The sequence below is a fragment of the Meriones unguiculatus genome, chromosome 16, assembly GCF_030254825.1.
Source record: "Meriones unguiculatus strain TT.TT164.6M chromosome 16, Bangor_MerUng_6.1, whole genome shotgun sequence".
In the NCBI taxonomy this organism is placed as follows: Eukaryota; Metazoa; Chordata; class Mammalia; order Rodentia; family Muridae; genus Meriones; species Meriones unguiculatus.
Window position 1 is genome coordinate 8,071,354 of NC_083363.1, and position 136,687 is coordinate 8,208,040.

The window sequence follows — 136,687 nt, forward strand, 5'->3', positions numbered from 1 at the left end:
GCCACGTCCAATTCTTTTCTTATTTTCATTCTTTTGTTCTTTCTTTTTTCTCTTTCGATGTGCAGGGAGTTTTGCCTGCATGTGTGTCTATACACCACCTGCATTCATGATGCCCACAGAGGCCAGAAGGGGATATAGGATTTCCTGGGACTGGAATCACAATGGGGCTGTTTACTGCCATGTTGGTACTGAGAATCAAACCCAGGCATCCAGAAGAACAGCCAATGCTCTTAAGTGCTGAGCCATATCTCAGCTCCTCCTTGTCTTGTCCTGAGTTCTTTCAGATTAAGAATCAGCTAAATCTCTTTGACTACTTTTTCTGATGGTTCAGCTATGGACAATCTGTGTTCTTGCCATCATATCAAATCTTTTTCAGAGTTTACCTTGTATCCTCTCCCTCCTCTTTCCACAAAGACCCCCCCCCCCCCGGGTTTCCCTTTTAACACTCAGCATTTCCTTCTTCATGACCTTGTGAGCTGACATGTATGTGGGACAGTCTCTATGCTCTGGTAGTGACAGAAGAGAGAAGGCTCATCTCTACATTTGTGCTGAAACCACCACACAGGATTGCCTGTCTCTGAAAAGACTCTGAAAGAAGTGAGAAGAAGCTAGTCTGGTATTTCATATTTACTGTTTGCTGGTTGTTTGTTTGTTTGGTTGGTTTGGTTCTTCAAGACAAAGCTTCTCTGCAATGGCCCTGGCTGTCCTATGGCTCACTCTATAGACCAGGCTGGCCTTGAACTCACAGAGATCCACCTACCTCTGCCTCCCAAGTGCTGGGATTAAAGGTGTGCACCACCAACGCCTGGTTTGTTGGTCATTGTTTTTTTTGTTTTGTTTTTTTTTTTTTTTTTGTTTTGTTTTTTTTGGTGCCTTCCTTCCTGGGTATCAGTGTCTTCATCTGGTACCATCTCTCCCTATCTGAGGTCTTCTGTGTCTTGTACAGTCTGCCCTCAGGTGTTGCAGAATATTTGATCCCCTTGTGAACCCCAGTATTGTGAACTGTAAAATCCTGTTTCTTGTTTGGTGTGGTTGAGCCCTATCACACACCTTTAATCCAAGAACTTTCTGTTTATTGTGAATAGGTGATTATGGTGTGGTTCAGCCAGCCTTAGAACAGACCTTTAATCCAAGAGTTTTCTGTACAGGATTTAATAAAGTTACCCTAGGTCAAAAGGCGGAGCAAGAGACCAGCTGACAGGGACTAAAGAGTAGGAGGGACTTCGAGTTGAGACATGTTTAAGGCAGCACGGAGAATTAGAAAAAGCTTTTATCTTAAGCCCTGGCTTTAGCTTAGGCTTCGGCCCCTCAGCTCCCTGGCTTTTTGGGCTTTGAGCTAGCAAGCCTTCAGCCTTGGGTTTTTTGGCCTTTTGCTCCTGGGCTGTCAGTTGAGCTAGTGAGCCTTTTAGGTTTTTTTTTCCTATCTGTACCTGAGCTGAGAAGGAAAGTCAGATGCGTGCTTTCTCTTCCTCTTTGAGCTACCAGGTTTCACTCCAGCATCTGGCTCCTGAGTCTTTATTGGTAAAATCGAACAGTTGGGATTTTCATTTTTTTCTTTATAACAACACTCAGGCCACATTTCCTGAGACATTTTTTATTATTGCTATTGGGATTTTTTTGAAGAATACTATTTGAGATTGAAATGTTTTAAAATTTAGTGTTAAAGATTTCAGAGAGCTGGTGAGAAAGCTCAGTGGGCAAAGGCATGTGCTGCTGAGCCTGCCAACCTGAGTTCCATCCCCGAGTGGAAGGAGAGAACTGATTCCTGAAAGTTTCCTCTGACCTGCACACGCACACCGCGGCACACACGAATGTGCATGTACCACACCTAAATATACACACTAAATAAATAAGTGAATGTAATAAAATGTGTTTTTACCTTGTTTCAGATCTCCAGATTCTGATAAGTCAGATCCACCCTCATCATCAGGCCTGGGAAGGCAATGTTCATATATTCTGCCTTTCTTCTTTCTTGCTGCTTTCCAATAGCTCATCTGCATGTAATCTTTGTATGTGACCCACTCAGACTTTGCAGAGCCTCCTTGTCTTTTCTTGTTCTTCTCCTTTGGCAGCTCCTGTCCCATGGGAGCCAGAGCAGTCTACTTACCTGTCCCTCTCGGTTTCCAAGGCTCTTGGTTCTTGTGGCTCTTTCTTTGGGTTGAATGATCTCTGTCCTTCTGTGGTCATGCCCCTGTTCCTCTTCCTGTCATCTCCAGTTGGTTCTCATCCAACCCAGTTGTGTTTTCATTTCAATTATTCCGTCTTCCAACTCTAGGATTCTGCTCTTTAAAATATAAAATTTTATTTTTATTTATGTGTGTGTGCGTGCGCATGGGTGTGTGTCCATGTGCCACATATGTAAAGGTTTCCCAAGGGTCCGGAAGAAGGTTTCAAAGTCCCTGGAACTGGAGTTCCAGGTGGTTGTGAGCTGCCCAGTGTGAGTGCTGGGAACTGAACTTGGGTCCTCCACAATGGCAAGAAGATTTAAACCACTGAGCTATCTTTTAAGCCATTGGATTCTTCTAAAATATGTTCTGCTATAGGGCTGGAGGGATGGTTCAGGGGTTAAGAGCTCTGGGTGCTTCTCCAAGAGATCTGGGTTTGATTTCCAGCACCCACGTAGTGGCTCACATCCATCTGTAACTCTACTTTCAGGGGATCCAGTGCCGTCTTCTGGCCTCTGCAGGCACCAGGCATGTCCATGGCGTACAGACAAACATGCAGGCAAAACGCCCACACACATAAAATCATAAAACATTTTGTTACCCTGCTGTCAGCCTTTTCTCGTGCATGTTAATGCAGTCCCTTGAATATACATTTTATAGTTGTGTTCGCCTTTGTAAACAGAGTTTCATGTGGCTGCTTTCTGCTGAGGTTGTTTGTCTTGGAGGGGCCTCATACTACCTCTTTCTGTCTAGTCATTTCTGGGTGCACATTGGACTTTGATAAGCAACACATTGCAAAGTCTCTGGATTATCTAGGCCTTGAGTTTTGTCTTCCACTCTAGTTCCCAGCTCAATTAGCCTTTCTCTTTGTGGGCCCCTGTAGGTTTGTTCGTATTAAAGACTATTCAAGGTGCCCCCTTTACCAGTCCTTGTAACTGGCAGGACTCCAGCTCCAAACTTGATCAGATCATATCAATGAAGTCTTGTTTTAAGTTTTATTGGAGGGCAGCGACTGACAAGTTCTGGCTTTGAGGCCAGGTCTGGCCACAGCCTTTGATATAGAGTCAATTCTTGGCTAAGAATTGACTTTAAGCTGCATGGTGGTGATGCATGCCTTTAATCCTGGCACTCGGGAGGCAGAGGCGGGTAGATCTCTGAGTTTGAGGCCAACCTGATTTGCAGAGTGAATTGCAGGAGATCCAGGGATACACAGAGAAACACTGTCTCAAAAATACAAAAATAAATAAGTAAGAAAATAATCAGAGTCCTTACTTTAGTGTCTCGACTGAACATCCTACAGCTTGGCCTTACTGAGTGTCACTGTTGCTCCTGACAAGCCTCATTGGCTCTCATTCCTGTGAACTTCCTGGAAAGAAGCTATATGTCTGCAAAGACTGATTGACTAATTACAACTATAACAACATGGAGAAGTTGTAACACTGCCGGTCTAGAGGCTCATTATTTTATCATATCCTACCCTTACTCCCTAAATAGCCATTCATTGCCGGACCCCCCTTCTTCCCCCCTCCCGTGTCAGTACTAACACCCTGTGGCTAATAGGTAAAAAACCATTTGGAATCTATTAACTTAGCAGAGCACCAGCTTCCACCAACTCCAAAGCTAAGGATGTCATTTGAGGCCAGCAGGAGAGATTCCCCCATCTTGCTGTGACCATCCTTCTGATGTACCCACCAATGCATTTTTAATTGACTTGATTTATGACTTTCTATGCTCTGCTACTATACAACTTTTTCAAACTGCTTCCACGTGGGAACATGAAACGTGGGTAACCCACTCAGGATGCCTCAGAACCCTTGTTTCCTGGGCAGTGTTCCCTCAGCTTTGGCTTCAAGACAAACCATCTCTTACTCCACTTGAGGAGAGAATTGTTTTTTGTTTGTTTGTTTGTTTTTTCCCACTTCTCACAAATGCTTAGCTGGACAGAGTCCAAACCCTTTGTAGCATCTGCACAGTCTTTGGACCCCTACTCTCTCTTTGCTCTGCTCTCTTTAGGTCAGTAATTCTCAACCTTCCTAATGCTGTGACCCTTCAATACAGGTTTTCATGTCGTGGTGACTCCCAACCATAGAATTATTTTGGTTGCTACTTCACAACTGTAATTTTGCTACTGTTACAGATCATAACATAAGTATTCTTTCGGAGATAGAGGTTTGCCAAAAGGCTCGGGACCCACAGGCTGGAAATCGCTGCTCTCTAGGCTGTGCCTGGCAGTCTCCACCTGCTTCAGCTGCCCCAATCAGTTGCCCCAAAGCTCACACCAACATGCACGGAACAGTCAAGTCACGCTTAGACATTTCGTGTACATACTGAATTTCATTTGCAAAAGCTTTACATGCACAATAAGAAACTTATTCAGTTCAAAGTAAGATTTGATTTTGCAGCATCTCCAATACCCAGCGGCTTCAAAGCAGTACCAGCTATGGGTGGCCAGTACTGGTGAAGGTGGGACACAGGAAACAGTATAGCCCTACGTTCCGGAAGCCAAGGGAAAGAATGCTGAAGGCAGGTGGAAACAACGTGTGTGGGTCGTACAAGTAAAAAAATCCAGAAAGAATAGTGGGAAGTTGGCATGCCAGAAGGTGCACACAAAAGACTGTGAGTTGTAGGGGGTGGGTGGGAACACTTTCGCTCTTGCATTGCTTTGAGTCAGCACACTTGGCAAGTTGGTGTTAACAAGCAAGCAGGAACTCAGTTTGGCACTGCGCAGCTGAGCTCTCCCAGATGTAAAAGAGCAACAAAACAAAAAACCTCGAGATCCGAGGCATCCTGAAGAGGCTGGAAAGGAGGAAGCTCCCTTGCAGGAATCCCGCAAGGTGTGGCGGTAGGGGCGCACGGATAGGAGCGAGGATGAGGGTCAGGAAGCACCCGCAGGTGCGAGGCCGAGGGTCATCCAGTTTAGGCAGGTACGCCGAGGCCAAGGGTCACCGAGGCTGGGGAGGTGAGAAGCCGCGGGTCACGGAGCGCAGGCACGTGCGCCACCCGCTGTCCCCCGGGCTTCCTGAGGGCCGAGGCAGAAGAAGCGTCTCCTGCTCTACACGGAGCCACAGCGACCTCCCCTCGCCCCGCCCGCCCCGCTTGCCACCCGCTGCCCGCCGCCCGCACAGGGCCTTTTCCGTAGAGGAGCCGGCAACGCCGAGGCCCGCCCCTTTAAGTCGCGCGCCCCGGAAGTGGTCACGCGGCGGCGCCGGGGCCGGAAGTGGACGCGGCCGGCGGCGGCGGGCGGCCGGCTAGGAGCTGCCGGGGGCCGGCAGCGAGGAGGCGCGGGCTCAGCGGGCCCCGCGCGGCCTCGGGTGCCCATGGGGGGCGGGGGGCCGGGCCGGTGACGCCGGACGCCCATGGACGCCCCTGAGGAGCCACAGCCGCCGGTGGTCTACACCATGGAGAACAAGCCCATCGTCACCTGTAAGTGCGGCCGGGCGAGCGGGGGGCGCGGCTGGGCTGGGCAGCTCCCACCTACGCTGACACCAGCCGACCTCCGACCTTTCCGCGGGTGACCTCCGACCCGCTGTGCAGCCAACGCCGAGTTTTGGGTCGTGCCCTGGGCGGTTCGGACCAGCTCTCTGTGTGCTGTCAGAGCTCCTGGGCAGGAATCGGGCCGGCCTTCCCCGTGAGTCGGTTCTTGTGCGCGCTGAGCTGCGCGCTGACCGCAGTCCGGTGGGCAGGCCCCGGCTCTCCGCAGAGCGCAGGTGCTCTTCCTCTGGTAACAGACTGGCCCGAGTGGCAGGTGGCTGGCCAAGCCGCTCAGGAACCCAGCTCTGTCAGGTCCAATCTTCCTGTGCCTGAAGCCACTCCACCAGCGAGTTCCCGCTCAGACAGCCCCTTTTGCACTTATTCTTTCTCCCACTTAATGCACACCACACACACAAAGGGATTTTTTTTCCTCAGCTGCAGAAAAAGAAAATTCTTCTCATTTTTAAAGCATAATTTCAGAATTGAGTAGTTTTGCAAACTACTACAGACTCGTGGGAAGTGTGGACATGCTGGTTGACATTTTGACGGGTTGCAGTGCTGCCTGTCAAAGTACAGGTGTAGTGTTTTTTGTTTTGTTTTTTTTTTTTTCGACAGGTGTGATATTTGGGTGTTGGTAGTTCAGTATGTGCATGACCTTATGAATTTACTTTTTCTAAACAGGAAGCACTGTTTGCAAAATCTGGTGCTAGGCCTGGGGTTCTCAAGGTCTCCCATACACCCTGCTGGGCGCTCTCTTTTGGGCCCTTGCATGAATGGGCATACTCCTTTCAGGCCCCTCCTGTACCCTCCTAGACATTTCATATTTAAAGACTTACATAGCTTTGTCTTTAGATGACCTTTCTCAGGGAAGTGGACGTGGCTTTCTTAAAGTTGGGAGAGTTGCGTAGTTCAGCAATAGTTTTTTTTTGTTTGTTTTCCTTTTCTCCCAGAATGCTTGGCAATTGAAAGCCTTGCCAGACTGCACCTGCAGGCAGGTGGACAGATGTGGCAGAGCTGGTCCGGAGGCTGCCCCACCCTGCTCAGGTGCTCCTTGATCCCCTCAGGGAAGTTGCACCCATTTCATGTTTGGATTCAATGTGTTCCTGTTACTGAGAATTTTTCCCCAAGTACTGTGCATTTCCTTGACCCTTAGCTTTGAACATTACCATTTCAACTTTCATAGGCATTTTATTAGTATACTTCTGAAGGTAAAACTCCAAATTCTGAGGCATAGGCTGTGACTAAAGGAGAAGGGTTAATTACTCTGCAGTTAGTGCTTGGGAATGTGTGATTTCAGTTTCTTACCTTCCTGTGTGCAGGACATCTGCAGGGTGCTGGGTGCCTTCCTGCAGGTCTGCAGGAGTTTGAGTGTTGGTGGGGGATTTCCATGGCTTTGAGGTAGCATCATAAGAAAGTGTGTTGATGGTGTCCCCAACTTGGAAGGTGCAACTCTTCATCAGTTTCAGAAAATAAAGTCATTTTAGAGAACAGTAAAAGCAGTCTCTTTAAAATAAAAAATTTTGACACTTGGAAAACTAACTTGGTGTACACTCGATGGTGTTTTTATGTTTCTGGGGCTGCAGCTTTGGCAAGCACTCATCCTGGTTCCACCTTATTCTGTCTTCATCTTGTGTTTTCAAGGAGAAGCCAGTGAAAGCAGTTGAGAATTCTACCCTAAGGCCAATTCACAATGAACAGCACTTCGATACTGTGTGTTATAATTCTTAGTGTTTGCTCTCCAAACAATGTCTCATCTTACTCAAAAAAATATTTCCTTCAGCTCTCCCCAAACACTTACCTAGCCAGAATGTGTTCATTTTAAAATGAAAGCCGAGTTCATGTTTATCATTGTGTGTGTGTTGGTGTATGTGGAGTTTCTTCCACCAGTGGAGAACAGAGAACAGGCTCAGGAGTTGATTGATTGGAACTGTATTGGCTTTTGTTGTTTTGTTTGTCTTTTCACACAGGCTCTCTCACTGGGACCTGGGGCTCACCAATTAGGCTAGTCTAGCTGGCTGGGGAGCTGTACGTACCCACCTCCCCAGTGCTGGCATGGCTTGCTTTTTTCATGGACTCTAAGGACCCAAACTTGGATCCTAACGCCTCCCTGGCAAGCAGTTTATAGACTGATTTTTCTTTCCAGCCTCAGTTTTTCCTTTGGACAGTGACTAGTGCTAGACTGTGGGCATGGAGAGAATAGAAAGTTCGCTAAGGTTGGGGATCTACAGAATAGACTGTTACTTAAAAATGCTGCTGAGTTATTTTAATAACGTATGGAAGTTTTAGTAGGTTTTAAGCATAATTGGAAGATTCTTAACACCCTGCCTTCTGGGCTGTGGTGGAGAGAGGCTATCTCTGCAGAGGATCTGTTAGCACTGATGCCCCTGTGTGGAATGTACACGGTGCCAGCTGGGCAGTTGGGAAGGCTGAGTGGCTCAGATGATGAATCGCCTAGTCAGGATAATTTGATGCTTACCATAAAATTTATTAATCGTGAAAAATGCTCAGTGATCCTGAAAACCAGCTGATCCATTTGTTTACATTTTAAGTTTTAGCTTGGTTTCCCCTCTTCTTCAGACAGGCTCCTGACCCAAGATATGTTAGGAGAGATATGTTCCTTTTACTGACGTCCCACTAGCCTGTGGCTTTCCTCTGTGATATAGCACACGCGGTCACCTTGGAACAGTGAAAAATCTAATAGATAACGGTCCTCTCCAGATGATCACCTTTCACTAGGGACTGATCTACTACTATAAATTTTGAAAGGAGAAAGAAGACAGCAGAAACAAGCAGTGTTTTGTACCTGGTTGGAGTTGGGCTTTCCCCTGTAGATGAGAGTTTATAGATTTGGATTTCCTACCCAGTCTGAAAATACAAATTAAAGTAACCATGAAGTGAGTTTTTCTTAAAATTAGTAAACATAGGTACAGGTGGGAGCAGATAGCAGCCAGTGACTGAGCAGGAGGAAGAGTGTGAGGGGGTCTGCGGGCAGGGCAAGTAAGAAGAGGGCACCATGTACTCACCAGCCCCCTCCCTCAGTGGTGGGAATGGAACCCCGGGCTCTCAACACCTGCCCATCATGTGCTCAGCTGCGGAGCTGTATATTCAGCCCTGTCTTTACTTTTTCTCATTAAGAAGCCCAGGCTAGTCCTGAATTTGGGGTTCTTTTGCCTCAGCCTTTCAAGTAACTGAGATTGCAGGGCTGCTACAGCAAGCCTGGCTTTGTAGGTGTGCCGTTTCTGCCCTTCTGCAGATGAGGAGGTGAGAGACTTTAGGCCGAGGTCTCTCTGGCATCTTTCTGTGTCTCTTTCCTTCCAGTTTCCCCTAGGTGTTCTCCTGTGTCCCACCTTTTCTTGCCTGTTTTACCCTGTTCGTGCCCTATCTGTCTGCTCACACACAAGCTGCCCATCTATTCACAGTGCTTGGTCTAAGAGAGTATTTGTTTTCAAGTTCCAGATTGATGACTTTGACTACCTCCCCTCTTATATCTGATTCTGCCTCAGCAAATATTGCTTTATTGTGTTTGAAATATGTCTAGCATCCAGTTATCTTTCCCACGTTTATGGTGGCCCCCACATCACAGGCCCTTCTTTCTGTCTGTGGGATTCCTGCAGTGGCCTCCTTGTGTTCACCTAACCTTCCAGAGACGACATAACACACAATTTCCAGCTCAGGCTCCTCCACTGTCTCATCACCTTCTCAGGATAGCTTTCCCAAGGCTAAGGGATGGCTCAGTGGTCCGTGCTTGCTGAGCATGTACAAGGCCCTGAGTTCTACCCTAGCACCACCAAAACCACAACAGAATAACCTTCAGAAGCCCCCAGGAAACCCCCACCCCCACCTCCAACTAGCCTCTCACTCACTGTATTGCTGTACCTGCCCCTGGCCTGGTGGTCTCTATGGTACTCTCTGGTCCTCGGCCTCCCTCTGCTCCCAGCTTCTGAGGACATACTGGTTCCTTGCCTGCCCTCTGGTATCCGCTCAAGTGTCACTAAACCTCAGGCCTGCTCTGCCTTCCACACTCCACTTGTGTTTGGGACCCCGCTGACTTCACCCATTTTTCTTGGCTCAGAGCTCCTAACATAAATATTTGTTTTTGTCTTTGCTTATTGTTTCTCTTCACATGAAATCCAGGCTAGAGCAGAAAGCTTCATGACTAGGGGGCTTGGTCTGTGCTTCACTGCTGTGTTCCTGGCACCTTGAATAGCACTTGGCAAGTACTGGGTGCTGAGTCTGTTCGTGGAGTAGATTAAATAAGTGAGTACGCATTCTCTCAGGGAACATCCTGCTGGGTGTCTCTTAGCACTTCCATGAGGTAGAGGCTTCCAATGCTGTAATGTTCTTTTCCTTCCCTACACTAAGCGCTGTGTGGAAACGCTTGGAGACCACTTGGCTTGTTTTTAGGTAAACTGAACTTGTGCATTTTGTTTGGACTTTTAACCTCGGGAATATACACTAATCCAGTAAAACAAAGCTAACCAGTATGCTAAGGGGCATATTTGAAAGATCTTGGCAGCTGCATTTAGGTAAGTTGTCTTTACTGCAAGTCAGGGCACATTTAACATCTCAACCAAACTGAGGTCTGTTGCTTGTGGGCTGGGCCTTGTGCTGGGGAGACCCACCTGGCATTTGGAAGAGCCCTCAGAAGATGTAGTTGTAACTCCAGTAATCCACAGGATCATCTCATATACTCTGTTTTTGGCTTCTTTGATGGCCATTGTGCATTAGTTCATCCTGCTACAGCATTCCGACCACCAACTGTTGAGCAGAGTGCCTCTCTATGACAAGTCTGTGTCACATTTTTTGGTCACGAGTTGGTAGATAGATATTTGGATTGTTTCTGCATTTTAGCTCCTGTAAGTCTGCCGCATGTCTTTGTGTGGACATCGAGGATTCTAGGAGAATGGCTGTGTCACATGGTGCACTTATGTTTAGCTTTTTAAGAATGTGCCAACTCTTCCCAAAGTGGTTATACTGTTTAACGTCTTTGGCAGTGTACAGCTTCCCACATCCTCACTGACAGCCTGTTGTCTGCCTTTTCAGTGTGGTGGAGGCTCCTCTGTCTTGTTTGTTTGTCTTGAGACAGTTTTCAGTGTCTTACGTGTAGCTCAGGTTGGCCTGTAACTGGCGCTCTTCCTGCCTCAGTTTCCCGATGGCAGGTGCCCCACACATACAGCCCTTAGTGAAATGTTTATTAAAGTGTTCTGTTAATTTTCAATTGTATTATTGAGTTGCAAAACCTAATTCTATTTTCCAGATAATACATCTTGTTATCAGTTACATATAATGCACGTGTATGTGAAGGGGAGAGATTGATGTCTGTGTTGGGTGTCTTCTATACCTTATCTTTTGAGAGAGGGTCTTGGGTAGTTAACTGATTGGCTAGAATAGACTGACTACTGTGTTCAGAGGATCTGTCTGTTCCCTGCCACCTTCCATCCTGCACTGTTAGAGACACTACAGCCAACCACAACCGCCTTTGACCCTGCCCAGCCTTACAAGGCAGGTACTTTATCCACAGAACCATCGCCCTAGCTCCTCTTGTCTTTTGTTAGAACAAACCATGTTTGTTTAACACAGCGGCGCTCAACCTTCCTAATGCTGCAGCCTAATACAGCTCTTCATGTTGTGGGGGCCCCTGCTCCAACCATAAAAATATTTCCTTACTACTTTATAACTGTAATTTTGCTACTGTTATGAATTGTAATGTAAATATTTGATATGCAGGATGTCTGATATGTGACCCCTGGGTCCCCAGGTTGATGACTACTGATTTAGCACATGGCAAAGGGAGCAGTGGTAGGAATGGAAGGAAAGACTGAGATGACGGGCTGTTGAGGAGTCCTGTTCAATGAGGGTGAACTATATTTTGGGTAGGCTGCAATTTCCTGGCACGTAATTCTTGCATGCAAATGAGGACAATCGTGGTCGGCTGGTGTTTGGTTAGGGTGAGCCACTATGTGTGCAATGTCTCCCATGCAGATGGAGCAGCTCTGTGGTATAGGGTTGCTTCTAATGTTTGGTGAACTGTTCTCTCTTCCTCAGTTTGGGTGGGATAGAGCTGTTGCCCAGGCTTACATTGGGGATACATTTCCCTTTTTGAACTCTCAGTCATGACCTTCCTCGAGTGGCCACCTTCTGCCTCAGCAGAACCATGAATGGAATCGTGGGGGACTGGTTGGAAGTCTTTTCTTTAGTAGCTTCTTTGAGCTGAGCAAGGGTGGTGCATGCCTGTAGCTGTGGCCCTGTCTGTAGCTGACTACTCTGGCAGGAGTTCCTGGCAGGCCATGAGAAGAGACCCATACTTGTAGCAATTTTGGTAGAAGGTCTGCATTGTCTGGTCCAGGAGGCTTATGGGAAGTGGGGCCTCCAGTGCCGCGGGTGAACATGGTCACCGTGTCACATGGTTAGAACTGTTGAACCCCAGAAGACACAAACTCGACAGGAGGGTAAACCCAGGAGTCTTGAGCAAAAATGACTTGGAGGCCAAGATGCATGTTTCTGTCTGGTTGACTGGGAGGTAGAGAGAAGCTTGGGTTCCACAAAGGCATATATGGTCTTTGGGATTTAAGCATGCAGTAAAGGAAATACTGAGCTATGCAGTCAGTCATTCAGTAGTACCCAGAAATATGGAGGCCATGGCTGCCCCTAAAGGAGTTAGGGTGCCTAATGCTGTGACCTATACAAGAAGGGTGTGCAAAAGGGCCTGAGCTCAGGGGAGCAGGTTTCTTTTGAGGAGAAGATGCAGGTCTTTAGTTGATTACCACTTGGATAGGCACTTGTACATCTTCTGTGGAAATGGAAAACAGAATTTTACCCTGGACAGATGAACAGAGTACTGACAACTGTGGAGCCGTGTATGTTGGATGAAGTGGCTGCTGGGTGATGTTTTCTAAGTTTTTAGAAGCACCAGGTCCTGGCTGACCCAGGTCAGGATGAGAATCTGGGCAGTGCTGGTAGAAATTTGCTTTGGGACATTGCTAAGTATTTACTCTTTGTTATATTTTCTGGTTGGGTGTTTAAGAACATAGTAGTGGCCCTAAATTAAACTCATTACTATAGTCAGTCAAGACTCCTTAGGAATTACTTGGGGACTTAGGAGGAGTCCCTTGGTATGACATCTGAGATGGATCAACGGTCTTACTGCTCACGTGACTTCCCTTGAAAACAGTGAGGACCTTTCCATCTGGAGTGACACTCTTTGGAGAAGGTATACATTGGTCTGAGTCTAGCCTCTGGGTCTCCAGTCCTCTCTGATCAAGATGACAGTGACTTACCGGAGCTTCAGACCCTTTAGAGGGTCTGTGAAGACTGCTCAGTGCTTAATGGACAACCCAGGACTGCTTGTTTGAATTAGTATCTAGATGAAGTTTTTTAATTTTGTTTTATGTGTATGAGTGCTTTTGCCTGGGTGTGTGTTTGTGTACTGCATGTGTGCAATGTGGCAGAGGCCAGAAGCAGACATCCGATCTCCCGGAACTAAATTTTGCAAAGGTTCTTAGCCTTTATATGTGCTGGGATTTGAGCCTATGTCCTATGAAAGAACAAACTGTTTTTAACTATCAAGCCATTTTCCAGCCTCCCAAATGAAGTGTTTTTGTTTTTTTTTTTTTTAAAGATGTATTTATTTATTTTATGTATTTGAGTGCTCTATCTGCAGGTCAGAAGGGAGCATCAGATCGTATTATAGATGGTTATGAGTTACCATGTAGTTGCAGGGAATTGAACTCCCGTCCTCTGGAAGAGCAGCCAGTGTTCTTAACTGCTGAGCCACTTCTCTAACCCCTCCAGTGAAGGTTTAAAGTAAACCGATTCTCTTAGAACCTCTGCTCTCCTGTTCCTTTTGCCTTCCAGTTTTTGCAGCCCTATCTCAGTTGCCCTTCAGAGTTCTCATTGATCAGCCTTAGTTAAGAGCTCAAATTTTATCCCTTTTTGTTTTGCTTTTGTGAAACTGTCATTGCTGGTGATGCATTCCCCTTTCAGCAGGTACATAATGTCCTATTGTCTCTCCACTCACCTTTAAAGGTTGCAAAATGGTGAGCTCCTAACTTGAACAGTTTTTCTCATTTATTAGTAGGAATATTTAAGTTAAAAACATTTTTACATGCACATCTAATGTGCTTGGTGTGCTGGTTTTTCCCCTTCACAGAACTGTCTGCAGAGCTGGCTCACTGTTCTTTTTAGCTTGCTGTGTTTGGCCGCCTGCTGCTGCTGCGTTGGTGTGTGCACTTTTATCTTTGACCAGTCAGAGCCTCAGTTTCTGAGGCAGGTAGCTTTGCCAGGTTCTTGACTGTTCAGCTTACTGTTCCCTGCCTCTAATCTACAGTCAGAATCATCCAAGGAAGGAAGCAGGGCTCCTTGGATGATTCTGACTGTAGATTGTTTGTAGGAATGGAGCCTACAAACTTACTTTGAGAAGTTTGTCACCAGACTTGTTCAATGGCGTCTTTTTGTATTTTAGAGATGTCTTAGTTAAAATTCAAGACTGTATGGCTTCATTTACTCAACTATTCTACCTTCGATATATTCTTTCTGGGGAAAAAACAACCTGCATCTGTAACTCAGCTCTTGACACCATCTGTAACCAAGTGTACTGAGGCGTATACAGCATTTCCATTAGATCAGGCCTGAAGTCAACTAGCAGGATTTACAGTGTGTGGAGCAATGTGTGTTTTGTATGCAGAATTGTACCACCATAGATTAGGGACTTGAGCTTTGGCAGACTTTGGTGTCCACTGGGGTTTTGGGACAGTCTCTTAACTCTAAGGGACAGCTGAATTCTGCCCTCTACCCTGGCATCTCCTTTACCTAAGCATCCCATTGCAATTTTTAAAATGGTTTATCCCACTATTTGAGAAGTGACAAAATGGTTCAGTGGGTAAAGGTACTTGCTTGAGGTTGATCCCTCAGACCACATAGTGGAAGGAGAGATCTAACTTCTGCAGGCTGTCCTGTGGCCTCCACATGCACACCATGGCTTATATCAATGCCCCCAATTTTTAAAATTAATTTAAAATTTTTAAAAAGAAGAAGAACTTTCTGTATTTCCCACTCTCGGGTGAGATATTGCTGGCTCCACTGGTTTCTCCACTCAGTGTGCCCTGCACTGTGCTGTACCTGGAGAGTGGGCCCAGACTGAGGAGCTCCGCTGTGCCCAGAGTCTGTCTTTTTCCTCCTCTGGGTGGGATTTGGGATAAAGCCCAGAAGAAGTGTAGGTCATGCCAGGTGCTATGTAATGTTGCTGGACTTGCCAGATTCTTCTCTTTTTCCATTGTACAGTTTTGAAGCTGCAGTTAGACCCTGCTGCAAAGGTTTTTGAACAAAGGCTTTAGGGTGATGAGGGAAGAACCTGAGAAAAGAAGCAGGGAACCCCTTAGCTCAAAGCTGGCAGTGCTCTTCTTAACATACAAGATTTACCTAGGCAGCCACAACACTCCTGTTTGCCTTGACATAAAAACCTACAAACCGGAGCCATCAAGATGGCTCCTCAGGTACAGGCGCTTACTGTGTAAGCCTGATGATCCACGTTCAATTTCCAGACCCTGTGAGGGATGGCACAGTGTCAGAAAGTCCTGGGGAGCTTCCTGGAAAGCTTTCTCCTAATACAAGTCTCCCAGGTCTAAGTGCTGCTCTTGAGGAGGGTAGTGCCTGGCCTCTTTGACTCTTACCAGCTGCTTGGTCTTGGGCTGCTGGGAAGCACCCCCCACATCAGTTCCTGTCTATACAGTGGCTCTCTTTCACAGGCCGGCTTGAAGTTTCAGGGATGCTGGGCCAGACCCCTACAAAAGGTTATTAATGTTCTTATCAAAGAGCTCAGAAACTCCTCACCCCTTCCTTGCCGGGAGGACACAGAACAGCGGGAATTGGGAGCTCTTGCCAGCCCTTACCTCTGTTATTGGGCTTGTGGCCTCGGAGCTGTGAGCTGTGCTTTCTCTGTCGCTGGAGTGGCACCTGCTTTGATGAGAAGAAATGCCATCCTTGTGCTTCTAGCACCCTCTGCCCACTCAAGTGTAATTAGCCTCCTCTTCTTTTAGGGGACAGTTTTAAGTTGGCATGGTCCAGGCAGGAACATGAGCTCTCAGGTAGCCTCAAGTGCACCTTGTATCAGTAGATAACTGCTCTGCCTCCCCTTTGGGGAATTTTCTGAGTCCCTAGGCTCTTGGTGGTTCAAGCAGCACACCCAGGCAGTGCCCACCCTTCTACAGGGCTGGGCATCTCATGCCACTCCTTACTGTGAGCATTTGAGCACTTTTGTGTCCACCCTTTATTCTGGTCCTGCAGTACTTAAAGGGGCTTCAGCCACTATGGCCCAACACATCCCTGTAGCTGCCTGTGAGACTAGGTATGCTCCAGCAGCCAGGGTTACTGTACTCTCCCACCTCAGCCTCCGCTCTGTATTTGTAGTCAGCTCTGAGCGCTGGGGTCTGCAGGAAGGAGCCCTGTGCTCATGGCAGTGTTTCAAATGTCTTCGCACATTAATGTGGTAGGCCCTCATGGTGAGTGGCCTATCGGCCTTTTTCATAGCCTCCTGAGTCAGGATAGCAGAGCTGAGTTTTCTGGCAGGGGTCTCGGAAGCTGTGCTTCGGTAGCTGTTTTAGGAGCAGCCGGCCTGCCTACCACAGCCTGCTGCTCCGAGGGAGTCGTGTTGAGCCAGGCCTTCCCAATCCAAACACTCCCTTCTCTCCTGTGCTGTTTCAGGAATCCAGAGGGAAATGTCGCCATTAATCTCCTCTGTGAGCAGAGATTGAATTCTTTTGAAAATTTCAACAGTTCCCTTCAGGTGTTGGGGAAAGCACCTCTCATTTCCACAATACTGATAGAAATACGCAAGACTAGTAGTGGCTATGTGTTTGTGTTCTGAGAAACTTAGGGTGGCTTGTCTTCATAGTCTGCACGTGTGAGTGCACAGGTGTGTGTGTGGTGCAGCTAATGCTTGGTAGGTATGTACATCTGTGCATTGAGGTCAGAGGTCAACCTCAGGTATTCCTCAGGAGCCACTCACCTTGTTTTTGAGACAGTCTCTTACCTGGCCTGTAAACTGACCTCATGGTCTAGACTGGGTAGCCAGTAAGCCTCAGGGTCCACCTGTTTCCTGGCCTGGGATTAGAAGCATGTGCCACTGTGACAGCCTTTTCACATGGGTTCTAGGGACAGAGCTGTGGTCCTTGTGTATGTGGGACAAGCACTTTACAGACTGAGCCATCTCTTCAGCCCTGTATTTATGTTCTCGCTCATTTAGTGCAGAGCCTCAGTGGGTCAGAAGGCTTTGCCGCCTTATAAAGTGAGGGCTCTAGGGCTGCCATAACAGGCCCAGAGACAGCGGGCTCTAAGCCCTTTCCCCCTGGCTTATGAAGGGCCCATTCCTTCTGCGCCCACATCCCTAGGGGCTCCTTGAGCTTACATTTTCTCTTCTCATCAGGACACCCTTAGGTTGGATTAGGCCCTGTACTCAAGACTTCATTCCAACTGAACCATCAGTTCCCAAGGCCTGATCATCTATGGAGGCTCCACCCTGAGGTGCTGGGTTAGGAGCTGAGAGACATCTGAATTTGGGAAGACAAAACTCATTTCCTGGTAGGAGTGGGAGTCAGATGTAATCATGAGCTAGATCCTCCAGTGTGCAGACAAAGCCTTTGTACATGGCAGGTGCATAGCCTGTACCACCAAATCAGAAAACAGGTAAAGGCTAGTCCACTCCAGAATGAAGGAAGGCTCGTTGCTGCACACACAGGCCTTTCTGTGCAGTGGTTTCCATGTGGAGAATGGCATAGGGATTTCTTACTCCACTGATTTCTCAGATGACTAGCAAGTAAATGAACAGGATGAAAACCACAGCAGACTTGTAATGGTTTCTGTTAGGCCTTGCTTGGTGTGTGTGTTGACCTACTGTGCTGTCAACATACCTGATGACTAGCCCTTCTGGGGAGCTGTCCTTTCCCTTTCCTGTCTAGTGTACAAGGCACAGGAAGGACAAAATGCTGCATATGTTGTCAGTCAGGACCAGGCAGTCAGCTTTCCAGCACAGGCTCGCCTCCACTTCCAGGTGCCCCGATACAACATCTGTCTCCCTGGAGTGTCGATACTGCAGTGTAATTTTCAGGATCTGTTTTCGGCTCATGATGGCAAAATAAGCAACTATGCTAATGACTCACATCAATTCCCAGGCTCCTCTTTAAAATCAATAAAGGCAGTTAGGAGAGTGCTTTCTCTTAAAGAGGATCCTGGGTATAACAGTTTAGTTGTCTGCAGTAAACAGTTCCTTTTCAGTTTATGTATGTTATGGTCGTGTTGTCCATTCAGGAGAGCCAGATGGGCTTTTCGGTTCTGTTAAAGTTAGGATGCAAGCTGAATACCAGTGTGAGGTCAAGCATATGTATCTTCCTAGGGCAGCTTTCTGCTAACCGTACCTGTTTACCTCTAACTTCCCAGGGCCAGGGGCTCACAGGTAACGTACCCAGTCTGAGTTGGGGTCCTGTGCATTTCTTCCTCTTAGTTGCGGATGTCCAGTGGATGCCCTGTGTTCGCACATTTCAGTGCTGTTAGATCTAAGTGGGTTGGGGCAAAACTTCTCAGGCTTCCTTTGCTTATGTGGAGTTTTTGGCTCCTTTGTGGTGTGAGAAAAATAGGAGACTGGGCCAAGCTGCTTCCAAGGCAAACCTCATTCTCTGTGACAACCATAGCCCCTTGTAGAGGCTCTGTGAAGGGTCCCAGTTCAACCAGGCAGATTAAGTGCTAGGGTTCCTGAAACTATAGTCACTTATTTTATGCACAAAACAGCCTTGCTTTTTGATGTGTTCTACTGAACATAAAATGCCTAAGAATGTTAGGTGTGGTGGCACATGCGTATAGTCCCAGCACTTGGTGAGGCCAGCCTGGTCTACAAATCGAGTCCAGGACAGCCAAGGCTACACAGAGAAACCCTGTCTTGCTAAAAAAAAAAAAAAAAAAAAGGAAAAAAATGCCTAAAGAACATCAACATCATTAATTATAAAGTATATTTTGCCCATATTTATCTTAAAATGACATAACTGGTTTCTCTTTGTTTCTGTTGTAGGTGCTGGAGATCAGAATTTATTTACCTCTATTTATCCGACACTTTCCCAGCAGCTTCCACGAGAACCAATGGAATGGAGAAGGTAGGGGGTCTGTGTTTTGGCTGGACTCTCATTGTAGTTCAGGTGTTTGAGACAGTAAACGCCTCTGTTCTGAAGTGCAGGCTGGTGGGCAGAGTGGCTCCTCTGAATGGTAGGGCTTGCCTCAGGGTTGTTGTTTGTCATGTTCTTGGTGCTGGGGGTCATATCCAGGCCTTTACTTTCCTAACCTCATCATTAATTTGTTCTGTTGAGATAGAATCTTGATATGTAGTTCATGCGGGCCTTGAACTTGCTTTGTAGCCCAGCCTGGCCTCAAACTTGCAATGCCCCTGCCTCTCCTTAATGAGTAGTACAGGCTGGACCACCACTCCAGGCTCTTGATTTCTGTGTGTGTGGGGTACTGCACCTGTGCCTAGGGACTTTCACACAGGTGAGCACTCTTGTACGGAGTGGCAGCCCAGCCTCTTTCTACTTTTTTTCTTGCTGAATTTCCCAGGATGACCTTGAACTTGTTTTGTAACCTAGATAGGCCTTGTGATCCTCCTGTCTTACACAATTGAGTACATGAGCTACCTGGCCTGTCTACCCCATTTGTCCCAGACAGAATTTGTTGCTGTTGTTTTAGGTATTAGATGATAGGTTTTTGAGGTAAAGATCTATTTTGTAGAAATGATATTTTTTTCCCTAGTTAATCAGTGCCTTGAAAGGTATGTACAGAGGCAGCAATACTTTTAGTATCTGTAGGGAGATTGGGTACAGCTGTGTTACTAGAGCCTCTCTGCCCCTGAACCCCTTTATGTCCCTTAGCCCCTTTCCCCCCTCTCCAGATTACAGGTATGTAACTGGCTTCATGCTAGTTTGTTTGTTTGTTTGTTTATTTATTTATTTGGTTTTAGTTTTTCCCAAGACAGGGTTTCTCTGTGTAATCACTTTGCCTATCTTGGACTCACTTTGTAGACTAGGCTGTCCTCAAGTTCACAGTGATCTGCCTGCCTCTGCCTTCCCCAGTGCTGGGATTAAAGGGATGCACCACTATGCCTGGCTCAAACTGTTTTTAAGGATGAGAAACCATAGAGAAAGATCTTACTTGGAAATTTGTATGAAAAATAAAGAAGGCAGAAGCTAGGTTGAAGCTAGTTGCTTTGTTTTATCCACTCCTACCTGTGGTGTGTTGGGGTGGAGCAGACAGACAGAAAAATAGATATGTGTTGCCTAGTGACTTGCTGAGACGTAATCATTGATTAGGAAGTTGTGCTGATAAACTAGTATCACTTGTGGAAAATGTGTGGATTTTGACTGAGTCCAGGTGACCAGATTTTATTCAGAGTACTTGAAGTTTCCCATTGGTGTGCATATTGTGTGGTTCTGATTCCTGCGGTTCTCTTATGTCAGACTACACACTTTGTCCTACTAGCATGAAAGATTACTGTGCTGGGTGTCTCTTGGCCTCTCTAGTGTGTGTCTAGTCTTTTTGTGCCTAGAGTGGTGTCTCATTTAGTCACGAATAATATAACAAATGCTCAGTGCTGGAAAGTGCTCATTGAGAAAATTATTCAACATCTGAAAAGAACTGGTGCTGTTAAAAAAAGAAAACACTTGAGTAGATTGACGTGGGGAAGGGGGTGGTTAATCCTTGTAGAAATGGTGTAATCTATAAAGGATGTCAGATAAGCACATTACTAAACATCTCTGAAGACACAAGAAGACAAATGTTCATGAAGCAAAAGAGGAGATCATGGGGAAAAACAAAATACAGAAACAACATGTATTTATTTCTTCCCTTTTCTGGAGCCCCAGTCAGAGAGTGTGAAGGACTAACTAGGCTTTTAAAGAGCACTACAGGCTGAGGTATTTATGTGAACAGAAATTTAGTTGACATGTGGTTCTGAAGGCAGGAAGTCTGGGACTGCAGGATAGCTTCTGATGCGGGTCCTTAGCATAAGTATGCTCCGCAGTGGCAGCTTATTCCATTTCTGAAATGGGGCCATCATACATGCTGCTTCACAGAGGGCTGTCTTAGCACCAGTGAAGTGTGGACTAATACAGAGGACTCATAAGAGCAGCAACAGATAGAGAGGGAAACAGCAGTAGCAGTTACAGAATGTGGACCTAGTTTGGGGAGAAGAAAGACAGATGGAGAAGTTGAGAAAGAAACTCTAAGAACATTGGATCTACCTGTTCTATCAGAAAGACAAGTCTACCACAAGTGACAAAATGTAGAACTTGGAAGGCAAGGGAGAAAGCAGGGCTGGTGAGGTTGCTGGAGTACAGACAAGGAGCTCTTGTACCTAGGAGTCCCACCTCCTCTGGACAGTGAGGTGTGTTCCTGGTCACCTCTGTTGAAGCCTGGAGGTTCCTTCTGTGCAGAGTTCTAGGGCCTCAAGTCCAGGCACGTGAACAAGAGCTACCACAGTCAGGGTCCTGTGCTCCTGGGCCTTGGGGCAGCCATGTGGTACCTGTTGGATTTGGTCTTCCCTGCAGGAAGCAGAAATGTCTCTAGACTGTTAGGAGACCAGAAGCAGCAGCCTCTCAGGGGGTAACTGAAAGAGGAATTCCAGCAAAGCTTCAGTCTCTGAATAAAAGATGTGATATATGTAGCTCGGAGGATTTTGAGGTAAAAATGAAAATCAATAGCAGAATGGAAATAGATCATAAACTTTGAAGCCAGCAGAACAAAACATTGCAAAAAGGAAATGTGATTACTCACAGAAGACAGGTAGTAGAGAGTTTATGAATAGAAAGCCCACAGTGTGAGTGTAAGCACAATCCTGGTTAATGTAGACAGCCTCAGTTTGTTAAACACAGAGCATCATGGGAAAGATGTGTTACAGAGAGCAAAAGGGACTCCTTATATGTAGATGAGCTGCAGGTGGCCTGTGGGGTTCGTGGCTGTTTTCTTGGGTTGAAAGGGAGGCTTGTGTCACTCCCTAATTTGAGCTCTGCAAACAAAACTCTGTTCTTTTCCACCAAAAATTCAGTAGGTAACAAAAGTGTTAGGGCTCTTGAGAGTGTGAATACCTTTCTGTACTTTTGACACTTGGGACAGGAGTCTTCCCTGTTAGAGTGAGCCTGGGGTAGGGGTACCCTGCAAGGGTACTACTGTTCTCCCAAGTGCATGGCAGCCTTGCTCAGGTTGACCCTTGAGCTTCTATGCCTTGTGTTCTTGAGTAAATGAAAGGCGTTCTGGCGAGGGGGCTGTGGTGTGAGAGCCGTTTGTAATAATCCATGCAGGGATTCTGGCCAGTTTTAATTCATGACTAGCATGGTTTTGAGCTCCTAGATATGAATGGATTCTGTATTGTCACAGCTCTAGTTTTCACTGTGTTGTTCAGTTGTCTTCTCGGTGACTTTTAAAAACTGTTTTAGGTCCTATGGCCGGGCTCCAAAGATGATTCACCTGGAATCCAACTTTGTTCAGTTCAAGGAGGAGCTGCTGCCCAAAGAAGGGAACAAAGCCCTGCTCACCTTCCCCTTCCTCCACATCTACTGGACGGAGTGCTGTGTAAGTACTAGCTGGGGCAGAAAGCCTGTCAGAGTGGGAGTCAATCATGATGTAGTGTATGGGGCTGTGCTCTCTTTTGGTGTTTCGTTGTCTGGGTTCCTCTGTCAGACAGGTGGTTTTGCTCCGGGGTTTCTGCATCACCTGATTGGGGATCCTAGAGTACAGCATGGTTCTGGCTGTGAGCCTTGGCAGCCGTAGGGTTAATCAGCTTGAACTTGTTCACCTTGTGCTGTCATGACCTCCTCCCCACCCTACCTCCCCGCCTCCCAACCTTAGAACTTGCTCTATTTAGTAGGCCCCATTCTTTACTGTGCTTAGCATTATAGCTTTCATTTGTGTTTTGTAAGTGTGTATTCATGGACCCAGATAGGATTCTCCTGCCGTGAACTAAGGGGAAGTTCTGAGGGTTATTTCTTCCGGTCTAAGTAATAAAATAAGCACTTAGCAGCATTCGAAGTACAAAAGTCACTTCCTCTGGGATTTCAGCTTGCCTTTGAGGCTGTGGCGGTGTTTTGTGACTTGAATAAGACAGACTCTGGAGGCCTGGGCCTGGTTGCAGCTGGACTCTGTTCCATGTATTGTTTCACAGGAGGTCACAGGATATGGGGGATGAGTGCGAGGTGTTGTCTACCAGGCAAGCTTCCTAGAGCTGGCCACCTCTACCTGGCATGTTCCAAAGTTTGAAATGAAAAGCAGATGTCTTATTAGCCACATATACCTACAGTATAGACCTAATAGAATACTGGGTGCCCTCCCTGCATTCAAACCCCAGGTGTAATGGGAAGCTGCTTCATAGGCAGGATGGCCATGCCAGATATGTCCTATGAACTTTTCTCTCTTCATCCACAGTGTCAGATTATTTTTATTTATTTTTTATAGTGCTGAAAATCAAATCCAGGGCTTTGCATGTGCTAGGCAAATAATACTGAGATGCATCCCAGTCCAAGTACATTACTTTTTTTGGACTGTGAATAAAGCTTTCATTCCATGTGTTTTCATATAACTTTTTTGTGTGTAGGAAGCCAATTAATATTCATATTAACCTTGGTGAACTCTTTGATTGTATGTGCTAGAGTGAGAGAGAGAGAGAGAACGTCTCTGCTTTTTCAGAACTTAACTGGAAAAATTGTTTTCTCTGGCGTTAAGAGGTCATGGCCACCTCTGCCCTCATTGACCTTCTTTGTGGGGCGTTCCTAGCCTTCCTCCATTACTGTGGATGAGGTACAAGCTCACATGAAGGAAACGGCGTCCACTCCCATTTTTCTCAAGAGTCTACACTAGGACTGCAGGTTAATTTTCCTAACGGCCTCTTAGACACAGCAGAAGTAGCCCCACAATTTCCAGCGTGTATCTGTGAGGGCACTGAGCTCTAGTCATGTTCTGTCAACACGGACCTGCAGTCCTGCTGTAGGTACCTCTTGGCAGTCTTGTTTTCTCAACATGATACTGGAGAGTACTCAGTGGAGTCCCTGGGATTTTCTGCTCTCTGTTCACATGAGAACAGAGGTTGGTCTATAATTTTTGTTTTGTGCTATCTTTATGAGGCTTAAGTATTGATACCATTTATTTTTATTTTATGCGTTTGAGTATTTTGCCTGCATGTATGTATGTGTACCACATGCATGCTTGGTGCCCACTGAGGACAGGAGAGTGGGCATTGGGTGCCTTGGAACTTGAATTAAGGATGGTTGTGGGTTGCCATGAGGGTTCTGGGAAACCAACCCAGGTCTTCTCTGAGATATTTCTTGAGCCCCTCAATATTATCTTTGAGCCATAAAACGAATTTGGAAGTTTCCATTTTTTTCTTTCTTTAACTGTTGATGTTGCATTGGAACTGCTGACTGTGAGGTTTGGGTGTTCTGTGAGAAGTGGCTATCTTCCTGGGAGTGCTACCTTGGAAACTTCCTGATCCCTTCTATGAAACAGGTCTGTTTCAGCCATTGTTAATTTTGATAGACTGTACTTTGTGCTTAGAAGTTGTACCTCTATCTGGGCTTGGTCGCGCATGCCTTTAATCCCAGCACTCAGGGAGAAAGAGTCAGGTAGACTGTTGTGAGTTCGAGGCCAGCATGATGTGTAAAGCCAGTCTAGGACAGCCAAGACTACACAGAGAAACCATGAGAGAGAGAGAGAGAGAGAGAGAAGGAGTTGCTCATCTTTTAGCGTTGTTTCCATTGAGCTGTACCAAATAGTTCATCTTGACCTACACTCCTGGTCCTCAGCCCTTACTTTGTGTGTCTGCTTTCTTTTTTCGATTAAATGAATTTGTCAGAGATTCACAATTTTAATTTATTAATCTGATTTACTATTAACCTGTTCATTCATTTCTGCTTTCATTTTCATATAGTTTGTTTTTCTGGTGTTTTTTTTTTTAAGTTTCTGAATGGATATATTCTTATTCTTAAAATTTTTATTCATAGCAGGTCTTTTAAAGTTATGAATTTTCCTCTGGTTATTATTTTAAATGCATCTTGGCATCTTGTTTTTCAGACATAGCCATTATTATTGTTGTTATTATTATTTTGTGTGGGAGGTCCTGGGTCTCACACATTATAGGCAAACGCTGTACCATTGACCTAGTTGCCTAGCCCATTACATTCTCTATTTTCTGTTTGTATTTATTTCTCCTTTAGCCAGTTCTTATTTATATATATTTTCTTTAAGGACAGAGTCCCACGGTGTGTAGCCCTAGCTGGCCTGAAAGTTGCTATATAGACCAAGCTGACTTTGAACTCACAGAGATTCTCCTGCTGCTGCCTCTTGAGTGCTAGGATTAAAGATGAGGGCCACCACACCTAGCTTTTTCTAGGATTCCTTAGAAAGTATTTTTTTTCCAGAAATGGTTTTTTCAAAAGCTGTTTTTAGAAATAGTTAAATAGTTTGGTTGTGTTTTATTCACAGAGAATTGTTTATATAGTATCTGCTTTGTGTTACTTCATCTTTCCCTGTGACGCCATTTTTCAGATTGGGATATTAAAATGTGGGTCCAAAAGAGTTTTAGAGTCCCTTGCGTTGTGGCGTCCTGTCTTTACGTGGTCTTGTGGTGGCATGTTTCTGATCCCCTGGCATGCTCCTTAAGATAGGTGTGTAGGCGGTGTCAGGCACATATATCTGTAGTTAACCTAAGTGAAGCATGTAATTTGCCAAAAACGGTTTCTAGATGTGTCCTACTCAGGAAGGTCCTGTGTCTGAAATAAGAGTTGATCTTCCCTTAATTGCCTTTGGTAACTTTGTACCGTGTCACTTGTGTTTGGTCTGTAAACTACAAGTTATTTTTCTGCAGGTGGGAACTGTGGTTTGAGGGTCTAGACATCCAGCCTTGTTTAAATGGACAGCAACTTGGCATGGCGCCACTTTCCTAATACTCTCCCCTTTTCCATTTATTAGACAACCTCAGCTCTGTTTAAACCATGTTCTGTGTACACAGCAGTGTGGGTGCTTCAGCTGTGTTGACTGTTGTCTGTTGTGGGTCAGAGTCAGTCTTTTCTTACATATTGTATAGTCTGTTCTTTTAAAATAAACCTTTGCTGACACACATTCTCTCTTCTCTGTCAAGTGTGTAAGTTGTGTTTTTTGAAAATGTTTATTCCAGTATGCCCTGTCCCACATGCTCTTCTCTGCATGCTGGGAACTTTCCTGTGTGAGTTTTAAAGCATTCTATATCTTCTGCTGACTAGACCCCAGTCATTGTTGTGGGAAGCCTTGTGTTCTCAGAATGCCATGAAGAGGGGCCCAGGTCATTTAGAGACTCATCTCTTTCAGGTTCTCTCTTCCAACCTGAAACCCCGCAGCTGCCCCCACCTCATCTTCTGCCTTCTATGAGCACAGTAGTGCTAGAACTCATTGCCATTTGCAGTAGGTTGTTTCAGTGGGAGAGAGAGACAGGAAGAAGGAAGAGAAAGGGAGGGAGAAAGGAGACATGGGAGTTTTGATTGAATTTGTCTTGTTTAATTCATTACTGATTCAAGATTTTAAAGTGGTAAGTTTTCTTGAATTTAGGACCATGATTTGAGTCTGTATTCCTTTGTACCTTGTTAGGGCCTTAGTCACAATTCCATAGAGGCTTTGCATTATCCAACTCCTCACTCCTGCTTAGTTTATCTTGTGATCATTGTAAATGATATTTTTTCTTCATTTTAATAAGGAGCATGCTTTTTGGTGTGGGTTTTTTTTTCCTCTTCCTGTTTTGGGTTTTGTTGTTGTTTGAGATAGGGTTTCTCTGTGTAGCCCTGGCTGTCCTGGAACTCGCGGTATAGACCAGGCTGACCTTGAACTCAGAGATCCTCCTGCCTCTACCTCCCCAGTGCTGAGATCAAAGTTGTGCACCACCACCGCCAGGCTGTGTTTTGTTTTTTGAGTCAGGCCTTTTTTCTGTGCTGCTCATGTTATGTTAACCTCAAACTTGCGGTCTTGCCTTAGGCTCCATGGTACCAGGGTTGCAGTATGCACTAGCATGCTTGACTCACTCTTTCTTTCTTCTTTTTTCTTTCTTTCTTTCTTTTTTTCCCTGTGGTGTGGTGGTGGTGGTGTGTGTTATGCATGGTATGCATGTTCCATGTCACATAATGTGGAGGCAAGAGGACAGCTTTTGGGCCTCAGTTCTCTCATCTTACCTTGGGGGTCTTAGGGATCTAACTCAGGCTGTCAGGGCTGGTACAGGTAGCACCATTTCCACCCGAATCTTGCTTCTTTATTGTAAGAGGTTGTCTGGAGCAAGCTGGCAGAAGGTAGCAATGACTTCAAAGCCTTCCTTTAGACTAGTCTTGAAGGGAAAGCTGTATGTAGAACAGGACTCCCAGTCCCAGTCCTGGTCCCCACTTCCTAGGAACCTCACCGTACTTTGTTACTGTTTCTATTTTAAATAGTCCAGGGTGGTTAAAAACAAGGAGACTGTCCTTCACCTTTCTTAGGCAGGTTTCCACTGAGCTTAGTAGCTTTGATTGTGTTCATTTCCTCTGCCTGGCGGGTTTCTTCAACTGTGTTTTCACACTGCAGAGCCCTATGTGGTCAGTTTTTTCAGCTTTTATGTATGAAAAGGTCATTATTTTACCTTTGTTTTCAAGGCTATTTTCACAGGGTAGGACATTGTAGTTTGACAGTTGTCTGTCTTTCTTTCCAGAGCTGATGCATCTTTATTTTATTCCTTGTGTATGTGTTAGTGTATGTATGTGCACCCCCATGTGCAGGAGCCTGCAGAGGTTAGAAGCACGGATCCCCGGAACTGGAGTTACAGGCGCTTGTGAGCTGCCACGTGGGTGCTGGGAGCAAATGCAGACCCTGTACAAGAACAGTAAAGACTTAGCTACTGAGCTGTCTCTGCAGCTCCTTTCTCAGAGCTTCTTGAAGATGCCTTATGGTGAATCAACAAAATCAACATGTGTCCGCATCAGCATTAAGAGTGGCTGAAAATCCAAAGAGCCAAAGTGAGACAGTGAGGAGGAACTGTTAAAGGAGAGGGGAGAGCCTGTAGAGGTAGCTCAGCCATTAAGAGTACTGGTTGCTCTTCAGGATCTGATGCTCTCTTATGGTCTTCATGGGTACCAGATACATATGTACTACAACGGCAAACATGTAAACAAAACACCCATCCATTCATATAAAATAAAACCAAATAAATTGTATACATTAGAAAGTGTGTGTATATTTAAACAATGGCTGTTTCTAAAAGTGTTAAGTTTATTTAAATTGTGGTAAGTATCTTTTGTTGTTGTTATTGTTAAACCCAAGGCATATGCTAGACAAGTGCTTCAAACCCAAGCCCAGTCTTGTGTCTTGGTTTTAGATTTTCTAAGTGTAAATGGAATTGTAAGTATGGTACATGGGGGCACTAGACATGAAGAACAGCCAGCAAGAGTCTTGGCTTTATTAGGGAGTGGTGCTTTCTCTGACCATTGCTCTGTGGGGGGGAGAGGGTGGCATTCTTTCTGATTACTTGGGTTCGTCTTGGGAAAGAGAAGTGGGACAGAGTTTGAGATGAACAGCTTCCTGCTAGCTCCTGTGAGCTGGGACAGCATGAGCGAGCTAAGGTGATCTTCTCTCCTGGCTCTTATCTGGAGAATTCAAGGGGCATTGAGGTTAGATCAATGGACCCTAAGGCTTCTAGAGAACTGAGGGCTACAGGGCAGCTGTCAGGAAGCTAGACTCCTGGCTGACTATGACATTGTCAGTGTTATGGGGCTTGGGCACAGAACCCTGACTGAAGCGCCTCCTCAGCTCATGGACAGTGTCACCGTGGGTAACCCTTTCAGCTCTTCAGTTCTTGGTGCTGGATCTTAGGCCTTTGGGTGCCAGAATGTGCTGGGGCTGAGACAGGCATGAAAATGAGCATGGCACTCAGGCTCAGGCATCTGGGCTTCTCCCCACTCCTGTTCATCCCCGGCTGCCTCGTGCTGTGGCTAGTGCCTCTTTGTTATTGACACTCAGGCCTGGAAACAAAAGGGCATTGGGGAGCTCACCTCACAGTGACTTATTTATTTTTAGGACACTGAAGTGTACAAAGCTACAGTAAAAGACGACCTCACCAAGTGGCAGAATGTTCTGAAAGCTCATAGCTCTGTGGACTGGTTAATAGTGGTAATTGAAAATGATGCCAAGAAAAAAAACAAAACCAACATCCTTCCCCGAACTTCTATTGTGGACAAAATAAGAAATGACTTTTGTAATAAACAGAGTGACAGGTAAGTGTCTTAGATTTTACCCACTTTGATGTCAGTGATAATTGTTGACTCGGCCAATCTAGAAAGCTACAGAGGGATGCCAGAGCCCTCCCCAAACCCATCATCTGCAGTTCCTGGCCTAGCATGTCATCTCCTAGGGGGATGTGTATGCAGCCTAAAGGGAGAAGCTTCTGGCCAGTGGCCCTAGGGGAGATCAGTCCTTGAATAGTGTAGAAGTCCCTAAACAGCCTTTTAATGGTGGGACACATATTTCTCTGTTTATAGGCCAGTTGTTAAAAGTTCCAGGAAGGAAATTGCAAAACACCAGTTCCGTCCCTTCATTGCACTGGCTTACTGCTCATCTGTGCATGCTCGGACTTCCTCTCCTTAACAGCCAACTGCCATGCCCAGTTGATCAGTTGGCTGCATGCTGACTTGTGCGCTGGTAGCTGGGTCTCAGAGATTGGCACTGGAGCCGCACCCTGCCCTGGTGTGCCAGGTTGTCATTCCCATGGTCATTACCACCAGTAACGACCCATGCTGCAAGAGCCTCTGAGTGCTGCCAGCCTCCTTGGGGGCCTGTGGGAGGTGCCCTGGGGACAGGGATGGGCCAGGAAGTACAGGATGTATGAAGTAGGTGGGAAAGCAGCCTAGAGTGGAGTGTTTTCATCTGTGTATCTTTAGAGCATTGTCAAACTGCAAAATTGACACCTGCTGTTGTCACTTAGTACATTGTGAGTTTTCCACAAACATTGTATCCCTGTCCCATTATTGCTAGTGAGAACACAATAGTGCATCAGATTAATAGGGTGTATGTTATTTATAGAAACCTCAAGGACTGTTGGGTTCTGTTGTCTTACTGTTATTATAGACAACATTGTACTTGTCTTTCCAGCTCAGATGTTGTGTTATGTCCTTAACTAGTTTCTTAGGATAAACTCCTTAAAGGAAAATTGCTTGGTTACAGGTTCTGTGTATTCTTCAAACCTTTGACAAAATACTGCTGAGTCAGATGTTGACTCAGTGATTGAGGTAGTTAGTGGTAGCATTAGTGTTTCTCTGAGGCCCTCCTTGGAAATCCCCCTCACATGTACACTTGTTAGCAGCTGCTCTGGTCTTCTGTGCCCTGGGAGACACTCATCAGTGTCCATTCCTCACGTCAGTAACTGTGCTGGGCTCTTTTTTTTTTTTTTAATTAATGCAAGCAGATGATAACCTAGAGACTGTACGAGTTGAAAGGCCTAACAAGGACTAAGAGAATGATGATGTAATATAGCATGGGAAATGATGGGTAGGCAAGCGGGCTGATGAAGGAGAGCCATGCCTCATGAGTGGTGGTGTAGGTCTCCATCCTGCAGTATGGAGATTACAGGAGACCATGCAAGAGTTTTGTTGGCAATTGCAGCTCCTGAGAGTGCCATAGGATAAGTGCTGAACTGGCAGATAGCAGCTCCTATTGGGAGGCGACCTCAGGGGTGCCTAGCCCTGGGCTCTGCCCTTCTGGGAGGGATCAGCCTACTGGGTGGGCGATGAGGGCTGTCTCTTTTGTGCTACCTCACCTTTTTGGTGGTTGCATGGAGGCTGCTGTCCCATGTTGGAGCACCGAGTTGGTTCATCTTGCTGTTTGCTAGCAGCTTAATAAAAATATTTATTAAAGAGAACTGTTGATACCCCTTGCATCAAGATTTTAAGATCATTTCTGAGTTTCGGTTTATTTGCATCATGGACACAGCCTCCTTGCAATTAAATTGCATCACACCCATCTGTCAGCTGTATTTGTCCTGTTTCTTAATGTTGTCTTTACAGAGTTGGAGTGTGGTGGTAGAGGCATATCTATGGAGAGGGCGGGGGCTCCCTGCAGGGGCCTCCCAGGATGTACTGCAGGGATCAGTGGAGTGGGTTTAGTGTGGAGAGGTGTCAGGTGAGCAAGAGGGTGCTGGAGGAAAGAGAAGGGTATGGCATGCTCGGTGACCCAGACTGGAGTGAGAGGAGTTGAAGCCAGGTGCTGCAGCTGGGCCCTGGTTCTCCCATGCTGAATTGAGGTATCTTGGTTTCATTCTGTCAGTGTAAGAAGCTGGTAGAGTCTGTGAGGCCTGTGAGAAAGGGGATTGGGAACTGAGGGTGGCATGGCTTCTGCAACACAATCGACCCTGCAAGTTACTCCTTTTTAGTCTCCCTCTAACTCCTGTCCATTCTTCTGCCCACTTTCCTTGAAACTTTTTCAGTGCTTCCTGCCCCAGCAGCAGTGAACAGCTTGGGCCCCTCCATGACGGTTTTCATTGATTGGAGACAGGAGAGGCAGTGGGGAATCTGGGAAGGAGGCTCAGCCAAGCAGGTGTTTCGTGCCTCAAGGTTTTCCCAGACTGCCCTTTATGTCTTTGTAGGTGTGTTGTGCTCTCTGACCCCTTGAAGGACTCTTCTCGAACTCAGGAATCCTGGAATGCCTTCCTGACCAAACTCAGGACTCTGCTGCTCATGTCTTTTACCAAAAACCTTGGCAAATTTGAGGATGACATGCGGACCTTGAGGGAAAAGAGGACAGAGCCAGGCTGGAGCTTCTGTGAATACTTCATGGTTCAGGTACTGGCCTCCTTCTGACTGTGTGAGGCATCTCTCAGGCTCGTTCCTGCTGGCTTTTGGAGCCAACCAGTAGCTGCCAGAGTGGCTATTCCTCTTCCTCTGCTGTAAGCAGATGATGACTGTGATTCCTGAAGGTCTCCTGCTGCTTCAAGCTCAACATCGCCCCACTTAGTTCTGGTCACTGGACTCATCTTGGTGTTGTTTGCACACAGGGACTTCTAAAGTCTGCTGTGGGTTAGGCAGAGGTGCCCAGCATTGGGAAATGACTGATATGGCCATACTGGTTCACTATTGTCCAGACACTGGGGTCGAGGCATGGGTTTCTGGGAACATTCCTCCTAAGAATGGATTGTGTTAAGCTGGTTCTTTACTAGAATTCACTAAATTATTTAGGCTTTTAAGTTGTTTAAAATCAGCCTTTTGTTTCTGAAGAGGAAAATTTTGGGGTGCACAGGAGTGTGGGTATGGGGATTCAGGTGATGCAGAGCAGTAGTAGTACAGGGACAGGAGTCTTGCTTTTAGGGTTCCTTGCTTTTTTTCACCACCTTTTGCCTGGGAAAGTGTAAGCTTCATGTTTACATATCAGTCATGTAGCAATAGCATATTTTGAATAAATGGAAGATCCATTCTGATTAGACATTTGATTTTATGTCTTATTCTGAAGCCTCTGTCTAAGGGATATCAAGAAGGTTTGGTCCAGGTGAGAAGATTTGAGTGTGTTAATCATTCTCTGTGTAGTTGCACACACCTTTCTAAGGCCCTGTCTCCTCACTTTTGAAGCTTATTAAGCATAGTCTGGGAATTACAGAGAAGGAAGACATGGCCAGCTGAAGACCACTGCTGGATTAGGGTGGAGGTCATTTTGCACCTGTACAAGATGGATGGGTGAGAGGTGGACAAATAGATGGCTACATGGATGGATGGGTACACGGCTAGATGGACTGCATAGATAGGTGGTGGATAGGTGGGAGGATGGATGCATAGTTGGTTGGATAAATAGATCAATAGATGGCTAGAAAAGTGGATGAATGGAGAGTCAGATACAGGGGCTGAAGAGATGGCTTAGCAGTTAAGAGCACTGGATGCTCTTGCAGAGGACCTTGCTTTGATTTTCACCATCAGTACGGTAGCTCACAACTGTCTGTAACTCCACCTTCAAGAGGAAACTGACACCTTCATTTTTGGCCTCCTTGAGCAAAACACCCATACACAGAAAATCAGAGTTAGATGCATGGATGGATTTTGAAAAATTCATGTAAGGCTATCTGGCTAATAGTATTGTAACAAGCAGTGATTTCAAGAGTCTGAGAATGGTACTACAGTTTCATGAGATGCTAATGTAGCAGGAGCTAAGACCTCCATACAAATCACTGTTTTCCTGGCAACAGTTTTCGAAGTCTAAAAGTAATATGGATTAAAAGTAAGAAAGCAATGTAAAGTGAATAAGGAGAGAACCCAGCAAATGCAATGACGTGGCACGACCTGAGGACATTGTGCTCAGTGAAAGGAGCCTGCCTAGGACATTGTTGCATTGTTGCCTAGGCAAATTTCTTGGAGTGGCCTGTTTCACAGACGGACTGGGAACAGAGGTTACACAGGCTGTGGAGGAGGTGGTCAAGTCATGTAGTAGCAACAGATTTATAGCTTCAGGGGAGGGAAAGGTTGTAGATGGTGCTTCTACAAAAGTATGGATGTACTTTACATTGCTACATAGTGAACTGATGCAGACCAGCTAGGCATGTAATCCTAGTATTAGAGACTGGAGGCAGGATGATCACCAGTCTGAAGCCAGCATGGGCTACATAGTGAGAGGCTATCTTAAAAGGAAAAACCAAATAGCACAATTGAGAAAGGATTAATTTATTGCAGTGTTCAGCCTGCAAAGCACTTGATTTAAAAAAAAGTGGGGAGGGGGTCCTGGTTGGAGGGACGGAACAAGAGGAGAAGTCAGGAGAATCCAACAGTGTGTGTGTGTGTGTGTGTGACACTGTCCAGTAGTGTTTGTAGAGGCAGCAGAAAACAGAACAGATAACTGAAGGCGGCTCTGGGCTTCAAAGGTTAAGCCCGCTGCTTCCCTGCAGCTTCTCTCTGGGTTCTGGGTAATAGCTGAACTCACAGCCTAGCCAGTGCAGGGAACTTTATCATCCAGATACAGAACCAGGTGAGGAACCCGAAGTCTGGGCAGACTTCTGGTCAGCCCAGATGCAACTGGGAGAGATGATGAGGCTGGAATCTGGATCCAAAGTGGGCTGTGGGTTTCAGCTATGTTCCTGATCCCTTTCTAGTGAGCGCTGTCTGGGGCTTCAGGCTGTAGGATCAGAGACTGAAGCCACATCAGGATCTGAGTGTATTGGAGTAGATTTACACAGATGTGTTTGTCCCCCTGGCTTTTGCTTTAATGTGTAGTGATGGAAATCAGAACGCTATGGCCATCTCTGTTCAGTATTTCATTCAACAGATACTAAGCAGCTATTTGTGCTGCACACTTCAATGCCAGAGTGATGACCACACATCACTTTCATGAGGTTACTGTCAGAGTGGAGAAGGAAGGTATCAACAGCCAGGGGTCAGGAGAGCAGAAAGAAGCCTCACTGAACAGGGGACACAGACAGCCTGGGAGAGGCCAAAGAGTAAGCTATGTGGAGATCAGGAGGAAGAGTGAGCATTCTAGCTCAAGAGAAGAGGCAGCTGTGTGTCTGGGAGAGCGAGAGGCTAGGTTATGAGGTAACACTGGGAAGGGGTACCACTGTGACCAGCTGTGCCCAGTGCTGCTGGAAGGCTAGCCCTGGCCTTGCTTTTTGCCTTCTCCTTTCTGTTCTCCATCCTCCTTTGTGGGTTCTGATGTGGAGTCATGGAGGCTGGGTGATCACTGGCTGAGTGAGTCTCTTTCACAGCACTGTCTGCCCTCCATGGCTGATATGGCTTCCGGTGCTAACTGGTGTCTTCCGCTCACAGGAGGAGCTTGCCTTTGTCTTTGAGATGCTGCAGCAGTTTGAAGATGCTCTGGTACAGTACGACGAGCTGGATGCCCTGTTCTCACAGTATGTGGTCAACTTTGGAGCTGGGGGTAAGTAGATGTCTCAGCAGTTCCCCCACTTTTCATTTCAGCTAGTCTGTTCTGCAATTAATAGTTTATTGTTGTTTTATGCAGATTGTAAAGGGTATTCTCATTCCTGTTGGAAATAAAATGAGAGGTAATTAAGAATTAGTCACTGTCACTTTCAGAAGAAGTCTCAAGTAGTAAAAAAAAAAAAAAAAAAAAGCTGCTTTCAGGTTCTGTAGCTTCTGACTCAGAGTAGATGTCCTTACCCTCTGTCTGCAGTCCTCAGAGATCCTTCTGTGAGTTTACTATGGCACTGTTGCAGTAGCACCGTTGATCTTTCAAGCACTTAAGTAGTATTTTAAATCCTTTTACAGTTGCAGAATTAGCACAATGAAAACACACACAGAGAAGACGGTTGAAAGCTGGGAAGTAAGTCCGTGGGTAAAGTGGCTGCACTAGGGTAGCATGCACATCTGGTTGAGCACAAGGACCTGACTTTGAGTCCCAGAACTCATCTGAAGTAGTGCTTGCTTCTAGTCTGTAACAGGGCCTCACTGGTCAGCCATGCTACCTAGTCAGCAAGCTCTGGGTCAGTGAGAGACTTTGTCCTAAGACCTAAGAGAACAAGTGAAGAAGATTCCCTAGCATTGGTCTCTGGCCTCCATGTGTACATGCATACATGTTTACACATACCAACAGGTACACAAAAAGGAAAGAATTAAGCCAGGTGTGGTGGTGCATACCTTTAATACCAGCACTCTGGGAGGCAGAAGCAGGCGGATCTCTGTGAGTTTGAGGCCAGCCTGGTCTACAAAGTGAGTCCAGACCAGCAAAGGCTACATAGATAAACCCTGTCTCAAAAAACCAAACCAAATCAAATCAAAACAAACAAACAAACAAAAATACCCACCCAGTATCATATTATTGAGACACTTAGGAAATTTTAATTTATGTGTCTTGTCTCTGCATGTATGCATATGTCTAGGTACCTAAGAAAGCCAGAATGAAGGATCTCCTGGAGCTGTTACAGACAGTTGTGAGCTAACCTGATGTGGATGCTGGGGACTGAACTCAGTCTGAAAAGTAGCAAGTGCTCTTGACTGCTGAGCCATCTCTCCTTATTGAGACATTTTTCCCTTTCTTTCTTGTTAGCACTGTCATGGAATCTCTCCAAGCTGCCCAGTCAAATGCCAAGCTCTTTTTGTTAATAGATGCACAGTACGTCAGCTGCCTCCCGAGAGTCTTTTCAGATATCCCCTGGTGCTAGAGTCTGGGTTGTTTTCTCCTTCCCACCCAGTCCCTGGGCTAAGCTACACATGTTGTTAAGAACCTTGTCACTGTGTCTGAAGGAAGCAGTGATGTTCATGGACTGTGGCACCAGTTGAGAACCTACAGAATTACTAGTTACTAGACAGTTGCCACACCTGGGCTTGCCCTAGTCCTGAGATGGGCCTCACTCCTTGACCTCCACTCTAGAGCAGTCCTTATGTAATAGTTGGGATGTCTCATTCTGCTAATATCCAGATATCAGTGTGGAACCAAAGTAAAACATTTGCTAATTAAACTATAGAAATTAGAAAGGTAAAAGTGGTTCTCATATTTTTTTTTAAGATTTATTTTTTTATGTGCATTATGTGGGACTCAGAGTCAGATCCTTGTGCTCAACCATGTGCATGCTACCCTAGTGCAGCCACTTTACCCACGGACTTACTTCCCAGCTTTCAACCGTCTTCTCTCTGTGTGTGTTTTCATTGTGCTAATTCTGCAATTGTAAAAGGATTTAAAATACTACTTAAGTGCTTGAAAGATCAACGGTGCTACTGCAACAGTGCCACAGTTTTGTCTGCATGTATGTCTGTGTGGAGATGTCAGATCCCCTGGACTGGAGTTACAGTTTAGAGCTGCCATCTGGGTGCTGGGAATTGAATCTGGGTCCTCTGGAAGAGCAGCCAATGCTCTTAGCTGCTGAGCCAAATCTCTGGCCCCTTCACATTTATTTTTGTTACATATCCGTATAATATACACACCTCACTTGAATATAAGATTGTTCTTATATTTCACCAATTTCTTTGGTTTTCCTCAATTTAAAAATAAATGTGGGGCAATTTAAAATCTAAAAATAAACCAGGCCAAGTTTTTGTAGTTGAATGAAAGGATTTCTTCAGTGTAAACTGGGCCACCTGGTGCCAGGCATGGCTGTAGATGCAGTTAGGAGCAAGGCCCTCATGGACCACCATTGTGAATGGAGATGAACTCAGCTTCATTTGCAGCAGTAGTCATGGGCAATGAAGGGGATTTGGGAAAAGCAATGGCTGAGACCACCCCTCCTTGAGAGGTGTCATCTCGCCAGGGGCCTGAGTAGAACAGGACAGTGACCCTAAAGCACCCAGTCTGACAAAGGGAACTGCCTGTGTGGCATCACCCAGGCTTGATGCAGCAGCTCCACCTAGATGGTTACAGCGGTTGTGGTCAGGGAGGCCACAAGCTGCAGTTGACATGCCAGCTGAGGAATGTCAGTCACCAGGTTGTACATGGAGTGGTCATAAGGGTAAATGATTTTTTTTAACTACAGATGAAATGACTTGTTATTATAGATTGTTATTTTAAGATCAAATTTAGTACCAAGGCTGTAATTTAGATGCGGGGAGTTTGTTGGGAAGCTGACAAGAAGTGCTCCTCTGGCTATTGCACCTTCCTCCCTGTGCCTTCATCACGCCCTCTGGTACCTCTGGTACCTCTACTCAGGGGTCTGATGGGGACGAAGTGAGTAAGGCAACTACCAGGATGGTCAGGCAGTCACTGGGCTCACTGACATGGAACTGCGGTGCCCCAGCTCCACAGCCTGAGCATCAAGGTGGCTGCCTTACACACTGTATACGTGCACAGGACCTCCTGGGCATGGTAGGATGGCATGTACTGTGTTCAGCCACAGATAACATGATCCAAACGGGTATGCCTGCAGGGGCCGCCCCATCTCAAAGCAGTAGCTGATTGTTGGGGCAGTGGCCTATAGTGTCTGGTTGGAAAGCTGCTTGCTCCTGCATGAGACCTTGAAGTCCTGGGCAGGAGTTTTAGTTAGGTGAGGCACCTGCAGTCAGCATCTTTCATGATGTGTGTTTGTTTAGATGGTGCCAACTGGCTGACTTTTTTCTGCCAGCCGGTGAAGAGCTGGAATGGACTGGTGCTCCGCAAGCCCATAGACATGGAGAAGCGTGAGCTGATACAGAAACAAGAGGCCACTCTGCTGGACCTGCGAAGCTACCTGTTCTCCCGCCAGTGCACCTTGCTCCTCTTCCTCCAGCGGCCGTGGGAGGTGGCTCAGCGCGCCTTGGAGCTGCTGCACAGCTGTGTGCAGGAGCTGAAGCTCTTAGAAGTGAGTTGGTTCCTCCCCTCGGTTACCTTGTCCTGGGAGGTGTGGGAACTGTGGGTGTGTGAAGAAGCCAGTGAGTGGGGGGAGCGGTTGAATTGTTAGCTGTAGTGATAGAAATATCTTAATCCTTTAGAGAAGAATGCACCTAGGGGATACTGACCCCTTCACAGCCTGGGGTATGCACACTTTAGTAAGGTAGTGTTTCAGGGACTTCTGCACCCAGGATATTCACATGTGCATACATAGGATATCAGGTCCGTGGCACCATTTCTCAGTTGAGACCTCCGAAATGTTTTAACCAGAGCCATAGAATATTGTTATAGAACTGTCATTATCTGCACCCAGGGCCACGTAATCCCCTGGTGTGCTGCAGGCTTACCAAGGCATTGTCATGGTGAGGCCTTGATAACATGTAGACAGTCATAGAAGTCATGGTGTCCTGGCTGTGACCACACGAACTCACTGAATCGGCTCACAGGAAACACTTTTGGCTCACGGCCTTAGAGATTTTCAGTCCTTCCTGACAATGAGAGTGTATGGTGGAGGCTCCTTACATCTCAGAGGATCAGGAAATAGAGAACAAGCCAGAACTGAGAGCCAGTTTGTCCCTAGTGACCTATCCCAGCAGCTGTTACCTATTCCAGAGGCAACATAGTCTCGAAGATGGTGCTGCCAGCTGGAGGATAGTTTAAAACATGAGCCCGTGGGAGATGCTTCAGCGTCAAGACATAGGTATAATTTACCCAGTTAGCTGAAATGTTGGCAAGAGGGTATTTAATAATACAGTAACATTTTTGTATACCTCATAATCTGAATGATAGGCCCAACATGTTTTTGAAGTAATCTTAAAAGATTCATCCATTTTGTGGATGTGTGTGAGGAGAATGCGTGCTTGCAGTTGTGCACTTATTGCTTTCCACCGTATTCCTTTCAAACAGTCTCTTGGGGCTGGAGAGATGATGGCTCAGCAGTTAAAAGCACTGGCTGCTCTTCAGAAGGCACAGGTTTGAGTCTCAGCACCTACATGGCAACTCTTAACCATTTATAAGGCTAGTCCCAAGAGATCTGATGATCTCGTTGAGCACCAAGCACAGATGTGGTTTATAGACATACATACAAACAGAGCAAAACACTCATTCACATAATGCAATTAAGACAATTAAAAAGAAAAAAAAGACACGGTCTCTCACTGAATGGGAAACTCACCATTATGCTTATGCGGCTGGTTAGTGAGCTCCAGCATCTCTCTACACGTCTTCACCCCACACCCTCCTGTCGCTGAGATTACATTATGCACAGCCATACCTGGCTTTTTATGTGGATATGGAGTAGAGGGGTGGGGGTTTGAATTCAGGTCCTCATGCTTGCATTGGAAGCCATCTCCATGGTACTCCCCCTGCCTCCTCTTTCTCTTCCTTCTCCTTCTCGTCTTCCTTTTCTTTTAACCCAATTATTTTAGTTACCTAAAATATATAATCAAGTAAGTAGGAGAAATAATCACCCACAGTGAAGCATGGTTCTCCTGGACCCTGTGGTGACCCTGGCGGGGAGACTCCACTTTAGTGGCTCTTTGTACTGCCCCGCTGCATCTATCTTTCCTTCCCCCAGGAGGTCCTTCTTCCCCTAGTGTGGACGGGGGCGGGGCGGGAAGATAATGGCATGTTCATCTCAGCTCACACACTTTTCCAGTGATGCTGCTTAGTGGAGAGCATCCCAGTTCACCCCAGCGTGGTAGCTGAGGGTCCTACCCCTTCCCCCTGCACAGGGGCATGCTCTTTTGGGGGTCTTAGTCCTGATCCCTTGGCGTGGCCTGCTTCTGATGAAAGCTGTGCCACTGTGAAGGGGGCTTTTTCTGTTTGGGGATGCAAGTGAGTAACTTGACCCTTCAGAAACTGGTCATGCAATCATCTAAAGCAACACCAAAGGCGCCTTGGTTCTTATAGCCTCTTCTTTGCTATCAGGTCTCAGGGTATCTGTAAGAAGGCTGTTGGGAGCCTGTCTCATGAGCACAAGGTGGCCTTCGCATGCCAATTGTACAGATGTCACTTCTGTTTCACTTTATGTAGCAATAGTAGCTTGTTTCACCAAAACTAAGATATCAGCTGCAAGGTAAGCCATGTTAGTCATCAATGGTGGGCGTGTTTGATTCACAGATTGAAAAAGGTGTACGTAGGTTGATTGTAAAAGGTATGTATTTTTGTGATTCAGAGACCTTCTCAAAACTGTCATCAGCTATGGTGGCAGTAACTGCTTTTTCCCTGCTTACTTTTCTGGGTGTTGTTCTAAGCAAACTTGGGATGTTGTATAGAATCTGTTGTGCATGTTCTACTACACATTTGCCTAAGCTACAGGAACTCTTTAATTCTAATGCCACTTTGATCTGGTGTTAAGCATTTAGCTGTCATTGTTGAATGTCACTGATGTTCTTTCTACTTTATTGAATGGTCTGTTCTTAGTGTGACCATGAAGACCTGGGACTCCCCTCCTCACTTCTAGACAGCATAGCTAGGCCTCATGCTAAGCCAGGTAATAATTAGCTTTTCATAGGCGCGTGCGTGTGTATGTGTGTGTGTGTGTGTGTGTGTGTGTGTGTCTGTATGATATATATGCATATAGTATATGTATGTGTGTGCACTACATCTGTGCGTTTGGTGCTGTTGGAGGCCAGAGAAGAACATTGGATGCCTGGGACTGGGTTATGGATGGACAGGAGCTACCGTGTGAGTTCTGGGAGTTGAGCCTGGATCCTCTGAAAGAGCAGTAAGTGCTCTTAATCTCTGAGCCAACTCTGAGCCAACTCTCGAGTTCTTATAGGCTTTACTTAATAAGGTTTTAAAATTATGTAACTGAACACTGTATGCTAGCCGAGTCCTTTATAATCACCAAACACGTGACTCAAAGATGCATTTGACAGAGGCCGAGCCTGTCTCTGGCTTGTGATAGGTTACCCTTCTGTAGCTTTGTGGTAACATATTGTAACATGTCCCTGTTACACTGTCAGATCGCTGGAAACTATAGATTTGTGTTTACGGCATTCTCATTTGCCCATCCTTGTGCCCTCATAGGTCTCTGTCCCTCCTGGTGCTCTGGATTGCTGGGTATTTCTGAGCTGTCTGGAGGTGTTGCAGAGGATAGAAGGCTGCTGTGACCGGGCACAGATAGACTCAAACATTGCCCACATGGTGGGACTGTGGAGCTATGCAATGGAAAAGGTACCTGCTATTATGTGTGAAGTGCTCGCATGTCTATGGGTGCCTGTGTGGCAGGCAGCATGGGCTGTTTGGAGAAATCTAGCTTAGACTACCGTGGATACTCTCGTGTCCTCACAGTCTGCGTCAGAGTTTCCTAGTTCTTGACAGCTTCGTCAGCAGATGGCAAGTGAGACAGTGTCAGTGTCAAGGAGGGGCAAGTAGGAAGGTGCAGTGGGCAGCAATGTGAGGAGTGTAGATGTGAGCCTGTGTGTGCAGGGGCAGGGTGCACATAGAGCAGCAGGCAAAGAGTGGGCACAGTAGGCTGAATGGCAGAGAGAGGATTCACAAGCTCAGCTCCCTCCCAGAACCAACCAAAAAAGTTGTGAGCTTGCAGCCAGCCCATAAAGGGATCACTTAGATAAGAAATCTGTTTCTTCCACAACGAGCGGAATTGGGGTTATGTATTTACTGCATTCGTGGGTTGCCTACTGACGTAGGGCAAATGAACTGAAATTATGGATTTTGTTCAACAGCTAAAGTCCTTAGGGTACCTTTGTGGACTTGTGTCAGAAAAAGGACCCAACTCAGAAGATCTCAACAGGACGGTTGATCTTTTGGCAGGATTAGGAGCTGAGAGACCCGAAACAGGTATGGTTGCTGTTGAAGCCTAGTGGAGATTGCCAGAACCGATAGCACCCCCTGCCAGGTGGAGCTCAGGGCAAGGGCGTGGATCTGTATTGCCCCAGTCATACGTCCTTTCTCCATTTGAGAAGTCTCGTCTCAGAGATTAGGGTTTTTGGTTGGTTGGTTGGTTGTTTTGTTTTTTGTTTCAAGACAGGGTTTCTCTGTATAGCCTTGGCTGTCCTGGACTCACTTAGTAAACCAGGCTGGCCTGGAACTCACAGAGATCCACCTGCCTCTGCCTCCCTGAGTGCTGGGTTCACAAGCATGCACCACCATGCCTGGCCATCAGAGAACAGTTTTATGGAATGGTCTTGAGCTGTTTCATGAAGTGGAGAGGAATAGACGTCATAATATGGTCACACTGGCAAGGCTGTGTTTTCACGATTCCCATGAGTGTCCTGTGAGATCATCACCCTGAGGTCTAAAAGTGAGCGTGACACATACAACTGTTCATGCTGCTGCTGAGAAAGATGCTTCCTTCCATTGTCTTTCAGCCAACACAGCTCAGAGTCCTTATAAGAAACTCCAGGAAGCGCTGTCCTCAGTAGAGGCCTTTGAGAAGCACTACTTGGTGAGTGTGGTAGTGGCCCTCTGGCCACTCAGCCTCGACTGGCTTTGTTCTGGCCTTCTGAATTGGATGAGCTGATATTTCAACCCCTCATTGTTGGCCCTAGTCGTTTATTTGGTACACTGGGGAGAGGTGTATGGAAACTGGGTAGTTATTTACATGTGGATTAGTACCTCTCAGACCGTGATTAGGTACAAACACAACAATGAAATACTTACAATTTTGTTCAGCATAGGTTTTTCCCTTTAGGAAGTAGATAATGAATACTTTTCTTTGTCAAAAGTGCCCATTTGTGCTTGGGCAGAGCTATGGTGCTTGATTTTAAAGGTTAAATTAGCAAGATTCCAGGAAGTAATGACAGGTGGGTGTCAGCTCAGTTCCCGACCCTGAAGTGGGAAGGGCTGTAAATCTACTGTGTTCCCATTTCATACGCTGCTAGGAAGAGTGCCAGGAAGGGTGTGTTCAGACAGAAGCAGTGAGAGAGTTACACAAGCTATGCTGTGTGAGTTTGTGACTGTCTTATATAATGTGCTTCATAACACACGTACAAGTTACTGGCTTTGTACGGAAATTACGGTGTGTCATGTGACACTGTGAAAGTAGCAGATACCAAGTGAAAACTGTTAATCACAGTGTGTTCTTTGGTAAAGTAAATGCGAGGCGTGCCCTAAAATTTCAAGCACAGGTCCAGAAGAGGTCGTGGGGGTTAAGGACATGTGGTGCTTGTGCAGAAGTTCTGAGCGCTTTCCCTGGGACCCACGTCGAGAGGCTTGTAACTCTAGTTCCAGGTGATCCGATGCCTGTGGCCTCGTGTGCACGTACCCTCATCTCCACATACACATAATTAAAGATAAACTCACGGACATAATTGTGCTTTTTCACTTTTTCACAGGACTTGTCCCATGCCACCATTGAGATGTACACAAGCATTGGGAGGATCCGATCTGCCAAGCTCGTTGGGAAAGACCTGGCAGAATTTTACATGTAATTGATGGTGAACTTGGATTTAAGCATTTCACATATATATGAAAAGATTTATACACAGAATTACTGTAAAGTCTGCATGACTTGGTAGATGGAGATAAGTAGACCCCATTAGCCAGTCATCATCTTGTGTAGAGTTTCTTCCAGAATCACATGGGGAGGTTTTTGGCTTATTACTTTAGTGGTTGTTACTGATCTTTGACCCTCTATATTTAATTAATGTTAGGGATCCAGACCCAGATATACATGCATAAAACAGATCTTAACTTTTAGGTTAACTAATTAACTTAGATGAACAATGAGAGTATTTTGGAGCCTACCTTCCAGGATAGGTAAGCAGCATTTGGTCATGTAGTCTAGAGTTCATCACAAACCCACCAGATGCAAGTGGGAGGGACGCCCTGGGCGTGAGCATGGAAACCTGCTCTAGCTCTGGGGTTTGTGAGAAAACTGGTCTGCTGAAAGAAAGCAAACTTGGCCTGCCACAGTGGGATTCCGCTTCAAAGCTCTGCAAGGAGATGTCACTTATAAATGGGAGAGGAAGCTTGTGTACTTGAAACAAAGTTTTGAAATTTGTACTTAAGGTAATTTTAGTACATGAAACAAAACTGGTGTGGATTGTTGGATAGGGCCTTTTAGACACCTAAGTGACTCCAGGTTTTCTGGCGCAGCCGTCCCTCACCTACCTTCTTCACAGTGGGGCTGGAACTGTGAACAAGCTCAAGGAGTCGTGATCCACTCCTGCAGTCAGGGGAAGCTATGTCTAGGGGTGCTGTGAGCTTAATGCACTTGACCACTGTAGAGTCCAGGGGCACAGAGTCCCAGTGCCAGGCACTGGCCTTTCCTTTAGGACCCAGAGACCCAGTTCAGCTTGGCCACATACTAGCCGAATGACAAGTAGCCTCCCTCTTCGTAAGGTTCCCCAGACTCTGTAAACTCATTGGATACTTAGAGTGCTGTAGAGATGGTAAATGAAGAGGTAGGAAGGTTCTAATCCCTTTAAAAAACTGGGGTTTGTAGGAGAACCAAAAGAATGCAGAAAAACTAGTGTACTTTGATAAGTTTAAATTTTACTTAATTTGAGAAACATTTAATTTGGGACTTATGAACTCTGATTGTGTCTGAAATAGTGGAAATGGGGATTCTGCCCCAAGGATGCCCTGGAGAGCTTAGCTGTATTGCCCTCTGGGGAAGGCATGGGAGCCCCAGTCTCTCTGAGGTATAACAGGTGCTGGTGAATTTGTGCTGAAAACTTAACTTAGTTTATTCTGAGCGTCTTTGTGGTTTCCTTGGACCTAGGAAGGCTTTCTCTTGGTATTGCTTGTCTAATCTTTGGTGCCCTCAGTCTCTGGAACCAGCTTGTATGTATATGCCTGGTTGTAACTGACCTCAGCTCTAGTATAGAGACTGTTGGCATGGGCCCAGCATGGTATGGCAACATGTCCCAGCTGTGACTAGTCACTAGGAATTTGGACAAATCCTTCCCTTCTCCCAGCCTTTGCTGCCCCACCTGCCAGTAAGAAAGTATTTTTGGGCTGGAGAGATGGCTCAGAGGTTAAGAGCACTTACTGCTCTTCCAGAAGTCAATTCCCAGTAACTACATGGTGGCTCACAACCATCTAGCATGAGATCTGGCACCCTATTCTGGTGTGCAGGTGTACATGCAGACAGAACATTGTATACATGATAAATAAATCTGAAAAATAAAATACTTTTTTAAATTTAATTTTAATTTTTATATTGATTACAGTTTATTTTGTATTCCAGCTGTAGCCCTCTCCCTCATTCCCTCCCAATCCCACCCTCCCTCACTTATCTTCTCCCTGCCCCTCTCTAAGTCCACTGATAGGGGAGGTCCTCCTCCCCTTCCATCTGACCCTAGCTTATCAGGTCTCATCAGGACTGGCTGCATTGTCCTCCTCTGTGGCCTAGCAAGGCTGCTCCTCCCTTCAGGGGGAGAGTGGGAGGGAGGCTAAAAAGTATTCTTACCTACTGACCTGAGATCTAGCTAGGAAGTGTGAACAATGCTAGTGACAGATGCCAGAGCAACAGCATAGTATCACCCTGAATCCACTGCTCAGATGGTACCCCAGTAGTCCTTTGTGGCTTCCTCACAGGAGGAGTGGTGAGGAGGAGTGTGGGAGGACTGTAAAAGCATCCAAGTGTCATGTGGAGGTCTGCTTGCCCTTGTGAGGACTAACAAGCTTCTGTTTGCTAACTTTGCAAGGAAGAAAAGGTCACCACAGAAGGCAGAAATGTATCTTCAGGGAGCTTTAAAAAATTACCTGGCTGAGGGCTGGGCCCTGCCTGTCACACATACAAGGAAGCAGCTAGCCGAGTGCCAAAAACACCTTGGACAAATGGAAAAGTATCCTTTGAATCCAATGACGTCATAACACAAGTCACTGTCTGATTATATGGTGTCACTGCTCACAACTGAGTGTGTTGGCTGCTCCTAGTTATAGGGGAAAGAGGCTCTGCCTTACTGGGAGGGTGGGGGACCATAGAGCATAGACCAAGTATCCACTCTTTTTTAAAATCTTAACTTTGAGTTTCTAATAATGTTAAAAAAAAATACTCTCCTTTGGGCCATTCTTTGAAGGCAAGCGAGGACATTTGAAGCCCTTTTGTCCCAGCATCCTCCCCAGGAGGTCCTCCCTGGCCCTTAACTCACACTTTAGCTACTTGCAGACCAGCAGCCTTTTGGCCAGTGACCATCACCTGATGGAGGAAGAGCGGAAGTACTTCTGCCAGGAGATCCTCAGCTTTGCTAGCCAGCAAGAGGACAACCCAGGTGAGGCTGGTGGCCAGTCCTGTGTCACAGGATTTTCAATACAGTACGAAAGGAGGAGGAGGAACAGAGCCATACTGCTGGCCTGTGAAGCAGCCGTGGGTCTTTGTCTTTCTCAGTCTCTTTCTCTTTGCTGAACTTGAGTGAAGCTCTGGACTGCACCCAAACCAGATAGCATGCTTCTGTGATGCAGAAGAATGTTCCAGACTCACAAGAGGCATTCATAGGTACCTGCCCAGACTCAGGTCTCTCTGATTACCTCAAGAGTGCTTCCATGAATTGCTGTAATTTTTATGTTGTATGTTTTGAGACATGTTCTCATGATGTGGTCCTGGCTAGTCTGAAACTTACTATGTAGACCCAGCTGGGTCTATAAGGCCTTGAAATAGTCCTTCTGCATCTGACTCTCAAGTGCTAAGCATGCATTACTGTGTGTGTGTGTGTGTGTGTGTGTGTGTGTGTGTGTGTGTGTGTTGATGTCAGGATGTCTTTCTTAATCACCTCTCCACTTACTTTTGGAGATAAGGGATTCCTCTGAACTTGTTTCTAGGCTGGCCAGAGAGCTGTGGAATGTGCCTCTTCTCCTCTCCAGTGCTGCAGTAGCAGATGCTCGGCTTCTCTGTGGATGCCGAGGTTCCAAACTGAGATACACATGCACACATGCCAAACCCTGAACCTATTAACCATCTCTGCAGACCCACATAAATCATTTTTAGTGGAGTCCAATGAAGAGCCACATATCACTTAATTCTTGGCACATACATTATATGAAAGGAGGAGAAGGAGCAGAACCATACTACTGGCCTGTGAAACAGCTGTGGGTCTTTGTCTTTCTCTTCATCTCTTTCCCTGCTGAACTCGAGTGAAGGTCTGGACTTCACCCAAATAGGATATATGTCTCAGTTCTCTTTTGAATTAGAACATTGACTCTCATGTCTTTTTTTTTTTTAAGACACTATTTCCTTTTAAATGTAATATCTTTTCTGAGATAGAACTTACACATCATGGATTCCCACTTGAAGCACACAATTCAGTGGCTTTTAGTGTATGCACAGATGTGCGGACCCACCACCATGTTCCGCTCTGTTACCCAGAACAAAACCCTGGACCTACCTTCCAGCCCCTGCAGCCACCTCTCTGCTCTCTGTAGACTTGCATTATATGAAGTCTCTAGTGACTGGCTTCTTTGACTCCAATGTCTTCAAGGCTCATGGTGTGTGGCATGTGTCGCTACACCATTTCGTTTGTCTTTATTTCCAGAACACTGAGCCAGGTGTCATTCAGGTCAGTCCAACTCCCGGAATCTGTTCCTGGGCTTCTGCCTGGGAGCTTCCGAGTTACAGCCTCCAAGTTAGATTCAGGTTAAATGTTTGGGGGAATACACCTGATGATTTTGTGTGGCCAGATGAAACTTACAAAGTTTTGCTCCTTGTGTGTTGTTGATTGAGAGCCTTAAGAGAAATACCTTCAGGCTGCCACTATAAGACACTGTGGCGCAGGGACTCAACAGTAGGCATTTGTTCGGAGTTCTAGAGGCACAAGTCCAAGGGCAGGTAGAGTAGGGTCATGTTCTGGGGAGGGCCCCTTCCTTATACATAATTCAGAAGACAGAAGGCACTTGGGATGTCTTTCTGTGAGTGCCGCTTGACCTCATTTACCTCCTGTCCAAGAACTGTTGTTCTGGGGTGCTAGGGCTTTATCCACCACAAGATGTGCATGGGTCGAGTTGCATAGACCAGTCAGTCTGTAGCAGGTGCACATTCTCCACGAGGTTCTGGCTCCTTATGTGATCACAGGCTGCAGAAATGGATTTGCCCTCCATGATGTTCTCAGCAGCATTAGGACAGTGGTTTGATTTACAAACTCTAGTGTGCCTTCTCTGCTTGCTCCTGTGTGGGACATGATGGGAGTGCTCCTTGGTCCCTCTATGTGAGTACAAGTTCCAAAAGCGTTTGTCTGTTTCTTAGGTCAGTTGTGGCAAGTCTGCTCTAACTTCTGAACGGACTGGTTGGTTTGGTGGTTGGTTTTTGGATGGGCCAACCCACAGCCATAGCCACAGCCTCAGCTTCGCCCCTGCTAAGCACACTTCCTCTGAGTCCACCTCAACCTCTTTAGTTCATCAGTACTGTTCAGTGGTTCTTCAGCACTGTGCCTTCTCTACCTGCAGTTAAGGTATTCGAGGAAAAGAAGGGAACAGGGAACACTGTGGGTTCTCATCCATCTTCAGTGTCTGCAGAGCGCCCTGCTCCCCCCACCCCCCACGATGGGCAGCTGTCTTTCTACTATCTCCATAGACTGTGAAGTGCCAGGACTAACTTTCAGGGGCACAGTGGAGTATTAGCTTCTTTACTTGGGAGGGTATTTGAGGCCCCTGTGGATGACTCTAGGAATTGGACTGCTGACCAGTTTTATTGTGAAATTGAGGCAGCATTTGTTCTTTATTCCTCCTAAATTTGCCAAAACAGCCATGGAAGTCTTTGCTGCTGTTGATTTTTCTCATTCCCAGAGTTTTAGAAATATTTCTTAAATCTGATTTTGTGACGTAAGAAATGCAGGAGGTTGGGAAGCTCGCAATCTTTATTCTTTGTTTAAGCATCCATGTTCCTGAGCTGCTAGTACACTGCCTCCCAGTGCCAGCAGGAGATGTGGCTCAAGTGTGGGACATGGAGTGTGTGTTTGCAGGTTACAAGGTGGTGCTACCCATGCACTCCTTTGCGCGGCTAAAGGATCTCCATTTTGACCCTCCCAACGCTGTGGTCCATGCGGGTGGCATCCTGACTGTGGAGATAACGGTGTGTAGCCAGATGCCTGTCCCTGTCCATGTGGACCAGATTACTGTCAACGTTCACTTCAGCATCGAGAAAAACAACTACCGGAAGACAGCTGAGTGGCTGACCAAGCACAAGACTTCCAATGGAATCATCACCTTTCCAGCCGAGGCCTCCCTGTTTCCTGCATCTCAGAATAGCCTTCCTGCCCTGGAGTTGTCGGAGATGTTGGAGAGAAGCCCGTCTGATAACTCCTTGAACACCACAGGCATTATTTGTAGGAACGTCCACATGCTCCTACGGAGACAGGAGAGCAGCTCCTCTCTAGAGACATCCTCGGGGCTGGCCCTGGAGGACGGGGCCCATGTGCTGAGGTGCAACAGTGTGACTCTGCAGCCAGGAGCCAACAAGATATCGTTCAGGACCCAGGTACGGGCTGGGCTCGGGACATGGCTCCCAAGCTGTGGAGGCCGGGAAGGAGTCTGAGAGTGCTGTGAGGCCCTCTGCTGCTTCTGGGTTTTGTCTTCATCCTAGAGAAGATTCAACTTTTTGTATTTAAAGTGGCTTGGCTGGTGATAAGTTTTTGAATGAAGTCTGTTCTTGGTTTTGTTATGATTTAATTTTGAGACAGGCTGGTCTCATGCTCATGGCAGTCCTCCTGCCCCAGCTTCTCCACAGGCATGAGCCACTATCCCCAGCTGCTGTATGAAGATCTTTGTTTGGACTTTTAGTCAGCTTTTTAACTGGCTGAGCTGTGGGGATTTTCTTAGCTGTTTCCTGTGTGTATGAAGATGCCCTCTTACTTGTTAAGGGGATTTTGAAGGTGACTGCCCTATCAGCTGTCTCCCATTGTACACTTGGCTCTGATGGAGCGTACCCTGTTTGTTTCGCCTCATGTGAGGACAGGGTCTGAGGAAGACAGTTTTGTCCCCCATGGATATAATTTGCACCTGACCTCACTCTGAGTCTACTTCATCAGAGGCTAAAGCTGAGCCAGAAACATCAGGTGCTTAGAAAGGACTGGAGAGCTAGCAGGTTCTTGGAGCAGTCTAGGTGCATGTGTGATGCACAGGATATAGGGCTGTAGGGAAGACGAAGATGGTAGCTTTTGAGTCAGAGGACAGTCACCTTTGCCTTGGGAACATGTAACCCACAGAGTGCCTTGTTTTGCCCCTAGGCCAAAGAACCTGGAACATACACGCTGCGACAGCTGCGGGCCTCAGTGGGCCCTGTGTGGTTTGTCCTTGCACACATCCACCCCGTTGTACAGTATGATGTGTACTCTCAGGAGCCTCAGCTGCTTGTGGAACCCCTGGCTGGTGAGTGGAGCCTGCAGCCACACAGGAAGCCAAGAGGGCTCGAGGGAGGGCCTCAGATACCACCTTCCACAGCATCTTGCTCCTCTGCTGTCTACCTGCAGGGGACACTGAGAAAGGGTCGTGGAAGCCACTGGCTGCAGATTTGTCCATGGGGATGCTCATTGTCCTGTGATTGTAGCCATCATGTTTAGGAACCGTGGTGTATCTGAAAGTAAGACACAGAGCTGTTCTGCAGGGAACTTGTGGAGCTGGCTCTTTTTTTGGTGGCAGCACGTGGAGTGTGGCTCATGCTCTGATCAGGTTTTGTCTTTGAAATTCTGAGTGCGCCTGATTCCACAGCATGGCCCAGAGAAACCTAGTGATTCTGTCCTGCTGGTAAGCTTTCAGAGTAGAAGGAGCTGGCATTCAGAGATGACTGCAGCCATGTGGCATGTTCTAGAACATCAGAAAGGCAAGGTCTTAGACTAGTAACACCTTTACTTGCTGTCTTCTTTCGTTGAGAAATATCAGTGACTGCAGTTTTCAGATGCACATTCAGACACACAAGTGCACACGTGAACCACACGCACTGACTCCCCATGCGAGGCCCTGGCTGCCTCAGGAGGCCATCACCAGATGCAGGTCTCTGACTCTAGCCCCTAGCTCTGAGCCATACCAGACTGCTTTTATTTAAAACAAAATGAAAAACACAGAAAGGAAAGCATTTTCCAGTTAAATTTCCTCAGTTCTGTTTATGTCTTTATTTTGCAGCTTCTGCCAGGGCCACCAGCAGATGCCCTTGAGTGTCAGGCCAGCACCCTGTCTCTAGAGGTTCTCGTATGGGGGTGAACTAGGAACAGCCTGAGCTCTGCTCCTAGCCTCCTCCCCTTCCTGCCATGGCCTTGCCTCCGTCTTCTGCCTTGCCTCTTTGTCCCTTGCCTGTCACCTGCTCTTCCTGTGCTGCTTCTCACCTGATCCCCTGCGCCATTCTCCTGAGCAAGCCCAGTGCCCACTCCTTATTTTGTCCTAGAGTCGCTGACTGCCTTGAATAACTTATGAATACCAGACTCTCGCTCTGCCAGCCCAGGTGACATTCCCCTCCCTCAGGTTCATGTGTCCTTTGTTCTCAGTGAGTAAAAGGCGAGGCAGGAGGGAATGGTGCCCAGGGATAACAGACTCTAGAGTAAAAGAAAGAAAAGCTTTTTCTCTTTCACCTTTCCGTGAGCTCCTGTGACAGCTCTCCCTGGGACAGTGATATTAATTGCTGTCTTGTTTCATTTAGATAGCCTTTTGGCTGGCATTCCTCAGAAGGTCAAGTTTACTGTCACTACTGGCCATTATACAGTAAAAAATGGAGACAGCCTCCAGCTCAGCAATGTTGAAGCCATGCTCATCCTGTGCCAGGCGGAAAACAGAGCCGTGGTTTATTCTAACTCAAGAGGTAAGACAGGCAGGTGGCTGGTGCATGTGTGTTCACACACTTCAAGGATGGAAGAATAACCAGGCATCGCTGCCCTGACACTTATTGTGGCACCTTGTCTCGTCCTCTGGGGTCAGCATTTGTAGGTGACCTGAGCCAGCGTCTGTGTTGGGCATACTTTTAGGGATATATACTGAGCATGGCGTGTTCATTAGGTGCCACGTGCTGCCAGGCTTGCCAGGCACTCAGTGCAGTTTCATAGCTGGACTGTGTTCCACAGGGGTGCTTCTCTAGGCCCATCACTTCACCTACCACTAAAGAGCAAAAGCAGATCACCCTTTTAGGCACCAATCCCTAGCCCTCATCTTCTTTTTCCATGAGGCAGGCGTTGGTCTGCAATAAGACAGAACATGCAGGCATGTGGGTGCTGCCCCGACCTGTCTGCACTTTGAGCAGTGCCTGGCCTGCCAGCCTCCTGTGGAGCCTCTGTCTTGGGTCCTGGATTGCCCTGCCTCTCCCCTAGCTCTGTCCTCATTCCTGCACATAGGAGAGCAAGAGCTTGGCAGCACCTCCCATTATGCCTGTTCCCAGCTGACAGGGGAACAAGACAAGGAGTCACGTCTGAGGTGACTTTCTGTCTCCCACAGAAGAATGCTCCTCTGCCTTGCTCCGGATCCAGTCCTCTGACAAGGTCACAAGCATCGCTCTTCCCAGTGCACCTGCATACCACGTGATCGAGTTTGAGCTGGAGGTTCTGTCTTTACCTTCAGCTCCTGCAGCTGAGGGGGATGCCAGTATTCTGGGGACCCCAGAGCCCCACAGGAAACAGAAAGACACGCAGAGAGCTGGCCATTGCATGGTCACCACAGATCACAAGGTAGAGAGGGTCTTGGGTTGTGCGGCCAGGCAGCTGCCTCTTCCTGTCTGGGTAGGGTCCTCCTGTGCTCTTCTGTGTGCTCATCTGGGCTGCAGCCACCACAGGAGAATAGAGGCTGTAACATCACTGCAGCTAGAGTGATGTCACCATGGCACCGGGAGAAAGAGTAGATCCATGCATCCTATGACCCAGCTGCACAAGCTTGTGTCACACAAGGCCTGGAACTACTCAGCCAGGAACAGCTCCCTTGAAGTAGGCCTTTGGGCTGGTGTTTGTTGACAGGTACTCAGAAAGATGGTTGCTCAGGTCACAGGAACATGTGACCTCAGCTCAGGGAGTATTGCCAGGTGTGTCCACCTCCTGTGACACGACTGCCAATTCTGAGGCCCTTTTTGAGCCTCCCATGTTGTGCAGTGGGTACAGGAGTAGTAGGGTAGACCTCAGACAGCAGTCACTCTAAATGCATGTCGTCTTTGGTATAAGATAGTCAATCTCTGTAGAAGAGATTTTCCTTTTCAGTTGTCCACCCTGTCACTGTGATAAAGCACCATAACTCAGACAGCTTATAGAAGAAAGCTTTAACTTGGGGCTTGTGGTTTCAGAGGGTGAGTCTATGACCACCATGGTAGGGAGCATGGCAGCAGGTAGCAGGCATGGCACTAGAGCAGTGGCTGAAAGCTCACATCTTGATCTACAAACATGAGACAGAGAGAGCTAACTGGCCATGGTGTGCTTTGGAAACCTTGTCAAAGCCTGCCTCCATTGACACACCTCCTCAAGAAGGCCACATGTAATCCTTCCCTGAGAGTTCCATCAATGAGGGACCATTTATTCAAACATGAGCTGATGGGGCCCATTCTCATTCAAACCTCTATACAGTCTCTCAAGAGTAGTTAGGAAATTGCTCCCTGCACCTTGTGCAGAGAATACAGGGCAGAAAGACGAGGTCTTCTTCAGTGGGAGATGTGGTTTGCTCCCAGTAGATTTGTCTGTTCTGTATTGGGATAAAACCAAACTCAAAACCTGCGCCTCTCCTGCCCCTGGGGAGTATCTCTTTGTCTACACCATACCCTCACTTTGTTTGGCCTTTAGCTAGGTTCTGTCAGACAGGTGACATAACTGGATGTTGCTTGCTTTCCAGTGGTTCATGGCTGCTCAGAGGCTTTGGGCACATGCATCACTGTGAGGTGCATTTGGCATCTTGGCCCTAGGTGAATGACACACTGGTGGCCTTGCCCTTTCTTGCCATTATGCCTGTGCTGTGGGCTGAACTAGCATTCTGGGATTGTTTCCAATTCTTGTCTCCATATCCTGTTGTTTCTGTGGCTCCTTGTTTTTCACATGTTCATGTGATAATATGTTTAATAGAATTTCCTCTGGGGACAGTGATGGTGAGCCACAATAAAGCCACTGTGCATCTGGGTGCAAGGTGACAGTGTTGTGTTGTTGGACAGTGGCTTACAGGTGTCCTGTATTTCTCCCCAGGTGTCCATTGATTGCCCGTGGTCTATCTACTCTACTGTCATTGCACTGACATTCAGTGTTCCCTTCAGGACCACGCATTCTCTGCTCTCTGCCGGAACCCGGTAAGGATGGGGATGGGGGCAAGCTCTGCTTCTTCTCTGGAATGGACAGGGTGTCAGCTTGTCCCTGTGTGTCACTAGGGTTTTTATACATTAGGAGTAGTTCCCTGTGTCCTGGATACCCAGGCCGTGTTCCCAGTCTCCCTTCTGCTCACAGTTGACATGTCAGTATAAAGTTTTAGGTGAAGTACAAACCAGATCTTTAACTGATCACCAGTCTCATTCTACCCCTCATCTCTGTTTTAAGCTCCCGATTACTGGCAGGTTCCAATTGTTCAATTTCTACAAAGTGTTATGTGGGCTGCCCACTGCATCTTCATAGGTTTGTGTAGCTAGTTCTCTGTCACTGCACCTTTGGTACCTAGCTACCTCCCAGGTTAGAGGTTTTAAAACACTAATATCTGGGGCTTGGTGCTTCCTGGCTAGATGCTCTGTTGTATACTCTGCAACGTGCTCAGCAGCGCCTCAGGGTGCTCTCACTGCAGCAGTATCACAGCCCCAGGTGCCCCACTTCGGTATGCCGAAGTCTTCTGGGAGGAGCCAAGTTGCCTAGTTGAGCACTCCTGCTCTAGAGGTGTTATCAAACCTACTGGGGGTGTTTAGAGGTGACAGCACAGTGTTGGGGCCACACAGTATCTGCTCTTCCTGCTTTAAATGACAACTCTGGCAACCCTGACTTACCTCTCACTGTACCAGTCCCTCTTTCTGGTGGACTAATAGGATTTGGGTAAGTTATAAATGAAATGTTATGCTATTTTTTTTTTTCCTCTTCCTATCACCTGCAGCAGGGAAACAGTACATGTAAAGGTTGAAAACCTCCGTCATCTCTGAAAGAACCCGGGCTGCTCTATTAAAGCAGCTAAGACAACATCTGCATTAACTACCTGTCTTGTTGCTGTGGCAAAAGCAACTTCAGGAAGGGCTAAGAGTTGTGGGAGACACAGTCTGACAAAACAGGGAAGGATGGCAAGGGAGCAGTGGGCAGCTGGCCACACTGTTTCCACAGTCGGGAAGCAGAGAGCGATGAATGTTAACGTCCCACTTGCTCTTTCCTTTGCATCAGGCTGGGATGCCAGCCCATGGAGGGACACTACCGTCTTTCGGGTGTGTCTTCCACCCGGTTCACCTAGTCCAGATAATCATCTTGGGCATGTGCATAGAGGAGACCCAGGAGTGAGAGCCCTGGGTATTGGAGTGACCCACTTTGTTTCTGTGCCGTAGGAAATATGTGCAAGTCTGTGTCCAGAACCTGTCAGAACTGGACTTTGAGCTGTCGGATAGTAATCTGGAAGACATGGGTCATGCTTCCGACCTGAGGCTGGCACCCCTGAACACACAATCCCAGCAGGTAACTGTCCTCTCACCTGAGCACCAGATTCTCAGCAGGTCAGGGAGGAGGACCAGAGTGAGTGGCTGGAGCCGAGCAGATCCTGCTGCTGATTGGGATTAGCTTCTGGGCACCAAGGAGGGCCTGGGCAGAGCTGCACCCGTGCCTGCCATGTTCACTTGCAGAACAGGTGGGTGGGCTTAGACAGCTGAGGGGGCAGCAAATTGCACAGGAATGTCTTTGCCATTTTAGAATTAACCCTAGAGCTTACCCTGCTCTATGTGTGATTTGTGTGTGATCTCTTAACTGTGTGTGTGCTGTCACCCTGAGACAGAGTGGTCCTGTGCTACTGTAGGCCTACTGTGCTGTTGCTGTAAGAAGCTCACATCTGGGCCCTCACTCCTTGCCATTTTCCTCCCTTTGTGTCTGTACTTTTGGACAGTAAGTGTTGCTGGCTGTTGATCGGAGGATTTCTGGTGGTGCCTGCAGCTTCAGTATTTTAAGCCTTTCCCACTAATATTTATTTGGCCATTGTGACATTTTTGTGAAACCTGACCCTGATTCTGCAGGTATGGACGCTGGTGTTTAGGCCATGTGTCTGCCTGGACTTGTTCCTAAGTTATTTTATGTTAATAGGAAGTGATTGACATGGATGTAAACTGGGTGATGGTCTTTAACCCTCTGTCACTGTGATACAGTGCTTGAGAGAAATCACCTGAAGGAAGAAAGGTGTCTTTGGCTCATGGTCTAATCCATGGTTTTAGTCCATGGCCATTTTGCCTGGTTAATTTTGTGCCTGTGCAGAGGGAGCATATCCTGGAGAGGAGTGCATGGTTGAGCAGAGCTGCTGTTGTCATTACCTTATGGGAGCTGGGGAGGAAAGCGGGGAGGGAGGGGTGATATTCTTTTCACACCCCGGTGACTCCTTCCTCAGTTACTAGCTCACCTCCTGAAGTTTCTACCGTCTCCAGGCAGGGCCATTGGTCCAACTGTGATAGTGGTATTCCCCATTATGGAGCCATGGAGGGGGTTTGCTATGTACTAATAATGGTATGGAAAACTACTTTTCGTGATCTTTGATGCTGTGAAGCTTATGCAGTCATAAAGTGGACTCTTTTTACCAGCTGGGGCCGGGTTCTGTGCCAGGCCAGCCAGGCAGGAGTGAGGCAGTTGTAGGTGCTGCTGAGCCACAGGGACCCACTGGCTCTCAGCGGACACTGCCTGACACATGCCTGTTTGCATAAAGTGGAGGCTCCCAGCACTGTGACCAAAGTCGTGCCTCTCATTACAGCTCATCCACAGCAAGCAGTCTGTGTTCTTTGTCTGGGAGTTGACGTGGACCCAGGAGCCTCCCCCTCCGCTGCACTGCCAGTTCTCTGTGGGATTTTCCCCAGCTTCTGAAGAGCGGCTGACTGTCTCCTTGAAGCCCTACACTTACGAATTTCACGTGGAGAACTTTTTTGTATGTAATATGTTATTGGGAAACCGGGTGTGGGACGGGAGCACAGAGCACTTCAAGTTCTTGGTACTCTGGGGGTTTGGGTGAATCCTTTCAATATACTGGAGCCAGCTCAAGGAAGGTCATGACCTCTGAGCAGGTGAGTCAGTGCCTGCCCAGTTTGTGGCACTGTGTCCTTCCTGAGGTGCTGACAATGCTGATGATCCGTGACTTAGACCCCTGCGCTGCTCTTCCTGTCATCATAACAATCTGGGGTACATGTTAGAGTCGTTAGAGTCATTTCATCTCTACCCTGAGCTCCTGCTCCCCAGCGCTGCTGTCAAACCCAAAACAGGAGAGTGCCACAGGAGGACGTTCCTACTTTCTCATAATCCGCCTCTTACTGAAGTGTGCTCCTCTGAATGGCTGTGAGCTGGGCACACAGGCCTCATTGGGTCTGGTTCAGTCAGCACGTCCCTTGACCTTACGGCAGTTGAGAAACAGCCGTGTGTCTCAGGGAAGGTTTATGTTTGTGGTTCTTGACACTAACTGCTTCTTTTTTCTGCCTCCCTCTAGCCATATAAGACTAGTACTGTGTGTGTGTGTGTGTGTGTGTGTGTGTGTGGTCGTGGTGGTTTTTGTTTGTTTATTTGGTTTGATTTGGTTTTATTAAGGGGGTTTTCTCTGTGTAGTCCTAGCTGCCTTCCTGTCACACCCAATGTGCAGAGCCTCCTGAAGTGCAGGTGTAGTCATAGGCCTTTTAATGGGCTGCTCTTTCTGAAATGTGTTCTTGAGACTAGGACTCGGACAGGACCACTGTATGGAAAGCTGCCAAGGAGTCTTTGTGTGCCACAATGCTCAACTTTTTTAAAGTGTGCATTTCCACATGCTCTTGAATTCAGTTATGTGACCATTGTTCTGATCTTTTGGGGAAATACTTGTGTTCCAAAGGAACCTCTACCAAATCCACAGCTACTCATTTCCTCCTGACCCAGGAGAATCTGCAAGCTGCAAGCAGGTCTGCCTGTGGGTCTATATTTTCTCAGCATTTCCCACCCCTAATATGTGACTTGTGACTAGCATCCTTTATTTAGGAGTGTCATCAAGACTCAGCATTTGGAAACACGTCAGGACCTCATTCCTTTAGGTGGACGCTGTTCCACTGCAGATGGGCCATGTGTCTTCCATTTGTTCTCAGTGGCCAGAATCGTGCATGTTGATAATGTGCTATTGTGATACTGGTGCTAGGGAAGTTGGCTTATGACTTCTTTTCTTTTTTTTTTAATTCAAGTTTATTTATTTACTATGTATATAATGTTTTGCTTGCACGTACAAGCCAGAAAAGGGTATCAGATCTCACGATAGGTGGTTGTGAGCCACCACGTGGTTGCTGGGAATTGAACTTGGGACCTTTGGTAGAACAGCCAGTGCTCTTAACCTCTGAGCCATCTCTCTAGCCCCAGCTTACGACTTCTTATGTAGACATATAGGACACATACCAGGTTCTCTTGAATAAATACCCCCAAGCGGAGTCTGGGTAGGCTTTGAGAAGCTGCTGGATTCTATTATTTCTCCAGGGGTCCTGGTTCTGCACTCTCACAGCACTACAGCTGCTGCTGCTTTAATTACAGCTATCCCAGTGGTTGTAGAGGATGTGTCACCGTCTTGCAGAGGGTGGAGGGATTTCCATGCTGTCTACTAAGATGGAGTGTTGGGTTTTCATTACTTGGTTTTCCTTTCCTGGTATCAGTCCCTGTGTGTAATTTGTAAACATTGACCTTTCTGTAGTTGGCATTTACTGTTTTGATGACATGCATGGAATACAAGTTTTTTCTTTTGTTGAAATCTCACTTTTCTCCCTTCATCACTTTAATTCTCTAGTTCAGATCTAAGAATCTGAAAGTCAAGGTCAGAAAGGTTTCTAAGAGCTTGACAGTCTTGGTGCTTGTGTTGTAGTTTTGTGTGTGCTACTCTGTTCTGTGACTCATCAGTTGTCCTTATGCTGTTTGAGAAGACTGTAGCACGCAGTAGTTTGACACCACTGTCAACTGGCCATCACTGGTAGTTTTTCACTGGAAAAACCTGGTTCTCGTCACAGACATGCTGTGTCAGCAGTCTAGTGAGACTGCCGGTCTACCTGCAGTCGTTGGCTTTTCTCCAAAAGAGCATGGAGAGACTAACTGGAGATCAAACCCACCACCACTATTGATGCACCTTTGAGCCTTTAGGAAACGTGTCCTTCGCTAGTGTGTCCACCTAGTGTCCCACTGATGCGCGGTGCACGATGTGTGAATGGGCAACCTTGTATCTCTGTTAAATGCCCATAGCTGGCCTGTATGAATGGGCTACTCTGGGTTCTCTAGCACCCCTGGCCCCCCAACCCCGCCCCATTCAGAGGGCTGGGTGTGTGTTCTCATGTCTGCATATGCCTCATAATGGGAGAGCAGCAAGAGACAGCCCATCAGATTGGTGGCTGTTTGCCTTTCTCTGAGCAGACTTAACTGAGTGTGTGGTAAGAAAGTCATTACCAAGGCTGTCAGAGAACTGGTTTATACCCAGAGAACTTTTCATTTTCCCATGGGTCTTTAGGAGAACACGAGTCTAGATCTCGATTTCTCCTTTAATAGCAATGCATTGTATTCTAATGAGATAGGCTAGGTTGCTCTTCATGTACCAGGTGAAGAGCACTGGCTTCTGAGCTGGAACTGCCCGTGTGTGGGTGAGCCACTGTGTGTGGGTGAGCAGCAGGCCAGTTGACACTCTTGGTTTGTGCTAAGTGCTGATAAAATACTGGTTTGTGTGAAAAGCCATTGAGAATGAGGCCGATACAGAGAAAAGGGGCGGGGGGTTACACACAGAATTGGATGACACCCAGGGGTTTGTATTAATTGTACTAGTTTTGGAAATTGTGTTTACTTTGGCAAGAAAATGTCTATTTTTTTTTTTTAATAATATTCAGTGTTAACAGAAGAGGTGAAATGGCAGGTTGTCTGGGATTTGCTTCAGAGTATTTTAGGCAGGTTTAGAAACCCTAATGAAGACTTAGATCAAGCAGATGAAGCAGATATTAATAACCCTGATATGGGGGAAGCACATGGAGTGCTGTTCCACTGCCCATGCTCCCATGTTTGAAAACACCTGTAATTTAAAAGACACCTGAGAGACCAGTGAGATGGCTGTGCAGGTAAAGGTGCTTATTGCAAAAATCTTGCATTTGATCCCTGGAAGCTGAGTAAAGGTGGAAGGAGAGAACCAATCCCACAGAGTGGCCTCTTGAGTTCTGCACACACACATGGCATGTGCCCACTTTCCTCTCAACAAGAATAGTAACGTAAAAAGAAGAGAAAGAGCCTAAGGCCATGGGGTTGGGGTTGTGTCTGTAAGAACCAGCTGCCAAGGTGGCTGTCACCATGGCCCTCAGTAGCCTTTCTTCCAGCCACTCAGGTCAGCTGTCCTTTATCCTCTCTGTCCCCTCCTTACAGACACTGTACAATGTGAGAGCTGAGATCCTTCCTGCTTCTGGAGCTGAGTACTGTAGGACAGGCTCGCTCTGCTCCTTAGAGGTATCTATCACGCGGCTCGCCGACCTCCTGGATGTGGACAAGGATGAAGCACTTGTTGAGTCTGAGGACTATTTTTCCACAAAGCTTATGTATGAAGGTAGGTCTCTTCCTGATGGTGTGATGGCCCAGTCTTCAGTGAGATGCAGCCTCCTAGAACCGAGTTCTAGAATCACAGCACTTGCCTGATAAGAGTCATGATGCAGCACAGTCCTGGGCTCACTAAGCACAGCTCTGTTATTACAGTGCATTCTAACAAGCAGCAGCCTGGGCACTCAGGACCATGGATGCGTCTGTGGAGGGTTGAGTCCAACCATTGCCCTAGAGCTGTATCACTGTGTTCTCAGTAGCTGAAGCCCCTGACCACACACTATCCTCTTACTCTCCCCAGGCCCAGCCTTTCTCAGAATCACTCTAAATGTGACTGATGAACCAACTATTTATCATTTTTAAAACAACAGTGGGGCTGACAGAATGGCTCAGTGGGTGAAAGCATGTATCATGAAACACCTACTTGATGGCCTAAGTTTGACCCCTCGAGCCCACAGTGAAAAGAGAGAACCAATTCCCAAACGTCCTCTGACTTCCACACACATGCCATGACATGCACACACATGCACATATATTAATACCAATGTAAAGAAACACCCATGGGGGTAGGTGTGGTGGCACATGCCTGTAACACCAGGATTTGGAGAGTAGATACACATGAATCAGGAGTTTAAGGCTAGCCTCAGTTACTAAGTAATTCTTAGGCTACTTGAGATTCCATTTTAAAAACAGGGTTGGAAAAGTGGCACAGTCATTAAGTGTAAGCACAAGGACCTAAGTTCAGTCTCCAGACCCTTCAGTAAAAAGCGGGTGGTGGTGGTGCACGCCTTTGATCCCAGCACTCGGGAGGCAGAGGCAAGCAGATCTTTGTAAGTTCAAGGTGTACATATTGAGTTCTAGGACAGCCAAGGCTACACAGAAAAACCCTGTCTTGAAGAAGGGGAGAGCTGAGTATGGTGATATATACTTGTAATCCTAGTGCTTCTTGTCAGCCAGGCTAGTCGACTTAGCAAGATCTAGGCCAGTGAAAGACCGTGTCTCAAAACAAAATGAATGGTGCCTGAGAAATTGCAGCAAAGTTGACCTCTGACCTCCACATGTGTATACATATGAACAGTACACAAATACATGAAATAAAACAGAGCTGGCAGAATGGCCTGGCGAGTAAAAGTGTGCTGCTGCACAAAGCCTCACAGCTAAGTGCAGCCCTGAAACCCACGCTGTCTGACTCACACAGTACACCGTTGTGAACATACAGTAATAGGTTAAAAACAGTAAACACATGACCTTTCATGAAAGATAACTGTTGCTAAGTAGAAAAAATATAGTACATGTGATGTTCTGGGGTCTATCTTATCTTTGCTGTCTAGCCTAATCATAGGTAACCAAATTTTGTGCTCATCTGCGTCCGTTCTGGAGAAGCTGTGCTAGTTGAAGGACGTGAGGAGGCATTTAGAGGCCACACTGCTGGGGTCTAAAGTTGCTCTTTGCATGCCCTCCTGTTTTGAGTGCACATTTGGTCAGGTGTCATTTTGTAGCACCAGGAGTTGGCCGCTGAGAAGTCTGATTTGCCAAGTTTGCACAGCGTCCAGCCGTAGACATGTTTCATCTCAGCGTCGGAACCCACGTCTGAGCACCTCACCTGCACAGTGGGCACTGGGGCAGCCAAGCATGGGGGGCAAATGCAAGTTTTGTGAACTCTAGTTTTCTTTTCTTTTCTTTTTTTAAGTCTCAGATTTTGTCAGTCATGACAAAGTCTGTTGGCTGTGGGGTTTGAGGGAGAGTGGTAAGGGGGGCTGAGACAGGGTCTTACTCTGTACACAGCCCAGGCTGGTCTGCAACTCATGGAAATTCTCCTTCCCCAGCCTCTGAAGTTCTGGGGTGACAGGTATGGGTCGCCATACCTTGTTCTAGGCTGTTTTCTGACATAACATGTCAGCCTCCCATAGTCCAGTTTCAAGAACACATTTGCTAGATGGTAGCACTGATTACCATAGTTTGCCAGTCATTACCTCAAGAATTCAGCTGTTGTGGAGATGGCCTGGCTCAGCACACAGTGCCTAAGCTCTGCACATTTCTTGCTGCTCGAAGCTTCCATTCTGCAGCTGAGAATGTGAGAAGCCTGAAGCACCAGACGGAAGTAGCTCATATGTCCTCAGCTGCTGACTAGTGAAGTAAAACAGTGGACTCTGGTTACACAGGGTGTCTTGGCTGGGCATCTTGACCCCTCTTCTGAAGAGGTTACTAACACATTGGGATGGGACAGCCTCAAGAGACAGCATTACAGGAAGGGGAAGTGGTTCATAGGTTGCCAAGAGTCAGAGTGAGGGCAGACAGCCTGTGGTTCTGTGGAATTATACCAGAAGAAATGCCTGACCCAGGTGTCTTTGAATGTGGTGGGCCTTTGAAGACTGCTGCCTAGTGGCCATGCTGTGCCAGTGCAAGTTCTATCATCATTTGAGACTGTACAGTAGGGAAGGCTGGGTGCATGCAGCCTCTGTAACCATCCAGATACACTTCACTGTTTAAAGATGCTTCTGGACTTGCAGGATGGCGCAATGCACCAAGATGCTTGCCACCAAGCCTGACCACCTGAGTTTGATCCCTGAGACCCACATGTACTCCATGGCGCGTGCACACACAAACACACATATGAAAGAAAAGAAAAGAAAAAATAAGGCTTCTTTGGGAGATGAACTGAACGATAGATAACTGTGACTGTTTTTTGGACATCCTTAAGTCCAGCTGTCCATTCCCAGAAAGTCCATACTAGTGAAGAATGTGAGAGATATGGTGGTAAGGACGGTGCCTTTATCAGGACCAACATGAATGTGGCATAGAGGCAGCAGCCTGGAGCTCCCTCAGAGATCAGGGTACCCTCAGCCATATCTGAGACCTGCCTCCCTGCCTGTTCTGCAGTACTGCCTGACCTCACAGCCATGCTACCTGCTTCTGTTGCTCCTGGCCTTTGAGTCACACGTATGTAGGCTGCTGCTGCTGCTGTCATGGCATAGGAGGCTGTGACTGCCTTGCTGCTTGTCTGCTTCTTGTGGAAGAGACTCTTCCTGCTCACCACCCTGGTCCCTGCTGGCCTTGTTCACTGTACTGACCTTGGGCTGGGTCACCGTGGGTCAGTGGGGGTGGTTATAAGAAGCCTGTTGATCAGTGGGGGGTGGGGGGTTGCATGCCTTTAGTCCCAGCACTCCAGAGGCAGAGGCAGGCATATCTCTTGTGAGTTTGAGGCCAACCTGGTCCCCATAATATTCAAGACAGCCAGACCTGTCTCAAAGCAGCAACAAGAAAATAATGTTGATGACAGCTGCCACATGCTAAGGCCCTGCTGTGCCCAAGTTGGGTCTCAGTGATGCAATGTACACCATCTTTTTACATCCATGAGAAGCACCTGAAGGCTGATGGCTCTATTCTCCGTGAGTGGTCAGCGGCAGGATCCAGACCGTGCTGGCTAGCTCTCCATCACTGTGACAGACGCTATGAAACCAAAGAACAGATCTTCTTTGGCTTATGATTTCAGAGGGTTCTACTCACCGTCAGCTGGCCCTGTTGCTTTGGGACTGAGGCAGGACTGAAACATGATAGTTGCACAGTATGGTGAATGAGTCTGCTCACTTCGTGACGCCCAGGCAGCAGAGAAGAAGAAGGATCGGGGGCGAGGCAGACCCTTCAAAGGCACATCTCCAGAGAGACCTTCCTCCAACCAGGCTCACCTCCTAGTAGCCATTTGCCTGGACTCATCACTGGAAACCACTGATGAAGCTGTCATTCTTGTGATGTCATCCTGCAGTGCTGCCACCATCGGAGGGCCAAGCTTTCAACACAGGAGCCTTTGGGAGTTTTTATATCCAACACTCAGCCCAGATCATTGGTCTCAATGCCACTCCACACAGATAGATATGCCTCTGGCCTCCAAACAGCCTAGTATAACACTTTTTTTTTTTTTTATCTGATGGAAAAGGTAGTTTTTCTGTCTGCATCTAGTGTGATCCAGTCAAAGGAGAAGTAATTTGAGTGCTGTACTGAAGCAGTGGTGTGCTGTGATGATTAAAGCACCACTCATTGTAAGGTGGACTTAGGAGAGACCTGTGTCCTTTAGCAGGGTCTCCATTGTGACTGAGGGTTGGAAGGGGAAGGTCTCGCTTTGCTGTCTGTATGAATGGTGTGTCCTCCTCATTTCAGTTGTGGACAACAGCAGCAACTGGGCTGTATGTGGGAAGAGCTGTGGTGTCATCTCCATGCCTGTGGCTGCCCAGGCCACTCACAGAGTCCACATGGAAGTGATGCCTCTGTTTGCTGGTTACCTCCCCTTGCCTGATGTCCGACTGTTTAAGTACCTCCCCCACCACTCTGCTCATGCCTCTCAACTGGATGCTGGTAAGGAGTTTACAGAGGGCAGGCTCCCCCTCCCCCATTACATAAAGTGGGTCGTGACCTGATAACCCATCCCATGTAGGAAGTACTGCAAATTAGTTCACTCACTGCCCAGACCCACCGAGCATCTGAGCATAGTGTCACCCCTCACAGAACCATTAGCACAGAGCTTGTTTTAAAAGTACAGATGTAGATGTGAGGGATCTAAAACAAAGCACAGGATCCCCACCCTGTGGGCTGCACAGTATACTCACGGGGGAGGCTGACCGGGGCACTGCCTGGCATCTTGAGAGGAATAAATCATGCTGCTAGTTCAGAGTCAAAATCTGAAGTTTGGTTTCTACTGAACATAGTGTGAAATCTGTAGGCAGAGCCCTCATAGAATTGATGGTAAATTCTGTATTTGAATAGGGATATAGCTTCATGTGGCTACACACTGAAAAATTAAAGCATATTTTCATGGCCAGTGGCCAGTAGAAAATAACACCCAAAACCCAGTTGCTCTAGTTTCAAAAACCACAGTAATTTGGGGCTGGAGAGATGGCTCAGAGGTTAAGAGCACTGGCTGCTTTTCCTTCAATTCCCAGCAACCACATGGTGGCTTACAACAATCATATAATGATATCTGGTGCCCTCTTCTGATGTGCAGGTGTACATGCGGGCAGAACATTGTATATACAATAAATAAATAAATCTTAAAAACAAAAAACAAAACAGTAATTCTATAACAGTTTGACACTGCCCAGACCCACTGAGCATCCGAGTATCGCCTCACCCCTCACAGAACCATTAGCCCAGAGCTTGTTTTAAAAGTACAGATGTAGGGCTGGAGAGATGGCTCAGTGGTTAAGAGCACTGTCTGCTCTTCCAAAGGTCATGAGTTCAATTCCCAGCAACCGGATGGTGGCTCATAACCATCTATAATGTGAACCGATTCCCTCTTCTGGCAGGTGTAAATGCAGATAGAACACACATATACATAAAATAAATAAATCTTAAAAAAAAAAAAGTACAGATGTAGATAGGCTGGGCTGGCCTCCCCCTCCCCAGGCTCACCCTGCAGTGCCTTGGTCTGACTTCCTATGTGTTCCACAGACAGCTGGATAGAAAATGACAGCCTGTCAGTGGACAAGCACCTAGATGACCAGCTGGACTGCAGCAGCGTACGGAGTAGAGGCAGCACACACTCAGCTTCCAGCAGCGAGCACAAAGGCTTGCCCATGCCCCGGCTTCAGGCACTGCCCGCTGGCCAGGTCTTCAACTCCAGCACTGGCATGCAGATCCTGGTCATTCCCAGTCAAGATGACCACGTCCTGGAAGTCAGTGTTACCTGACCCTGCCATGGGCCAGCGAAGCCACAGAGTGGCCATGAGTGCACTTTAGGGATTGTGGCTGGATTGTGGTCTGTGGTAACACACTAGCTCTAACCAGACTCTGGCAGTCCTGCCTAGCTACAGACACAGCAGAGAACAGTGTCCTTCAGCTGCTCAGTGGAGTAGAGCATCACCTCATGTTGTCTATGACGCAAGATTTGTTTTCTGTTTTCATCCCTGACGCTGTCCCCGTGCTGGTCTCCCTAACTCATCATCCCCTTCCCACAAGACTGGTCTCCTCCCACAGCCTTTGTCCTGGTGGCTTCCCCATCCCCATTTCGTGTCTTTCAGGTGGACCTTCAGCAGACTCTGCAGTCTTCTTATGGCACTGTGTGCCCTTCTGCTCACACAGCCCAGTCCCTGGGCGATTTGTGGGCCTCCTGAGGGAGGAAACCCTGTCCTACACTCCAGATTCCCCCATTGTGGTTTTCTAGTAACAGCTTTTGGGGCTAGGGGGTGGGGGGAGGAAACACAACCCCTTCTGTGCCTTGGGATGCCCGGCAGACCACAAGGTCCATCTGTAAGAGCCACGTGAAAGACTGCAGAGAGACGACCAGAGCACAGGAAGTGCGCTGTGGAAATGGCTTAGGCTAAATGTTCTGGATCCCTGATTCCCTCTAATACTGATTGAATATCATATGCACTTGGAATTAAATCTATATTTATTATAATTGTTGGATGTGGGGGTGAAATGTTTTCTCTCACTTTAAAGTCTGCTCATGTATTCTAGCTGTATAATCGACATCTTTTGCACCTTAAGTCTTGGAACTGAAGATGCTCCATCTGGAGTGAAGAAGAGAGGGACCTCTCTTGTGCTCTGGTCAGCCGTAAGGACTCAGGGCCTGGAGGAGCCTCTGCTGGTCCACTGGGTTGCAGTCATACCGCACCAACGGGTTCATTTACTTTTGGTTGTAAATTTGATTGTACATATTGTTGATTTATTATTTTTAAAAGTACAGACTAACTGATGTAATGTTTGTGTATAAGTTGCACCAAAAATCAAGGACAAAATAAATGTGTGTTTGTTTTTACTGGTGTGGAATTCATAGCTTGTAAATACATGCTGTATGTATTAAACATTTTCAGTCCTCCAAAGTGATGTATTTTTGTACATTTGAGAGAGTGCGCTCTGGGTTCACTGGCATGGTTAAAGTAAGTGGAACCTGAGATACAAAGCTGGAAGAGGAAGGAGCCATCTTTGATAGTGGCTAAATCGCAGAGAATGAGCTTGGGCACAGGGAGTCAGGAGCACAGGCAGAAGCCAGGAGCAACAAGCCGACACTTTCAGTATTAAGTGTATTTGATTTTAACTCAGAAAGGATGTTGTGGCTCTCCCTACCCCAATCCTTTTCATTTGCAGGTGTTGGAGGAATGCAGAAAGAAAATAAACATTTATTGAAACCTTTATGTTTGGTTTAAAACTAATAAACTTGGGCTATGCAAATTAGAACTTCATATATAAGGAATGTTTACAGCCCTGTGAAATCTGTTTGCTGTCAAACTTGACAGTTGCCCTGCAGACGTCAAGTTCATGTAGGTCTTTGAGCCTGTGAGAAAAGCTTTCACCTGGCACTGTTAGCCTCCCATGTGTGGTGTACTGCTCACATTAGAGAGTGGAGTCTAATTCTGAGTTAGCCACTCCTTGACTTTCATATTTTAGAGTTCTCTGAGGTTTTCTAATTACATGTATTTAGAATAAAACAAAGGGGAAATTGAAAATGTTGATGGTACTTTCTGTTGTTGGGAAATGTTGAAAATCAAATCTCTATCTGCTAGCTACCCAGAAACTACATGTGTGTGCTTGTTTTCAACATGTGCGGTACAAAGTCATCCTTGTTTCTTCTATTTGTAGAGGAGCTAGGAGACTACCACTAGATTTTGTTGTAAGGGTTTGTGTGGTCTGATGAAGATGCCCCGGGTGTTAGACATTGTGAAGCCAGAGAGTGTCTCTCAGAAGCAAGTGCACCAATGTTTACAGACAGCTGCTACCCCTCAGATCCAGCAGCAGGAAAGAAAGGCAGTTAAAATTGTTGGGAGTTTTATGGGGTCTCCTGATACTGGAAGAACTGTAACTTCTGATTGTAACATGGGAATTGTATTTAAGGACTCTTACCTATGGCCCCATTGTACATCCTGGAGTGGGTGACTCTAAGTTTCAGACAAGAATAGAAATCCGTGAAGAGTAGATAACAAGGCTTCTTTTGGCTTTTTCTTTAGCATTTAAAACAAGGTTAAATCTTAAAATGAAATTAAACGTGCAGGTTTTAGCTAAAAATGAAAAGTTTTGCCACGTTTTATGAAAGAACCGGGCCGATCAGTGTTTCCCTTAAACCGTTGACTCCTACAATAAGCTCTACGTATTTTCACTTATGAAGACGCCCTTTCTCTGTATGACAGCTGGCAGCTGTTCTTTGGGACTGGGTCTAGGAAAGGTGACTGACTGCTGACCGTGACACTGCAGACTTTGGTTCCATTTTTCACTGTATTCTGTAATGTCAGAGTAAAGCCACTGTATTAAGATTATTTAAAGTGTAAGCATTAAAATTCTAAAAATACACATTTTAAGAAGAAACTCCGTTTGACCTTGGTTCTTTTGCGATGGCACGGTTACAGTCGAGTGTGCGGTGTCTGCCCGGGTGCCCGCAGCAGCTGCACGGCGCGGTACAGAGCTTACCTCGGCCTTCCACCGTCCCGGCGTTCAGCACGACCTAGGTCACAGCCGTGCTGCGCCTGCGTACTGCGGGGTGGCGGCGCGGAGTGGGCGGGGCCTTGCCAGCTGCTGCCGTCGCTGTCCCGCCCCGGAAGTGCGCCTTCTGCGCGCCGGAGGTAGTTCGGATTCTGGAAGTGGTGCGGACGGGGCACCGCACGTGTGGCTGCGGGATGAAGTTCGCCTACCGGGTGAGCGGCGGGCCAGCCGTGGGCAGCGGGAGGGCGAGTGGAAGGCTCCGAGGACGTGGGAGAGCCCGAGGTCGTTGGCATCTCGGCTGCCTGTGGGTCGGCCCGTCGCAAGCTGTTGCTCCCTGTTCCTTTCCCAGCCACACTGAAGCTCCGGCTTCCTCCAGGCTGGGTCTCTAAGGCTGTACCTAGCCCTGTCCTCTACTCACCCTGTCAGACAATACAGCAGTGGCTGCAGAAAGGCCCCTGACAGCAAACCTCAAGCCACATCCAGCTCCCTACAGGGCCGCCAGTCCTTGGAGCAGTGTCAGTAGCACGCCACGGGCCGCTTAGAACCAAGCTCTGGCTGGTATCGTTGCATCGCTGTCCACCTACAGCCCAGGCAATCCCTCTAAGCAGCTACCTGCCTGCACCGCTGGCCTTTGCTTTGTTTGGACATCAGTCCTATTGCCTATGTGGACATTAGACCACAAGGTAGACACTGAGCTGAGTCTAATGGATGGCAATGCTTGCGTTTGATAATTGAATGGATAAACTGGGGCGCTGATACATAGCACTGCGTACTGTGGTCAGCACCTCCTGGAGCCTTGCTCACTGATGCAGATTCTCTTTAAATGAGCGTTCTATGCCCTTCTGTGCCTCCTGTCTTGGGAGTTTCTTACCGTTAGTGGGAACCCTGGGCTCCCCAGAATGAGGCTGGATTCCGCTCCTGCTCAGGGGCAGGACACTGTCTATGGTCAGGTACTTTGCTGCTTCTGCCCAGATGCCTGCCCGTCACCTTTTCTGAGAGCTGACACTGATTTCTTTGTGTTAAGACTGATTCGATTTCTTTGCAGTTCTCGAATTTGTTGGGGACAGTTTATCGGTGTGGAAACTTAAATTTCACATGCGATGGAAATTCTGTTATCAGCCCTGTGGGAAATAGAGTCACTGTGTTTGACCTTAAGAAGTAAGTATGGAGAAGCAGTGTTAGCAGTGACAACTGTAGGATTGCTAGCCATCCTCTCTCAGGCTTGCAGAGCTACTAGATGTAGGAGGTTACTGTAGGTCATGGGAAAGTTGCTTGCTTTTTTCATTCTACGATACTAACATTACCCTTAAAGGAAAAGGAAAAAATTGTGTGCCTTTTGGCTATTGCCTGACAAGGGATCCTACCTCTCTCTGTGGAGGTGGTGGGAGGTAGAAAGGTGTAAGATTAATTAATTGGTTTGTTCTCTGTCCACTATTTCCCAGATAATGAGATGGAGACCTATTACATTTATTAATAAGCTTTAGAGCACTACAGCTGGACAGATGTTGATCTGTTCTAACCCATCTATACTATACTGGCTACTTCCCAGGCATGTGCCCCTAGTCTCCCGGGCTGCACCTGCTCCATCTCTGTCCTAATAGCAACTCCTCATCGCCCAGAGGCCTTCTCCTGGCCCAGCCTACTTCCTCATGGCCCAGCAACCTCTCTTCTCTCCTCTCCTCTCTTCTCCTCCCCTCCCTCCCTCTCCCCCCCTCTCTCTACCTGGGACGCCCAGACTGGGACCAGAAGTCTCGCCTTAACTCTCCTACCCACTATAGACCGTCCTGCTTCTTTATTAACCAATCAGAGATAATTGGAGAGTAATTTTTGCACCACATTGAGACAGGAGAGTCCTAAATAGCATTGACAATACCAGAATCTGTTAGCACATAGCTCTTTGCCAGTTCAGCATTTAACAATTGAATATACAGAGACACGCCTTAATACCAAGTGAGCATTTATTACCAGAGGAGCCCTCTGAGCGCCCCAGGCCAGGTAATTTGACGAGAACAGGGTGTTCTGGACCCTTGCTCAGTTGCCCAGTCAAACCCTGCTTTTTTCCTCCTTCTATCTGCTTTCTTTTCCTTTTCTCTCTCTCTCTCTCTCTCTCTCTCTCTCTCTCTCTCTCTCTTTTAAGAACATACACAGAAGGGTCAGTGCCAAGCTGACCTGGGAGGGCAAGGGATGAACTCTACTGTAAGGGCCCCTATGTCAGGAGAGCCAGCTGCTAGTCCAGGTCTAGCTCTGTCTTCTTGTCTCAGTGCACAAGACCAACTGTGCACTGGGGTTGTTTGTGTTTCTCAGCAATAGATCTGACACATTGCCCCTGGCCACTAAGTACAACATCAAGTGTGTGGGGCTGTCTCCAGATGGCCGCCTTGCAATCATCGTTGATGAAGGTACTCTCGGTCTTGGTGTGGGCGGGCACTGGGGTGGCCCTGCGGCCTCCGAGCTGTGTGACAAGGACGTCACCCAGGGTCAAGCCCAACTCCATAGCATGGGTCCGGGCAATCCATGTCCCAGGGGGGACCTGTGCAGCACCTTCCTGCACTTCAACAGTGCACAGTAAACAGGTGTGCTGCGTGAGGAGTCGGGTGGCCATAGTCTCTCTCGCCCTGACCTCTTGCAGGGGGCGACGCTCTGCTGGTCAGCTTGGTCTGCAGGTCTGTGCTGCACCATTTCCACTTCAAGGGTTCCGTGCACAGCGTCTCCTTCTCCCCTGATGGCAGGTGAGAACCTCTGGGTGCCGCCACGGGTGCCCCCCTGTGAAGAATACAGGGCACCAGTCTCAGGCCAGCTATCGTCGGTCCCCAGGATCACCTGTGACCCTGTTTCTTCTGCAGAAAATTTGTTGTTACGAAGGGCAACCTTGCTCAGATGTACCATGCCCCCGGAAAGAAGCGAGAATTCAACGCGTTTGTTCTGGACAAAACCTATTTTGGGCCCTATGATGAGACCACGTGCATCGACTGGACAGATGACTCCAAGTGAGGCTGGGGGCACGGCACCTTGGGTCATCTCTTCCTGGAGAATGCAGTCTCCTTCCCCTAAGCTTTGGCTGCATTTTAAAATGTGCCGTGAGCTCTCCTTAGAGTCTTGCACAGCCTCCAACAAACAGCAGGACTGAGCTCTGGCTCTGAGTGAGGTCTATAGTGTCCTCCCTTCTCCTGTTTACTCCTGGAAACCTGCTGATAGAGTGCAGATCTCCCAGTCAGTTTGTCAAGAACACACAAGCCGGCCATGGTGTCTGGGAGCTGAGGGCTGGGTCCTTTCTCCTGCACTAGCTAATTGTCGTTAGCCTGAAGGCATCTGTGGGGTGCTGGCTTGGCTTGGGTGCCGAACTCTGCCTTGTGAGGAGAGGTTGGTGGGAGTCACAGGACCGCTCTTGTTTCTCCAGCAAGCATAGAGCTGAAACTGCATTGTCAGTGCCCTGCCATAGCATGCTGCCTTCACACAGCAGCGGGGCCATCCCAAGCGTCTGACTGCGTGGTTAACAATGCACGTGCATTGGAGCCTCTGGTTGCAACCAGGATGGAAGGAGTCAGCTGCTGTACCCAGAGAGACCCCCAGTCATAGGCTCAGTTGTGCTCTAAGCCCCCTTCAGGGAGTCTCAGAGTTCATTCAGAGGGAGACCGTGAGTGGCTGCAAGGGTAGCAGCACTGTCGTGAGCCCTGAGCAAGTGTCTGCCTTCCAGGTGCTTTGCAGTCGGAAGCAAAGACATGTCCACCTGGGTGTTCGGAGCTGAGCGCTGGGACAACCTCATCTATTATGCCCTGAGTGGACACAAGGACGCCATCGTGGCCTGCTTCTTTGAGTCCAACAGCCTGGATGTACGTCCCTTGCCTGCACTTCCTAACCTGGCAGTCTGAGCCTCCATGAGGCTGCCTCTCGGTTGCTTGGGGATCGCTCAGCACTAGCCCTGGCCACTGCTGGGGATGGGGGTGAGGTGCAGGGCAGCACACCTCGGTGGAGCTGGAATCCAAATGGCAAACTGGAAGGGGCAGCTGGTCCTAGGGCCTGCCGTCAGGTGAGTGGCCTTCCTCCAGCCCTGGTGCTTCTCTTGCAGCTGTACTCGCTTAGCCAAGATGGAGCCCTATGTGTGTGGCAGTGTGACACGCCCCCTGAGGGCCTGAGGCTGAAGGCACCTAAGGGCTGGAAGGCAGACATACTTCAGAGGGACAAAGAAGAAGAGGAGGAAGAGGATGAAGAGGACAGAGATGGAGAAACCACCATCCGAGGGAAGGCAGTGCCAGCCGAGCAGGAGAAGGTTGGGAAAGTGAAGTACTCGCGGCTGGCCAAGTAGGTCTCCAAGGCTGAGCATCCTGGCTGTAGATTGCTCAAGTAGGGGAGTTCCTTAGCTTAAGGGAACAGGCCCATGTCTGTGAGCCTGGACTGAGGGCCTTACGTACTAGGTGTGAGACCCTGTTCCAAAGGCTGGAGAACCTGCTGCCTCATCATCTGACAGGAGGGGAGGCAGGCCTGGGGAAGACTGATGTTGTATACAGAGGCAGCTCACGGTTACCCGAGAGCTGAATCAGTGGCTGTCAGCAGCCGTGCATCTCCGTAGCCTGCGCAGTTGTGCCGTCCTGGCCTTCACCATTCACTTCGCTTGCTTGGCACTCACTGTGTGCTGGGCTCTGGCCTTGGCCCTGGGAGCATATCACCGGGTTTCCATTGAGAGATGTGCAGGGACTCGTGATGACACTGGCCATGTGGTGGGGCTACGCAAAGGAATAGCGCCCACGGTCAGCTCTGTTGGGAAGACACCTGGCTTTGGATGGGAGCCACTGTCCCGGGTAGAGAAGGACAGGACCTAGGAGGGAGGCCATCATGGCATCTAAAACGGAAGGTGACAGTGTGAGGGATGGGAAAGAGCTACTCTGCCTTGTCAGGCAGAGGTGAAAGAGAAGGTCTGGATGGTCTGGAGGTCCCTGTGAAGTCTGAGGATGTCACAGATAGAGTCGGGACATAAATCAGGATGGGGTGTGCTTGGCCTCATTTTAGTGGGAGGGCGCCCACCATGATTGTCGGCACGTGCCAGCGTAGAAGGAAGGAGTCTTATCTGTGGGCAGTGAGGAAAGGATTGAGGTGGAACCTGCGAAGAAGACTCAGGAAACAGGTCTGATCGCCTCACCCAAAGGTTGAGGTGCTTCCAGATAGAACTTTCACCTGTAGATAGGACCCGCTGCAGAAGGCAGGCAAGGCAGAAGGAACCGGAGGGCCTGGCAGCTGCACAGTGACACACCTTGCTCTCTGCATGCCTGTCCCAAGGTTCTGGGTGAGAGTGGAGGCCCCGACCTGCCCTGACCCCCCCACCCCGTGTCCTCCCCTGTGCTCTGTTAATCCAGGTACTTCTTGAATAAAGAAGGAGATTTTAACAACCTGACGGCCGCCGCTTATCATAAGAAGATTCACCTCTTGGTCACGGGTTTTGCTTCTGGAGTCTTCCATCTGCATGAGCTCCCGGAGTTCAACCTCATCCACTCCCTGAGGTGAGTGTGGCTCACTGGGGTGCCAGCATGCGGGGACCTGGGCTCCTGCAGGAGGGAGGAAGGGGCCGGATGGCCTCTCGTGTTCACCCTGCTCTCCCTGTGCCTTGTCTGCGCAGCATCTCCGACCAGAGGGTTGCATCGGTTGCCATCAACAGCTCTGGGGACTGGATCGCCTTTGGCTGCTCAGGTTGGTTTCCCTGCCCTGCTGTAGAGGGGAAGTTTCCACCAGAAAGCTGAACTTCAGTTGGGTCTTAGCAAAGAGCCTTGTGAGGCCCCAGAGGGCCACGCTGTGCCTTCTGTAGTAGAAGACAGCTACTCTGGGGAGAGGGCCTTCCCACAGCCCATTCAGAGCAAAAACACACCGGCTCTAGATGGAATGTGGGGCGGGAGTCACTGAAGGCTACAGAACGGTCGATCTTCTGAGGCCCCGGGCTCTCTTACTTAAATTTCAGCCTTCAGTGGCCCTTTGGTCTTGGCCTACAGCAGGTGCCCACATCCCTGCCTATTAGTCCTGGACCAGGCCTCCGCTCCAGTCCAGCCACCTGCGGGGCTGCAGATGGTGGGGCCACTGCCTGTGCCCTGGGCTGCCTTAGGCCTGTGTTCTTAGTGAATGCTCAAGCTGAGTCTAGACCTGGCTGACTGCACTGCAGGAGATGTTGGGGGTACCCTGCCCTGTGCCGTGCGGAGAGGCTGGGGGTAGGTGTCCAGGTAGTATGTCTAGCTTTCCTGCACCCACAGGCCTGGGCCAGCTGCTGGTGTGGGAATGGCAGAGTGAATCCTACGTGCTCAAGCAGCAGGGCCACTTCAACAGCATGGTGTCGCTGGCCTACTCCCCCGACGGGCAGTATATCGTCACCGGTGGGGACGATGGCAAGGTGGGCACTGGGCTTCCTCAGGCTGAGGTGGGTGGAGGTTTGGCCTTGACTTTTCAGATTAAAAGCCCCAATGGGTCCCTGTATGACTTTAAGCATTTAGTGGGCTTTGAATGGAGAGGGTCCGGGTGTTCCTGTTTTTGCAAACATTGCAGTGCCAGCAGCCAACATCTGAAGTGGCGGACGCTTGCTGGGCCTGCCTCGGGCCACATTTGCCCTTAATTAGAACTCTCACTGCAAGCCCTGTCTTTGCCCGGAGGTGACAGGAGCTGTGGGAGGCAGGTGGCCTCTCCAGGCATCACCTGGCATTGCCACTATGCCTGTGTGTGGGGCTGCATGGACAGGGTCTGGGGTGGTTGTATTTATGGCTTCCATGTGCTCCCACTGTAGGTCAAGGTGTGGAACACCCTCAGTGGCTTCTGCTTTGTCACTTTTACGGAGCACTCCAGCGGGATCACTGGCGTCACCTTTACTGCCACCGGCCATGTTGTCATCACCTCCTCCTTGGACGGCACTGTGAGAGCCTTTGACCTTCACAGGTGAGTTCCCGTCTCCAAGCACTAGGGCTCCAGTTCCTTTATGGACAGAACATTCAAGAGGTGGAGTCTACCTTGACCGTATTTTTGTTCAGGTACCGGAATTTCCGCACCTTCACTTCTCCACGCCCCACCCAGTTCTCCTGCGTGGCTGTTGACTCAAGTGGGGAAATCGTCTCTGCAGGGGCGCAGGACTCCTTTGAGATCTTTGTGTGGTCCATGCAGACAGGCAGGCTTCTTGACGTAAGAGCAGTCTGGTCCCCTAGACCACGTACTTAGGTCCTGGGTGGCAGGTGGGCAAGGCTATCCCATTTTCTGCCTTGAAAAATCAATGCAGTGGCGGGGGCTCTGGGGCCTGAGTGCAGAGCAGGCTCAAAACTCCATGTAACAAGCAACAACAATTAAGGCCTGGCCTTCCATTGCTTCACATGCTCTCACTGCAGCCTGTGTTGGTACTACGGCCCCTCCCACATCTCGCTCTGATCCTGTGCCTCTGTAGGTTCTGTCTGGCCATGAGGGGCCCATCAGTGGTATTTGCTTTAACCCAATGAAGTCCATCCTGGCGAGTGCCTCTTGGGACAAGACAGTGCGCCTGTGGGACATGTTCGACAGTTGGAGAACCAAAGAGACCTTGGTTTTGACTTCTGATGGTGAGCTGTGGCTGGGATGTGCAGGCAGGGGCCGGGGCACCAGGCCCCTTCACTTCTCCTATCAAAGTCCACCCTTAGTCTTCTCTAGTGTGCCTCTGTCTCCTTGTATGTTTGACATGAGCTCAGTTGGAGGTGAGAATGATGCCAGACCCCCAGACCCAGCAGCTCAGCAGCCCCCAAGGTTGGTGGCCTGACCAGAGAGAACTGGTCATTTAGTCCACGGTCGAGCTGCATCAGGCTGGGAGCCCTGGGGCTTTTCAGGGCTGCTTTGAGCTAAGCCACTGAGTCCATGGGAGTGCCAGGAGCAGACTGTTGCACAGGGAGACCTATGTGCCCCGCTTGCCCCAGATCTGGCCTTAGGTTCTGTCACACGCAGGAAGAGCACACTACAGGCCTGAGGCTGGCACCCTGTGCTGCCTCGGGTACTCTTAGTTGTGACTCTCCTCCAGCCTGGTTTCCCTTCTGTTACTCCTCCGTGTCCGGGTGTCACCAAGCCCCCTGTGCATCGTCAGTGAGGTGGACAGTGGTGCTGCTTTGTTCCCGGCTGGGCTGTACAGCGCTCTTGCTTCTGGGATTGGTGCCACTCTCCAGGAGCTCCCTGTGCACCTCAGGGTTCCCTGGTCTCCTGGGCCTGATGTTTGTTTCTCTCTAGCCCTGGCTGTGACTTTTCGGCCTGATGGTGCAGAGCTGGCTGTGGCCACGCTGAATTCACAGATCACCTTCTGGGACCCTGAGAATGCTGTACAGATGGGCTCCATCGAGGGCAGGCATGACCTCAAGACAGGCAGGAAGGAACTGGACAAGATCACAGCCAAACATTCAGCCAAGGGCAAGTGAGTATTAGCTCTTCCGGCAGGGTTGGGGCACGGCCCAGCACAAGGCACAGAGCCCCCTGTACTAGCCTGTTTGCTAAATAGGTTCTGAGGTTGCCTAGTCCCTGGTGGAGGGAGGTGGGCCTGAGCCTCTACAGGAAAGAGGGTGCTCCTGTGGTGTATGCAATGCCAGCTTGCATCGAACAAGGAGGTGCTGTGGATCTGCTGAGTTTAACGTGTGCAGGAAAAGAGTGTTCCGCTTGGCAAGCCATTGCCATCAACATGGCGTGTAATGAGCCCCACAGAAAAGCCAAGGCTGACAGCACGAGCGCTGCTTCTTATGCCCTCTTGGACCTATGTAGCTCTGAACTGATTGTGGGCTGTCGTGGGTAGGCTCCTCAGGTGGCACCATCTAAGAAGGAAAGGGGTGCGTATGTGCTGTTTTGGGGGTTGCACATGTGCCTTCTTTGCTGAGGTTGGTCAGGGAACCTCGATCATCCCTAGTGTGAGAAGTGTTTGCCTCCCCAGATGTTACTGTGGGGACCCTACCTGATCCAGGTGGCTCTTGAGACCATATGTCAAAGTGCTTGGTACTTAAGAAACTGTGTCTCTCACCCAGGGCCTTTACCACCCTGTGTTACTCTGCGGACGGGCAGAACATCCTGGCAGGGGGCATGTCCAAGTTTGTGTGCCTTTACCACGTCCGGGAACAGATCTTGGTGAAGAGGTTTGAGCTTTCCTGCAACCTGTCTCTGGATGCCATGGAGGTAAGCAGTGGTGCAGGCCTTTTAGCGGGTGATTTGAGTGGGCCTTGAGCCAAGGTGTCTGCCCATGGGCTGTGGCTATGGCAAAGCAGGAAGGCTATACTGTCCTGACTGCCCAGAAGAGCCTACACTCCCAAGGCCTGGCATCTTCCCCACCTTTGGAAGTGATACTAGCTGGTTTGGTTGCTTGGACAGGAACATTCAGTGTAAACTGCTAGTTTTACAGGCTCCTTCAGAGCCTTGTTCAGGCATGGAACAGCATTACAGGGCTGTGTGTTCTCACTACCCCTCAGGTATCTGCCCTTCTTGTTTACCAGTCTGTGGCCTAAGCCTTCCTCATACTCACTTTGCCTTAGGAATATGGGTGAGGCAGGCCTCTGAGCAGGCTGCAGCTGGCCTCATGCGTGTGTGTGTGTGTGTGTGTGTGTGATAGCACCACATTGCCAGTATACATCCTTGGACCCTCTTCCTCCCCGCATGAGTGGCAGTCCCTGAGGGAAGGTTCTGTGGGTAGGGTCCACGTGTCAGGCCCTTGTTAAGGCACAGTTGGTGTTATGGGCAAGAGCGAGACGAGAGCAGCTTCTACTCTTCTATTCTATTACTATTCTAGGAATTCCTGAACCGAAGAAAGATGACAGAGTTTGGCAACTTGGCACTCATTGATCAAGATGCTGGGGAAGAGAATGGGGTTGCAATTCCACTGCCGGGTGTAAGGAAAGGTGAGCAGAAGTCCCCTGACTGCCCGCCACCCAATTTCCTTGGTGGCACTGCGACTCCCTCCATGGGGCTGCAGTGAGGAGTCTGGCCATTTCTGCATTGTGGCATTTTTGCCTGAACCTGGAATGCCTGTCCTGCTTCAGACGGGAGAGGCCCCCTGTGTTTGCTCCAGAGGCTCAATGCTAGGGCCCCCCCAGAACCCAGTAGACTGTCCCAGTAAAGACAGAAAGCTGGAATGCCTTCATGTAGGCTTTCCCTGGCCCAGCCAGACCCACCTGGGCGGGGCAGAGAGCTCTGAGCCAGAAGAGCCATCTGCTGGCCCGCGGATGAACTCAGGAGCTCATGCTCTCAGGCCTGTCACTGATGCCCAGCTCCAAGAGGCCACAAGGCCACAGCACTGGTGACCGAGTTCTCTGGCTGCTGGCATTTGGTTGGAAGAGCTGCTTTCCTCCTGTACTCAGGGAAAACTGTTCTTTGTGGGTCCCTGTGGCTGCCCTTGGGCAGCACAGTGGGCCTGAAGGCTGGCCTCAGGGTACACAGTCAAGTAAGTACAGTTGTTTTTCCTCCCCAGGTGATATGAGTTCTAGACACTTCAAACCTGAAATCAGGGTAACTTCTCTGCGCTTCTCTCCCACTGGTGAGCCTGGGTAACCCTCCTTAGCAGGTGTCAGCTCTAATAGGTGGCAGGGCCTCTGTTCCCAGGGGTAAGGGTGGTATTGAGCTGCTGGCAGGCTCTGGGCATTGCTGTCCCGTGAGGAGGAAATGACTAGCCATGTGTTTGCCCTGGTTCTTGAGGCGTATAGCTGTGAAATTCCATCCCCATCATGCTGAGCTATAGTTGGAGCCTGGGCCCTGCTCTTGGCAGGGACGGTCCATGTGTCTCCTAGGAGGCAGACTCTCAGCACCTCAGCTATTGATAGTGCCTTTTCTGCCCTGCATGTATCCCTCAGTGTATTCAGAGGTCTGCCTAGGCCTGAGGCTCACTAGATATATGTGTTCCATTATGGTAGAGCAAGATGCAGGGTCCTGAGCAGCACTGCAGCACTAGTGTGTTGTGGTCCTATATCAGACACATTCGGAGAGGATCACCCCTACACCCCACTTCCCACTGTGAAAGGTAGACCAAAAACCACAGCCTGAGGCCCAGATCTGTCCCACCTGCCCTGTCACAGTATGTTGTAGCTTTGGTTTTTCTGGGGTAGAGACACTGTTTATTATGCCCGGGGTATGGGTGGCTTGAGCAGCTGTGGCAGAAACTATGGCCGTCAAGGCTGCAGGTCTCCCCTTGCAGCCCTGGAAAGATACCTGCCAGCAGTCTCTTGCAACCTGCTGTGAAGTGGGGCACAAATGAGCTTTCGGGTTTTGAGGAAGCCCTTTTGCTGCTTGCTCCACAGGGCGCTGTTGGGCAGCCACCAGCACAGAGGGGCTTCTTATCTTCTCCCTGGATTCCCAGATGCTCTTCGACCCATTTGAGCTGGACACCAGTGTGACCCCTGCGCGGATCCGTGAGGCACTACGGCAGAGGGAGTTTACCCGGGCCATCCTTATGGCCTTCCGGCTCAATGAGAAAAAACTGGCACAGGAGGCCCTGGAGGCTGTGCCACACAGTGAGAGTAAGCCAGGCCACTAGCCACGTTCTGCTAGCACAGAAAAGCCCTAGGTGTCTCCACTCTTCCTGGTAGTTCCTTTGCAAACTGAGCATGGCTTGCTTTCTTCTTTGCAGTTGATGTGGTCAGCGCTTCCCTTCCTGAGCTGTATGTAGAGAAAGTGCTGGAGTTCTTAGCTGCCTCCTTTGAAGTATCCAGGCACCTTGAATTCTACCTTATATGGACACAGAAGTTACTTATGTCACATGGACAGCGGCTAAAGTCCAGGTATAGAATGGGTTCCCCCCTTGCTTGTATCCTGCGGGCCAAGTAACCTGGCCATTTGGTCATGGCCATGGGGAAGCTTTCCGTATATGTATGCTCACTGACAGTGTCTCCTTCCCAGGGCAGGACAGTTGCTGCCTGTGGTCCAGTTTCTTCAGAAGGGCCTCCAGCGGCATCTGGATGACGTTTCCAAGCTGTATGTGCCTTGGGGTCGGTGGGCAGGGTAGGGCTCAGGCGGCTGGTTCTGATCAGGATTGGTCCCTGTGGTGTCTGATTTGGGGACAGACTATTCTGGTGTCAGAGAGGCGTGTTATGCTGTCTGCTGGGTGAACTGGGTTCATCTGCCATGGGTGTGATGATCACCGATCGATGGGGCTGACTCTAAAGTGAGGACACCATGAACTCATGCCACAGTTGGACAGGTGGAGGTGGAACATGCCTGAGGCACAGTGGGAGCCCTTCACCCCGGGCAGGATGCTTCACAATTACAGGACCAGGCAGCCTGGCCTGGATTTGCACGTCACTTGTGTGGGCAGTGAGGTGGCCACAGGTCTTGGGGGCAGGTGGGCTGGATTCCTGGGACCTGGCCAGTATGTGCAGGGCTTTCCCTCATGTGACAGTGATGAGAGTATAACTGCAGTGCTTGGGACAGTGCTTGCTAGAAAGATCCCGATTGCATCCTCCCCCTCCTTAGCCTCCTCCCCCAGGTAGTATTTGGTGGTCTGTGTACATGTCCCAGATCATCTATCACTAAGCAGTTGCCACGTGTCCCAGCCAGGCTTATAATATCCCTTTCTACTAGACTCTGCATAAAAGGTCCCCGAGAGAGGCTGGCACTGCAGTCCCTGTAGTCCTCTTGGTTATAATGCTTCTCCCAATCTAGAGCAAGCCCTTCCTCCTTGTGCCCTTCCTCCCTCGAATCCTGCCTGGCTGCAGGAAGATGGTGTTAGAGGTGGCTGTGCAAAGGCATGGGTCTACTTAGCAAGGTGTACAGTGCCTAGCCTCTCCTGGCTGGTGCATCCATGACTCAGCAGCTCCACAAGATAGTGCTCTTACCACTCCACCACCTCCTCTGAAACTTGCTCCTGGTCTGGTTTTGTGGCCAACGCATTGGCATGACTGGCTCTGTGTAAGTATGTGAGGCAGGCGTGTATAGATAGCCATGGCACCCACAGCTTCGCGGTGCAGCTGCTTCGTTCTCCTGGCTTCTGCCCTCACCCATGACTCTGGGAGGTGAGGTCTGAGATTTCCCCTTTGTCCTGGGAATGTGGAGAGTCAGTCCCCTGGCTCTGTAAATGGCTGTAATGGAAGGGCCAGGAAGGGAGGGCAGGCCAGATGCTGCCCCTGTACCTGGTGGAGCGGGAACTAAATCAGCCTGAGAAAGGGGGAGATACTTTTTGGAGACAGCTGCATCCAATCCTGCTGGTGGCAGCTGGGTGGGTGCCTGTGCTGACCCAATGTCCTCTGTCCCCAGCTGTGAGTGGAACCGCTACAACATCCAGTATGCTTTGGCAGTTTCCAAGCAGCGGGGTGTGAAACGCACCCTGGAGCCTTCAGACACAGAGGAGGACACAGATGCGTCTGATGAGGACAGTCTACACCTACTCAGGGAAGCTGCAGATGAAGAAGAGGAAGGGATGCTGGAGTAGAACGATGCCCTGCACAGCTGGATTGGCTGATTGGAGATGGAACCACTGTGCCCCTGGGGCCAGGAACTGAGAGATGCCAGAAGCTCCAGGACTCTGCCGCCAGGACTCTTCCTGCCAGAGGCAGCAAGCTAACCTTTCGGGTCCAGGACCGGGATGGATATAATGGTCACATGTATGCTATAGGCCCAGAGTGCTGCCGTGTAGGTGATCCCTGCACATCACCTTCCTGAGAAGTGGGCAGTTTTAGAATGTGGACTTGCAGACTTCCTATCAGAGTTATTTATATTTTTAATATGAAGATCTAAGAATGAACTTTGGGCTGGGAAATGAGCTTTTTAAAAAAATGTGAGGACTTCGCCTCTCAACTTTGAGTTTGTGATGTTTATAATGGGTGAGCCACTGTCTTCAAGTAAGCAGGGTAGATCAGAGTGGCTGACTGCTCAGGCCTGTGGCCCTGGTCATCTGTATGTGGACAAAAGACAACATGTGCTGGGCTGATCCAGGAGGGCAGGTGTGACAGCCCAAGGCTGGCCAGGGAAGCTTGTAGAGATCTTTGCCAGTATGTTCAGGTTATGTGGGAGAGGGGACAGTCCCTCCCTGCCAGGGTGATGCTTTACGGATACTTTCTGTGCGTGTGGTTGACTGGGCATGTCACTCCAGTGAAGTGGCCCACAGGTGCCAGCTCTCATGCTGATAACTGCCCATTGTCTTCTATGTCCAGGCCACAGGAGTAGATCTGTGTGACACCTGGGGCACTGAGAGCCATTGCTATTATGCCATCATCACACTCAGGGTGCGCCATGGCCTGATAACGGTCATGTCGCAGAATCCTGGTCACCCAGACAGGGCCTGTCTTGTAGTGCCATCTTGTGATTCCCATCTGCAGTAGTCAGTGTAACTTTATGAAGCCTTAACGCTGAGTGCGCGCACTGACCCCCTCCTACTGTTGTCAGCTGAAACTGGATCATGCCCTGACTCCCAAGAAAGGTGTTGGTCCACTAAGCCCTGGCTTACACATATGCTATTCATCCCAGGCCTCTTTCTATCACGTGTCTCCTAAATGTGAAAGGGCTGCCATCTCAAAGAGGGAAACAACCAGCAGCTGATTTCCGGAACGCCACGCTAAGGGTCAGCACGAGGAACTGAGAGAAGCCAGGCCACCTTTGACAGCTTTCGCAGTGGCAAGGGAGAGGCAGTGAAACTTTGGGAGCTGTGTGGGTATTACCCCCGTGGACACTGAACTGCAGCTACACCACCACATCCCGTTAAAATGAGAAAAGGAAAGCGCGGTTCTTGCTGTGATCCCGTTATTTGGGGAACTACACTTAAAATTAGTTTAGGGGCATTTTAGTGATTGCATACTGGAGCTTCAGTAGGCCGTGGCCTTAGCCAAGATGAGCGCCCTTCAAGCACTCACGAGGCAGGCTGAGGCGTGGCCACAGGGCGATCGCGGGAAAGTCCCACAGGCTGGTCCCTTAGGTCAGAGGGCCATGTTCTGAGCTCTGCAGCCCCCGCTCACCAACCGGTTTTTTCGGGAACCAAACGCGGTAGTTAGCAAACTCTGCCGGTCACTGCGCAGGCGCGGTTCCGCCCGCCAGAGGTCCGGCTGCGCGCTCTTCCATTGGCCAGGCGCGACTCCGCCCTACTGCGCACAGCAACCGGGCGCTGCGCAGGGCTCTCGGGACACCGCTGTCTGCCCTTCGCTATGGCTGCCGTCAGGACTCTGCTGGCGCCGAGACTGGCCTCTGCGCTCTCGGGGCGCCACCGGGCTCCCTCCCAGCGCGCAGCCCTTCACAGCTCCGCGCCGCGGCCCGGGGCCAGGGTGGCGTTGGTAAGTGCAGGGTCCGAGGCCCAGTACCTGTCCTTGCTGGTCCCTCGCTGTCTGGGGTCGACCAGCAGTCCGCCCAAGGTCGGCCCCTGCAGGGGTTCAGCCTTCCTCTCCCCTTGGTAATTCCGTGTTGGGTCCTTCGCCCTCGTCAGCGCCTCTCTTCCTGCAGGTGCTGTCGGGCTGCGGAGTCTATGACGGAACCGAGATCCACGAGGCCTCCGCGTAAGTCCTCAAAGTTTGTAACGTAAACACTCTTCTTGGTTGAAAAGGCAGACATGGCGAGAGCGTATCCAAATACAGTGGGTTCACATCGTGAGAAATTCAAAGCCAAAATTAGCACAGCATGACACAAAAGTTGCCCTAAGAAATCCTGGGTGAAGGGAGTGCTCCTGGCAGCAGCCTGGGGCCCTGAATATAGCTAAAATGCAATGCCTGCGGAGTCCACAGCCACCGCACATCACCACTCCGTAAAAGGAATTGTAGGGACGGCTTGAAGCACCTGCCTGTGTGCGCTGGTTCCGCCCTTACCCGGCGGAGATCTGTGAGCGGTAGGTATTAGATTGGAGCCAGCTGTGGCTTCATAAAAGCTACAAGACATCCTACAAATGAGGAATTCCCCGAGCAAAGCACTTAGTGAAAGTCTGTTTGTAAAATTGTCTTGACATGAGTCTGGAGGACACATTTGGAAGTGACCACTTTTTTTATGCGGATTTTCTCCACATAGGATCCTGGTGCACCTGAGCCGAGGTGGGGCCGAGGTCCAGATCTTTGCTCCTGATGTCCCTCAGATGCATGTGATTGACCACACCAAGGGGCAGCCTTCTGAGAGCGATCGCAGGTAATAGCAGGGGGAGGGCCTTGCAGGAGCCCTGATCCCATGTGCCGCTGTTGCAGTGTAGCCTCCCTGATTATGCCATCAACCACTTGTCCTTCAAAGCAGCTGTCTCCAGCTGTTCAGGAAATAGACTGCCACGGGCAGGCAGAATGTTTCTGACCTCCCAGGGAGCGGTAGTCATTGTCCTCCCTTTGGGCGTGAGGTGGTCACGGTCTACGCTTGCTATTCGCTGTGTGGAATACTGTTCCCTTTATCTAGTTGCAACTACATTTCTTTCTTTTCTTTTTTTTTTTTTTTATTTGGTTTGAGGGTTTTGTTTTGGTTTTGGTTTTGGTTTTTTTTTTTTTCCCAGAGTTCCTGGCTGTCCTATAACTCACTCTGTACACCAGGCTGGCCTCGAACGCAGAGATCCTTCTACCTGCCCCTGCCTCCTGAATGTTAGGATAAAAGGCATGCAACCACCACTGCCTGAGGTTTTTGGGTTTTTTGAGACAGGTTTATTTGGCCCTGATGGTCCTGGAACTTACTATGTAGACCAGGCTGGCCTTGAATTCATAGACATTTGCTTACCTCTTCCTCCAAAGGGCTGGGGTCAAAGGCATACTACCCCATGTCCAGCACAACTACTTTTTTTATCTGAGCCCTAAAGGCTGTCCTGGGGCCTGAGACTGACAGGGTAAGGGAGAGGAACTGCAATTTTAGCTGTCAAGGGCTGTCTGTTGGCATCCCTGCCATTTTCTTCTGCCCAGGACCCCTCCTCCCTGTCGTGCAAGCCTGGATGAGGTTGCATCTACGTCTGATGTTCAGGGGGCTGCAGGCATCCTAGAAAGGGCTTCCTAGGCAGCCCCTTCCTGGTGAGGAGCACTGGATTCTGCCTGCTGTGGATGCTTGCTGGGCCTCCAGTTGCTGCTGGCCCCTGACCCCTGGTAACCTGGTGTTGGTCCTGAGGCCAGCGTGCAACGCTTGTACACTGATCCATCCCTGCGTGCTCTTTCCAGGAACGTTCTGACAGAGTCGGCAAGGATCGCCCGAGGCAAGATCACCAACCTGGCTCAGCTCAGTGCTGCCAACCATGATGCCGCCATTTTCCCTGGAGGCTTTGGAGCTGCCAAAAACCTGTGCGTGTCCAAGTGTAAGGCTCCAGACCACACGTGTGCCTGCTCTTTTACCGGGGGTGGGGTGGGGTGGGGGTGGGCTGGGGCACTTTAGCAAGATCAGCTGGGTGGCCTTTGCTCCCTCCTCTGAGCATCCCAGTGCCTGGAAGCTGTCAGGGCGGGCGGGGCGGTCTTAGTGACCTCCACGTTGGGAGTCAGGTCCCAGCAAACTCCATCTGCTTGTCCTTGCACAGAGCTGTTCTGCCTCTGAGGGGGTATGAGTGAGGCTGGCCGCCATAGGTTCAAATGTTTGAATGTTTGGTCCTTATTCAGTGGAACACTTTTAGGATTAGGAGGGGTGGCCTTGTTGGAGAAGGTATGTCAGGGGGCAGTTTCTTGAGGTTTCAAAAGTCCACACTAGATCCAGTCAGTCTCTGTCTCAGTATCTCTCTCTCTGCCTCCAACTTGCAAATCAGAATTAAGCTCTGAGCTACTGCCCCAGCCCCATGCCTGCCTGCCCACCAGCTGCCATGCTTCATGCCATGAGCCAACCCTCTGAAACCATAAAAATGCCTTCTTAGCCAAGTTGCTTTGCTCACAGTGTCTCTTCACAGCAGCGGAGCAGTAAGTAGAGTGCCCTCTCACTCCGTGTGGCAAAAGGAAAGAGGCAGGCGCTTAGTGCTTTGCCATTTAAGCGTTTGCTGTGGGAAGCAGCGGATAAATTCCAGACAGCCTCTTAGCTGGGGCCCTTTTCACAGCTCCTGTTGGTTCTTTGCTGAGTATTCATGGGAGCCTTTGTGGTACTAGCTTCAGCATGACCCTGCCTGGGAGGTGGTCAGCCAGCTAGTTGTCAGAGCCTTGAGGAGTCTCTGCAATATCCCCAGGCATTTTACTGAGTGTCCTGCTCCCTGAAGGGAGAGACACAGGGCTTCATGTTCTGAAGTACCACCAGTCCACCTTTTTTTTTTTTAATTATTTATTTTACGTTCATTGGTATTTTGCCTACGTGTGTGCCTGTATGAAAGTGTCAGGTCTTGGACTTACAGTTGTGAGCTGCCACATGGGTGCTGGGAATTGAACCCGGCTCCTCTGGAACAGCAGTCAGCGCTCTTAACCCACTGAGCCATCTCTGCAAACCGCAGTCCGCCTATCTTAATCCGAACCCACTGACTACCTTGCTGGGCCATCAAAATGTTGCTTTCTCAGACTGTGCACACCTAGAGCTCCTTTGGTAGCACCCACCCACGCCCTGGCTTGATACCCACTGATGTGGCGGTGCCCAGCCCTAAGCAAGGCCCGTGAGGCCCATCCTCACAGCAGCACAGCGGGGCAGGGTACCCTGGATTTTCCCTTCTGCCGGGGCCTCCGTTTCTTGGAAGGCCGAGCTCTGTTCATCACTTCTGCCTGTCAGCTCCTGCCTAGTGGAAGACTGTCGAGAAGCCATGTCTTCCAGCTTGGCTGTCTGGTTCACTTAGGAGCGTAGGCTCAGATTCTTGGTGTTGAGTCTCTGTGGCATTTAAGGAGTCTGTGAGCCTCTGCGCCCTTGTCCAAGCCCACTAGCCCCTGTGGGGAAGCTGCCATCTTCATTCTTTCTGACCTTTGCAGAAGAATGGCAGGCCCTCATTGACAGGTTGCTCTTGAAACTGTGAAACCACCATGCTTGTTGGTGATTGCTACTGTTGGTAAAATGCAGCATGCAGCAGTTGGCTAAGGCTTCCGTAGTGAAAGGTGACCTTGGCTTAGCATTTATGAGGTAGTGCATGGCTGGGGCTTCATGCGTGCATATTTGTCAGGGTAGGTGAGTAGTGTCAGGCTCATTATGGAAAGCCAGTTGCTCCAGGCACTGGCCGTCTTTGTGTATCTTCTAGAGAAGCCCCAAGTATACAGGCATGTTCGTCGCTGCCAACATTGCGCTCTTGCTTTGCCTGCTGTGGTTTGCAGCTGGGTCGAGAACTGTTCAACAGTGGTGTAGACTCCACACAGTGCCCAGGGTACTGTGAGTCATGATACTTGTCACCCTCGTGGCTAAGATGACTTCTGGTAGCCTTGCTTGTTTTTAACAGCGTGCTAAAGAGAGCGAGTGTGTGTGTGTGTGTGTGTGTGTGTTAGAGTTTAAAGGATGGAAGGATTTGGTGAATTTGGCTGACAAAAGTCAACACCCAGTGGTGAACCTGGTTCCTCAGTGCCAGACCTCCAGGCCACAGCACAGGAGGGCCCAGAAGCTGCATTCTGACAGAAAGTCGCACATATATGTGAAGTGCTGGGCTCTGCCAGGTTGCTTTCTCTAAGGATAGGCAACTCCCTACCTGCTCAGCTGCCCTTCCCTGGAAGAAAAGGAAGACAAGGCAGACACTCCTCCCTGCCGTCTCATTCACCATCAGCGTACCAACGGCTGCTACTCTTAGGCTAATTGTGTTTCTTTGTCTAGAACCCTCTTTTTGAGGTTTTATTTCTCGTTCTGCCGTCCCCTGGCTTCCGAAGGTAGAGTGCCATCACAGACCGGCCATCCACCTCGTGCTTTCCACCCTGCGGCTGGTAAATGAAAAGCTAGGCACACAATTCCGCATTCGGCGTGATAGCCAGCTGTCCACCTGGCCTGTGGCCACACTGTGGGCAGCTCCTCTGGTGTCCAGTGGACCACTCAGATGGTGGGGACACTGCTGAGGACAGCCTCTCCTCTCGTGGCAGGAGCACATTCGCCGTGGACGGGAAGGACTGCAAGGTTAACAAGGAAGTAGAGCGTGTCCTGAAGGAGTTCCACGGGGCCAGCAAGCCCATTGGGTAGGTGACGCGCTGGGGTTCAAGAGGACAGCAGGGATTCGTGAGGGCTCCTGACTAGACCGTGAGCTCTCAGTGTGGCGGCTTCCCCAGCGCTGGAGCCCAGTAAGACCAGCAGCAGCCTGTGAAGGGTGGTGGTGTGGGAAAATGTGGTGGGTGCAGCGGAGGCAGGATTGGCAGCTCCAGCCCATGGCCCAAAGCCGAAGCACTGGGCACAGCCGCCTGCCTCCTGTGTGTCAGAGCAGCTCGCTGCTGTTTTTGAGTCTTCCTATGTAGCTTTGGCTGGCCTGGAACTCACAGATCCATCTGTGGCCCGAGTTCCGGGATAATCATTTGTTCCACCATGCCCAGCCAGGGCAGCTCGCTTCCAAGGGTCATGGTGCAGGCCAGGGGTCATGCAGGGCTGTGTCCTGAGATGACATCCTAAACCAGTGGCTCTCGACTGACCACGGTAATGCCGTGACCCCTTAATACAGTTCCTCATGTTGTGGTCACCCCAAGTCATAAGATTTCGCTACTATATAACTATTGCTACTGTTATGAATGGTAGTGCAAATATGTGATATACAGGATATCTGCTATGCAGCCCCTGTGAAAGAATCATTTGTCTCCCGCCTCCCCCCCCCCCCCCCCCCCGCACCGAGGGCTCGCAACCCACAGGTTGAGAGCCGCTACTCTAGACAGGGGACGGTGAGGTGGCAGTGTAGACTTTGGTTTCCAAGGCCCCTCAGCTTCCTTCACAGCCATCTCTGTCCAGGGCTGTTCAAGTCCTGATGCCCGTGTGCCCGCGTGCCCGGTGCCGTGAGGCTGGGGCCAGACTCCCAGGCCTCACTGTCTGAGGCCTAGGCTGTTCCCGGTCCTCCCCCTCGGTGTGCACCCTGTGCTGATAACAGCTCTTGTGACTTTTCAGCTTATGCTGCATCGCTCCGGTCCTCGCTGCCAAAGTGATCAAAGGTGTCGAGGTCACGGTGGGCCACGAGCAGGAGGAGGGCGGCAAGTGGCCGTACGCTGGGACTGCGGAAGCCATCAAAGCCCTGGGCGCCAAGCACTGTGCGAAGGGTGTGACCATATCCTCTCTGGCGGCTGGTCGGTGTGGTGTCAGGCAGCACATTAGGTTTACCCTTCTTTGGCCGTCCAGGGTATCCGTGGCCAGCAGCCTTCTCCACAAGAATTATATTGGCTGGTCTTACTTCCCTGGGCAAAAAGGACAGGGCCAGCCAGCATCTTGGGGTGCCGCTAGCCTGGTGTGGCGCAGGCAGGCTGGTGGAAGGCTGTCTTCCTTCCGCACTTGGCCGGGGACGATCTGTGTTCCCGCACCTATTGAGACCCCTCAGCCCGGAGCACACAGCTGGGACGCCTGGTCCCCACAAGGACAGGTGACCTGTGACGAGTGCAGGCTAGAACAGGGTTCAGGGGCCTGGAAGACCAGGAGCTGCTTGCTGGTGACCGGAGAAGGCAACAGGACCAGTGTGGGAGAGGTGGGCGGGGCTCCTGTCTTGCTCTAGTGGACCCTCAGTCCCCAAGTGGGGCTAGCGCACAGGCCGCCATCGGGCACTGCTCCACCGCACCTCACCTTTCCCTCCCCCTGACCACCTGTGAGTCAGCAGCTAGTTCCTCCTGTTTAATTGGGTGACGAGCCATACAGCAGGTGCAGACCTGTTCAGTGTGATGTCCTCAGGCAGCCAAGGACCTGCAAGACTGAGGGCGGGCGGGGCTTTTCCCCTGCGATGCATGCCCTCGGTCCCGCCCGGTGCTGGGTTCTCCTTAACATCTCCTCACGAAGCTCATGTAGACCAGAAAAACAAGGTGGTCACAACCCCGGCCTTCATGTGTGAGACCGCTCTCCACCACATCCACGACGGGATTGGGGCCATGGTGAAGAAGGTGCTGGAACTCACGGGAAAGTGACGCTGCCCGGGCCACACTTGGCCTCCTTTGCTGTGGAGCACTCAGCCCTTCCGGGCACCAGCCAGCCAGGACACAGGAGTTGCTTTTCTTTTAGGAGCATTGACGTTTTCTGCCTCAAGAGTTTTGCCTTCGGCCGTCCATCCTGAGCTTGAGCCAGCTCCTCCTACCAGCGGGAAGCTCAGAGGTCCTCCCTGGGCCTCAGGTAGCAGCAGGAGCTTCATCGGGGATGCTTATGTCACTGTGTGTCCCCGTTGGGAGGCCTGTGCCGCCTTTCCAGAGAGCACTTAAGTTCTGCAGTCCTAGGTCTGATGGATCGGGGCACTTAAGCCTTAAAAGAAGACATTTTACGTTCTAAGTCCCCTGGTAATCAGAGTTACGTTGTTGATGGTTAAAGGAAAGTCCGCTGATCCAGAGTAAACATGGTCAACCAAAGGCAGGGAAACTTTGGAGCAGGCAGCCCCCATGCCCACAGAATAAACTCCTTTCCACACTGGGAACTGCCTTTAGCTGTATCGAGGGCCTTCTGAAACTAGTGAGTGGCACCCCGTAACTCGAGGTATCGGTGAGCCTGAGTTCACTGAGCTCTCACGAAAAGGGGGAAGTCAGCAGTAGTGGGCCTCTGGACTGGCCTCCTGCTGGGCACTGGGTAGGGGGCCCAGGCCGTAAGATTGTGTGGCCTAGGTAAAGAAGGGAAAGTAAAGGACACTGGTGCCCCAGTCCCTGTGGAAAGGTGCCGGGCTGGTCTGACAGAGGTCTGCACACACCTCATCTGTTCCGGGGGGCCAGGCAACCTGAGGGTCCCCTGGCCCTGTGGCAGCTACTGCAGCACTGGGCTGTGAGACAGGTGCTCCTTATGTCAGGTGCTGAGCAGAAGCAGGATTAGACGAGGCTGGGAGCCTCTGTACCTGGATGTCTGCCACCTTGCAGTGCACACGTGTGTAGACACACACAGTCACGGTAAAGAAACGGGCCTACAGGCCATGGAGAGAATGGCTCTTGCTATTTCTCGGACCGATTACATGTTGCTCTGGGCCTCTAGGCCTCTTACCGGGGCCTATGACATGGCACTACTGGTCAGATGGCCCCTTCCGGGGCATCTGAAGGGCTAACTAAAGTGGGGAGGCCAACCCTGGGTGTGCCCTCCTCAGGCCCCAGAAGTGGGGCCCAGTGAAGCTTCATGTATGTGTACAACTTCACTGAAGTGAGTTTCCACAGTGAAACTACAGGGCCAGCACAGTCACACACGCATGCACAAAGCCCTGCTACCTGCCTTGCTCCAGTCCACCCGAGGCCATCAGACTGACAGCTCCTGCCCTGTGGTGTGCATTGCTCTGCTGGCTGGGCTTTTTCGGGACTCTCCAGCGGTGCCCGGAGTCCACTCGGCAGCCCTCCCGCCAGCCATTCATGTTCGCATCATGCAGCACTCACCAGCACTGGGTGATCTCGGCTGGTGGTGGGGATGGTGAGGGGTGGCAACCCCTGAGGTGTTCGATATCAGTAGTCGCCTCTCCCCTCTGGCCTTCTGGCCAGCCCCTGGCCACAGTACCTGTTGATGTCGCTGCTCCATCTGAGCCTTTTCTCTGGCTGGAGCTACACAGTCCACTTACAAACCCTTTCTCTGGTAAGCAACTCCCCTGGGTTTTCTATCCGCTCTCCCTGAGGGTCTGGTGGGCAGGCGTGTTCCTGTTTGCTTCTAAGAAGGGAGCGTTCACCCCATCCCATCCACACCGGCAGCCACTTGTTCACCTGCACTCTGCCAGCTGAGCAGAAAGGGGCACAGGGGCCCCTGAACACTCCGAAGGGTCCTGGCACCCCCTGGCCCTGCGCCCACTTCAGGCCCACCCACGTGCCCTGGGTAGGTGTGGGACTGTAAGGTGCTGCAAGTGGAACCCAAGTTTAGGAATGACCGGCTGCCTGGATTTTGTCCTTTGTCATATCTGCCACCTACCACAGGTCACTGAGAGGGAAATGAACTCACAAGAGACCCCCCCCCCCCCAGGGAAAGGTCGGTGCTGTTAGCTACTCGCCCTGGGTCCCTGTGGACAGTCTCTGTCATGTGCTGACATCACGAGCAGCACAGTGGGCTTCTGCAGCGCTCGCCAGCATAAACCCCATCCTTTTGGTGTTGACTGTGACAGTCCCAGCTTCACGGGCGATGGGGACCACAGGTGTGCTCAGCTGATGCCAGGTAGAGCCATGCTAGGCTATGTTTTAGGATGGTTGGGAAGCCCTGAGCGGGGTCAGGAAGTCAGCTGTTGGCTCCTGGAGATGACTGTCCCCACTGTATGCCAGGCACGTTCCATGTGACAAAGAGGCCGTCATCCCTGCCCTCATGAGGCTAGTATGGGCGGGTTGGCAGATAGCCTGGAGGGTGTGAGTGGACACACCAACAGGGAGGTCAGGGAATGGGGTCAGAGGCCAACCAAGAAAGGAAACGAGCCAGGGTGTGCCTCTGACAGTCAGCCCGTAGCAAGGCTGTGATTTGTAAGTATCGCCACCAGGGGGCGCAGTGGACCAACCTTGGAGCCTTCCGCAGGTTCCCAGAGCTGACCAAGGCCAAGGGCCTGCTGAGCTGCCCCTGCTTACACGCTACACACTACCATCTTCAGAAGCAAACCCCACTGCGGGGACCCCCACAGCCCCTGCCTCCCAGCTCTACCTCACAGACAGCTCCCTCTACGTCAGCCAGTCTCAAAATGAGGGTGTGCTGTGCTGAATTCCCAGGGCCCACACTGCCTCTACCCACTGCGCCTGCTCCAGTTCCTCTTCCTAACCCCCACCTGCCCCGGCCATCCTGAGCACCTACCTCTTCCTCGCTCCCTCCGCCCCTTTCAGCATCCTTGCACCGTGGGCCCTGGAGCCGTGACTAGGGGGTGGCCAGGGAAGGAAGGGCAAACAGCTGGGGTCCAGTGTGGGTGCGCACACTTTGATAAAGGCCATCTTCTGCAGCCAGCAGCCTGAAACCTCTTCTTGTTTATTGTGTACAGCCCAGGGGGGAAGGGTCAGCTCTAGTCCCGGTAGGAGGTCTCTGTAGGGAGGCAGCCTCAGCGTAAACACCTGCGAGGAGGAGGCTGCATTTGCTAGTTTTTGTATCTTCTGATTGATCATCAACACTCCAAGAGGTTTGCCAGCCTTCTTGAGCCTCACCTGGGTAAGGCTTAGCCATTCCTGTGGAGCTAAGGCTCTGGCCATGCCCACATCAGCAATGCACGTTCTCTCAGGGCTTCCTGAGGACTCTCTACAGGACCCTTTCCCATCAAGTCCTCCTTACCATCCTTTCTTGACTATGGATCCATCACTCACACCCACCTGACATCACACCTGTAGCGACATCTACACCAGGTGTGCGAGCGCATGCCTGAAATCCCAGCACTCAGGCGGTCAGAAGAATCAGAAATTTCAGGTCATCTTCAGCTACGGAGTGAACTGGAGGCCAGCCTGGACTACATGAGACTGTCAAAAAAAAAAAAAAAAAAAAATCATCTAGCTTTCCTCTTCAGAGACCAGCTGGGGCTTTCCAAGTTTTGCATTTAGGTTTGTGATCAGATTTAAACTAACATTGTAAAGGGTGAAAGATCTGTGCTATATTCTTGTGTGTGTGTTTTTTTTCTTTTGCTTGTTTTGCATGTATGTGGTAGGTTTTGTTTTTCATTTTTATTTCATGTGCATGGGTGTTTTGCCTGCGCATATGTCTGTGTGAGGATGTCAGATCCCCCGGAACAGGAGTTACAGATAGTTGTGAGCTGCCGTGTGGGTGCTGGGAATTGAACCCGGGTCCTCTGGAAGAGCAGCCAGTGCCCTTAACCACTGAGCCGTCTCTCCATCCCCATAGGGGGTGGTTTGAATGAAACATTCCCTATAGTCTCAGGTATAGTCTAGGTGCTGGTGGTGTTGGGGAGATTATAGAACCTTTAGGAGGTGCAGCCTTGCAGGGGAAGTACATCGATGGGGGTGGGCTTTGAGGATGTATAGCTTCACCCCACTTCCTGTTTTCTCAGCCTCATGAGTGTGGGCCCAAAGTGACCAGCCAGTCTTCTGCTTGGGCTGCCTACTGCCATGCCTTCCGCTCTGGACTGATGAGCCAAAATAATCTCTCTCATAAGAACTTTTGGTCATGGTGTTATATCCAGAAACAAACTTAACTATTTGGATATCCACAAATAACCACTTTTGGAAAGGCTCTCTTTGCCTCCCTCCATTGCCTCTGGCCTGTGGTCACGGTCTGCTGGTCTGTTACTGACTGCCAGGGCTTTACCACGGCTCTCTGTCTGTAGCAATCACCACACCATCACTTCAACCAGACCTCAGAGCAAGATTCCAATTCAGGTCCTGTTGCTCCCTCTGGTTCCTTCTTCAGCAACATGTACACATTTGAGTACACACTTCAGAACAGAGCCAGTTCGTTGTAAAATAACCTGCTGGGATTCCAGCTGGGATTGTGCCAAGCCCACAGATGAGTCAGCAGAATCCTCACCCTGACAGTGCAGCCTTTGTGTCCACAAGCATGGACTAGCTCAGGTTCCACAGAGGTTTGATTGTTTTTACCAGAGTTTTGTGGTTTTTTCCACAGGTCTCGTACATATATTGTTAGGTTTATACCTGTGTCTTTCTGTCAGTACTAGAGTCAATGCTGCTGTAGTTTAAATTTCAAATTCTAGCTGTTTGTTGTTGGCAGTTCACTTTGTATTCAGCAACCTTTCTATATTGCTTATGAGTTCCATGAGACGTAGGTAGGGGAGTGTGTGTGTATGCGTGTGTGTGCGTGTGTGTGTGTACTTTGATTTTCTATATAGACAGTCATTTCATCTACAAAGAGTTCCCAATCAGTATCTTTTTTTTTTTCCTTTTCTTGTCTTATTACATTGGCTAGGATTTCCAGTGTGATATTGAAAGGAAGCAACAAGAGGGTTATCTCACCATTAAGTGATATTAGCTGACTGTGCTCTTCAAATGCCTTTGCTGGGTTGAGGAAAGTCCCCTCTAGAACTCATATAGAAATTATTTTCTTTTTGTTTGTTTGTTTATTTTTGAACCAGGGTTTATCTCTATATAGCCCTGGCTGTCCTGGAATCACTCTGTAGACCAGGCTGCCCTCAAACTCAGAGAGATCCACCTGCCTCTGCCACCTGAGTGCTGGGATCAGAGGTGTGCACCACCACTGCCCGGCATTTTTTTTTTTTCCTTTATCCTCTGATGTGGATGATAGACCTCAGAGTCTGGCATTGAAGCAGCTTTTTACATCTGGGCAGTCTCACTCGGTCACGATGTATGATTCCTTTCATACATTGTTGACTTGTATTCGCTAACACTGCTGAGGATCTTTGCCATCTGTTTTTGTGAGAGATGATGAGACGCAATTTCTTCTTCTGAAATGTCTGACTGGTTTTGCTATTAGGGAAACGCGTGCCTCCCAGATGAGCTAGGAGACATTTCTTCTGCTTTTGGCTTCCAAAAGATACAGTAAAAAAAAAAAACTGCATAATGTCTCTATAAGTGCTGAACTGACTAGTGAGCTTCTGAGCCTGGATCTTTCAGTTTGGAAGGCTGATAATACCTTCAGTTTCATAGATCCATAGATACCTAGATAGGTAGATACACGCATAGATAGATAGATAAATGATAGCTAGATAGATACAGGTGGACAGAACCTTCGTGGACTGTCTCTTCCGTGTGAGTTTTGGCAGGCTGTGTCTTTCAAGAGGTTGGTCCATTTCACCTGTTTTATGCAATTTGTGGGTTCAATGTTCACAATCCATTGTGACCCCTCTTCTATTCCTGATGTTGTCATCAGCTTGTCTAGAAACTAAACCGATCTTTTCAGAGAGCCAGCTTTAGGCTTTATTGATTCCGCTTTTAATTTCTTTCTTTCTTTCTTTCTTTCTTTCTTTCTTTCTTTCTTTCTTTCTTTTTTTCTCTCTTTCTCTCTTTCTCCTCTCACTTTAGATGTAATTTACTCTTTATCCAGTGTTCTTAGGCATCAGCTTAAGTTCTCTGGTACACATATTCCAAGTCACACATTTTCCCCAGCCACAGTTAGCCCTGCATCCCACAATTGTCATTAAAGTTTTATTTTCATTTTCATTTAGTTCAAAATGTTTTTAAAATTCTCTCCAGATCCTTCGACCTATGTTTTTGTTATTTATAAGCATATTGTTTAATCTGCAAGTGTTGGGGGATTTTCCAGCTATGAAACTTAATTCCATTGTGGTCATTTGAGGATGTATCATGAATTATTTCTGTCTCTTTCAGCCGGGGATGTTCACAGCCCAGAATGTGGTCTGTACCGATGGATATTCCTTGAGAGCTGGAGAAAAATGCATACTTTGCTATACTGGGCACAGTCCCCAGGGCTCTCCATCGTGGTTGATGGTGCCACTGACTTCAGTGCTGCCCTTACTGACTTCCTGGAAAAGGGTACTAAAATCCTGACTGGAATCCTGGGTGTATCTGCATCTCCGTGTGGTCCAGTCAGCTTCCCCTCATGTCTTGACACCATTGTGCACATGTCTGTCCTTCTAGCATGCTAAGGGCTTCTATATCTTTGCGGAACTGACTTAAGCCTAACTTGTTAGGAGTTATGGAGGGTCACTCTATCCCTGATATATTCTTGCTGTGATGTTGGCTCTCTCTGAAGGAACTCACATCACTACGGGAGGAAGGGTCATGTGTGTTAGAGTGAGCATTCGAAGCTCTCAGTTCGTGCTTGTCTGGCTGTACTTACTCCTGGTGTTGCAGGACTATAGGCCACTGCTTCTTCTCCACCCTTAATGTGTTCCCCGCCACTGTGCCCCTGGCAGGATATCGAGGGCCCCCTGCTGATTTTCACCTGGTGGGAAGAGCTGTTTTTATGGCTTCAGCTCCTGGCATGCCTCGTGTCTCCCTGTGGACCTTCTTTCCTGAGACTGCTCTTAACTGACCCCAGTCCAGGCCAGCTCTTTCAGTTCTCAGATGGGGCCCTGGTCTTTGCTGCCTGGAGCTGCCTTGGGGCTACAGAATGGAGCTCCCCCCCCCTTGGGGCTCTGGTTCTCTCAGGGTTCACTTCTGGGCCTGCGCTCCTCTCCTGGGGTCAGCTGCCCTGGGGAGGAAGATGGGAATCGGGTCAAGGCAGGCTCTGTAGGGTGGGGCAGAGCCTCAGTCTCCCTAGGCATTCCCAGCCATGTCTTCAATCTCCTTCATTCCCACTCTGACCCTGTGAACTGCTGGTTGCTTTAGAGACAAGGCCCTGGGATCCCAAGGCCCCACTGTGACCAAAGGCTGGAGTGTGCCATTGCCAAGGACGGATGGCTGTAGAGCCTAGGTGGCTGGGGAAAGCTGGCACCTTGCAATATGTTATACAGCAGAAGGCAACCTAGACAAGAAACCTGTGAGCTTCCTCTGCTGCTGCTGGTCTGTGCCTCGGGCCCCAGCACAGCACGTGCCATTCAGCCTGCACCGAAGCTGCATCTGTGGAATGAGTGAGCAGCCGCTGCAGCTGGCCATGCAGCTGGTTGCTTGTTCCAGACACCCCAAGCCAAGTGTCAGCGGGTTCCCCAGACACCTGCCCATCCAGGAAGGTGATGAGAGGAAAAGGGATGGCGACTTGGAGAGCAGAGGCATCAGGCTGGGCAGAGCCCTGAGAACTCAAGGTACCCAGGTGAGACAGGGCACCTGCCCACCGACTACCATGGGTGCTAAGGATCAGGAGGAGGGAGGAACAGAGGAGGGGCCAGCTATGGGATTCCTGGTTAGAGATAGCTTATGGGGTAGGGGCCATTTCCTCACTGACCAGTGCCCTGAACAGGACCTTGAGCTGGACTGATGAACCATGGGACCTCACGGCATGTGACCAGGAAGAGAGTGGGGGTGGGCCGCAGCATGAGGCCGACGGATGTTTGAGACAGCTTCTGGGAGCCGTGTTTATGTTAAGACCCTGCGCACAGTCTGTTGGTTAGAGAAGCAGGCGGGGTGGGGGTGGGGGTCCTCTGTGTCCTTCCCTGTGCATGGGGGAAAAGCAAGACAGAAGAGGGTCACAGCTGTCAGGGAAGGCCTCCCCAGATGCTGTGCCTCCTAGGAACAACTTTGCAGGCAGAGCAGAACAGCCCTCCTCCCAGTGGCCTGGGGGCTGTCTGTGGTAGGGAATAGGGCTATGATGGGAAGGTCTCCAGCTCCGCCAGCAGAATCAGCTTGTCAGAACCTAGAAGCCAGTGAAGGTTGTGTTCTTGGTGATTGCCACTGTTACTTGTGATACTGGAGGGGCAGGAGAAGACCCGGCCATGAGGATTTGATGAGCTCCTGAAAACAGACATTTTGGGGACACCATCCTTGGGTGAACCCGGGTGTGAGGGCTAATCCGGTTATCAATTTGACACATCTGGGAAGAGGGAGCCTCAGCTGAGCAATTGCCTCCTGTCAGCTTGACCTGTAGTCGTGCCCGTGGGGCATTTTCTTGATTGCTAATTGATGTAGGAGGACCCAGCCCCTGTGGGTCGGACCCGGCACCAGTCAGGTGGTTCCAGGCTGTGTAAAAAAGGTAGCTGGACATGAGCCTGGGAGCAGTCCAGTAAGCAGCATCCCTCCACGCTCTGCTTCAGTCCTTGCCTGACTTCCCTCAGTGAAGTCGACTGTTCCTTGAAGAAATGTTGGATAACATAACCCTTTCTTTACCCCAGTTATTTTTGACCACGATGCCTATCACAGCAACAGAAAGCAAATTAAGACACACAGGAGCTGGGCGGTGGTGGCGCATACCTTTAATCCCAGTTCTCAGGAGGCAGAGGCAATCAGATCTCTGTGAGTTCAAGGCCAGCTTGGTCTACAGAGCGATTTCTAGGACAGCCAGGGCTGCACAGAGAAACCCTGTCTCAAAATGAAAAAAAAAAAAAAAAAAAAAAAAAAGAATGAAACAAAACAAAAGACACACAGGAAAGACATCCTACTAGCCAAGGCCAGCAGACATTAGGTACCTAGCACCATATCACAAGGCACTTTAGTCATGAAAACATGGGTGAGTGGCTTGGAGGATGTAAACAGAGCGTGTGCCTGATCTTAGGGGGGCCATAGGATGGGGTATGGCACACAGTGATGAGGCTGTCTCCTGTCCCAGAACCATTTGTCTATGGCCCAGTGGTGGGAATCATCAGCTATACGAAAGCCAGGACTACAAGGCTGTACAGCTCCCACGAGGACTGGGAGAGGGTGAGCGGAGACAGGAGTGCAGAGAGCACGGCCTCTGGGCTCAGCTTGTACTTGATGCCGTCCTGGTAATGAGCAGGCAGGGCTCTCACAAGCCTCTCTCCACTGTGCACTGAGAAGGCAGGAGAACCAGAGGTCGACAGGGAGTTAGTGGCTGCTATTTGTGGTGAGTGATGGCCTGCTGCTCTGTGCCCTGGGTTGGTGGTGGCAGAGCTCCTGCTCCTCAGGCCCCTCCTGGCAGGAGCTGAAGCGAGCGGGTGTGGCAGCTTGTGCAGCCCATTGCAGGCCATGGGGCATCTCCATCTTGAGTGCCGTCTGGCATGTGTCCACAGAGAACCGACGGCATACATAGCAGCAGCTCATTTCAGACTTGTTTCCACGTGGAGGGGGTTGGGTCTAACTCGTGTGGGCTGTCTTCTGGACATGCGTATGAGGCACTTGGGGAAAGCAGACTCCAGGGACTGTGTGTCAACCACAGAACCCACTTCTAGATTTCTGAGGGTCAAGCAAAATCACACATAAGCAGTACTGTAGAAATGGCACGTCCTCTCCTTAACTGCCAGCTTCAAAACCCAATGTTGGCTCCTTGATGCAAGTGATATGGGAATGTTCCATAAAGTTATGGAGGACCGACTGGGACCAAGGGGTTGCCCACTTGGGACCCTCTGGGCTAGCTCCTACCTCTTCCACCCCAGCTGCTAGGTCTGTCCTTAGTCTCTTGATTACACTTAAAGCTTAGCTCACATTCTAATCTGCTCCTTTAGGCTCTTTGGAATCTGCCAGTCCCCCATTGCTCATAGCCAGCAGATAGTTTTTTTTTTTTTTTAATTCATTTAGTCACTCAGGGATGAGTCACAACAAAAATGAGCATGTTGGCATGATAGGGTGCTAATATATTATGGACTGATTCTCCTAAAAGAAGGCTCATTGCAAGGCTCTGTGGAGAATCCACCCCAGTGACTGCAAGGCATCCTGGGTATCTCTAAGTATGGAGCAGCACTGCCCAGACTGTGGCCTCCACTCCTCATGATCCTTAGCTCATGGCCTCTATCATCTCATGTTGTCTGTAATCTCTGGTCTCTATCATCTCCTGGTCTCCATCACCTCACAGTTTGTCTCCTTATGGCCTTTACCTCATAATCTCTCTCATGATCTCTAGCTCTTCATGGCCTCTAATTTTTCTCAGGACCTCTGCTTCATGAGGTTTCTCTCACCATGTCTATTTCCTCACCATGTCTATTTCCTCATCATCTCCATCTCATCATCTCCATTTCCTCATCATCTCTATCTCACATCACTGTCTCCTCACCATCTCTATCTATCTCCTCATGGCCACACTTTCCTCTTAGAAGACTCTAGTCCTAAATAACCTAATTTTATTTTTATTACTAATGCTGCTACTACTACCCCTTAATATTTTAGTTTTCCGAGACAGGGTTTCTCTGTGTAGCCCTGGCTGTACCGGAACTTGCTCTCTAGAGCAGGCTGGCCTTGAACTCAGAGCTCCACCTGCCTCTGCCTCCCGAGTGCTGATATTAAAGGCGTGCACCACCATGCCTTTCTAAATAGCCTAACTTTAGTCACACCTGCCTTTAGAGAAGGTCACATTCGCAGCGTTTGACATGAAGCTTCTAAGAAGAATTCCGTGAGGACACGGATGAGTTCACAGATGTGTTAGGAGGAACTGAGGCATGAGTGGGGTACACATCAAGGACATACTGGCTCCGAGGAGGAACCTCAGTGTGGTCCCCATCTATACCTACCTCGAGTGCCTGGGTCTTCACAGGCTGGGCTTGTATTCTGTCTGCCACCTGGCAGTCATTATCCCTGGACTCTGGCGGCACGGCAGTGGTTTCGGGTGCTTCAAAGGGCAGACACTGCCAAGAATACCGTTGATGCCAGGTCATGTCCTTAATTTTAGTTTCCCAGGAGCCCCTGGAGCCCCTAGATTGTGCGGACCTATCTATGGACAGATTTACCAGATGACATAATAACACCCCACAGCTGACGTGGTCCAGGCCGCAGCTCTGTGACAGGGCCAGCCAGCACTTCCTGAAGGAAACCAACACACAGCAGGGCCTTTGGCCCTCTCACTCTTCCACCCTGCTTGCAGCTTCCTTAGAGACCTGGGCACTCATGTATGCCCTTAGCTCCTGGCCGTGAAAGAGAAGGGTGTTGACGTTCTGGTCAAGAAAGGGAATTCATGGAACTGCTTTCAGACCACAGCATCTCTCCACTGCTTTTAAAATGGTCTGTTAATGTCTGTCTTGTGTCATGCATCCCTGAACTTCCTGGTTTGAGCCAAATAGCAGAAGTTCTAAAATATTTCACATTAAGCATCTTTTGGTGTTTCTGACATGGCCCCAAACAGGAAGTTCCAGAGGTCTGTCACAAAAGTCTGTGTTCTGGCCTCCATGGGTGCCCTAGGACGACAGACGGTGCTCAGGAGATACCACTGAATCTGTTTGAACCAAAAAGTGACATGGAAAACTTGATTTGTCTGGATTAAAGTTCCAGATTAATTTGTTATGCTACCATAGTAAAGCATACACAGTGGGGCTTCATTGGCCCCCTGCCAATCAAGGTGCCCAGGCCTCACACCCAGATCTACACATGTCTATATGGCTTGGCCTGCTTCAGTTTACTCTTCTGTACAGGGAAATTAAGAAACCAGAGAGAGCTGGGCATGGTGGCCCACACCTGTACTCCCAGCACTCATGGAGGCAGAGGCAGGCGGATTGCTGTGAGTTCCAGGTCAGCCTGGTCTACAAAGCAAGTCCAGGACAGCCAAGGCTATGCAGAGAAACCCTGTCTTGAAAAAAATAAAAAAGAAACCAGAGATGTGAGTATGTTCAGGAAAGGTTTCAGTGTTCTTGAGCAGAAGCCATCTCTGTAAGGTCCGCAGGTGGCCACAGGGATTCTCTCATGAGAGCCTTGATCCCAGGCAAGGTGACAGACAGGTCTACTGGCCATCTGTACCCGCTCTTTAGAAGTCGAGAGAGGTGAGGGATTGCCAGTGCACATGATAGGATTACAGAGGAAAGATAGGCAGTGCAGAGGAATGGGAAGGAGGGGTCAGGTAAGCTTAGCCAGGACAGATCCCACAGGGGACCTGAGGCAAGTTAGCAAAGTGGGCAGGGCCCCCATCTTTATCCTACCCCCCAGTCCTGCAGAAAGTGACACTCCCTAAGGAAGTCCTGGTGGCCTCGGCATTGCCTGTTAGATGCCGGTGATGGGTCAAGGACAGGGAAACAGAAAGCTCCTGGGAAGGGAAGTCACTCCCCCAGTAGCCTTTACAGAGGGGTAGCAGAGTGGTCGACTATGGGAAGGCCAGGGTTACGTGCTTTGCTGGGACGCTGGGATGGCAATGTGCAGGGCAAAACCTTATGCTTTCAGGAGCCTCCCATTGCTCCTGACCCACAACCTGATCAAGAAGTTCCTATGAAGGGCCAGCACAGGGCAGGTGCCACCTAACCACGGAGCAGGTGACAGGGAGACAACCACAGTCACCACAGTCTGGAGAGGAAGTTGATCTTTTCAGGGGATTCCCAGCCAGGGGCTCTTTTTATTGGGGACAAGAGTGAAAGGCTGGTTCTTTTATCAAATGAGTCACCGGAGAGAGACACTGTTGACAATGAGCGAACAGAGCCAGGGACCAGATTCCCACGTTGGAGACAGTTATTCCAGAAATATCGAAATCAGTATCGTTTGTGTCTTTACACAATGTCAGAATTTATCAAAAAACCATAAAGGAGCAAGCTAGACTGGCTTAATTTAGCTTCAGTTTGCCAAACAGACCTGATTTCCATTGATGGCAGTTGGCAAACAGATCCTTTCATTCCTCCTGTTAACTTTCAGATTACAGTTACACATCACACAGCGATTCTCTCCACATACAGATACATGATCTACAGGGCTACAGAGGGTTAAAGCAGCAGCAGCAGCTGACTTCAGGGAGTTTGCAGAGGTTACGTGGAAGCAGAGGCGGATACAGATATGAAGAATCTTGCCAGTCAAACACTGCATTAACGCTCCCTTTGTAGGGAGTGGTCATGGGGTCATGAGGTTGAACTTAGCCTTGGAGGCAAGGTATAGAACCAGGTCCAATGGCCAAACTGATGGACAGGGAGCTGGAGAGATGGCTCTGTGGTTAAGAGCACTGGCTGTTTTTCCACAGGACCCAGGTTCCCGTTCGATTCCCAGCTCCTATGTGCCTGCTGACAACCAACTGTAACTCCAGCCCCAGGGGATCCAATGCCCTCTTCTGCCCTCTGAGGGCATGGCACACATGTGATGCACAGACATACATTTAGGCAAAACACCCATGAAATAAAATGAAGAAACAAACAAACAAACCTGAAACGAATGGAGAGAGTCAGTTTGAGTAGGCTGGGACAAACAACGAGGGCCAGGAACAGCCAGGAACTTTCTGTCCTTTTCCCCTGCAGTCTCCTTCACAGTGTTGTGCCTTCCTTGTGGGATCCAAGTGAAGGCATTGGCACCCTTCCTCCTCAGAGGCTTTTAACACAATCATGTGCTTAGATGCTCCCAACCTGTTTGTAAGTATTTAGGTATTGTCGGAGGGGGGGGAGGAGGGGTTGATCTGATGTTTGTTTTTGATGCTACTTAAGCCCTCAAGATCTGGTTACTGCCTGGATACTCATATCCTTCTTATGTAAACCTGCTTAAGACATTATACCTGATTGGTTGATTAAAAGGCCTAAAATCTGGGCAGGGCAGAATGGGGTAGGTGTAGCTAAGGTTCCCAGGCTTTGGGAAGAGGAGAATCATGGGAAGACAGGCAGACAGATGGGAAGAAAGGAGGAAGGAGGACAGCAGAATGGGTTAGCATAGAGAAGAAACCCTGTGGGCCAGGAGGAAGGACTCCAAGGAGGGCACGGATGGAAAAAAACCCACCAAATACGAATACAATCTGCTGAGTCCATTTAGTGTTGCTTATTCCATAGAAGCATATACACTGTGAGCTGACTGACGGCTGACCAGATGAGATTAGATAGCCAGTTAAGGGGATAATCTCCGGGGAAGATGAATTCTCTTACTGTCGGCATTTTTTTAGTTGTCTGTGGTACTTTGTCTGGGGTTGGGGCCCTGTGTGATTTCACCCTTTTAGGCTAGCATGTCTCTTGGTGTTGTTCTCGTTCAGGGCTTGTTTAGGTGGCCATATTGTTGTTGTGTCATGAATGCAGTTTCCCCGTCAGTTCCAGAAGACATGATCCCTCAACAAATTTCGAGGTCCTGTGTCTCTTACATACCATCTTTCTGCCCCTCCTCAGTCATGTTCTTTAAGCCTTAGATGTATCCTTTGAGGTTGGACACCTCATGAGTAGCAAGCTCTGCGTTTGGATCAGTGGTTTTATTTTATTTTTTTTAACAATGGTCTCCATCTATTACAAAAAGAAGCATCTTCGATGCAGGGTGGGAACTACACGTATGGCCGTTATGACGGTATTTAGAATTCAGCGAGGAATCACACTGGTTTAATAAAGTGGCAGTGGTAGGTTCTCCTCTATGATCCACCACCTCTCCAGCCCCAGGCAGCTGGACAGATTTCTAGTATCAGCCATGATTTCTCTCTAGTTGAGCAAGCCTTAAGGCTAACTAGAGAGTATTGGTTACCACCAGAATATGTGCGCCACTATTGTACCCTTATGGCTAGCTTACCAGGCTGGTCATTGTTGTCGCCCCATAGCTACTTAGGACTGTTGGTTTCTTCCTTCCCTTGGCAGTATGCATAGCCTATTCTGGAACTATGAAAGCTAGCCTTCAGGGAGAAGGACTTTAGGTCAAATCTGTCTTGGATCCTCCAAGTCCTGTGTCTGAAATGCATAGTGTTCTCAGCAACAGGGAGTTAGTTACCTTCAACCTCCGGAAGGCAGCCAAGGGCAGCAGCAATAGCCTGTATTGTTTTGGGAAGTATCTTAGACTCTTTCCAGCCAACAACTTAAAAAGAGGTTTCTCATGCCTGGTTCTGAGTTTCTTTAGGTGATCTGTGTTCTTGGGAGGACCTTTTTGTGACAAGCTCTCACATGTCAGAGGTTCCCAGGCACGCTCCCACCATGATAACTTGCAGTAGTTTCTCTTTGGGGAGCCCCTGAAGACAGGTACCTAATCTCCCTTACTGCCCGCCTAGTGTCACTGTTCTGCTCCTGCATGTTTCCTACTTTGCCGCAGGGACAGGTCTTCATAGCATTAGGTAGCTTTATACTGTAACCAAGTGACTTGCTTGACAAAGGTGCTGCAGCACAGGCTCTGCGCCCTCTTCCTAAGGAAGTCTGGATTTGGGGTCTCTGCATGTGACCTCATAGCATAGAAATCACAAGACAACTGCTGGATCAGCTTAGAGAGAGCCCTGGCCTCAGAATGAGACCCTCAAGAGATGACTAACTCCCACCCACCAACCCTGGATGTCCATTTCCATGACCCACCTTCAGCACAGATACCTATTCCAGACTCCACTGTTGGTACTCTCTTCAGCAGCCCCCAGCCCCCTGTTGTAATCCCCCTTTGCTGTATTGAAGTTGATTCATCTTTGATCCTAAGTAAAGCACCCCGCACAATGGACACCCTGAGCCCAAGCAAGGAGAGGCCCAGGCTCGTCAACTCAATACATAGCCAATGGTGGACACATCAAAGTCCCTTCTGTTGGCAGCCAGGCCCGCATACATCTGTCTATAGCGCACAACAGTAGGCAGGAATCCTTGTCCCTGAATATTGAACTTAGACCACATGCTTGCTTTTCTGTTGTGAAACACAGACCACGGCTGCCTGCGCCTGCCCAGAAACACCAGCCTTACTCTGGGAGGCCCACTCACAGGAGCCTCCGGAAGCTACTCTAGCCATTCTCCCAGAAGTGCCTTTGAACGTAAGGCTTTGATAGTCCTATCACAAGGTTCACCTCAGAGGAAAATGAGCTGTTGCCTGCCTGCTCACCAGAGGCTGCACAGCACCCATCTGCCACAGAGCTGGAGTAAGGGACCTCTGGTGAACTATTAAGGCAATCTATGCATGCCTCACTCTCTTCATCTTCCAACAAGAAGGGGAATTCCCCAGACGGTAGATACAAAAACATGTCCCATCTCTGAAGCCAAGATGTCTGCATTGGCACTGAAGGCCATCCCAAGTCACTCACCAGAGAGCACATGGCAGGATGGCTACATAATACTGTCACTGTTCCCTTGTTCCCATGTGGCTGACTCAAAGCAAGGATTCCCCCAAAAGGCCAGGCAAAAGGACACTTTGGCCTCCTAGCTCCCAAGGTTCGCTCAGCCCCACCCCCCACCCCCGACCTCTGCAGCTCCGAACCCTGGGCATGTGGAATCGGTGCACATCTAGGCTCCTCAGCGGTGCTTCAGGGCTGATTTGACCACGGCCTCCCAACGACAGGCCACAGCTCGGTCTACGCAGCTTCCTCCTGCTGCCCTGCTGTTGGGCACCTGCAGGAGGGGCGGGCTTACGGTGATAGAGTCAGCCTGTGCAGGGGTGAACCGGTGTCAACCGACACCCAAACTCTTCTCGTAGGCCTGAGGCTGCAGAAGGAACTCTGCTTCCCTCCCTCGCAGAGATGCGTGGAGGGAAGATTCGGAGGGGTGCACCAGGGGAAAGGCTCCATTCTGCTCCATTCCACCTCCCTTGCAGGTAGCTATGCCAAGGTGGAGTCCCATGGGGTAAGGTGGGCAGAGATACCGAGTGCCCATATTCCCTGACTAAGCCACACTCCTATGGGTTCCAGGGTGGGCACAGACAGAACCTGTAAAGATATTGGTGGATGAGGCATCTGCTCCCAGGAAAGCAGTGGAGAGAAAACCCCAGAACACCCAGATGCTGGGCTCTCATGTTACTGGCCAAGTGTCATGTGCCACTGGAAGGCTGATCCCTCGTCTCGGGACCGTTTAGGAAATGGTAAGTGCCTGAGTGTGGGTGTGAATTTCAAGATGACTGGGTAGCAGTAAAAACTGTCTAGCCAATGGCCCAGGACAAAAGTGGTTCCTGTTTCCCGGGAGCCCCCAACATCTTGTCAGGAACCCACATAAGCAAAGTCAGCAAGAGATGGAGATCAGCACTGAAAAAACATTGTCCTTCAAGTCAGCCATTTTAAAGATTGTGATGACAGATATATGACAATATGCGTGCCTAGTACAACTCTTTGGGGGTGTATACAGTTTGGTGGCATTGATCCTTAGCATGTCTGCGTAGCCATTCCAGAACTTTCTTATCTCCCTATAGGAAAACCCTGAGTTCCTACCCCTGCACTACTGTTTTACTTCCTGTGTCCAAAGTTGCCTCTGGGGGGCCACAGCAAGTGCAGTCTTGGGTGGAACTGGGCCAGAAAGCCTCTGGTGTTGAATTCTTCCCCTCTTCAGCAGTGTTAAGAAGAGCCTGAACCTGTCAGGAACTCTTGTCCTGCCTTGGCTTCCGTGAGCATTGCTTCCTGGTACTTACAGATGTACTTTGGACCCCTGGGCAGTCTACAGATAGGAACACGTTCAGGTACGTAGTGAAAACAGCCGAGAGGCTGCCTTTGCACCCCTGCCTCGCTCCTAAGCACACTCCAATTCCATGACACAACCCCACCCACCCAGACTCTCCCATCAGCCCCCCAGTGCAGACTTGCTTCTCAGTCTCCAACATAGCTAGAGGGGACTCGGGGGGGGGGGGGAGTAGGGTGGCATTTTGAACTGTGTTTGGCCTCAGGCTCTTGGTATCTGTCATGCTGGAAATGATGAGCACAAGACATGGGGGTAAAAGTAGTCACCAGAACAGAATAGATATAAAAATTTTAGTGAAGGATAGATATTTTGGTTGAAACACAGAAAGTGATGTGTGTGTATGTGTGTATGTGTGTGTGTGTGAGAGAGAGAGAGAGAGAGAGAGAGAGAGAGAGAGAGAGAGAGAGAGAGAGGAGGAGAACGGGGGTGAGAGATTGCCTCCCTGAGAGGGAATGTGGTCCTTTTACAGTAGTTAGAAATTTCCTTTTCTCACTTCCTGGGCCATATTTGTGGCATCATAGGACAGAGGTCTAGAGGGCAGCTCAGTCCTGAGGTAGTAAGTCTTGGTTATTTGGGGTCAGCTGCCAGGGCGGTTAGGAGTTGCACTTAATTTTTTTTATTTTTATTTTTTGTGGGAGGTATTGAAGTTACTATGTTGGGATCTAAGCAGCCAGGGCCTGACAGTTAAAGAGTGGGGGGGGGGGGTCCTTATATTTAGCCTTTTGTTTTTTACTTTTTCATCTGTTTTGAGAGCCTGATGTCTGGCCTTATAACCCCATCTCTCCGTGTACCCCTTTTCACTTTGACCACTCTTGACCTGCTATTCCTGGCTCAACCCTGGCTACATTCTGACATCGGGATGGGGAGGGGAAACAGCTCTGCCCTCTCAGCGAACTATAGAGGTCAAAAGCCACTGTGAAATGGGCTGGAGGCTGTCATCAGATTGTCTTTCTATCTGAGGTCCTAGGTAAGACTCCTCCTATAGGGTAGGGGGTGGGGCCTCACATCCTCTTCTGCCTCGTGGGTTCTAACGGCATCTCCTGACTTCATGCAAAAGCCTATTACCAACCCATAAGGTCCATTCCGTTCCTGCCAGGAGGCAAGAGCACATACCTCCTTCCCCCTCACCAATCCCAATGAGTGATACCCTCTGTGGCCACTGCAGGGTCTGTGTGGGCAGAGGCTGCCCAAGTCCCTGGTCCCTGCCTCTCAGTTTCCCCTGGTACCACCCTCCTCACCCACCTGTCCTTCTGAAGGACAGGGGACACCTCTCTTACTTCCCTCCCCTTCGCATCACCCCAGGTCTCAGGGAGCCGCTGCCTCTGGCCCTCCAGCTGTGGATCGCACCCCTCCCCAGTCAACTGGTGGAAAGGACCTTTAGAAGGCTGCTGAGCACATTCAGGGTGGGTATGTGAGAGGAAGGAATGTTATCCTGGGGCCCTGTGTCCCCAGGGAGAGGCATAGCATCTGGCGACCACAGGCCACCCTGGTGAGCCTAGATGGGAGCAGCGATTAGCTCAAGCCTAACAATGCACACTCAAGCTGACCACAGACTGGCCTGAACTTTCCTTGTTGGCTATTGGCTCTGGGGACTTTCCTAGACACACTCCTTGCCACCAAGACAATCCCGGGGAAACCCCGAGTGTGAAAGTTGAGCCTCCAGGGCAGCCGGGAGGCACGGGACAACAGTAGGCAGCAGGAATGTTGCCTCAGAAGGAGACCTGCCCATGTCAGAGGCTTCGTGTGCATTGGGTGGCACCTCCAACACCCGGCTCAGGCCCTATTCCAAGAGTGTGCCGCCCCAGCTCTGCCCTGGCCCGACCTACGGGTCTGAACACCTCTGCCTGGGGCCTTCATACTGTCATTCCCTCTGCCTTAGAGGGTCTCTTCTGAGTTACGATACAGGCAGCTCCCGGCTCCTCCCATCCCCCCTCTGGTGTTACCCACACTGCTTAGTGTCTTTCCCACCGCCCCGTCCCCCTTTCTTCCACACTTGGTTTGTTGGAGTAACCCCTGGCCAAGGCTCCGTGGGGTCTCCCTTGTCTATCCCTGATGCTCCAGGGGTCCAGGGACATCCTTCTTGCACACCCCTTGAATAGGAGCCAGGATTCTTGGGGTTGGTAAGACAGAGCAGAAGTGGAGGGACAGGACCTTCGGGGCAGCAGAGGATGCCAGATTCAGGAAGGGAGGAGCAGGCTCCCTCCTGGCTGTCTTTCATTGGCCTTGATGAAGGATGCAGAGCACCAGGAAACTCTGTGACCTTCAAGATCACCTATGGGTGTATCGAAGCTCCTGCATTGCTGCTATCCAGAGGGGTCTGCCCCTGATCCTAAGATGGCTCGTGTTATGTGCTGTCTCCCCAGACGGCTTGCTCCTGGCCTTGCCTTCCTGTTATAGGAGCTGGTAGTCAGAAGGGTGTGGGCCTTGCTCTGGGAGGCAATACTGCTCTGGTATCCTCAGACAGGTGGAGTAGAGGCACAATGGCGAGCTGGCCGGAGATAAGTAGGGTTCACAGTTCAGGTTAACCCAGAACTCAGCACGTGACCTCAACCTCTTAAGTGCTGGGATTGCAGGTGTAAGCCACCATTCACCCCTAGGGAAGGGTTCTACTGCCACTTAATCATGGGCACTAGCCTAGGGGGTGGCCAGTTGGTTCTACACATGCATACTCTATCACATAGTCTGTTTGTGGGCTCTGTGCCAAACCTTCCCACTGCCTGGAGGGATGTCGGCACCACTCATGGACAACAGCCAGAGAGCCGGCTGAGGACATGTGAGGGACACAGAGTGCCCTGCAGTCTCTCAAGGTAAAGAAAACCCCTTTCCCACTAGGGCTAAAGTTACCCACACTGGGCAGGAATGGGGACTTTGCTGGGACTTCCCTGGGATGCAGCAGGGACTTGCCTGACTTCTGTTGCTCCAGATTGGAGCCTGAGCCCTGAGGGCAAAGCCAGAGGGAGGAAGTGAGCCTGCTGCCGAGCCTGCTGCCAAAGGGTTTCCGTAGCAGTACTCCAGCCTGGGAGTGCCCCACCCAGCAGAGCAAACTGGGCACTGCCCACAGCCCCGGTGCTGGGGAAGGGGTGGCCACACTCAGTACAGTTCATAGAGAATAACGGTACCACACCAACTGTAGCCCCTATGTGTGTGGGGGGAGGGGAGGCTGGCACCAGGGCCCAGGGCTCAGCCTCAGCTCTCTCCGCTTCTGCTCTTGCTTCCGGCTGCTGGATCTGGGGCCAACTCTCCTACCTGGCTGGCCTCAGTTTCCTTAGCGTCTCACTGAGGGTGTTCAAGGAGCCTCCAGCCCAGAATTGCTGTGGCGACGTGGAGCTCAGATGGATGAAGTCCGCTACGCTGGCCATCATTACACCTGCATGCAGGCTGGTCGGTCCCTCATTCCCTGTGGGATATGCCAGTCACACCTCCACCTCCCCAAGCACCAGAGGTGGATCCAGTATCCTCCTGCCTCAGACAAGGAGGAAGCTAGAGGAGAGGCCGATACTTCTGGGGGCATCTCAGACAGGAAGACATCCCCAACCAGGCTCCAGTGGGGAGGGTGGAATCAGCTAGCCCTCCTAGCGTTGCTCCTGCAGGGATGGACTGTTATATTTGGCTTTCTATGACATCAGCCACATGTGGGGGTGGGGTGACACACCTAAACATCGGGAGCATCCGCGTGGTTCCCTGGGGTGTGCCTCAAGGAAAGGTAGGCTTCACTAGCGTCTCCGCTGCCCAGCCCCGGCTCTCTACAGTGCCTTGGCCAGCCATGCCCAGGTTGCTCCTGTCATAGGCACAAAATAATGTAGCTTTACTGTCATATTGGTCTCCCATTTCCCCTTTAAATTCCAGAAGGATTGTAGCATGACTAGATGCAGGATCTCTGTAAGCCAGCTCCTCCTGCTTGTGCCAGGGCATGAGGTGAATCACCCACACCTGGCTATGCCAGAATGATGATTCAGCTGTTCTCCCGTTCCTGCATGTTGAGCAAGCAGCCTGAGCTAGGCTGGAAGGCTAGGTTAAAAATCCATCCAGGTCAACATTTCTCAACGCGTGGGTTGAAACCCTTTTGGGGGTCAAATGACCCTTTCACAGGAGCCACATCTGGGATATTTATGTTACGATTCGTAACTAGTAAAACTACAGTTATGAAGTAACAATGGAATAAGTTTATGGTTGGGGGTCACCACATCATTGGGAACTGTCTTAAAGGGATGTATGTAGCATTAGGGAGATTGAGAACCACTGATCTAGGTGTTGGCATGTTTCCATTTACGAATCCAGTTTCCATTCACAAATCTCTTGCCCAATTAAAATGTCACTTACAAAAAGAAATCATCTTTTATAAGCTAAAACTACTTGATTGGTGGAGGTTGTCAGTTTTTTTTTTTTTTTCCTAGTTTGACACAAACATTATAAAAACCATATGGCTTAAGATGTGAAGACAAATCTTTAGGATGAAACAAAGGGTGAATTAACTCTGCCTTTAACTTAAAGTCACTTCTTCCTTGTGCTTCATTCAGACGTGGTGACGTGGTACAGTGGTTTATGATACGGAAACACTGGGGATGATGGGTAAGTGTCTTGGGGTTCTGGGGGCGCTAGTGAGGTTGGGTTAGGTGTAAGGATACAGGAGGCACTTGTGGGTCAGTGCAGTGTCAGTGTACAAGCAAGAGAGAGAGACCATGGTATCTCTGGGAAGGTGATCCTTGTGGGTTGAACTGAGAGGGATAGGGGAAATAGCATTGTAAGGTCAGACCCTTTGGGGACCAAGGAGCTCTCAACCTGTGGGTCATGAGCCCTCTGGGGTTCACATATCAGATATCCTGTATATCAGGTATCTACGTTACAACTCAGAACCGTAGCAAAATTACAGTTATAAAGTAGCTACAAAATAATTTTGGAGTTGGGGTCACCACAACATGAGGGACTGTATGACAGGATGGCCCCACTGGGAAAGCTGAGGACCACTGCCATAGATGGGGCTCCCTACGAGGGTCCTGACGGACCAGCCTGGGGTCTACAGGCTGCCTCAGGGTCTGTGGGGGGGAGCAGAAAGTTAGTGAGGGATCCCCCATAAACTAGGCTATCTGACCTCTCTACTGCATGTTCCTCCTGGACCAGAAACATAGATGGGGCCCTGAATCAAATATCCTATCCTTGTCTCTACCGCTGGCAGCCCTCACCTTCGCTGCTTCATTAGGACCTTGTCCCCAACCCCCAGGTCTGTTCTGACACCAGAGCCTACACAGAGCCCAGTGGAGCATCCTTGCTGGGCATCATTTGCCAGAACTGATCCCGGGAGCTGGAACTTCTTTTTAAACCTGGAAAGGTTGACGAGTTGGGCACCTTTTCAATGTTCCCAAGCAGCTTAGCGCTTTCTGTGAGACGGCTGTGTGTTTAGCAGTTGGAGGTGTGCACAGGATATGTCTTCAGGATAAGCTCTCAGGGAGCAGCATAGGGAGCTGCTCCCTTCCGGGTTATGACAGAGACAGAGGAGGTTCCCAGAGTCCTCATGGGATGGCTGGCATGCACTCCCACGGCTACCTCCAACTCTCGTGAAACAGTGACGCTTTGCCACAACACAGAATTCGGGTGAGGTTGGGAGCCGGGGCCTGCTCTGTGCAGCACCACAACAGTGGAAAAACAGGCCTGTCAGATGAGGGAGTGGCGGGTGACAGATTGTGGTATTTCCAGTGACTGTTGGGCTGAGAGAAGGTTCCAGACGAGAGCTTCCTGAGAGGCCTGGAGGAATTGAAACCTCACCCATTCTTGGCTGGTGAGAAGTACACCCTGATGTCCCCCAGGCTAGCTCCTGCCTCTAGACCCAGGAGTTTCACCTTCACCCTCACCTCCCTGCTGGCTGTGCTGAGGCAGGAGGCTGCACCGCAGCACCAAGTCTGGAAGGATGCAGCTATGGCTCCCAGGTCACAGGTGAACGGTGACAGAATCGTCCAGGGAGTGCAGCCTCCCCGTGGGCTCCTATCACCACAGGTCTCCCCTCCAGGGAGAAGTCAGGAACAAACTGTCGCCCCCACTCTGGAGAACTCCCAAAGCGGATACCAGCTATGACCCGCCCCACCCCCACCTCTCCTATCCCAGTGCTCAGGCAGGAGACCTGCAGCTCTGAGGTCCTAGATCAGGAGCTGGGAAGATGTCACCTTGCCAGTTGCTAGACCCAGGAACGGTGGGCACAGGGAGAGGCCACCCCTCCCTCGCTTCTCTGTGCCAGCCAGGCTGATGATGCAATAATGTTTCTGCAAGTGGTATCCAGACCAGTGCTGGAGTTTCCAGGGGCAGGGAGAAAGTCAGGCCAGGGTCGCCAGGAGGAAACTAAAGTGTGAGGAGAGGCTGTGGAGCTGCTGGGGACTCCAGGCCCCCCCCAACACCACTTTCTCCAAGGAGGCAGAGGAGTTCCCCCGTCCTGAAGTGCTTCCCACCCCACCTCTCCCACCCCCATTGGCCAGAGCATGATATCCTAGCCCAGCCTCTGGGCAATGGAGGGTACCCGCTGCAGCAGGAGTCTGGGTCATAGCGTTGGTGGGACCTGATGCTTCTCCTTCCACCCCCTTTTAGCAGGCTCCAGATACCCCAGAATCCCCCCAGTTCCCTGAGCCTTGTACACGGCCAGCCATTTTTCCTGTGCTTTGAGCCTCCTTGATGGGACTAAGCATGGGGTCCTAACTTCCCTGGGTGGACTTCATGGTAACTCTTAGCTAATCCACTGAAAGTCCTATTTTTGAACGCCTGTAATTCCAGCACTTGGGAGTCAGAGGCAAGTGGATTTCTGAGTGTTCAATGTCAGCCTGGTCTACAAAGTAAGTCCAGGGCTGGGCATGATGGCGCACGCCTTTAGTCCCAGCACTCAGGGAGTCAGGGGCAGGCAGATCTCTGTGAGTTCAAGGCCAGCCTGGTCTACAAACCCTGCCTCAAAACAAAACAAAACAAAGCAAGCCCAGGACAGCCAAGGCTACACAGAGAAACCCTGTCTCCAAAGGGGGGACAGGGGAAAGAAAAGAAAAGAAAACCCTATTTTCTTTTTTTTTTTTTCTTTTTGTTTCTTGGTTTCTTTCTTCTTTTCAAGAAAGGGTTTCTCTATGTAGCCCTGGCTGTCCTGGACATGCTTGGTAGACCAGGCTGGCCTCAAACTCACAGCGATCTGTCTGCCTCTGCCCCTCCCTGAGTGCTACTACACCCGGCTTTATCTTTATTTATTTTTATTTTTTTTATTTTTTTATATAAGTCCTATTTTTAAACACAGTCACTTTCCCAGCTCTGAGTCTCAGCACCTCTCAATAGGCAAACAGGTTGTGCTGCGCCCTTCTGCCAGCTTCCACCCGGCCAGGCTCCGCCTTCCTCCACACCTGTGAGGACAGGTCACCCATGCCTTTCAGCAGGAGCAGAGCCTGGAGCCAGAGACACTTACAGAAGACTCCCCAGGTGTCTAGGAACAGCCCTGGCTCCCTCCTTCCTGTTCCCATGGGACCACATCGTTGTGCTGAGGTGTAGAATGCAGTCCCCCAGAGCAAAGCAGCTGCCATTCTCCTCAGGTCACCCGTGCCTGCACACAAGCGCCCATCTCAGTTAGGCTTGTTGACTGGGAGGAGGCGGTTGGGAGGGCCTTTTTGACCCTCACCTGAGGTTCCAGCTACTCAGTCCCCGCCATTTGTATGCAATTTGCCCTAATTGCATGGTGTTCTTGGGAGGCTTTAAAGTCTAGGGCTGGGGAGGTTATTGGAAAGGAGCTAGCTCTCTGTGAAGCCACGGGGAAGCCAGCATCCATGATGGGCATGACTTTCCAGTGTTCCTGCTTTGGGGTCACCCATGTTCTGTAAGTGAGTCCAAAAACCGCATTGACTCCCCAGGGTGACTGTGGTGGAATTGTACTTTGCTTTGTTGTTGGGGCCTTTGAAGGAGAGGGTAAGTGTTTTGTTTGGTTTGAGACAGGGTGGCGCTATGTAGCCCTGGCTGTCCTGAAACTCACCATGTAGACCAGGCTGGCTTGGGTTTCTTTGCCAATTTCTTGATCAGTCCACAGTGGAAACCACTCAGGGGCTGGTGGTCTGGAAACCCCAGAACCAGAATCAGGAGGAAAGCCCCAGACCAGGTGGCCAGGAGAGGGAAATGGAGAAGGAGGGACACATGGGCAGTCCTTCCAGTGTGTGGCTGGTTATTCGATTATGCAACCACTTTCTTTGAAAAGGTCTTCCTCCCTTCCTCTCTCCCTCCCTCCCTTTCCTCCCTCCCATCCTTCCTTCCTCCCTCCCTCCCTTCCTTTGTCCCTCTCTCCCTCCCTTCCTTCCTCCCTTCCTTCATTTCCTCCTTCCTTCCCTTCCTCCCTCCCTCCCTTCCTTCCCTCATTCCCTCCTTCCTTCCTTCTTTCCCTTTCATCATTGGCCACATAAAATCTTGCCACATTTCAATGTACTAGTTAATTTTGTATGTACGTAGGCACACACACAATGCGCTTGCAAACATGGGAAGACAGGACACCTCATATGTATTCGGGTGAATGAAAAAATAAAAAGGAAAATGACTGGTCCTGGGTTTGGTGGAGGAGACGGTTTATTGTAGATATGTGGGAGAGCATAGCCAGAGGCAGGGAAATCCAGAAGAGTCTAGACATGACCCTGAGCTGTGCCACGTCGGGGAGGGGGAGGAAGAGGGGAGACAAGGGACCCAGGTGCAGCAGCTAGGAGGCTCAAAGGTACAAAGGGGGTGATTAGCCGCAATGGTTGGATTATAACAGGGAAGAGCATCCCCGGCCCCCTAGGCTGGAGAAGTTTAGGGAGGGGGTGGGGTATGCCAGCCAGGAGGGCCCTAACCTCATGGCCACACAGCCCACAGAGCACCATTGCGAGCAAGACAAGAGAAGGCCCTATCTCTGCTGATAGTCCCTCTGCCAAGTTAGTCCAACAAGACCCACCCACCCTTCCTGCCCCTGGTCCTTTCTCTGAGTCACCACCAGCCTGATGTCATCAATCCTGACTTACCCGATCAGGAAGGAAGGAAGGGTCACACAGCTCGGAGTCTCACGGGTCACAAGGCTGAGTGTGTTTTTCTCTGTTGCCTGGACAACCGTAACACACTGGACCTTCAGAACCAGAAGTCTGGCTTTTGCGGGACCTCTGGACCGTCCTTGCAGCAGCTGCTACCAGACCAGGATGAAGGGGACTCTCACTGGCTGTGTTGGCCGCTTTTCTCTGATTACCTAAGAAAAGCGAGTTCAAGCAGGAAGGGTTTGCTCTTCTAAAGTCTTGGCTCATTCTGAGGGTGTGGTCTATCCTGGGAAGGCTTGGTAGTGGGAGAGGGAGGTGGTTGGTCATGTCACCCCGAGTCGGGGAGCAGAGAGATGAAGGCTGGTGCTCAGGCCCCTTTCTCTCTTTTTATTCAGTCTGAAAACCCAGCCCGTGGAATGGTACCACACGCATTCAGGATAGGTCTTCCCACCTCTTTAAATCTTTCTGGGAAAGCCCTCACACAGACACGCAGAGGTGTGTGTCCATGGTCAGTCTAAATCTCACTAAGTTGACAATGAGATTGGTCAACACAACTGGATCCCTTGCCAGTCACCTTAACTTCTATTTACTTTCTGTGTGTGGGTGTTTTGCCTGCATGTATGTCTGTGTACCTCGTGTGTGCTGTGCCTGTGGAGGCCAAGGGGTCATAGACAGTTGTGAGCCCCCATGTGCATACTGGGAACTGAACATCGGTCCTCTGTAAGAACAGCCAGCCCTTCTTAACCACTGAGGCATCTCTCCGGCCCACACAGCACTTTAAATCATAGCATTCCACCTGGCCCCTAGAATCTCCATCACATAGTGTGAAATATATTTAGCTCAACTTTAGAAGTCACTGGGGTCTTTAATAATTCCAACAATGATCAAAAGTCCGAAGTCTCTTCTGTAAGAGCCTATAAAACGCATGTTTTCAAAGTTTCAGGCTTCAGCCATGCAAGGAGCACTCTGGGAGGCAGAGGCAGGCTGATGGCTGTGAGTTCAAGGTCAGCCTGGTCTACACAGAGAAACTCTGTCTCAGATAGATAAATAGATAGATAGTAGATAGATAGATAGTAGATAGATAGATAGATAGATAGATAGATAGATAGATAGATTATAGGCTTCCATTGTCAATGGCACAGAATAAATATTCCCATTGCAAAGGACAAGACTGGGATGGGAGACCATAGTATGAAATGATAGCCCCAAAACAAGACCTGTACCCAGCAAGGGGACCCTCATCTCCACAGCCAGCTCTGTTCCTGATAGGATCAGGTGTGTTCAGAAGGGTGACCATTCTGGCAGAAATGAAGGTGTTCTGAGGTCCTTCTTCACTGTGCCCTTCCCTTTGGCCACCAGACATTGAGACAAAGACACCAAGAAATGGAATTTCCCCAGGAGTCTCATGTTGAAGCCTGGTGCCAGCCAGAAGGGAATTTGTCTGCCGGGAAGAGATTTTCACACCTTGTTGAAAACTTCTTAGACAACCTTTCCGGAAAGGTTGGAGCCCAGACGATGATGATGACAATGGGCTGGACCAGGACTGGTTGGCTGTCTCACCTTCTATGTAAACCTAAACATTATGTCAGATCCCAAAGATAGAGTATGGAGGGAGGGTCATTAGACCTCTCTCTCTTTGCAATGTGGTCACACTGATTAAATCAATCTCTCTCTCTCTCTCTCTCTCTCTCTGCCCTTCACTGTGACTTTGTCTCTTTCCTTGGCCTGTGGAGGATGAGTGGCCAATGCTGGTTTATGAGAAACTGTGACCCTAACAAGTCTGATAACAATTTGAGGAGTCATAGCTGGGAGAAAGACTTATTTTATCAGCAAGTTGACCCATGTAGAGAGGAGAGATTTGAGAGTCAGAGTGAAGAGTCCCACACAGTTGCTGCCTCACTTTATCCCAAGGACTTATCCCATCTTCCCACTCTCTGCCTCCTGAAGGAGATGAGATTTTGAGCTATATACTGGACTCTTAAGAAAGTCTGACTCTTGGTAAGTTTTCCCCATCAGCACACCTCCTGCCTTGCCTTCCATTTGTTTGGAGCTTTTTCTCAGGATTACTTCAGTGCTTTGAATTCGATTTTCTAGGAGAAAGGCAGAACATAGCCTGAAGAGGCAGCCTGAGACTAGTACGGCTTTGAGCTGTATATCTTCTTTTCCAGCCATTGTTAGAGACTGCCATTTGGTTCCTAGCTTTGTCTTTCAGAATCCTGCTTGGCCATCTCTGGTTCTGTTGAGCCATTTGAGCTGTTACACCATGTGTGACAGACCTTGTCAATTTGGAAGGCTTTGCAGGACTTTGAGCCCTTGGGGATGCTAAGCAGTAGGAGTTTGGGGATGTCTGCTGTGAATCATGTGACCATGAGGAATACCATGTGCATGATCTTGGTGCCTTTGGTACCCCAGGAGAAAATTCTAGCTGACAAGCCTTTTGTAAACTCAGAACAGTGTCTGAAGCAACACAGGGAAACACTGAACTGTTCCTGGACCTCCTGAAAACAAACCTGTGGCCATCTCAGTTTTGCATTTCTATTTTAACACGTTGCTCGTTATTTTTGACACGCCTCATTAAAAATATGTGTGTGTGATGTGAGTATTTGGAAGGTGATTTTTTTTGACCACCTCAATATCTAGTAGCCATTACCTCTGTCTTCATTTGTCCTCATTTGAAAAAGTAATTAGATAAAATATAGAAAATTAAAGAATTTCATTATGAGACTTTTAATAAGATTCCACTGAAGACCTAACTGTATAAACTGAAAACATGGCTGCTCTATGGTATGGTTAAGCGGAAGGTTTTTTACTGTAGATATGAAAGAAAGAAGTAGACTGAACATGGCAGTGGATTGGACAAGGTCAGGAGCACCTTTGAGAGAGGGCAGAGAATAGCAGGGGATAGAGAACAGAGAGAACTTAGCAAGAGCAGGAGCTGAGAATAGTGAGACTAGCCAGGCACACGCTACCTCTAATCCCAGCAGAGGCAGGCAGATCTCTGTGAGTTCGAGGTCAGCTTTGTCTACAAAAGCGAAACCCAGTCTCCAGGGTAAAAATGGTGTGGGGGTTTTGAAATGTGTGACAAGTACAATGAGTAGGGGCTGAGGAAGCCTGGAGGCTTACATGGACCTTGATATGGTGATAGGCACCACCGCTGTGTTAATTGGAGAGCCTTACGTCCCTTTTGCCAGAGGTAAGGGAAATGACTCCTGAGGATTGCTGGATTCTATCTAACCACAAAAAAAAAAAAAAAAAAAAAAAAAAAAAATCCCCCTATAGTCCAAGCTGCACTGGGCCTAGACTCAATTTCAGATGAGTCAGTGGGCCTGCCCCTTGTGGTGGTGGTGTTGGTGTACCCTTTGGACCTGACACTAAGTAAAATCTAAACTCATTAAGGCAGTTCTTTTTGGAGACCCCCTTCCTGCTACAGGGAATTGTTACTGTTCCTCTTAATAAAACTTCGACTTCCTAAAAATACATAAATAGCCTGGTGTGGTGGCACATCTTTAATCTGGGCACACAGGAGGATTACTGTGAGTTTGAGGATGGCCTGGTTTACATGGTAAATTCCAGGACAACCAAGATCACAAAGGGAAACACTTTCAGGAAGGAAGGAAGTGTTATGCCCAATTCTCGAGACCCCCAAAAGACCACCACCAGGAGTCAAGTCTTGTAAAACATATGAGGGTCTTTTATTACAAGCTACAGCTTGGGCTCACACACACTCACCCCCGAATCGGTGCTCAGGTTAGTTGGGTGATTTAAAGAGTCCGGTCCCTCCCAGCATGCCCAAAGCAGGGGGATTCCTGCCTGGCAAGTGTCTATTGGTTGAAACACAATAGGAGATGCTGCATTTTGAATTGATTAGCTATAGGAAGGTCCCCAAAACCATTAATTGTCTAGCTTCCCTTGTTTTGGCTGCCCCAGGGGAGAGGGGCCAGTTTCCTAGCAACTGTATCTCTAGTGGGCAGGAAAGAATGCAGTAAGGCTGGTTCTTCCCCGCAGGTGGCTGAACATGTCTCTACCTAGCCAGCCTTAGTTCAGGCTTGTGCTTTAAACTTTAAAACAATAGCCACTGATTTTTAATCCTTTGGTCTCTTGGAAGGAAGGAAGGAAGGAAGGAAGGAAGGAAGGAAGGAAGGAAGGAAGGAGCGAGCCTAGGGCTCAGTGAGATGGTTCAGTTAATAAAGGTGTTTACTCCCAAGCCTACGAACCTGAATTTGATCCCCAGAACCCACATGGTGAGCGAGAAAACCAACTCTCACAAGTTGTTCTCTGACTTCCACAGGCGTGCTGTGGCACATACATGTATGTGCACACAAAATAAACAAGTATTAACTTTTGTTGTTGTTGTTTTGTTTTGTTTTTGAGACAGGGTTTTTCTGTGCAACCCTGGCTGTGCTGGAACTTATTCTGTAGACCAGGTTGACCTTGTACTCAGAGATCCACCTGCTTCTGTTTTCTGAGTGCTGGGATTAAAGGCGTGTGCCGCCACCGCCCGGCTAAAATTAACTTTTTAAAGGTAAAACCAACAGTATTCACAGTGAGGTATTATGAGATTCAGGTACTCTGACATCTATGTATTGTGACAGGGCAGAGGTTTCCCCATCTTTTATTCTGGCTGAGGCCATTTCATGTTCAACTGTAATGGGCCGCTGGACTGTGGTTATGCCATCTTGTGAAAGTATTCATAAGAATACTTTAATTGCTAAAACTATCTTGGGCAAACTGGTCCTCTAAACCAGACATGAATTCATTGGTTATATAGTCCAGCCATAAATTCCTAAGGTAAACTGATCTCTGGACCAGCCATACATTCCTTTACAGTGTGACCCTGACCTAAAGGTTAACTGCCTGAACATTTAACTGCTCTCTCTCTCTCTCTCTCTCTCTCTCTCTCTCTGCTTCTGTAAATAACTGCTTGCTGCAAATTGGGGGGTCATGACTGCTTCCTGGTGCTCTGCCTGGCACAGCTCTGCCAGCAGTGAAAGGCTCCATGTAATTGAACTTCTTCAGGCTTCAGTTTTGTTTTTTGTTTTTTGTTTTTTTTTTTTCTTTTCTTCAAGAGCACCATAACAAAACTAGAATTTGATCTCCTTGATGAAAAATCCCATGGAAGGGTAGCCAACTCTATTCTAGGACCCCAGGCCAAGATGTCCCAGATAACTTATCTTCTCTTAAACGCTTGCTTGTGCAAACCTCCCTGCAGCTGCAGAGCAGCATTCCAAGATGTGGTTTTTGCCTTTAAATGCCCCTTGGTCTAAATGTTTAGGGCTACACCTGTGTGTCCAATATTCTATCCTATTATAGTCCTAGCTGGCTGGAAGAAAGCCTTTCTGTTATGTTTTTTTGAGACAGGGTTTCTTTGTGTAGCCCTGGCTGTCCTGGAATCAGCACTGTAGATCAGGCTAGCCTCAGATTCACAGAGATCTGCCTGCCTCTGTCTCAGGAATACAGGGATTAAAGGTGTGTGACACCACTGCCTGATAAAATAAAGACTTTCAATTGACTATAAACTGTGTCTGAGCGATCGTGTCTGGTGGGCTCCCTATAACAGCTTGTAACAAAATGTTCTATCATCCATGTGTAACTGTCAGATTTAGCATGATGAAGACACGGTTAAAGGTGTCACTTCTTTTTATTTTCCGGGTATGTTCTTGATGAATGTAATGATTACATCTGTAAATGCCCACTATGATGTAAGCAAGGACACAGAGAAATCACTGAACTGACTAATCCATGGGTGGGAAGAAGGTCTTTATTAGATAGATAGATAGATAGATAGATAGATAGAAAGAAAGATGGAGATGGATGTATAGATGTATGTATGTATGTATGGATGGATGGATGGATGGATACATGGATGGAACATCCTGGAAGTTCAGGGTAATGGGGAAGAGGAGGCACACAAGGTGTGGGGGGGATGGCTTTGGTATATATCATAGATACATGTTACTAGGGATCAGAGGAGCCTGGATGTTAGGATTGGCTTTGGTATGCACCACAGCTACAACTCAATAATGGTTCTTCCTGGTAGGCAGAAACCCATTTCATGGGTTCCGGGGGAGTGGGCGAGGGTGAATGTTGATCTTTCCACCAGCAATCCTATAGTCCAGCTTGAGCTGAGCCAAGACCACATTAGTGGGCCTGCCCTTTTTTGGAGCCCTTTGAACCTAACAAATGACCTGTCTGGATTGGAAGGTATAAATGTATAAGACAGCAAAAAAATAGATCTCATAAGAAAAAATTTTATAAGCTAATCATGGTAGCATACACCTGTAATCCCAGCACTCAGAGAGGCAGAGCCAAGGGGATCTGAGCCTGGTCTACAGAGCAAGTCCAGGACTGCCAAGGCTACACAGGGAAACCCTGTCTCGACGAAAAAAAAATATGTAATACACCTTACCATAACTAAAATCTTTTCAAGGGTTTTTATGATTAAGTTTTCTGAGGATTTCGATATGAGAGACAAGGAGTTAGACTCCCTGGTATACAGATAGGCAGGGAGAAGGGCCAAGGCCAGGTAATAAAGGTGTTGGATTTCTGAGACTCGAGAGGGCCAGCTCTCTTCATCACACTCCTGACTTGAGATAAAAGCCCGACTGCTTATCACAAAGGCCTTGTAGACTTCTATCTCCCACTAGCAGGGCCCCTGCCGATGGCCTGGCTCAACAAGTTTAAGGGTGGACCCCCGGACATGACACACTACAGTTCTGGGCCAACTGACCACCTCTAGATTAGGGGAGAAGGACTCCACAGAGGTTTAAAAAACCCCTTAGCCCTCTGCACCTGTTCAGTCAGTTGCTGGGTGAAGCCTCTCATGACAACTGAACTAGACACCAGTCTATGAGTACAGCAGAATATCATTAGGAATCATATCATTGACTTTTTTTTTGCTAGTTGTGTTTGGCTCTATTCTGTCTCTGGGCTAACCAGTCTCTGGTTCCTGGACCTCCAGCCAGTGTCAGGGATGTCAAGGTTGGGCTCCCTCTCATGACAGTGGATCTCAAGCTGGACCAGTCATTGGTTGGCCACTTCCATGATCCCTGAGCCACCTTTACCCCAGAATGTCTTGTAGACAGGACGAATTGTAGGTGGGAGCTTGGGGAATCCTGTAAGACAGGGAAAGAAAGGATTGTAGGAGCCAGAGGGGTCCAAGACACCACAAGGAAACCCACAGAATCAACTCACTTGTGTTCATAAGAGCTCACAGAGACTGAACCACCAACCAGGGAGCCTGCATGGGACTGACCTATGCTTACGCTGGGCTGGAGTAGCTTGGTCTTCTTGTGGGACTCCTTGCTGTGGGAGCAGAGGCTGTCTCTGACTCTGTTGCCTGCCTTTGGGACACTTTCCTTCTACTGGGTTGCCTCATCTAGCCTCCATAGGAAAAGAGGTGCCTAGTCTTACTGCAACTTGATATGCTGAGGCTGGTTGATATCCATGGGAGGGCTGCCCTTTTCTGAAGAGAAAAGAAGGAGGAGCGGATGAGGGGGCAAGGAGGAGGGATGGGGGCAGGGAGCTGGGAGAGGAGAGGAGGCAGGAAAACTACAGTTGGGATACAAAATCCAGCCTTCTCAACAAAATAATAAAATAAAAATTTAAAAGCCAAACACCTGTAATCCCAGCACTTAGAGAGGCAGAGGCAAGTGGATCTCTGTGAGTTCAAGGCCAGCCTAGGACAGCCAAGGCTTCACAGAGAAACCCTTTCTCAAAACAAACAAACAAACAAACAAAACACCAGAATTTAACACTATGTTTCTTGTTACTTTTGGTTTTAACGGAATCCAGGATCATTTGAATGTCTGTGTAGGCTGCAGTCCGTTAATAACAGCCCTGTTTAAGAACTGTCACATGTGTGGCGTGTGCTTACACATCAGGTGCACTATGAGGGCACCTGTTGGATAACAGTTTCCTCTAAGATTAAAACATCCGGTCCTGCAGGATGTCTAACCAGCCTCTCCTTCCTGGCCCTCCAGGCAGTGTCAGGGATGTCACTTACACAGGAAGGTGAACAAGTCAAACCAGTTTCAGGAACTCCCTGAAACCAAACAGATTAAGTAGGCCCCTCCCTGCTAAGTAAACAATAAAAGCTGAGCGTCCCTCTCAGACAAAGGGAAGCTGAGCTGAAAAGAAGACTCCTGGAAAAAGCAGAAACCATCCATGTTGCCCAGAAGAGGTTTAGATCAGAATCACTGGGAAGAGGTGCTCTCCAGCCTGTTGAGCTGTCTGCAGACTGGGCAGTGTGCTCCAGGTCCCCCAGCTTTGTGAGCTGTCACCCACATCGAGGTGAACTTTGGTGATGCAGCTACCTTTGAGTCATTTCTGCTCCTGTAAGTAACCCCTCTCCCACCCTACTATAGGTAACCCCAATAAAACTCATTGGCTCACCAAGCTGGACTTTGATGGCATCCGTACTTTGGTCTGCCATGGGATCCCTGTCTAACGTGAGGGGATGAGTGTGTTGTGCCTTCCCCTGGAAGTTTGCTACACACCAGCAAAGGCTTGCCGCCTTAAGAGGCTGGTCACTAAGAGATCAGATACAGCCACACCCTTCTGCCTTTCAGCACTTGAGACAGTCCCGGCTGACAACATACATATCTCTACTAGCTGAGGGGAACAAACCCAGTCCCCAAAAGATACAAAAATCAGAATATCTCTTTGTTGAGGGGTCTCTGAAAGCCCCCCAAATACCTGGCCATCATGGATTTCTACCCTACTCTTTTCCTTTAGTCTGCTTCTCAAAATGGTCTTACCATGCGTATACACACACACACACACACACACACACACACACACACATACATATATGAGAGAGCTTGTTAGAGTGGCTTTCTGGCTGTGGTCCAGTTAATCCAACGCTGATTGTCTATCAATGACAGTCTAAGGCTCCAGCCGTTGTTCAGTGAAGGAGGCTGGATGTTTCAGCTGGTCTTCAGTATGCACCAGAATCCTGAAGGAGTTGGCTCTAATACCCGTGAAGGAATTGTCAGCAAGAGCAAAGTCCTTTATATAGTCTGCTAAGCAGAAGCTGTGGCCCAGATTAAAGGCAGATCTTCCCACCTCAAAAGATCTGGATTGAGGGGCTGGAGAGATGGCTCAGTGGTTGGGGGTACTGTCTGCTCTTCCAGAGGTCCTGAGTTCAGTTCCCAGCAACCACATGTTGGCTCACAACCATCTATACTGGGATCTGATGCCCTCTTCTGGCATGTGAGTGACCTACAGATAGAGCACTCATCTACGTAGAATAATTCTTCCCTTTTTCATATTTATTCATTTCATTATTATAATTTATTCACTTTGTATCCTGGCTGTAGCCTCCTCCATCTCACCACACCTGCTGCTGTTTTCAGAAGGTGACGGGTCTGGTGTGGTCACTGATGCCATTTCCACAATCTGTTGCAAGGTCTTCAGAATGTGCGTTTGAAAGTTTGCTTTTTCTTTCTCTGTTTTTTTTTTTTTTTTTTTATATTATTAACGATTTCATCAGTGTGGAGAGTCAAGAGATGCCGAGAGACTAGCTGCTCAGGTGCCTGACTCCAGAAGCTTGTGGGGGTTTGAGTAGTGTTTTGTGGCTTGGTACAGTGTTTGGAGAGCTGTGAAAACAGTAGCTTCAGAGCTCGCTCACCGACCAGACCTCTCCTGGGTCTCGGCAGAGCCACGCCTCTGTACTGTCCTGTGGCCCTCTGTGGTTTGTGCTGGGCTGGTACCCCAGTATGGAGGGGAGGGGACAGCCTCCCAGCTTTGCTCTGTGGCAGAATCTTACTCAGCATTCTGTCGCTGTGACAAGACACGGTGGCCATGGCAATTCCTATAAAGAAAAGCATTTAACTGGGCTTTTAAAAACGCTTACGTTTTCAGAGGTTTAGCCTGTTACCGTCGTGGCATAGAGAAAGATGGCATGAAGGCAGACATTGCTGGAGGAATGGTTGAGAGTTCTACATATGGAGCTGCAGGCAGCAGGAAGGCTCAGGGCTTGGCAGGAGCTTTTAAAACCTCAACGCCCACCCTGAGAGAAACGCTTTCTCTAACAAGGCCACATTTGTATTCAAGGACATGAGCCTACAGGGGGTGGGTCGTGTCTGCAGATGGCTTTGGCCAGTTTGGTGTTGCAGCTGCCTAGAGGAACTGGAGCAAAAGGCCAGGAAATTCCACCAAAAACTGGTGTTTTCTCTGTAAAGTGTATTCTTGATCTAGCCAGACTCAGCTGTTAATGCCGTCCTCATCTTCCATCCTGGGCATAGGCCCTTCTTGACTTCACCTTTGCCTCTTTGGGTAGCTCCTGCATCCACAAATCCATCCCTGTGCCTTGCCAACAGTAGAAGCCTCTACTGGTTGCCTGGCCAGATGCCTTCTGCCCCATGTGTGCTACTGAGGCTCCATCCCAGACTCTCCTCTTTGGTCACTCCTTATTTCCCTGAGGACACCCGGGACACTAGTGGGCAGATGGGATGGGCTTGTGTTTTGGAGGCCTTAGAAAAGAGACAGGTCCAGAAGATGTCAGAGCATGGTGACCAGTGGGCCAGCATGCCCCAAGTGTCCCTATCCTAACACCTGTCTGCTGCAGTCCCTGCCCTGGGGCCTAGGTCAAGGAGGGTAAGAGGAGAGGAGACCAGCTCCAGAGAAGAGTAAGGAGGTCAGCAGACACACCAGGTGGGGACCTGCCTGCCGCCCAGTGGTCCTTATCTGAGCTGGTGACATGGATCACCCTGCTGACATTGCCCTGCCTATACTTCATGTTGGAGGAGTAGCTATCAACTGTAGTCCACATTCCTGGTCAAGAACATACCCTTCTAATTTTCTGGGCTTCCAACAGCTTGGGCGGCATGTTCTGGTACCTTGGACTTTCACCCCAAGAAGCTGCCAGGGAGCCCTTGTGGCATGCCACACAGGGAGAAGCCCTGAGCAGCGGAGACGCTTTACTCTGGGAACTCCCTAGACTCTGTGCTCCTGGTGGTTCTTATTCCCTGGGCCAGAGCCCTCTGTGGGTCCTCAGACCAGCCGTAGGTGTAAGGGTTTCTGTCTCCTGAATAGCACTGCCTGCTCCTCTCTGTCTCCTTCACTTTCGTTTGCTCCCAAACCACTCTGCATTCCTCAGTAGATCCTGCCTGGGGGTGGTTTGTGTGGTAGCTTCGACACTGGGAGAATCTTTTTTTCTTTTTTAATATATATTTTATTTATTTATCATGAATACAATGTTCTATCTGCATATACACTTGCACGCCAGAAGAAGACACTAGATCTTATTATAGATGGTTGTGAGCCACCATGTGGTTGCTGGGAATTGAATTCAGGACCTCTGGAAGAGCAGGCAGTGCTCTTAACCTCTGAGCCATCTCCCTAGCCCCCTGGAAAAATCTTTCTAATACCTTATTTAGAATGTTCACAGCTAGAGTGTGCATTGAAGAAGCCTCAGCTGGATAGGAGATGTGTGAGCTAATAGAAGCCAAGTGCCTAGAAAGCTGGACTTCTGCAGACCAAGAAACCCGAGTTTTCTAGGAACTCAGGAGGCTGAGGCAAGAGGATCACAAGTTTGAGGTCAGCTGAGATCACACAGCAGTGAGGCTCTGTCTTAGGACAAACTGGAATAGATATCTATATATCTCTATAAAGAGAGATATATAAATATATCTCTATAGAGCATATATTTTCAAGTCAAATTATCTTGGGCTATCTCCAGATCTTATAGTAATAACTATTAACCCTCAACCCTGTCATCCTTGTAGCAGCCAGATACAACAGATAAGGACTCCTGGAATGTATGCTAAGCCAAACAGGCTCTGGCCCTTACCAACCCTCCAGCTAAGAAAGCAATAACACCCAGATCCTGTAAAACACTTCTGCCCCGTGAGAGACAGCACCCAGTCTTTAAGAATATTCTGGCTACTTGATGGAGCTTCCTCTGAGACCAGAGACTTCCACTTCCTTTCAAACCACTGAGACCATTGATTATAAAGAAGGAAGGGCTGGGTCCGTGGACAGCTGACATGTACAAAGAAGCACATTAGGGTCAGAGGGAGTGGTAGAGCAAGATGGCTCACCTCATAACCAGGGAAGCCAAGAAAAGGAAGAGGCCAGGACTCCTCAGAGAGCTCTGACCTCTCACTAGGCTTCACCTCTTAGAAGTTCCATCACCAGCACTCAGGAGGCAGAGGCAGGCAGATCTCTGTGAGTTCAAGGCCAGCCTGGTCTACATACTGAGTTGTAGGACAGCCAGGGCTACACAGAGACCCAAAACAAAACAAAAGAAGTTCCATCACCTTCCAATAGCACCAGGCCTTCAACACTGCAGCACATGGTATAAACAGAAATTGTGCTATCATAGGTCAATAAATGCTTCTTGTCTTTTTAATGCCTAGAAAATGTCAAAGAAGATGAAAAATATCAATTTAAAAGGCAAACGTCAGCCTGGGAATGTAGCTTAGCAGAGTGCTCACTTAGAATGCACTAGATCCTGAATTTGGTCTCCAGAGCCTCGTGAAACTGGACATGGTGACTCATATTTGCGATCCCAGTACTTAGGACATGGTGGCAGGAGGGTCAGTGTCATTCTTGGCTAGACAGAGTTGAAAGCAAGGCTGGCCTTCATGAGACCCTGTATCTAAATGCACACATACATGTATAAAGGCTAAAAGTCCAGAGGTATGGTCATTAAAGACAGGCTTTGATCGCCTCTGTGGATGCTGGACTATTTTCATGTTCCTGTTTTTTGTAGGTCGGTCTGGTCATTTCTATGTCTCTGTTGTGTTTCTGTAGGGTGATCTCAGCCATCATTACCAAGGTCCCAAGATTAGCCTGGGTTAGACTGGGAGCTGTGCTCCTCAGCCTCCTGTTAGATCAGGTAAGTCATTAGCTGTTCTTTTGCAAAGGGTGACCTCACAGGCTAGGATGGTGTCCTGGTGGTGGCCAGGGGATCAGGTGGTGTCTGGCTTATCAATTGCTCACCTTTCCCTCAGTGTGTCCATATTGTTACATGTAAGATTCAGCCAGAAACATCCTAGCTCGCATCACACACACAAGCATGGTTTGTGGATGGCTAGAGAACATTAGCATAAATTTGCTACGGTTGTTTTAGTTTAGTTTCCCATTGCCACGACAAAACACTCTGACAAAAGCAGCTTAAAGAAGAAAGGGCTTATCTTGGCTCACAGTTTAAGGTTGCACAGTCCAACGTGATGGAGAAGTCAAGGCAGCAGGAGCTTGAGGCAGCTGGTCACATATTGTCCACAGTCAAGAAACAGAGTGTGATGAATGAAAGCCTCTGATGGATCCCTAAATGAATGGCCCATGGGGAGTTGGCAAGAGTTTCCAGAGGCAATACGTCACCGTTGTATGCTCTGGAGCATATTTTGTCCTGGGCCCTCTCCCTCCTCCCACCTCTCCCCTCCCTCCCTACTTGAGTTTATCCCCAGCATCCACTTGTAATCCCAGCAAGGAGAGGCTGAGACAGGAGGATCACTGGGGCTTGCTGGCCAAATGGCTGTGCAGTGGGAGATCCTGTCTCAGAAAACTAGGTGGAGAGAAATCCAGGAAGTCACTGGACATCAACATCTGGCCTCTACATGCACCCACATGCACCCACACCCAGCACTCACACACACACACACACCCACCCACCCACCCACCCACATACACACACACACCCACCCACCCACCCACCCACATACACACACACGAATGGTTTGAAGAAAATAATCCCATATTGTCAGAGGCACTGGGACAGCCTTTGAAGACATACACACCTATGATCCTAGCACTTGGAAGGCTGAGGCAGGAAGATTGCCATGAGTTCTGGGCCAGCCTGGGCTACAGAGTGAGACCCTGTCTACCATGTGGAATTCAGCAGCAGCTAGCTGAGCAGCTCTGAGCCACACCTCCAGCTACCGCTGTCCTCTGGGTTCACTACTGTCACCGTCATGACGAAATTGCAGGTGTGGTTGCAGAGTGAAGGAGCAATGACTGGGGTTTTACAGGAACAAAGATTCAGAGCCCTGTGACCTAGGAAGCAGAGGCCAGTCGCCTGATTCCGGTTAGGGAAAAATGCAGGGTTTGGAGACAGTAACTCGTTACAATTAACAACAGATGAGCAACATTTAAAAAATCAGATATAATGCTGGAAACATGAGAGTTGATGTCCTTGAGGTAACAAAGGGAAAGATCAGACCCCTGACATTAGAGATTTACAAATGTGTTTACAGGGATGGATGAGAGGGCAGGCTCGGCTAAAGCCACGAACTCTCATGGAAGGATTCTCTGCTTTGGACTTGAACTAGCTCCTTTTCCACCATGGCTTACACTAGCAATTACCCGCCTGCTATTTTAATAGAATTTGAAGCCCGAAATCTTATTTTTTTCTCCCTTCCTATGTTACTGGCTCAGGAATGCAAATGCGGACATTAACTGCTTTTCACATCTGCAAGGCTTCCTCACTCATGAACATTCACACAGCCCTTGTGTGAAGCCCCAACTACACCCAGGGTCTTGTGTGCTGGGCAAACACTTTACCAACTACGTCATATCCCCAGCCCTCACTGCTGATGGTTCTGTCACACACATTTTTTTAAGGCCCACAGGACAGTCAAGACAGTTCTGCGTCCTCACCATCACCACCCCACCACACACACATTCTGGAATGTTCTTCAACTTATTGTTTGAGCCACGCTCAGCCGGTCAGGCGAGTTCAGGGCAGTTGTCTCAGAGTCTCCGGGTTCTTTGCCTTTTTGCTTGTCAGTAGGCTTTCCTGTAATGTTTCATATTCCTTCATATGTTCATTTCTCAAGAATTCCAAATAGCTAACAGGAAACAGTGAGCAAGCAAACCGGTCTCCTCAGACACTAACTGATCCTGTAAACCACTTGAAGTTCACTTTGACATCCTAATGCGGCCCCACAAACAAATTATTTAGCCTCCTTCAGTTCAAAGCCGCAACAGTAAGAAACGATAGACAATTCCTCAACTTGGTTTTAGCAGAATGCAGAAGGGTCGGCGCATTCTCCGTCACGGTGCAGTTGTCTGTCTGTTTCAGGATGGCGCAGTTTATGCCGGCTTTGCATGCCTGCAAGAATCCTTTGTTGTTAAGATCTTAGTTTTTATTTCCCTGGAAATGGAGTCACGGACAGTTGTGAGCTGCCGTGTGGGTGTTGGGAATCGAAACTGGATCCTTTGGAAGAATAGCCAGTGTGTGTGTGTGTGTGTGTGTGTGTGTGTGTGTGTGTGTGTGTATGGAAACTTAGCATCTTAGAGCTCATAGTTCAGCGGCATCAAATACACTACCTCTAACCATCCACTTTTAAAACGTCCCATTTTCTCACCTGAGGCCTCTCCCTTCAAAACAAAAAGGTTTTTATTGCCCACCCCCCACCCCCTCCCCCTCCCCCTCTAAATGTCCTTCATGTAAGTGGAGCCCCAGAACGTTCGTCCTCTCCTGCCTGTCTTAAGTCTGGTTCATCTATGCCAGGTGGTTCTTAACCTGTGTCGTGACCCCCCTCCCCCAATGGCCATCAGAAAAGACAGACATTTACATTGTGAGCCAATGACAGTAGCAAGATCACAGTTACGAAGTAGCAACGAAAATAAGTTTATGGTTGAGGGTCACTATGACACGAGAGGAAACTGTGTTAAAGGGTCTCAGCGTTAGAAGGGTCGAGAGCCACCGATCCGTGTCGTGGCGTGTCAGAATTCCAGGCTGGCTAGTATTCCGCCTGTGCCTGTTCCGCATCGGGCCCGCTCACTCACCCGTAAGGGGCACCTGGGCTTCTTGCCAGCCTCCGGCTCTTGTGAACAGTGTTGCTGTGAGTGAGGGCTACAGGCGACCGCTCTGAGCGCCTGCTTTCCATGTCTCCGGGTCTGTAGGTGGAAGTGGAAGTGGAAGTGGATCATGCGGGTCTATTTTTATTTTTTTAGGAACTCTCCGCTTTTCACAATGGCTGAGCCGCTCACGCGTCCGCGGGGAATGGAGCTTCCCCCTGCTCCCACCAGCTCTTGTTTTCAGTTTACTAAGCTCCCCCATACTCCTGCCAACGCTTACTCTTGTTTTCGGTTTGCTAGCTTCCTCATGGCCCTGCCAACGCTCGCTCTTGTTCTAGGTTTACTGATTTCCATTGTTTGGCCACACTCACTGTGGCTGCAGTTTACGTTTCCCTAAAAATGACTCCCGGTGTGGGATTTTTCGGCCCGTTCTTGGCTATGCATCTAGCACCTTTGGAGACATTTCCAATCAAGTCCTCCACCAAGTTTTAAAATGATACTCTGCGTGTTAACTCCTTATCACATACGCGATTCACGAGCATTTCTTCCGTTCTACAAGATGCCGTTTCTCTCCATCGGTGTGTTCCCTGATGAACAGGAATCTAACTTTACAGGAGTCCAGTTTATCTCCTGTACAGCTTGTCCTTTCTGTGTCTTATCCAGAATCACTGCCAAGTCCAACTGCATGAAGTTTTTCCTATGCTTTTCCCAGTATCCCTTTTCCTCCATTTAAAAGGTTTTTGTGGTTGTTCTGTTTCGGGTAGGGGTGTATGTGTGTGTTTGTTTTGGTTTTGGTTTTTCACACGTGGCCTCATGTATCCCAGGCTGGCCTCGAGTCTCTGTGTTGCCAAGGTTGACCTTAAGTTGACCCTCCTGCTTTTGCCCCCTGAGTGTTGGCATTCCTAGTGTGTGTGACCATGTGTGCCGCCATGTTCAGTTTGTGTGTTGCTGGGTTTGAATTCAGAGTTTGGTGCTTGCTAGGAGAGCAACTCAATAATGTCTCCATCCCTCTGTCCAAGTGTGGTACTGCTTTATCCCGTGCATGGAGGATTTAAGTCCATTTTGCCTTCATTTCTGTGTGTGATAGACAGAGGTCCTATCCCTTTGCCTCTCTGAAGGGCTTGCCAAGCTGAAGAGCTAGCCATGTCCCTCCAACCCCAGCCTCCTCCCTAAGACTTTTCTGTGTTTTTATTTTTGTTTTATTCTGTCCCTGGTTGTAAGTTTCTGGCAAACTCTGGAGGTGAGATCCGATGAGTGCTTTGAGTCCATTTGAGTGAAGCTTGGATCTGCAAGTCAACTTATTCAGAGGCATGCCAGAAACAATAAGAATCCAAAGCAGATGGTTATTATCCACCCTGGTGCTGTCTCTTCAGCTCTTACCATCCTCAATGAAGATTAGAAAAATGGGAAAACTTCGCCAGCTTGGAATTTTATTGTCTTTTGTAGATTCCACTCATTCTTAGTGTGAAGCCAGCTGGCTCCTTCTTCATAGCGTCCTACTTTTCCATCCCTTTCTGGACAGCTGGCAGCACTATGTGTGTGTCCTGTTCTGTTATTGTAGTTGTCTTGTCACGTCAATGTGTGTGTGTCTTTGTGGTTCTTGCTGAGGAGGGGAGCCAGGCGTTCATGAATCTCCACACTCCCATCCCTTGTATTAGGTGCAACAATGGTTATCACAGGAAGGAGGATGGAATCTCAGGCCTGGAAACACACACACACACACACACACACACACACACACCTGTCTGGGTAGAAAACTATCAGGATCTAGAAGGTGGAGCCTAAAGTCCCAAAGGCTTCCTGGAGCTGACAAGGTGGACTGGACTGGGTAGCTGAGAGATAAGCCCGTATTGGCCAAGCCAATAATGGTTTCCTTGGGGATGTTCTGTGCTGGTCACTGATGGTGGCTATTGGTCTTGGAGGCCAGCAGAAGACATTGGATCCCCTAGAGCAGCAAGAAGAGCAGCAAGTGCTTTCAACTGCACTCCAGCCCCTCTCCTCAGTTTTATATTTGGAAACGAGAAGAGTTTCATAGAAGCAAAAGAACTGAACAACAGGAAATATGGAGCCCCTGAAGTCTTCGCTTGCTACGCCTAGAAATCACATGAGGCTGTGCTAGAATCTTCCTCTCACATTACCTCTGGAAGCTCCTGGTTTGCTGAGGATCCTCTTAGCAAATGCACGCAGGGGTGATGGCTGGCTTTGCAGCTGGGAGGCCAACTAGAAGGCTCCGTTGAACTGTCTGTCAGGAGCTCCCTGTGTACGTGGAGGGACAGACACAGAAGATCCCAAATGGAATTCCAACCTGAGTGATCTGCTCTGCCTCATCTCTCTACTCGGTGTCTCGTACAAGGCCATCATTTCACTCTGTGCCTCAAACATGGATATATGTGTGTGGCTACATATAAATATATACCCACACATATATTCATAGAATATCCTAGATGAAAAGAGCTTCACCACATTGCCTCACAAGGAGGGGATGCTTCCATGTGACTAAAGTCAAATCAAGGGTCATGACAGAGAAACGTCAGATCAGCTTGTCCATTTGTGTCTACATGGGTACCTGAACCTCCAGAAATATAAGCACAGGTCTCCAAACAGCCCAGCAGCACTCAGTGAACACGGCCTTTGTTTGCTAAGCTGCATGCACACATGCACACATGCGCACATGCATGCACATTTGTACTGAGCTGTAGCCCAGGACAGGGGCATAACTGTCTCTCTTTGGGGCTGGAGAGATGGCTCAGTGGTTAAGAGCGCTAGTTGTTCTTCCAGAGGTCCTGAGTTCAATTCCCAGCAACCACACGGTGGCTCACAACCATCTATACCGGGATCAAATGCCCTCTTCCGCTGTGCAGATGTACACGAAGGCAGAGCATACATAAAATACCTAAGTAAATAAATGTTGAAAATGGCAGTGGTAGCGCATACCTTTAATCCAAGAGCCCGGGAGGCAGAGGCAAGTGTATCTCTGTGAGTTTGAGGCCAGTTTGAGGCAAGTCCAGGACTGCCAGGGCTGTTGCACAGAGAAACCCTATCACAAAACAAAACAAAACAAAACAAACAAACAAACAAACAAAACAAAACAAAAAATTGCATTGCTTTGGCTTTTAATAATGCAAAACAAAAAATTCTGACACCTTCTGCTGAATTCCGAAGGTGCACGTATCCACACACAGACATTCGTACATAAACATAATCCAAAATAATCTCTTTAGAAGTGTACAGCGCACGTTTTAGAAGTGTACAGCGCACGTGCGCACACGTTCACACACGCAGGAGTTTGAGTATCTGCAGAGTCCAGAGGAGAGTGAGAGATCCCTGGAGCTGGAGCTACAGGCAGTTGTGAGCTGCCAACATGGGTTCTAGGGACCAAATCTGAGTCATCTGCAAGAACAGCAAGACTCTTAATCACTGACCCATGTCCTTGGCCTCTGCATTTTCTTTTCCTAACACAAAAAGCAATCTGAAGCTCTTACAGGGACCATGTGCTCCGTATCTGAGCACCTCCTGCCCTAGCCCTGAAGCAACAATAAATGTGTGCACCGCACCTCCGCCTTTTCCCACTTCTCTCTCATTCTCGCTTCAGATGTC

At 49.1% G+C, this 136,687-nt stretch overlaps 3 protein-coding genes across 4 annotated transcripts; all 3 read left to right on the forward strand.

Moving 5' to 3' along the window:
- The first annotated feature begins 5,375 nt into the window (after positions 1–5,375).
- On the forward strand, positions 5,376–67,275 carry Trappc10 (trafficking protein particle complex subunit 10). Its single transcript, XM_021649662.2, has 23 exons — positions 5,376–5,588; positions 18,691–18,772; positions 22,097–22,232; positions 28,713–28,909; positions 31,273–31,468; positions 34,424–34,535; positions 37,637–37,884; positions 40,947–41,093; positions 41,606–41,720; positions 42,251–42,327; positions 43,217–43,308; positions 45,536–45,676; positions 45,990–46,102; positions 48,782–49,296; positions 50,045–50,186; positions 51,448–51,606; positions 52,233–52,462; positions 53,948–54,048; positions 55,267–55,393; positions 56,664–56,834; positions 60,293–60,470; positions 64,616–64,810; positions 65,903–67,275. The coding sequence occupies exons 1-23, from the start codon at positions 5,522–5,524 to the stop codon at positions 66,139–66,141; spliced, it is 3,780 nt and encodes a 1,259-aa protein (XP_021505337.1). The 5' UTR covers positions 5,376–5,521; the 3' UTR covers positions 66,142–67,275.
- Positions 67,276–68,972: 1,697 nt separating this feature from the next.
- Pwp2 (PWP2 small subunit processome component) lies at positions 68,973–82,594 on the forward strand. Its single transcript, XM_021649707.2, has 21 exons — positions 68,973–69,078; positions 69,912–70,024; positions 71,171–71,265; positions 71,496–71,595; positions 71,710–71,853; positions 72,561–72,696; positions 72,933–73,165; positions 74,215–74,358; positions 74,475–74,545; positions 75,097–75,233; positions 75,621–75,769; positions 75,862–76,009; positions 76,266–76,416; positions 77,069–77,249; positions 77,848–77,995; positions 78,603–78,711; positions 79,281–79,346; positions 80,104–80,322; positions 80,433–80,583; positions 80,702–80,776; positions 82,055–82,594. Exons 1-21 carry the CDS (start codon positions 69,061–69,063, stop codon positions 82,227–82,229), a joined length of 2,763 nt encoding a protein of 920 aa, XP_021505382.1. The 5' UTR covers positions 68,973–69,060; the 3' UTR covers positions 82,230–82,594.
- Positions 82,595–83,862: 1,268 nt separating this feature from the next.
- On the forward strand, positions 83,863–91,169 carry Gatd3 (glutamine amidotransferase class 1 domain containing 3). Of its 2 annotated transcripts, XM_021649718.2 has the most exons (7): positions 83,867–84,060; positions 84,227–84,279; positions 84,782–84,895; positions 85,891–86,010; positions 88,675–88,767; positions 89,675–89,831; positions 90,544–91,169. In XM_021649718.2, the coding sequence occupies exons 1-7, from the start codon at positions 83,935–83,937 to the stop codon at positions 90,670–90,672; spliced, it is 792 nt and encodes a 263-aa protein (XP_021505393.1). In that variant the 5' UTR covers positions 83,867–83,934; the 3' UTR covers positions 90,673–91,169. The 2 variants fall into 2 exon arrangements, with proteins under 2 accessions (XP_060225224.1, XP_021505393.1); XM_060369241.1 differs by having other exon boundaries at positions 83,863–84,060; positions 89,675–91,169.
- The last annotated feature ends 45,518 nt before the right edge of the window (positions 91,170–136,687 follow it).

Coding starts and splice junctions, on each gene's coding strand:
- Gatd3 (XM_060369241.1), top strand. CDS start 83,935: ATGGCTGCCGTCAGGACTCTGCTGGCGCCGAGACTGGCCTCTGCGCTC. Junction 84,280..84,781: donor GAGATCCACGAGGCCTCCGC/GTAAGTCCTCAA, acceptor TTCTCCACATAG/GATCCTGGTGCACCTGAGCC. Junction 86,011..88,674: donor TTTGGAGCTGCCAAAAACCT/GTGCGTGTCCAA, acceptor CTCTCGTGGCAG/GAGCACATTCGCCGTGGACG.
- Trappc10 (XM_021649662.2), top strand. CDS start 5,522: ATGGACGCCCCTGAGGAGCCACAGCCGCCGGTGGTCTACACCATGGAG. Junction 31,469..34,423: donor GTGAATACTTCATGGTTCAG/GTACTGGCCTCC, acceptor TTCCGCTCACAG/GAGGAGCTTGCCTTTGTCTT. Junction 43,309..45,535: donor GACCTGGCAGAATTTTACAT/GTAATTGATGGT, acceptor TAACTTTGCAAG/GAAGAAAAGGTCACCACAGA.
- Pwp2 (XM_021649707.2), top strand. Junction 76,417..77,068: donor CTTGGTTTTGACTTCTGATG/GTGAGCTGTGGC, acceptor GTTTCTCTCTAG/CCCTGGCTGTGACTTTTCGG. Junction 80,777..82,054: donor CTGGATGACGTTTCCAAGCT/GTATGTGCCTTG, acceptor CTCTGTCCCCAG/CTGTGAGTGGAACCGCTACA.